At 48.5% G+C, this 121,896-nt stretch overlaps 3 protein-coding genes and 1 non-coding gene across 5 annotated transcripts; 3 read left to right on the top strand and 1 right to left on the bottom strand.

Annotated features, from left to right (window-relative positions):
- The first annotated feature begins 2,510 nt into the window (after positions 1 to 2,510).
- Positions 2,511 to 2,583, top strand: TRNAA-AGC (transfer RNA alanine (anticodon AGC)). The gene has a single exon. It is a non-coding gene; the product is annotated as a tRNA-Ala (tRNA).
- A 1,733-nt stretch (positions 2,584 to 4,316) lies between these two features.
- LOC149335270 (salivary peroxidase/catechol oxidase-like) lies at positions 4,317 to 30,881 on the top strand. The gene is made up of 15 exons (XM_089553781.1): positions 4,317 to 4,418; positions 7,190 to 7,375; positions 11,880 to 12,093; positions 12,854 to 13,089; positions 15,538 to 15,732; positions 15,798 to 15,926; positions 18,046 to 18,147; positions 19,674 to 19,784; positions 20,657 to 20,792; positions 24,048 to 24,257; positions 24,647 to 24,784; positions 25,110 to 25,334; positions 26,211 to 26,380; positions 28,788 to 28,884; positions 30,759 to 30,881. The coding sequence occupies exons 2-15, from the start codon at positions 7,192 to 7,194 to the stop codon at positions 30,829 to 30,831; spliced, it is 2,220 nt and encodes a 739-aa protein (XP_089409907.1). The 5' UTR covers positions 4,317 to 4,418; positions 7,190 to 7,191; the 3' UTR covers positions 30,832 to 30,881.
- A 2,618-nt stretch (positions 30,882 to 33,499) lies between these two features.
- Positions 33,500 to 60,810, top strand: LOC149335269 (immunomodulatory peroxidase-like). Of its 2 annotated transcripts, XM_089553780.1 has the most exons (15): positions 33,500 to 33,550; positions 41,905 to 42,071; positions 45,166 to 45,313; positions 46,512 to 46,747; positions 47,535 to 47,729; positions 47,798 to 47,932; positions 48,557 to 48,658; positions 50,420 to 50,530; positions 51,699 to 51,834; positions 53,104 to 53,313; positions 54,354 to 54,491; positions 55,212 to 55,436; positions 56,638 to 56,807; positions 59,782 to 59,878; positions 60,675 to 60,810. In XM_089553780.1, exons 2-15 carry the CDS (start codon positions 41,906 to 41,908, stop codon positions 60,733 to 60,735), a joined length of 2,130 nt encoding a protein of 709 aa, XP_089409906.1. In that variant the 5' UTR covers positions 33,500 to 33,550; position 41,905; the 3' UTR covers positions 60,736 to 60,810. The 2 variants fall into 2 exon arrangements, with proteins under 2 accessions (XP_089409906.1, XP_089409905.1); XM_089553779.1 differs by lacking the exon at positions 60,675 to 60,810 and having other exon boundaries at positions 53,104 to 53,173; positions 59,782 to 59,879.
- Positions 60,811 to 62,856: 2,046 nt separating this feature from the next.
- On the bottom strand, positions 62,857 to 99,277 carry LOC149335268 (chorion peroxidase-like). The gene is made up of 13 exons (XM_089551937.1): positions 99,153 to 99,277; positions 96,682 to 96,911; positions 86,523 to 86,726; positions 84,734 to 84,889; positions 82,302 to 82,403; positions 81,492 to 81,602; positions 80,998 to 81,133; positions 79,910 to 80,119; positions 78,001 to 78,138; positions 76,867 to 77,094; positions 67,796 to 67,965; positions 64,543 to 64,648; positions 62,857 to 62,934 (listed from the first exon to the last, which is right to left on the bottom strand). The coding sequence occupies exons 1-13, from the start codon at positions 99,164 to 99,166 to the stop codon at positions 62,868 to 62,870; spliced, it is 1,872 nt and encodes a 623-aa protein (XP_089408063.1). The 5' UTR covers positions 99,167 to 99,277; the 3' UTR covers positions 62,857 to 62,867.
- Positions 99,278 to 121,896: the final 22,619 nt, after the last annotated feature.

The following is a 121,896-nucleotide window of genomic DNA, read 5'->3' as shown; positions in this document are numbered from 1 at the left end:
CCACGTTGAACGTCCTACTAATAAGGAGGCAACTCCTCAAACTTCGGCAACAGTACGAATTCCGCTCACCCCGAGAAAGTTCTCTTAAAACTGCTGCACACTGAATAAGCACGAAATAAACATCCTCGGCCCTGAAATGTTCGTGACGCATAGCATCTTGACAAGGTTTCGATAAGGCCCAGTTCGGCCCTGCTTCAAGCTGCATGTGGCATTTAAGCTGTGGGAAACGAAATACACCACTTCTTCCAGCGAGGAGCCTTCATCTCGAGCACATTTCCGGTTTCTTAACCTAACAAGAACGAGGAAATGGTTCCAGATGGAAAAGTTAAATTTGGTGACCGTTCGAGGTGCACCGAGATATTAGAGTCGAACCTCGTTATAATGAAACGGTTTATAGCGATGTAATGGATATAATGAAGGAATGACAATTCCCTCTGGAAGCTTTGTCAGCAAAGGCTATAACAAAGCTATGCCTGGACGGCCCGTGTGCCTATCATCATCATCATAATCAGCCTGACTACGCCCGTTGCAGGACAAAGGCCTCGCAAACTTAATTCTTCTTAGCACCCTCCGCTGCATCAAAGGTCTGACTACTGCCTTGGTCAGTTGCTCCGAAGCCGCTGGGGACTGAGGGCCGAGGGTTAATTTTTTTTTTCATACAGAAGGTTGTGGCCAAGCACTACACCAGGGTGGTCAAATCCTGTTCTGGCGAGGGAGTGAGTCGTCGGTTCCGGTCATCGCGATCAGGCCGCAACCCAGGCCTGAATAGTGCTCCCTAAAAGGTTGTGCAGCAAAACTTACGAGGTGCTTTCACACTTTAATAATAAAGGGTGTGTCAGGGATCCTCACAGCCTACACGGGGAATAAGAGAGAGAGAAAGTAACTTTATTTTCCGAAAGATTGAGGTCACGAAATGGGGTAGTCCTCGTAGTCCTCCCATCTCCATGGTGGGACTCTTCCTAAGCCGGACGCTAGGTGGCTGACCGGCGATGCAGTCGGGCGACCTCTTCGGCCTTTCTCGTGACCTGGAGTTGAACTACCGGGTCCTACTGAGCAGCGCGGCCTCTTACTAGGATTGGGGGCAGAGTAGCACGCCCGCCAGCGGCTTATCTCGACTACGCGACTATGCGCGCCGTAGAATGCACCTCACAGTCTGCATAAAATGTGCGGAGTGTGTTTTTGGGTCCCCGCAAAATGTGTAGAAGCAGGAGCTTCAAACATTCCGCTCGAAATTCATTGCTATCACACTCGAGAGAGGGCGCCACACTTTGCAAGCCGTGTGGTGAAATCCTTTTCTCCTCCTCCAAACCATTGTGAGTAGAGGCGCGCGACTTTTATTAGATTCTATAGCCGCAAATGCAAGGATAAAGAACATTTTTGCGGAGAAATAAGAGTTTTATTCGCCAATTGCCCGCCGTGAAGACAAAATCTTGTGTCTATGAAGTACAGAATCCAGTACAGCGCGTTCCGTATTTATTGGTCTGGGTGGTAAATATTATCTTGCTCCAAATACTGTTCTATTCGAGCTCAGACACCGACCGCAAGATTGTGACAGATTAAGTTTTTTGATAAGTACTGACAGTTAACATCAGAAATTCCTTGGATTGTTTGGAATCGGCGAAAAACTGTCGTACGCAGCGTCAGAGTTTTCATCCAAGCGAGTGTAGCAGATGATGATGGTAATGGTGTGGCCTTCTCTTTAAAAGGTGGGCGCTTAACAAAATTCCCTAGCCGGATACACGGTGAGAAAAAAATAAACGATATCGAGAGTGAAGCATCACACACACAAACAGTGACGAAGCTATGAAAAACAGAAGCGTCCACCGTGAAGTGGCTCTTCGTCGCTGCCACTGCCGCTTTGTTTGCCGCGCCCGTTGTGCCGTCCTCGTAGGGCGAACACAAACCTAAAGTAAACTGATCTATGCTTAGAGAAATGGAGGAAGGAAAATTTAGTTCTTCCTTCCTCTATGCCTACAGAAAACCAGCGCTCCGGCGGGAACGCAGCACCCATCTGCATTGGTGTTGGTAGCTTCGCGCAGCACCGCATTACCGCACAATGAGTCGCTCTATTTAGAGGCTGCGCCATCTGGCGATTAGCAAGACAACCAATATTCCAAACTGGAGTAAAGATTCATTTCGAAGTTCGCCAGAAGGCGCAACCTGTCAAAAGGCTGCTCCGCTTGCCGATTGTATTCACGGTGGAGAAAGCACTCGTGAGCACGGTATATTCTTCCAACGTGCTCGTGAGTGCATTAAAGCGTGTCGATCTATCGGTGTATTTATCGTACACAAAGTTGCGCACTAGATATGCGGCAATTGCCAAAGAGCTACGTGGGGTGTAGCTTGGGTGCAGCAAAATAATGCAGTATACTAGAGTATTAATGTAGTCTAAACTTTTCTACAGGTTTCTCCTAATTGACGGCGACACAAATACACAAACAATACAATAATTATCGCTTTATTTGAGACAACTTGCATCACTACAAGTATAACGACAGCTTGTTGTGTCTGGGGGTGTAGCTCAGATGGTAGAGCGCTCGCTTAGCATGCGAGAGGTACGGGGATCGATACCCCGCACCTCCACTTTTTTTTTTTTCCCGCCGCAAGGCAGATAGTGGTCCGAATCGCCCACATTCTGCTTAAGACGAACATTTTGCGCCAATTACAAACAGTAAACGAACGAAGGTACTTTCTTGATTTGCTCTTCTGTCCTCCCTGGGGTTTTTATAGACTTAGAACGCTCCATTTACGCATAGGAGAATTTTATTTTCTTATAGAAGTCAATAGACTGATTTTTTGAATTTTCAATAGACGTGTTGTTATATTTTACTTGTAAAGCTTTCAGGTGGATCCTCTGTCATGAGTTCATTCGGGCGGGGGAGAGAAAGAGATGAACGGAAAGGCAGGGAGGTTAACTAGGCGACGCCCAGTATGTTATCCTACATTCGTGGGAAGAAATTAGGCTGTGAAATGCAGCATCCACAATGAACGGATGGCGTTCCTAAACCCTAACGCGGAGGGTATGATCTCCTGCGGGACCTCAGCACAACCATAGAGAGTTAAAAATGAGATGTAGTTAAAGAAAAAAAAAGAAAAAAATAAAGCTGCCCGTCGGGGAATCGAACCCCGGTCTCCCGCGTGACAGGCGGGGATACTGACCACTATACTAACGAGGAGAACGGTGATGCGACGTTATAGAGTCTATACCATCGCGGGAAGCAGTTGCTTTGTCTGGGTACTTTTCTGTGCTCTGGAAAAGTAATCAGGGGGACCTTCTTTTACTACACCTGGCCGCCGCCGCGCGTGCTTTGAACTCATCAGACAGATTTGTGAGGTGCGCGTGGGTACGCGTATTCCCTTTAGGCCAAACTGTTTCACGGTGACTTTTCCAGTGCGCATCTCTACATGTGTGACTCGTTCAGAAGCAGTTAATTTTCTGCTGGTGACATGTTACTGCAGTCGAGCTTTATCACGCTTGCATCTGTTTCTTGCTGGACCCCCCTGACCCGAAGCGAGATATTTTGCGTCTGAAGCCCCGCATTGGCATCATTTTACAACGATAGCTGTGAAAAACCCTCACGCAAACACCTCACGCAACATCACTGCAGTCCAGAGACGTGTCCGAACAAGAGATGTCAGTGTCTGTCGTCACCTGCGCTAACACTGCTGTGACGACCTTGTGAAACACATGCATAAACCTCGTCAGGCATTGGCACAACACGTCGCGAACACATCTACTGCCACTTCTGAGATGACAAGGCTTCCTTCACAATTATCAAGGGCTGGGAGAAAAGTGCGAGTCGAAGCTCATAATATACGGCCCCACGCCTACCCGTAACTGCCTCACTGCATACGAACACATGAAGCTTGACGCGTGGCGGCGTGAGGGGAACATTCAAGAGAGTGAAAGGGGAGGGAAGAAAAAGGACTGCTACCGCTTTTGGCTAATAATAATCTGGAATCATGGTTTGCTCCTTACTCGTATACTGAAGTACTTACATAAAAAGGTCTTAAGATGTGAAGGCAAGGGTTCTCCTTACCTTACAGAAATTAAAGCTTGAGGTACGATACGTACTAATAATCATGCTGAAAGATGTGAGTGGGCGGGTACAAGTTTTTTGTGCTTAGAGCCGTGCTTTTGCAACTCAACATACGTCTCTACACCGCAGTCGGCCCTCGCAAGTGAAGCGGGAAAATGGAGACACTGGATTTGCGAGCGCTTGCGACAGCTGCGTGCCCTTACCCTTAGAATCCCGCGTCCTTGCGCTGTCACAGAAAGAGAGTGACCACGTCGACAAAGGGATGTCAGGGTACTGCTTCGCTCGTCGAGCATCTGCGGGTATTTATTGTGAAATAGCCTCTCTCTGGATAAGCAGCCCTCCATTCAAATAAACAGACCGTATCTCGGTGCCTCAAAGGTAAGTATGCTACGTTTTGGCCCCACGCTAGCGAAATAAGTTTTCGGAAATTTTAGCTCCTCATATTCTTGCGGTGTTGCAGCTTTTGACAAAATGTCTTTATTTGTATCATAAGTCCAGTATGTATATAACTTTTGGTTCATTAAAGAAGAATGACCCTAACTCCACCTGGCCCCAACAGGTTAACGTGTGCAAGCATACATGGTCTGTTATCTCGTCTAGATGGAGCATTTTTGTATCGTATGCACTTCACCTCATAAATCCTCACGGAACTCCAGCTTTGGAATTTTTGGGAGTCCGAAGGTTCGGACGGCATGTTTCAGAAGAATGTCTTCTGAAAATTTGTCGTTATAGAGGCTTGCCGCACTGCATAAAGAATATTAACGGAGAAAATGGTTATAATAGCATTACACTATAGCCATCTCTGTCGACACCTTTCCTCAGCGTGTGGAAATGCAGCTGGTATTTGCGTAACTTCGAAGGAGCACTGAAACGAGTTCCTGAGGTGCTGGCATTTCTATATGTGCGGAGGATTATTCTGATCTCAGCGGCTCACAAGAAAACCTAACGAAATGTTTAAGGCCTTTTTCAAAACATTTCCTATTTGCGGAAATTTCAAAATTTAATGCAAATCACACAGAAAAAAAACGAGGAAGAGTGAAATATTAACCCTAATAAGTGAAGCCGCATTTCACTCAGTTGCAATGGCAATGCAAGGCTTCTCAGGCTACAATTAGGCTGCCCTGAAATATGTATAGTTTCGCTTACGCTCATATTCGGCGGTATGTTTTGCGAGGATGTTGTTAAGCCTATTCCCACCCTGGTATACCGCCTGTTCCGTATTTATCTGTCAGTGTTAGAAAAAATTCTCCTGCGCAAACTACTGGACTATATGGACGCAAACGCCAACTACAAGGTAGCTTTTGATGGTCTTCTTCTTTCAATATGTAATTTAACATCTAAACTTGCCTGCATTTTCAGGAATCAGCGAAAAACTGCATTCGGCTGCGGCAGAACTTTTTGTCCAGACGAGCAAAGAAGCCACTTTGACAGGCTGCGCCATCTGGCGAGCGGTGAGGCAACCGATGTCATGGCTTGTGGCGGGAATGCGCACGTTGCGCGGTTTCTTCGGATGTGCGTGTCGTCTGCTCTTTGAAATTAACCTCGCTCGCCAGATGGCGCAGTCTGTCAAACTGGCTTCTTTGCTCGCCTGGACAAAAAGTTCTGCCGCAGCTGAATGCTGTTTTTCGCCGATTCCTGAAAATGCAGGCAATTTGAGATGTTAAATTACTTATTGAAAGACGAAGACCATCATAAGGTACCTTATAGTCCCGTTTTGAGCCCATATAGTTCAGTAGATTGCGCAGCGGAATTTTTCGTAACAGGGACAGATAAATATGGAACACGCGGTACTTTTATATTATGTTATATCTAAGCACTTTATGCAGCACTCTTTATACTGACCCTCATCTTAGCATAGGATTGCGCCAACTATATTACAAAAGAGACGACACAAGACGACAAGCGCAAGCTTTCAACTAAAGTTTGTTTTCACCAGTGCGTTTTTTATAAGGTACTGAGATAAAGGTGACGTCTGTCAGATGCTTGCTCAGCTGTTAACAGAGCGTTAACAAAGCGTGTCACACGCGTTTAACTCGGGAACTGAAAAAGAAGAAAACCAATGGTTGCTTCAGATAGAGGAGAAAAAAATGAACCTAGAAGCCAAGTTTGATGACTGTAGAGTACTTAGTTAATTAATTATAGGAAAAAATGTCGGAACTGCGTCGAAATAGCGCAGACGTCGATATAGCCACGGGAACTGTGTGACGTCACTTCCATCGGAAGTCGTCAGGTCATATTGAAATTTGTCACAGAATGGTCTGAAAAACGTCGGATTTGTGTCAAATTAGATGCAAAATTGTGTGACTAAGTGTAATTAACACTTAAGATCCACGAAAGATGTATAATTTGGGTATCGATATAGCCACCGGAACTGTGCGACGTCACATCCATCGGAAGCCGTCACGGCATAGTGTCTTCGGCTTTCGCCTCTCAACACTTTAGTTGCTAAAGCGTCCTCGCAACTTCTTCTCTTTCTTTTTCTTGGTTTGCTCCAATTAATCACTGCCTTCTGATTTTATGTCTAGATCAGTACGTTATAAAAAGACGTACCGGTGTAACTGAATTTTAGTGGAAAGTTTGCGCTGGGCGTCTTGTGTCGTCTCTTCAGTAATATATTTGGCGTACCCCTATGCTAAGATGTACGACCAACTAGCCCCCTTTAAGCTAACTGCAGCTCAGTGTCCGATACTCTGGATGCCAGCGCAGTTAAGCATTAAAACCACGTCCTCTCCACTTTTCGCTCAATTTATATGAGTGTATAGGCATTGTAATTTACGTTAGTTACTTGACACAATCTTAAGTTCTGCTAAAACTTCAGGGTTGCAAACATGCTCAACCAGTTTCTATCACCTTGCACCATTACGGAACAGCGTCAAACGAGAACCTTTATGCAAGCTTTGAATAACTTAAGTTGCAAAGTGTAAAATTAAGAATCAACACTGAAAAACAGTTGACGGAACGGAGAGCTACAGGAAAGTTTAGTGGAGGTCACTCAAGTAGAACTCTTGGAAGTTACACTGAAACCTACCCAAAGTGCTCAAGGTGTGCATTTTGACAACTTGATGTGGTAGTATTTTTCTCTATTGATTTCACTACTTGGATGCACTACCTAAGAGATCATGCATTATTCCCTGCCCCCTCCTCCTCAGAAATGTCCGGACCTCCCTGGCTGCTCCTCGGAATCCTGCTGTGCTTCGTGGTAGTCGCCGATGCTTCACATGGCGCAAGGCTTTCAGGCGAACAGCTGGATTTCCTGGTCCAAGAAATCACGAGGAGGGTGGAAAGTAGATTAGCGGCGCTCGGCAAAGGACAAATCGGCGGTCGGAATCACCATGGTATGCCTAAGGGGACAACACATCCTTACTATGATTTCACAGTGTCGTGATAAGTATGATGCCCCGACAGCAAACTAACCCCACAAGGTTAACAAGGACACGCTGAGAAACATTGTAATCCAGCTGCCGGGGTAGAAGCTGGGGCTTTTGAGTACAGCTTGTGATGCAAATAGAACCGACTACATCTTTAAAAAAAATGGACTTGTCGCCACCAAGGTATGGTAGCCATCGAATTTTGATAAGCGTAGAGGCAAGATGCCGTCAACGCTCATGTTCACTACTCCCCGAATTTGGACAGCCCTTTCAGATAACTGCAGTTGATTTTCCCACTTCACGCATTTAGACCAGATATGATTTTATGCATGAAGGTAGTGAGCATAAAATCGATCTCTGGCCAAGCTCTTGTGCTAGTGCGTAATAGAGTCCGACAAGTATGCAACATATACAGGGTGTTTCACCTAAGACTTTCTGCAATTTTTAAAAATAAGGTATTTGAATTAGATGCGCGCTTTTTCTGGCATAGCATTGTCAGTGGTGTAGTAATTCGTAATGCAGCTAAGACGCGCTAACTAGCAGGCTTGTTAACCAATATTTAATAGTTAACTTTTAAACTATTACCGTTGGGCTCGTTAATTATTGAGAGGCATGTAGCCCAACGTAAATGATGTCGATATCCGTTCTTAGAATTTCGAGAACGCAATTATCCTCGGCGCTGTGGCTCAACAAATTTTGGCTATTTCGACGAGTTACGTGCACTGGAGAGGTTGCTTTGCCTGCAAGCTTCTCAAACCGCATGTATTTTGGCGCGATGTAGGAGAAATTTGTTGGGCCACAGCGCCGAGGATAATCGCGTTCTCGAAATTCTAAAAACGGATATGGACATTACTTACTGTGGGCTGCATGCCTCTCAATAATTAAGGAGCCCAACGGTAATAGTTTAAAAGTTAACTATTAAATATTGGTTAACAAGCCTGCTAGTTAGCACGTCTTAGCTCCATTATGATGTACTACACCACTGACAATGCTATGCCAGAAAAAGCGCGCATCTAATTCAAATAGCTTATTTTTAAAAATTGCAGAAAGTCTTAGGTGAAACACCCTGTATGTGTAGCGAGGTTTTCGGCTCAAAAAACTTGCCCTGACACTGTGAGAGAATTTTTTTTGCTCTATGTGTCTATGTGTCTATGTGCATTGCTGTAGAAATTTAAGCGACAAATTTCTTTAGCAGTCCGTGAGTAAGGCCACCCATTTAAGATGACAGGGCACATTTGCTACTGACATTTTGTTTGTTTTCTGTGAGCTGTGACCATCAAAATACTTTGACTTTTCAACCTGTCTTAACTGAAGTTCCGGACAAGGTATCCCTTTTGTCTACGAATTTCTATTCGAACAATCGCCGTAAAAACAATGAACACAGGTGGGTAGGTTTTGTTTTGATGTCATATCTTCTTCAAATGTTCGCAGCCTCCGTTTAGCAAGCGTATTTCTTCTTATCTTTTCCTTTGGCACAATGGAACGACGTTGTCAACCTCAAGGACGTTGCATCCCCCAGTGCCTGCCTTAAGACTAGTGCCTTTCCGACACCGCAGTCAGCTACTGCTAAATATTTGTAGAGCGACATTGATCACTTCTTTTCTAAACCCCCTGGCAACAGAAAGTAGCAGAACTGCCGTAACTCTCGTATTTTTTACAAAATCCCACGTGCAAGATCCTGATAGCTCTTTTCGGTAATTTTAGCCTGCTTATGTTTCATATTATTTGTGTTAGAAGTCCGCCTGCTTCAAGTGTAACTTTTGCCTGCTAATACTTACTTCACCAACATTTATTTTTTCCGCAGAGCTCCGAGGCCTTATTTGCCTCATCAAGTTGCCTGAGCAGGCTCTCTCCCTGTTCTTTCCAAAGCGAGACGAGCAGTTCCTTTTTAGCGCTGCCACGTCCGAAACTTATCTTTAATTTCAAGTCAAGCTTTCTTGAACCTCACTTTTAATTGCTAAGCAGCTATGAAGTATAATAAGAATGCACGTATTGTTATAAATGAGAACATTCCGTTGCTATAGCAAAATATCATTTTTGAAGTATGTCCTGCGCTTGCATCGCGTTGTTAAGACTGTCATAAAAAAGCAATTGGGTGGTGGGTGTTTGGCAATAAACAGCGGAAAACTAGAAGTGCCCTCCTGGGGCATCTGCAGATATATTGATTATTATGGTGAAATCGCACGATATGAGAAAAAATTGCGTTCGTAAACAACTTCCGGGCTAAAAAAATTCACTTGTCGAGAATTTCTGCGTATGCCAGCATATTACATCGTCAGGCACCCACAGCCAAATTGCACTGAATTAATCAACAAGCGCTGTGGTTTCTTGCGCTTCTCTCACGGGACTTTCCCCTAGAATCGTTTGTCGGGGGTCATTACTGTAAAAAAACAAATTAAAAACCTTCCGTACCTTTGATTGTAGTGACAATATCATCTGTGTCTTTTTGGCGAACTATTTGGAGACCTATTTGGGCAAATAGTTCTTTGCTTGGGAGAACACCTGCTTAACGTCCACATGTCTTAAAGGGAAGCCGAAACGGTTTTTTTTTGAGAATTCAAGGTTATTCAAGAATTCGAATCTATCAAGCTTCTAGATGAAGCATGCAGTATTTTTGCACTAGCATTTAAAATTGTGACATAATCGTCGATTAAAGCCGCGATGATGTTCACTACGTTGAAGGAGTGCGAGGAAACTCTGCAGTGACGTCATTGTTGCCGGAATTTGAGATGTCCGCTACTTACGCCTGCATGCTGCTGAGCGTCGTCAGATGGCGCCAAACAGTGCATCGTGAGCTTCACCTTCGATGGCGTCGGTTTTCTTCCATGGAATAACCGTTTCTTCGCTGGAAACGTAGTGCCGTCGTACGTGACGTCATTACCGGGGCCTCTGCCCGTCGCTGTGCACTTCAGTGAAGCTGAACGCCGACGACGACTTTATTCGGCGATTATGCCACCATTCCAAATGCTAGAGCAAAACGGTTTCGCAGGCTTTACCTGCACATTTCGTACGTTCGGCAACCTTAAACTCATGGAATTCTAAAACTGCTTCAGTCACCCTTTTAGGGATCAAGACTACGAGGGTATTATCATTGAATAACAGCTCGGGTAACCTCCGCGTATAACATTCCTGTTTCGTCCGCAGGCGAACGCCGGCATTTCAAAATACGACGCTCATCAAAATCGTCCTAGGCCCCGGGGGAAGTTTTCACCAAAGAGCTCTAGTCGCCAAAAGAGAAAATTATAAAAATCTAGTCTGTGCGAGATGCACGCCGTTAACTTCTCGCTCCTCCGAAGAGAGCTTCACCCGTTGCGCCAAAGTCAATAATCATTCGCTTTAGGGGAATACCTAAACTTAAACGACTAAAATGGGCAACATAAAAAGGCTAATCTTTTCGGCATTCCAACAAAGAAGGTCTGATTGAAAAAAAAAAAAAACAGTTTCTACGGCCGCATTAACATTTTCGGCCTATTATTAGTCAAGCTAGATATGTTCACAATTTCCCGTACTGTTTTGCAGGATGAAGCATCATACCGCCGTATTTTCCTTTTAGCAACTGTGTGAATGTATATTCATAGAAGCTACTACGGTGGGTAAGAGGGCGCTACTTGCTTATGTGTTTTCCAAGCGCTCCCACTGGCCGGTGAGAATAAAGGCGTCCATGCGATAAACGTTCATTGAGGGCATTGCATTTTAGTTGTCGTTTCGTTGGCATTGCAGTTTCCAGCTATGTTTAATTATTTACACTTACAGCCACAGGTAGTCGGCAGCTTCCATTCAGGCTGCCAGCATGAGGCTAATATCGCGGAAAATTGGGCGTGTTGGTACATGACTTCAATAAATAAATAGCGTTGGAATAAATAGTTGGAAAAATAGTTGGAATAAATAAATAGTTGGAAGTTCAGCGCCGTCCTTGTTGTCTCTTCTTGTCCTTGTCTCCTTGCGCTGCTATTTATTTATTGAAGGTTAATATCGTTGATGGGATTAAATGCTGTCACCTTGAGGGAAACATACAAAGTTTCTCCTGCAGTCAATTTCCCCCAAGATGTTCTCGATGATCACTCTCAACAGCCTGTGCTTCGAATTCCTAGCGCGATACAGTGTCCTAAATGCTTTACTACATTCCCAGAGTTCATCGCGAGCGTAGCCAAAGACGCGCTGACATCATGACGCTGTGAAATCCGGCATGACACGGTGCACTGACCTCTCTGGTGACTGGCGCACGTTTGACATCATACCCACAGCCATCGTCATTGTCTAATACGGTGGTCTCACAATGACAAGGACCAGTGAACACAAACATTTCGCATTTTTTGGCCGCAGATCATACGTATATCGTTATGGCTTTTCCGCACGCTAAGGGCATAAATGAATGGACCATTCTTTTCTTTGGTCCTCGAATTTCACATGTATCCAAGCGCCATGCGATGAGTGAATTTGTTCCGTTAACAGCTTAAAAATATACTTCCAGGGGTGCCGGACTTTTCTGTTCCGACCTCACGAGTGCGATGCCCCTTCGCTGGACGCCACAGCCAAGGGATGCCAGACTTCTCAGTCACCACCTCGCCAAGTGTATGCCCATTCGCTGAACGCCACAGCCCAACCCAGCAATCTTTGAGGGACGATGGACGCAGCTCGAGGATTGCGGCCATTTGCGAAGAGAGTACTCGGCGACTACTGGCGAGGTCAGCCGTGATAAGTTCCTGCATGATTCACATGAAGCATCTACGGCCAAGCGCGATTCTTCTGGCCATTCTTTGGCGACATTACGTCATAAGGTGCAATTCAGGCTGAGCGACGCGCTTGCATTCCGAAGACTGAGGTGGTGCGAACCACCACCATGCGCCAGTGCTCAATGTACCAATGACAGCGCACATATATGGTTACGTCATACCGACGTCATACATTTTAATGGCAGGGTTAAAGCAGAATTCATAGCCGCGTGCATACGTCCACATTGGTGTGCCGTCCATGAACTCAACGGTGAGGATATGACAGAGTAGTGACGTAACAACACGAGTGAATGAGGGTGGGTGTGAAGTATAGTAGACACCAGGCGCGCTGCGCTCTAGCGCTGTGTTTACTATGCTTTCGCTCAATTTAACTGTCAGTGACGCGCTAGCGTAAACATCGCATAATATTTCACTTCCTTTTACACCGTAACACCCGAGTGGTGTTCTGAGCAAGCATTAAAAATCAACAAGTCTCAATCGAAGCTCTACGCAAAAGAGGACGTTGTGATGTACAGTGTCAGTGCACGACAAAAATATGCAGGAAATTGAAATTAATCCGGGGTCATCCACTACGGTGCTCCATTCTTTCTTCTTTCTTTCACGTCCCTCCTCATCTGTTCTCTCACTCAGCTCTGAACGTGTCCACTGTGAGAGAGAAAGTTACAGCGCCTTCACTTCCTTCACGAACAATTTTTTTTTTATCCTCATTCAGTTTGGGCAATGAGGCGTCCGCGAGTGGCCCGGTCCTGGAGAACGTCAATCGGGGGCTGAGCAGCGGGCAGGCGAGTCGCTTCTGCCGCGCCTTCTGTCCTTCCCTTGCACCGACTACCTGCGACGAGACCAGGCCGTACCGGGAACTCGACGGCAGGTGCAACAACCTGGGCCACCCGCACTGGGGACAGGCCTACTCCTGCGAGCGCAGGCTCCTGACCCCAGCTTACAAAGACGGTATGCTAGCTAATGATGTCTTACTTGACAACGCAGCCATTTTTAAGGCCGCCATAACCATTTTATTTCTATCGTTTTTACGCAACCCGTATGGGTACAGACACTTCGTGCGAAAACGCCTTCGTCGGTTATCATTGAATCGCGCAAGCGACAATGAGCTCATTGCTGAATTCACTGAGGTAAATAATAGACTCGAGGGTTAATAGCCCTTTTGTACATCAAGTCGCCGCAGTTAAAGCCTTTTAGCCGCGGTGGCTCAGTGGGTGTGGTGCTCGGCTCATGACCCGAAAGGTTCGGGTTCGTTCCCGGCCACTGCGGTCTCATATCGACGGCGGCAAAATACTAGAGACCTATGTACTGTGTGATGTGAGTGCACGTTAAAAAAAACCCTGGTGATTTAAATACTCCGAACCATCCGCAACAGCGTGCCACATAGCCTGGGTTGTTCTGGGTCGTTAGATCCCATAAACCAAACCAAATTTCGCACGTATGAAAGCAGACACACTTCTATAGGCCGCGCTTAAAATAAAGCCGTCGCGAACTGTCGTATGGACACGCGCAAAAAGCACTATCAACGTCTCCTAGGGGCTGCAGGTAATGCTGTCGCTCTTTGGGAATGTCGCAAGCCACTCCGAATTGTGCTCCTCTTATGAGCCTATGAAGCTGTGTTTACGACTAGGGGCGAGTTTCCAGTTGAAGGTGAGTTAGGTCACTATAGGTCACTATTGGCCGTCGCCATAGAGAGCTCGTGTTAGATAATCGCCACAGCGGGCTACTCTGCACGCCTTGGAAGTAATTCTCGGCTGCGTATGGAAAGCGGCGTTTTCAGAAAATGCGCTGTAAAAAACTGCAATTTTGGAGTCATGTCCAGGTCAGACGAACGCAAATAGTAACAGATAGTAGCAAATAGTAAACGAAAAAAGCCGGCGTCAATGTCACAAACAAGAAGGTGGCTTTCCTGCCAAGGGCAGGCAGGCGCTAATGAAAGTAATTAAAATAAATTAAACACAGTTGCCACCTTCCCACTGTGGCCCTGCGCATCAGGTCGCATCAGGTCATTGGTCGAGAGATATAGAGGCTCCCGAAGAACTGTCTGCCCAACATTTAGCCTGCACAAATTTGTGCAGAATTTAGCCTGCACATTTAGCCTTACGGGAGCTAAGGAAGAGTAATCCGGGTCTCAGAAACCCCACCGGTGGCTGTGTTCGAAATGGCCACCGACCGGGACAGAGCCGGAACCTGTGCCAGTAATTTTATGAGGACACCCCGCGAATTATGAATCTACTAAAGAGTAGGAGTACTTGCCTCGGAAGGATATTTAATGTTATGACATTTTAACAGATCTTAAGGGTTAGTTAAGCTTAATGCAAGCTTTTTTTTTTTTGTGCCAGGCGTTATCGCAACGTGTATGGAATTGCTTAAAGGCGGAAGTTTCAAGCTCAGGCGCCTTGATTCGACTGGCTTAGCCTTAACTGCGCCAACACCGAGTACCGAGAAAATGTGCGCGGTTGTCTTTTTGCGAAGCAAAGGAAGAAAACACTGTGATCTGTGCTCCGTAAGCGTTCGTGGAATTCAGTCACAGACTTGTGCGAACAGCAAATGCTGCTGCACCGCACATCCTGATACCTAGACGTAAGGTCCGGCCGTCAACTGCTTTGCTGTGTGCGTCAAACGTCAGCCAGAGGTCGGCTATAAGTTGTGCGTAGCACAACACAGAGGGCGCCTGCGCTGCTCTGCGCACTTACACGCAATCACAGAATATTACCCTGCACAACGAAGAACAATGCGACCAGCCCACCCAACACTGACCAAGGCCGAATCTGTGGCATGGCGTCAACTTCAGACTCACACGTATCTTAACTTACATAACGAACGTTCTTCCCCGCCCTCTGCACAGACAAATGGCCGAGTTTCCGACAACACCGAACTACGCTGCATCATTCCACTTGGGCCTTGCGCAACATCACCAGGCGGCGTCCCCCCCCCCCCCCCCCCTTATTCTCTTGGGGTGACGCCCTGTTAAGCACGCAGCCGACCGACCAGGTTCGGCTGGTCGAGCGTGCCGAGAAGATAGCGGTGGCTAAAGGGGCTTTGGAGTGAGAGCCCTTCTTCTTGAGTTCGACATAGTGGCTAGCGCACAAGTAAGACGCACGCAGAAGGAATCCAGGCATTACAAACGCTAGACCAAAAATCCAAAGAACTTCAGGTAGCACCAGGCGGTCGTTAAGTGCAAAAGTCAACACCCTTGCACGACATAAAGTTCGTCAGCTTTTCGGTCTGGCGTTTGTTATGTCTACATTCCTTCTGTGTGCATCTTCCTTGGGCGCTAGCCCCCATGTCGAATTATAGCAATCAACAAGCCCAATTAAGAGCCTTGGCTTCTTCTTGAGATCGCTCTGACGAGCACAAATCCGCAGAATAAAAGCTTTTCCTTCTCCTCCTTCGCAGGTGTCAGTGCGCCTAGAGCGGGTCACAGCGGGAAACCGTTGCCCTCTGCACGACTTGTATCTCACAAGTTACACCCACAAGGCTGCCATCTGAGCAAACGACTCAACCTCCTGGCCATGTCGTTCGGACAGTTCCTCGCCCACGACATCACTTTCGTGCCTCCCAATCCCATACCACACATGGAGAACTTCCTCGGTGCGTATCACGCTGCCGTGGGTAAATGCGCAGTTCATGACGTTTGGTTCGCTTTCCCGTCTCAGGTTCCGACGACAGGTTTCCAGAGGGCGGCGAGCATTTCGACATACAGGTGCCCCCGCACGACCCGTTCTTCAGGAAGCTTAGCTCCCTGCCCTTCAGGCGCTCCTTGGCCTGCTGCAGGTGTCGAGTGGGTGAGCAGTCCTCGCTGACCCGTTGCAGTTTTTAAGGCGAAAGCCTTTAATGGCTGATACTGTCGTCCGTTCGCAAAGCGTGTCAGACGAGTTTAACTCGGGAACTGAAAAAGTAAGAAGAAAACCAATGGCTGCTTCAGATAGAGAAGGAAAAAATGAATCTAGAAGCGAAGTTTGATAACTGTTGATTAATTAGTTCATTAATTATAGGCAAAAATGTCGAAATTGCGTCGAAATAGCGCGGACGTCGATATAACCACGAAAACGGTGGGACGTCACATCCATCGGAAGTCGTCGCAGCATAGTGAAAATTGTCACAGAATGGTCGGAAAGACGTCGGATTTGTGTCAAATTAAATGGAAAAATGTGTAATTAAGCGTAATTAATACTTAAGGTCCCCGAAAGATTTATAATTTGGGTATCGATATAGCCCCGGGAACGGTGTGGCGTCACATTCAGCGGAAGTCGTCACGGCATAGTGTCCTCGGCTTTCACCTCTCAACACTTTAGTTGCCAAAGTGTCGTCTCAATTTTTACAATCGAGAATCAAAAGGATGAAACGTGTTACATATTTAGTACACTGCATCCGCTGCTCCTACTAGCGCCGTTGGTGTTTTCATTTCATCATCATCATCATCATCATCATTTATTAGACCCTTAAAGGCCCCTGGGAGGGGGTATTATATAAGGGGGGGGGAGTAGTACATTGATCATGACTCACATTGGTGGGGAAAAAAAGAATTAAAAAAAAAAGAACAAACAAGAAAACACACACACAACAAAAGCGTAAAGAGAGGTTCATCTCCATAACCACCAACCACCGAACTGAGTTCAGTGCACGACTTTCACTTGAAGCCAGTTAAAAGAGAGGTGCCGTTTGCAGCGTTAAAGGAAAGCTCAAAATGTTTTTTTTTTTAGAATTCGAGGTGATTGGCCGGTTCAAATGTATGTATGCGTTCAAATTACTCTTGCGCTAGCATTTAAAATGCTGACGTAATCGCTGATTAAAACATCGCATAAGGCCAGGATTCTCCTCAATGCGCAAAAGAAATGCGGAGAAACTCACGAAGACGTAATTGTTGCCGACATTTGAAATTTCAGCTGTGCTTGCCCACATGCCGTCGTTCTTCGTCCGACGCCGCTAAACATCGCGTTGTGGACTTCACCTTAGCTAACGTCGGTTTTCTTCCTTAAAGCAAACGTTTCCTCATTTTAAACGTAGCTCTGCCGTACATGATGTCATCACTACGGCCCCTACCCAGCGCTGTGCGCTGCGGAGAAGCCTGAACACCTACGCGGCTTCATTCAGCGATTACTTCGCCATTTCAAATGATAGCACAAAAAGTATTCGTATCTTAACCTGGAAGTTTTACACATTGTACCCCTTTAAGATAGTCGAATTCTAACCCTCTTCAGCTGCTTTTTGAGCAAATTGCCGTGAATATGATATTTAGAGGAATATTGCAAAAAATTCCATTTTAATGTTTGCGTGACGACACAAGAATCGGGAGTCAAGTAACTAAGTCTGAATGGTTTGCAGTTTTCGCAAGACCACTAGGTTTTTCTATGGGCTCTATGATGCGCTAAGATTAGAATCTGCATAAGTCCAAATTAGAAAATTTCACGAGGATATCTCTGCAGAGCACTACCAATAATAATACCATTAGTGCAGTAATATTGACTAAAATAATATTTCTTATGGAAAAAGGCTGTGCGCGGCAATTGTGAGTTCAGTTATACACGACCTTGTCTTTTGCGAGGGGCTAAGTGCCATAGACGTTCCAGCTATGTCCGTAATGCTTACCGAGGTCGGTATTGGTGCAGTGCACATGTTCTACACTTGTTATGGCACTCAGAACCAAAGGCTTGCTTGCTATGCTCGTCTGCAGGCGCCGCGAGCTTGCTACCCTGATATCTTCCTTTAAAGCACTCCGCTACTTCCATGGTATCCTTTAGCGCACTTCGGTGTCAGGATTGACTAATCATTGAAGTAAATATGGTCTGCTAGTGTTCCTGTGTAGGCACTCTAATGGCTTCAGCCTTAAAAACAGGTGATAAACTGAGTAGACATGGTTTGAATGCGAGTTCAGTAATACATGAACGATTACTTTTTCCCCAGGTCCCAGGGAACAAACAAATTCGAGGACATCTTTCATCGACGCTTCACATATCTATGGCATCAACAAAGAGTTATCGGACAGCCTAAGGGTGTTCAGGGGTGGTAAGTATTTTGTGTGCTACTCATGATTCTCATTTCTTGGTTTGGTTTGGTTTATGGGGTTTAACGTCCCAAAGCGACTCAGGCTATGAGAGACGCGATTCTCACTTCTTGGACTCTGCATCATTTAAGCGCTGCAAGTCTTAACAGAACTGCTTCTTTGATTCGACGTGTGTGGTAATCCTTCTTTTTCACAAGATGTGGCGCCCTCTGGGGAGTGAAGAAAATTCATTTTTTTTACTGGTTGAAAACAAACCCAGGTGAGAGATCTGCATGGTTCCACGAGGTGCCAGCTGCGCAGTGACAAGTGTGTGCTTGACAGGTGCCGCCATATGTCGCATGCGCTTGTCACTACCATGAACTGCGCTTGCGCAGTAGGAGCTGGGGTGGTATTCTCCCGGTGTCGCCTTTTGCGACATGTCGCAGTCGCACTTCGCTGATTGGCTCGAGCCGCGGTGACGGCGGCGTGACAACACGGATCCGCCTTCCTGCTACGTCGTCGTGACGTCGCCCCAATTTACTACGCTTAGTCGAACAACGGAATGCGCTGAAGCGATTCGCGCGGGCGACGGGCTACCGTTAGCGTACGAACGCAATCGGCAGTTGCGGCTTTTGCGACCTTGGCGTGAAAACATGGCGACGTCCTTTCAAGAGAGAGCCGCCCGCTTCAGCCAATTCAGCAGTCCTTGCGATTCCGGTCGGCATGTTTACCGGCAACTACTGGTGTTGTTACTTTTCGCTATGACTTACCTTGCTTCGACGATAAAGTTTAAGCTGCAATTCAGCCTAGTTTTTTAGATACGCTCTCGATTCTGGAGAGCGCAAGCCTAATGGCACCTCCAGCTACACTGCTACCGTCTGCAACTGCCCGAAACGCAGCCGAAACCTAGCACAACCGTCCGGAACGAAAGAAAAATAGATTTGGAGCTTTTTCGCGGTGTTTTATAGACTTAAATGAAGTAAAGCGAGTTTATATTAAATTTGCTAATGTTTTTTTGAACATTAGACGTCATCTGATGGCAAATATTCTTGCTATAAAAGATACGAAACTACTGCTGCTAATGAATCAGCAGTGGTAAATTGTCGCTTCTCGGAGTGAATGAATGCACCGCAGACGAAAGAGCCGGCGGCTTTTTCCGTTTCTTCGAGCATCTGTAAGCACTTTTTTAGGCCCCGCCCTTATGCGACATGTCGCAAAAGGCGACACCGGCAGAATACCACCCCTGGAGGCGCAAAGGCGCGCATGCGCAGAGCACCCTTGTGAAAAAGGCGGATTATGGCAGACTAGCAAGCAAAAGGAAAAGAACTAAGGACAACAAGAAGACTGCTGTTTTTTTTTTTTTTGCAAGGAGTTGCTTGTGCGCGTCATGGGCAAAGAAGTTTCTCATAGGAAAGAGCTCTTGTATGCTAAAGATACTCCTTTCGGTTATATTGCCCGGACAGCACAGCGCAGGTAGAACTGCATTTGCGGATCGTTACTTCCGAATTTTCAGCACTGTTACGCCCCATGCTGTCCTCCGCTTGCGCAGGACTGCTGAAAAGCCAGGATGTAAGAGGCTCTCTCCTCCTTCCGCAAAGCATGCATCCCAACAACGACAGTTGTAGCGCACCTGGAAGAGGCAAGGTCTGCTTCAGAGCGGGTAAGATACCACGGCTTTCAAGAAAAGGAAACCGAGGGGACAACGCTTTCCATATTATTCAGGCCCTTAAAACGTAGGCTAGAAATCCAAAAGTATTGTTTTATCTCGAGAGCGTTAGTACTCCCATGTCGAAAAAAATTGCCCGGCGTTGGCGATCGTTTGAAGCCGTGTGACCGTGTGGCGTCATCACAACCAGCCCACCGGATTGTGGGCAAGCTGACCTCCGTGACAGGTGACAGTTAAATTAATGACTGGACGCCAGGGTCACACAAGCCCCACCGGTGGCAGCACCTGCCATCGCCAGGCAGTGGCGCATCGCTTAACAGCTGCACCACTGGGCCTGGAGGGGGTATGATGACTCCCAGGGATCTATGGATGTGAAGTAGAGAATGAATTTCTGCATATATGGCAGTTAACCCATTACGCAATGGCGTCGAATGGTTAAGGAGGAGGTTAGGTGTCTCCTGCAATTTTTTTTCTCTTATGTTATAGTCGGGGAGCAAGATAGGGAAATCCCGTATTTGTTTTCTGATGCCTGCTACCGACGATAATAAAGAGCAAACGAAAGTGTCGTAAATCAAGTCTATCTTTAAGAAATACAGTGTTAGGCATGTCCGTAACGGAAAAAGATATTACGGTAGGCTGCTTAGAAAAAAATTCATTTACATGTTTAAAGATGCCAAGATTACCGAATACTTTGAAATTCACAAGGAGACATGACACTAAGCATGTAAGGCGAGCCAATTAAAGAGGTACTACAGGCATCTTTAAGTAACTAACAGGAATTCTAGCCAGCCATGCCTCCTAAAGCGTTACCAACGCCTATGCAAAAACTGCCCACTTTCAACAATGTCTCCGGTTATCACTCGCAGGTGACTTGAGGGTGAACCAGAACCCAGGTCTGATAACCCTGCATACGATCTTCCTGAGGGACCACAACCGCATCGCCCGCAAACTGGCTGCTATCAACCCAATGTGGGACGATGAACGCCTCTTTCAAGTCACCAAGTGGGTCGGCATTTTTATAATCCGTATGCAAAACAAAACTGACTGTCGATTTTGTCATCGAGAGTAGATGTGAGCGTGAAATTCATTTCAGGAAAGGCGCACCGTGTTCCAGGGCGTCTCATAGATGGCGGTAGCTGCACTTGAGTTTTGAGGGGCCATCAGGCGCTTTTCTTATACCTGTGCTACACGGCAACGTTCGAATGACATCCGAGTCGAATGACATTCGAGAATTGGAATGACATTCGGACTCGACGGACTCCCGCGGTGCTACACGACACTTACCAAACGCATTCGAAAGCCTCAGCTCGTTTTCAGTGTAGAACGACGACGACGGCGGCGGTCACACTAGTCCGACAACGACACTATATATCACGCTCAACAGCAACATGTCATTATAGTGAAATATCTAGTTTGCTATAATATCATTCTAATGGGACAGATTTGTCAGGCCAACGACACCGACGAATCCGATCGGCGGACCGTCAGCCTTGTCGGCGGCTGAGCGAAAGCACGATGATGAGGCGGCCGTGTGAATATGTTCGCGCTTCTAAATGAGCGATACGAACGGCTACATTTCACATGTGCACACCTGAACACTCACCAGCGATAAGCGCTTGCCAAATTAATTTCAGTCGACGACGGCTCCCTTCCCTTCCGCGACGACTAGGCCTAGCGAGTCCGCCGGGTTGGATCTGTGATTGCGGTGGTTGTGAAGAGCGAATCACAAGCTTTGGCGAATGCAAATGGTCACCGAGTGTAGTTTTGGCAACAGCGACCTGAAATCAACTATTGCTTACACCGCAGGGCACGTATACGATGAACGGCAAAGGCCGATGTGACCCAGACTGCCGAGTCGGGCTTTACGGCCAGCAGCAGTCGTCGCCGTCGCTAGCTTGTGGATAACAAGTTAGGCCGTTCCAGTTAAAGCGAATGGTCGCCAAAGATACTTCTGCATGAAGTAGTTTGAAATAAAGTACTGGTCACGTCGGAGGAAGCCGGGACAAGAAGCGAGAAGCGCCGGTCCTGCTCGATGTCAACAACCCGGCTGTCGTGTTTCTCAAGCGTGCGATCGCATCATCGCTTCCGACACATTGTCGCACTGCGTAAACAAGCACGGGTACAACTGGTAAAAAAGAAAACAGGTTGTTTAATAGAACTAAAACACAGATTACGTTTTATGTCATGAAAAGAGTTCTAGCTGTTCGTACGCAGCAATGTAAACAACAGTATGAGTACAGTCGTCCTCATCGGCGCACTCCTGTGGAAATTTCATGCTGACGCGGTTAATGTTCGTTGGTGTAATATTATCTTCAAGCATTCCCTCAGACAGAGCACGAGCTATTTCCTAAACAAACAGCAGAAAAAAGCGAGCAGCGGGTATCGAAATGAACAGCCACAGAGCCGAAAGCAGTCGCTCGGCTGTGGGCGGGGCGAAGCGGCGGCAGCGGCGACGGCTATTGGTCGGTTCGGGCTCGAAGGCATTCCAAAATCTGGAATGTCTCCGCGTAGCTCCGTCGACTCGAATATCATCTGAACCGAATGCCGTTGAAAAACTTCGTGTAGCAGCGTTGGTTTGGCAGTCGAGTCCGATGACATTCGGTAGTACACCGAACTCTAGGACCTTGACCTCGGCCTAGCTGCGAGTGCTGGCCCCATCTCCTTTTATTCGGCCATGTTGTTCTCCTTTCTCACGGCGCGCTTGAAGAGTCTACCAAGAAGTAAAATAGTGGCATACTGCAGAAAGGCTGATGTTTGGGAAAGTTGGTGGATGATCATGATGAAATTATATACTGTACGTTTCTTTTTCTCAAAATCAATTCTTCACAGTGCAGTACGAACGAATCAAAATTAACGAATGCAAATTAAAAAAATTCGGACGACACTTAAGACATAAAGCCGCGTGCCAGCAGCTTTGAAGAATGAACAAACAAACAGTACGAAGATTTGCGGCAGTACGGCCCAATAGCGTTGATGAGTCCCTTCTGGAACGGGGGTCTTCTTTCTATATAAGATCGAAGATTTTCTTTCAAAAACATATAACGCTTTATCACTAACCCCATCTCAGCAATACTCATTATAAGTCTACTCCTTCATGTTATTCCTAATCAGAGCGCAGCCCTTAAGCACCCTGCGGCCTTGCGGCGTACTACGCCGTGCTCGTAATTCCGGTGGACGCCACATGTCGGCACCACGACACGTCAAGCGGCGTTCGGTTGCTCGTACGCATAGGCTTTGCTAACTGGCGACACTAATCGGTGATGCTAATTGGAAATCATAATTAACTAGATGTTGTTGCCTTCACTGTAGCTTACTCTGCGGTGTGAGGCGTTCACAAAAGACCTCCTTCTATCGCACCCAACCGAAGCTTCTCCTTGATCGAAGGGTAGCGCACGCGGCTCACGGTCCATACTTATTTTCAGTGCAATTGCTTTTCTTAAGAAACATTACGTAATAGTGCTGGAGTGACGCCACGACCCTGTAGGCCAATGAAGAGCTTCTCTGCGGCCAGGGATTTTGTTTTAAACCTCTAAGGAGTTTCGCTGTGACCAGGAATTTCAATGTGACCCTCGGGCATTCGTTGAACTTGCGCTCTAACGCTAAGTTATGCTAAAATCAGCGAGAGCCGATAGATATTAGGGACCTGGAGTTGGAGTGGGTAGAGGTCCACAGCACGCATGGCATCGTAAGCGTGCATTCGTTAACGTTTGAGTTTACTTCGCGTACGGTGTCTTTTATAGTTATTTACATTTGCCTGTGTGCTTCGCTGCATACTAACTCACAGCCAGTTTTTAGCAATTCTCTTAGTGTTATAGCCCCGCTTATTGCAAGCTGACTGTATACATACTGCGCAAAAAGAAACAAAAGTGTAAATAGTGGCAAAAAGCACTATAAGCTACTAACAACATATTTCAAACGTGAACATAAAAGAACCTCTACGTATACGTAAATAATCAGTGCGTTTTATCAATAGCTTTTTGGATGCGAAAACCACATTTTGGCCAAAAGGGCATGCTGCATTGAGCGCTTCATAAACAACTGCATGGACATGGAGCTGTCTAATGTACGCTGAAATACCAGTGCCTTGGATAGGCGTTTTTCATTTCGCTTCCATCGCGACACGTCCACGGCAGCAAGGGGCGTACAAGGTAAATAAACCTACAAATAATAAACTCTCGATGCTAACCTGGTGATCGACTACACCGCAAAGGAAACAGATAAAGGGGAGGCCTTTCCGCTAATGCTTGTCTTGTTCAGGAGGATTGTTGAAGCCCGCCTGCAGCACGTGGCCTTCAACGAGTGGTTGCCCCTGTTTGTTGGCTCCAAGGCCATGGCCCAGTACGATCTGCGGCCGCTCAAGGCCGGCTTCACGAACTACAAGCCGAACGTGGACCCCACGACATTCAACGAGTTCGGAGCAGCTGCCATGCGCTTTGGACACTCGAACATCTATAAGCGGTTCTACCTGTGAGCAACCTCCTAGCGTCCGACTGAGATAGCGGTATCGAACACTTCCATCAGTATTGAAGTTCAGCGCTATTGAGAATACTGCTTATATCCAGAAAAAAAAAGGTTTTAAAAGTATCGTGGCACCGCTTGAAAGAGTGCCTAAACTAAACAACGTGCTGGAAAATAGACTATGTCTTGCGACCTAGTCACTAAACCCATGCAGTAAACTTCACAGTCTTTCTTTTGAGACCGTAGGTCGACAAACACGCTCTTGAGTTATTTAACGCAGTATAAAACTAACACCTTTACCCGTACACACGTAAGTGCTGGGAAGGCGTCAGCGGGTGTTTTCTATTGCTTACTGCACCGCAAATACTAACTCACATATTGCTCTCATGGATATGCAGAGTTGGGCCCAGAGGAAGCCATCACGCGTGCGTCTTGCATCTCAAGGACAGTTACTTTCAGCCTTTCCCCTTCTATGATGGGGTTCTCGACAGCGTTATCCGTGGAATGCTCAAGCAGCGAATGCCGTCGACTGGCAGGTACTTTCACCTTCTATGCTTTATTTTACAGAGAGCTGTCACTCACCCTTCTTATATTATACAACGTCAAGGCAAAAGCGTATGCTATTGCTTACATTACGCGCCTATTGAAAGGGGCCAACGATGAAGAGCTCTTTTGACATGCTGATCAACTCCGCACCAACATTTTCTGGCTATGAAGCTGAAGCTACGGAGGCGGAACCCGCCCATTCTTCCTATGCCGCGGAATATGCTCCCCGCTTCCAATTATTAGTTTTCTCTTAACATATAGTATATTGTATATATTTGTGTATTCACACAAATTTAATCCATAACCTGCCCACAGGTTCACCGACTTTGCGGTAACAAGATTCCTGTACCGCGAGCCCGGAAGACGGTACGGCAGCGACCTGGTGTCCAGAGACATACAGCGAGGCCGCGACCATGGCATCAGGCCGTACGTCGACTACGTGCGGCTCTGCAAGAAATGCAACATAAAGACGTTCGACGACCTCCACCGCTACAGGCTTATCCCGAAGCATACAGTTCATCAACTCTCGCGGGTGTACAAGTAAGGGGTCCACTTAAGCAGCTCTTGTTGCCATTTTTTGTCGAAAGCATCAGCTGTGTGACGCTTTTGCATAGATCGCTGTTGCAGTGGTGGACTCGTCGGCACAGCAGTTTGTGGCTTCGCTTGAGCTTATAGTGGCAGCGTCGCACGTTACGGTGGCTAACAGGTGACATGCGACCTATGCGCAAACGCACTCAAAAGTCTCAAGAATTTAAATTTTACCCTTAAATTATGGTTCTGATCAGAGAAGGCACTATAAAGCAAAATAATTATGCTTCTGATCAGAGAAGGCACTATAATGCAAAATATTAAGGCGAAAGCCTTCAATGGCTCATACTGTCGTCCGTTAACAAATCGAGTCACATGCGTTTAACTATGGAACTAAAAATGACATAAGAAAACCAATGGTTGCTTCAGATAGAGGAGGAAAAAAATGGACCTAGAAGCCAAGTTTGATGACTGTATATTAATTAGTTAATTAATTGTAGGCAAAAATGTCGAAATTTCATCGAAATAGCGCAGACGTCAACATAGCCACGGGAGCGGTGTGGCGTCACATCTACTGGAAGTCGTCACCGCATAGTGAAAATTGTCACAGAATGATTGGAAAAACGTCGGATTTGTGTCAAATTAGATGGAGTAATGTGTAATTAAGCGTAATTAACACTTAACATCCCCGAAAGATGTGTAATTTGGATATCGATATAGCCACAGAAACGGTGTGACGTCACGTCCACCGGAAGCCGTCACGGCATAGCGCCCTCGGCTTTCGCCTCTCAACACTTTAGTTGCCAAAGTGACGATCCTCGCTATTTTTTAGTCATGAGCCTGAGCACTTCTATTTCTTAAAAACTGAGCTTGCCAAAATTTTTCCAGCGACGTGCGTGACATCGACTTGTACACGGGGGGTCTCAGCGAGATCCCAGTGCCCGGTGCCGCCATCGGGCCTACGTTTCAGTGCATTGTGGCCGACATGTTCCATCGGCTCAAGTGGGGAGACCGGTTCTACTACGAGCACGGAGGGCAGGCCGGATCGTTCACACAAGGCAAGTGGCGCTTTTCTGGATAGTGGATGTCTCGGGACAGTGAGGGATGTTCAGAGGGCCCTTAAAAGCAGAAAACTTCATCGCTTAGTAGAGGCGGGATGTGAAGCCCCATGCCCACAGTCTTTCTGCAATAGCTGTTAGTCACTCTGTAGTTTCGGCGATTTTTTTATTAACTGGTGCCCTAAAATTGCAGCTCGAGCCAACCACACGGGTCCTGCCTTTGTAGGTGCTGCCTTTGTAGCCCCGACATAACCATTTGTAACTTCCTGCCGACCAGGAGTGTCGAATGAAGAGTGGGAGCTTCGAGCACCACGGACACCATTATCGAAAGCTGTTTCATGGTGTCTTCGACTAATAACCGCAATAACCGCACTCTGTGCTGGAGGTGAAACACCTGAACCTATGGAAGAAAGACAAAGATATTTCTAATAACTACCTCGAGGAGTTTGTTCATGTTCATTGTGGAGGCTTCGTCAAAAGATAGCAGGATACCTTGCGCTTGGACGTCATCCTTTTACTATCACTCACGTCTCCTTCGTCATATCTGATGCTAAAAGGGTTTCCACAGCTTAAGAGATCATAACTCCACGGAGCTTGGGAACGGCAAAAGTAGCCCAGCTCGCAATACGCAAACGCAGCCTCCAACAGCCCCTAGAGGCGAGCCTTGGTCGGGTCTGTCCAGAGGTCGTTCATAGTCCGAATAACTTTGGGACGCTAATCCCTAGAAACCTACATTTCAAGAGGACAAGGGTGTGACATGGTTCCCACCAAAACATCGTCCCCCCGAGGCAACCGCGCAATTCGCTCGAAAAATCTCGAAAAAAGAAACTGCGGCAAGGTTGTGTGCAATTTTAAGAAACGAAAAGGCAGCCTTAGAGAGCACAAGACCTCAAAGGTGCTTGAATGTAGCGATTGAAATTTTTGTTTTATATAGGTCACGTGGTCGCAGATCAGCACAAAAAGTCGCCAAGAAAAGTACCTGCGCCTGTGAAAAACTTACTAACAGGCGCGTGATGAGTCCTGTGACGAAGTGACTCTCTAGCTACATTCTAAGCTGAGAGCTTTCTGAGCTACATTCTTGGCAATTCATCCAAACGTCACCATGCGAAAGAACGTGTTCGTAATTTGAAATACGCAGTGGCAAACATCTTACTGTCTCAAACTGGTAGTACACCTTTCAAAAACAGCAACCTCCTCCATACTCACGATAAAAAAAGATTAAAGTAAGATAAAGCAAAATTTGAACGCTCCTACTTAGTCACTTCGAGATTTTATTAAGAACAAAACAAAACAACTGGCCTGCAAAGAAACAAAACAAACCGATTGGCCGCATTTTCTAAGTTCTTTAACCATTTCATAGAATAGCCTATTTACCAACTTGTGAGCTCCCCTTTGATACCGCAGGCAGTAAACGAATCTCCTGCTGGCTAGCTGCCGTGATTTTGCAGGCGGTAGCTAGTAATGGCGGAGGGAGGAAATAATATTTAGAGTAATCAGTTGTTATAAAGAGTGGCCCAAGCGCAGCTTTATCTCATCGCATATCTTTTCCAGACCAGCCGCATGAACAGCTTTACTTCGTCGTTTTGGATCAAGCAGCCACCAGGCATTTGCCTACGACTGCATCGAAGACATTTCTTTGTTGGCTCTGGCTAGTAGTGACGTTCACCCATGAGTATTCTTATATGTAATGGCTGCCCCTCAACATCCGACCGCTGCAGCGGCGATGACACAGGCGAGCAACGCTACGGCCACATTCCCCGCTTCGATATTCAAAACTATCGCCCCTTTACTGAGGTTGATATTATATGACCTCGGATTCAGATTTCATCGCAATAGAACGACATTAAAGCGGTCAGTGAATATATGAAGCCTACTGGCATGATTTGCTGCCCACAAACATGGTAGACATCCTTTCATACCGTAATGTCCTACAGCCCGACCTCCCCACATCACCCCGAAGAATTCTGTTCGCCGTCCGCCTGAAATGACGTCATCACTGAGAAAGGTCCCATGACCACCTCATGCCTTTAATGTCAGTCTTACAAACAGTGACCCCAAAAGTACGCGAAAATTCGGCTCAAATTATGCGAACTCCCTATTACTTAAATAATGCGCATTTTGTATACCACCCGTTACACGATGTGTTCGACTTGGCTACATTCTTCTCTTCCCTGCGTTTAACACCCTGGAACTGTGCTGAGCCTTGTTCACATGCTGCTGTTCTGCCTCATTATTCTTTTTTTTATTTTCCTCTTTACAGCGCTTCACAATTTGTTACGTTTATTGTGGCACTGACGAGGTTTCGTTATGAAAAGAAATTCAGATTTTTATTGGGCTGTTTGAAGCTACGAAAATCGGTCCCGTTGCTTATTGGCTGCCATTGCTTCGGCTGTCTTTCCGTGCGCAGGACAACTGGACACGATAAGACAGACAACCCTTGCCAAGATCATCTGCGAAAATTCAAGGGTTCGCAAGCACTTTCCACGAAATATACTACTTCACCTGTAAGTAGCATTTAGGTCTGCAAAGTGAGAATTTACAGGGGAAAAGCGGACCCTACAGAAAGCATTAATATACTTGCAGTCAACATTACAAAAAGGGGTCTGTAAAATAAATGTTGTAAAATATAGTCCTAGAGGGAATTAAATGCGGAAACAGAACAACGTTATATAGCTCAGGTTATGCTATCACTAATTTTATAGTCTTAAATAGAATGCCGAAAAAATATGCGGATACAATGCAAACGGGGCAGTTTCCTCCAACTATTAATAGCTGTTCGACGCTACAGAGGCCTCACTAAGTGAGTGAGAAGAATCAAACACCCTGAAATGTTGTATGTGAAGTATGCGAGCGATTTTGTTTGTAGTAAATTGTCTTCTTCTGCAAAAATAAGACCAGAGAAAATCTGAATTTTTGCAATTTTTGCTCATAACCCTATTTGCAGCCGTATTTGAACTAAATAAACATTGTCCGATTTTTACCTCCCGAATTCAGGTGCAAATAAAACGCGAAAACGAAGGGTGCTATGTATAAGTAGGTGCTCTTGCTACCAGTAAACAGTTTGCCCCTGATAAAAGGACAGCAAAAAATAATCCCTGTAGCTCCTGCCCTCCGCCTCCCTTCCGTTTCTTTTCGTGCGGAGGCAGTCTTCAGGAACTCCAGACAGGTTGACGGTAGCTTTGCGGCTTCATCTAACACAGAGCTGTCTCCATGACTTCTCTGCGACAATAGGCAGTCAGTGTTCGCTTCTTCTCTTTCTGAGCCATCGTGAGCAAATGCAGAGCTTGAAAACAAGCAATAAAGTCGTAATATTTAATTTAAACTCTCAAGAACTGCATTATGGCATGCTTTCCCGGACATGTTGCCTGCTGTTCGAATACTCCCTTACAAAAAAATTTTAGACACTCTATAAAGTGTCTATAGACTTCTGTCTATAAAGTCTATAGACTGTCTGTAGACAAACGTCTATAGCCAATACAAAATCCCATAGACAGTCTATAGATAATCTATAGATTTATGGCCATACACTTTCAGTAGACTTTTGTCTGTAGACAGTCTATAGACTATGAATAGACAAAAATCAATATCTATAGGAAGTCAATAGAGTCAATAAGAAGTCTATAGACTGTCTATAGACCATTTTTATGCGGGCTAATAGTAATGAATAAATGCTTAATTAAGCTATTATAGGACCCTTTCTCGCAGGCGCTGCAAGGTAAAGAAGGCAGCCTACAGAATTCGCTTCTTTTTTAGCTGCTTTCTTAATCACCAAGGCTTACTCCATAGTGTTTCGTCGTCACGGAGAAGACCAGTCTCGTCAGCCAGAAATTGACTTGCAGTGCACGGGTGCCGGGTCATTTCAGCTAAACACCCCGTTTACTTATTTGCTCTTTTGGAAGTTATGTGGCGCAAAGTAACAAAATGTCGCGGGTCACTCATTTCGCGTTTAGCCCCACTATCCACTAAGTATGGGTTAAGCGAATGCACTATATTTTTTTTTTGGGGGGGGGGGGGTAGGGGGGGGGGAGTTCATCACTCCAAAAGAGAAGAGCATGAATCAGGCGCACTTGGAGTTGTTGACCTATTTTCGGTAACGCCAATAGACTATGAATTTTTGCTATTCGTGATGCCGACATTGTTCTTGGAACAAAGAAACGCTGGGGGAAAAGTTAAATTAATTTAGTTGGTACAAAGAGGTTATTAACGTTCAGCTTTAAAACCACATTTTACCTCCTTGCTCTGGCTGTATGCTGTTAGAAACCTTGTTCTGTAACCTTACGTTTTAGTGACGGGAGCAAATGAAGAAGCTGGTAATTCTGGCTAGAGTTGCTCTTCTCAGACAACACAACTTATAACCACCTTCCATTCATTATTGCAGCGGTTGCGGAAGCCCCAAGGCCCGGTGCCAAAACCTGCCAGACATTGATCTCAGCTTTTGGCGGGAGCGTTGAGTTGGAAACAGCAGCAGGACGCAACGCTAGTATTTTGATTGAAAATAAAGATATGGGCGGGCATGCGTGCTTCCTTGTCGCGAGTCAAATGTGTTCGCAAAGAAATCTTGGTGAAAAGCAAGAAGACAACAACAACGAAACTGACATAAATGTTAGTTACTGCGAGCTACATATACACAAAGTTCGAACACTGAAAACGAACCGATGTCAATTTTATGTACTCGCCGCCCGTCCGAGCAAGATATTCACAGGGGCACCTAATTCTATTGTTTGTCGGCAGTGCCATGCAATAGCAACTGTTGATGCCTATACCGGAAGCGACACTTCCTTCCTGATGACGTTACTTCCAGCCAATCGGAATGCTCCGAGCTGGCGGCGTCACTTTCCTACAGCCAATGGGAATGCTCTATGGCGTCACTTCGCTACAGCCAATGGGCGAAATTTATGACCGACAACGCATTCTGGCGCTATGGGGCTCCTGATGATATCGCAGTGGCAACATTTAGCAATTCCGCTGATCTGTCAGCAAAATAACCCGTGATAATAGCCGTTCATTCTCACTTCACTTTAACGTCATCATCATCACCATCGACCTAAATACGTCCGCTGCAGGACGATGGCCTCTCCCATAACCCATGTTCTCACCTATCACGCACTAAAAGACTGTTATCAAGTGATGAAATCCACGGTGGAAGCCTTCGTACTTTTTTCTGAAAGCACAGCAGGACGGCTACATCCTGGAAAGCGGCAGCGCGAAGCAACAGGGATGAAAGAGACGCACGAGAACACAGAACAAGCGCTGTACTACCGAATGAATTTTTATTGAAAGCAGGCCACATTATATACCATTCAATACATCACGTGCCCAGTGGCATGACCACATTTGTCAACCATGCTCAGTGACAAGATTTCGCGGCTTCCTGAAAGTTAGGCGTTAAAAGTGCCTCGTTTTTTTTTTTTTGAATATTTTTTATCCTTTTCAGACAACTCATCCCTCAGCCTCCAAGAGGCTGTCGAAGGTGTTTTAAAGAATTTTGCGGACTGTTTATCAATACGTGTCGTCACTTACGAGCTTCCTGAAAATAGTAGCAGAGGCTTTCCTGATATCAGTTTAAAATTCTCAAAAGAACACAAAGTGATAGAAAAGTGCGTTTACCCTTCTGTTCTGTGCATTCTAGGCTTATCAATGAAAATATAGACGAAATAGGGTTCACAAACGCTCTATGAAAATCGTGAACCCATGCTAATGAAGAAAGCGTGTCTTTGCGGTCAAATTGGTTTCAGGACTCAGGTTCTCTGCTGCACATGCTGGCACCAGTAAGCGAAAGACTTCTTAAACAGAATAAAAAGGGAAGTATTGTTGTTTCAGTAATAGCTCAAAAAGATAAAAATAGAAGACAAGGTGCAGTCATACCATATAAGCAGAGGCTTTCACACAACCATAGGAAAACTGCCAATATGGTTAAGGTAAACGTGTTGTTTTCTGCCTTGAATAAATTGAGCGAGCAATGCAGGTGAAGCATTTCAGGTAGCTCGAGAAAGGCCGGTTGCCCAATCAGGCACCACAAGCGATTTGTATGTAAGTTGCACAACGCCGTCTATGAAATGCCTTTGAACAGTGGCAATTCCTTATTGGACAAGAAGGGAGATGTTAAAACAAAAGTTTAGGCCAGTATGACTTCCAATGTGAATAACAGATAGCAAGGGCACATATGTCATTGTAAGAGTGCCTGCTGTCCTGGTTATCACAAGTGTGAAGAGCTGCTCAAGAGTAAACGTAAAGTTTTGCAAGAAACTGTAAGATCAGTGAAAATTGCTCGAGCTGGCGCAGGTTGCGTAAGCGTTCCTTCAATACTGATTTCTAGAAAAGAAATTCTTTATTGATTCTTTATTCGACGTTAGGACTGCTCGATAAAAAAAGGACATGAAGGAAGAGAACGAAGTCGCCGTTCGCCATTCACTGTACAAGAATAATATGCATGCCCAAGTCAACGCGAAGAGCATAGATACCGCATCCTGGCATGAATAATGAGTGGGTAGAAACTCCACTGAGTGTCTGTCTCCCTATGTCCTCGTCATTTGAACGCTTTTCCGATCCAACAAAAAATTACAGGGACACATTGACGATCTGAAGTGCGCGAGGAAAAAGCCTCAGGGAGCGGGCGGGCGCCGCACACCACCTGAAGATGTCTAGGAAACGTCTAGGAACGTCTTGGAATGGCTAATGACTAATTACTAATTAATTTGTACGACATAATCTGCCACGATGTATTCAATGATTTTTGGCTGCGGCGTATTACACCACTGATGACGTCATCAGAACGATTGACAGCTATAATGTGACAGTTTTCGCGTACGGACGGACGGACAACGATGAGCCATTAAATGATTTCGCCCTAAAAGTCAAACATTCAAAGTAAAGCAACCCTATCGCCTCCCTCGCGTACTTGTCGAAGTACGGTGCTGAGTAAGAAGAGCCACTTGGCCAGAGCATTGCTTGTCGGATGCAAGGTCCCGCTTACGAAGGGAAAATCGCGCAGACAGTCTTAGTAAGCGCATGGGGATGTCGCTAGAACACCGATTGTCCACACCAACAAAGGGGTGACTAAAGGTCTGTTTCGGTCGCTGCCCAGCTGCGTCTAGTTTCATAAAGCAAGCTGTGTCTGCCCCGGAGTCTCCATTAAAAGAGGCAGGCAGAACAATTCACGGTGCCCCACAGGTAAGAGAGTGCCTGGCTGTGTTTAGACCAGTAAAATGATGTTCTCTTGTTTTAAAGTTCTTTAATGTTTTGGGAGCATAATTATAGAACAAAATCCCGTCATTATCAGGAAGAGAGATAATTATAATATTTTAGTAATGAAAAAAGTAGCATGTGCGGGGTTTAAAATAGCGAATACCGACCGAAACGTAATTTTTTTTTACCCTGTTGTTCTTCAATTTCTTGGTGAGTGTTAGGTGTTTCAGAATGACCGACCTAAGTGGACTTCTGTGTACATGTTGTAGGGGCCTGTAGGTGTATGTGGAATATTTCCTAATCAACTGTGACGTATAGTCTCATACACGGTTTCTGTTTTAGTCGTTCAATATTTTTCTCAATGTACGGTGCATGTTATTGCCGGGTTAACTTTTATTGCCCTTATGTTATTTTAATCACGCGGATCATGTGAATACTGCACTTTCACTAGAATTTTTGTTTGCCTGTGTCCTAATGGCGTTGAAAATGTGTTTGCTATATTGCCACGTTTCCACAAGCAGCCACTAGGCGGCTGCTCTTCGCAAGTCGCGTGCACCGCCGAGTGAAAGAAGAAGAAGATCGGTTCCGGCTTCCTCTGAGTGCTCTTGGCTTGTTCTCCGGTGCCGTCCACGTCAACCATTAAAGCGTTTCGGTTACGAGCCCCAGCGGCTACGTAACACTGGTGGAGGTGCATTCAAGATCCCATGTCCCGGACCTCTTCTCGCAGCGGTTCAGCGAGTCCCGACCGACTCCCGCTGGTGTCTACACCCGTTCATCGCAGCAGCCGCCGCGTTCACGGCCTCTCCCCCGAGTTCGGTCTCCTTCCCGACCGCCGCCCCGTTCAGCTTCATCCCATGGCGCAGGCGAGTTCCCCTCATCTAACCCTCCAGCAGCCCCGTGTACCGGCGAGTTTCCATGGCGCTCCTACTGAAGACGTCGACGACTGGCTTGAACAGTTTGAACGTGTGGCCAACTTTAATCAGTGGAGTTCTGCCATGAAGCTGCGCAACGTATACTTCGCGCTGGAAGACGGCGCCAAAACCTGGTACGATAACCGGGAGACCGGTCTTCAAAGCTGGGATGCCTTCCGCCAGCAGCTGCGCGATACGTTTTCCAGCCCCGACCGCCGCGACCGAGCGCGCCGCCTCCTGGAAGCCCGTATCCAAAAGCCCAACGAGAGCGTCGCCATGTTTGCCGAAGACGTGACCCGTCTTTGTCGGCGGGCTGATCCCGACATGACGGAGGCCGCGAAGTTGCGCCACCTGATGCAGGGCGTAAAAGAACATCTTTTCGCTGGTTTGGTGCGAAATCCCCCCCAGACCGTTGCCGACTTCATCAGTGAAGCAACCCTCATTGAGCGAGCCCTCCAGCAGCGTTCCCGACGAAACGAGTCTGCGTACGTTCAGCCCTTCAGCTCAGTGGCCGCTTCGTGCAGCGCCAGTGAACATTCCTCTTTGCGAGAGTTGGTCCGAGACGTAGTTCGTGAGGAGCTCCGGAAACTCCACATCATCTCGCCTGATCCCACACCCGCTGCCCTCACTGAAGTCGTGCGCGAGGAGATCCGGCAAGCGTTTGCACCGCCTCAGTTGCTGCCCGAGCCACGCCCTCTGAGTTATGCAGCAGCTGTCCGTCAGCCAGCGGTGCCTCCCGCGCAGCCTATCCCGTTCGACTCGCAGCCGCCGTCCGTACTGCCGCCACCCTCCTACCAGCGGCCACCTCAGCAGGGACTCGCCGTGCAACCACCGGTCCGGAAGGCCGACATCTGGCGCACTCCTCGTCAGCGGCCGCTCTGCTTCCACTGCGGGGAAGCCGGCCACCTGTATCGGCGCTGCCCCTACCGTGAACTCGGGCTTCAGGGATTTTCACGTCACGCCCCGCGCCCACGGTTCGGTGAGCGACCTCGGGAAATCGAGGAATACCTTGCTGCCCAGCAGACTTCACCGAACGGCCGCCAACGGTCACCTTCTCCCGTCCGCTACTCGTCACCTAGCCGTCGTACTTTCAGCGATACGCTGAGGGGGCGGTCGCCAAGCCCACGCCGGGGAAACTGAAGGCGGCGACCTCAGGGGGGCAGGTTGCTGAAAAACGAAACCGACGTCCCGAAGACCCCCCCGTGACGACGCAGCGTGATTCCGTGACAGCGACGCCGCCGCAGCGTGATTCCGTGACTCCGAGCTTCCTTCATACCAACGACACAGCTAGCGCCGACCTTCCCGTGCTTGTTGACGGGCACCCAGTGACTGCTTTAGTAGATACAGGAGCAGACTTCTCAATAATCAGCAAGAATTTCGCGGATCGGCTCGCAAAAGTTCGGACTGAATGGCCTGGACCCCAAATTCGTACTGCTGGTGGCCACCTTATGACACCTTTAGGGCGTTGCACTGCACGAGTCACCATTGCCGACTCCGTGTTTGTTGCGGTTTTCGTTATTCTGCCCAACTGTTGCAAGGACCTCATCCTCGGCCTTGACTTCTTACGACAGCATGGTGCCGTCATTAACGTTCCTCGCCGTTTGGTCACGTTTTCACCGCCTGCACCGACTTCCGCAGACGCCGAACGACGCCACGCACCTTTGCGCATCCTTGACGCGGATGTAACCGTGCCGCCACGCTCATGTACTCTCGTTACCGTCAGGTGCGACGACCAGTCCAGTGCTGCAGGGGTGGCCGAACAGAACACTGAGCTGCTGCTCCATCACGGCGTCTGTGTTGCCCGCGGTATCGTCCATCCGACCAACGGCCTCGCGGATGTACTCCTTACCAACTTCGGCAATGAGCGACAACGCATCGCCAAAGGGACCACGGTCGCCTACTTGGAAGATATCGCCGAAACTTCTGATTGCATCGCACTCCAGACCGGGACATCTGCCAGCCGACCGGCCCAATTCGCCCTCGATGTGAACCCCGCTCTATCACCTACCGAGAAGGATCGACTTGTCGGGCTGCTCTCTCAGTTTCAAGACTGTTTCTCGTCTGCCTCCGCGGTCAAGCAGACGCCCCTCACCAAGCACCGCATAATAACCGACGAACGTATCCGACCAGTCCGACAGAACCCATACCGAGTGTCACCGCGGGAACGCGAAGTCATCGCTCAGCAGGTAGACGAAATGCTGAATGACGGTGTCATACAGCCATCGAGGAGTCCCTGGGCTTCACCTGTCATCTTGGTTAAGAAGAAAGACGGCAGTCTGAGATTCTGTGTTGACTACCGCAAACTCAACCAGGTCACAAAAAAAGACGTCTACCCGCTACCACGCATTGATGACTCCTTGGACCGGCTGCGCCATGCGCGCTACTTCTCCTCGCTCGATCTCAAAAGCGGTTATTGGCAGATCGAAGTAGACGAACGGGACCGTGAGAAGACTGCGTTTGTCACGCCGGATGGACTATACGAGTTCAAGGTCCTACCGTTTGGATTGTGCTCCGCTCCAGCGACATTCCAGCGAATGATGGACGCAGTCTTATCCGGCCTTAAATGGCAAACTTGTTTAGTATATCTGGACGACGTTATTGTGTTTTCCCCAACGTTCGAGGAACACCTCCAACGCCTTTCCACCGTGCTACGGGCTATAAGATCTGCCGGCCTCACGTTAAAACCTGAAAAGTGCCACTTCGGTTACGAAGAGCTCCTGTTCCTGGGCCACGTCGTCAGCCGTCGAGGTGTTCAGCCCGATCCCGCCAAAACTGCAGCCGTCGCCAACTTCCCTACTCCATCCGACAAGAAGACAGTCCGGCGTTTTTTGGGACTCTGCGCCTATTACCGCCGATTCATTGCAAACTTTTCACGAATTGCTGCCCCGTTGACGCGTCTCACCCGAGATGATGTCACCTTCGCCTGGACAGAAGAACAGCAAAAGGCATTCGATGAATTACGGCACCGCTTGCAAACAACGCCTGTGCTTGCCCACTTCGATGCCCATGCCGAGACCCTGGTTCACACGGATGCAAGCAACGTAGGCCTCGGCGCTGTGCTCGTACAGTGGCAGGATGGCGCTGAGCGAGTCATCGCGTACGCTAGCCGGACTTTGTCTCGTGCTGAAACCAATTATTCCACCACCGAGAAAGAGTGCCTCGCTGTTGTCTGGGCAGTGATGAAATTTCGCCCGTATCTTTATGGCCGCCGCTTCCAGGTCGTGAGCGACCATCATTCTCTTTGCTGGTTGACGAACTTGCGCGATCCCTCCGGACGCCTTGCACGTTGGAGTTTACGTCTACAAGAGTTCGACATGACCATCGTGTATAAGTCCGGACGCCAGCACAACGACGCCGACTGCTTGTCCCGTTCGCCTATCCAGTCGACGAACGAAGACGAAGAGCCCGACTTCCCTCTTATCGCAACTGTCGACGCAGTCACTGTTTCGCAGCGCCAACGTGAGGACCCGGGACTCGCTCCACTCATCGACTTCTTGAAAGCGCGTACTACGGAAGTACCCCGTCCCTTCGCCAGAACGCACTCCTCGTTTTGTCTCCTAAACGACGTGCTCTACAAGATCAGCTTCTCTCCCACGGGAAGGGATTATCTCCTCGTCGTGCCAGACACTCTCCGCGACGAAGTCTTGCAGGCATGTCATGATGAGCCCACCGCCGGTCATCTCGGCTATGCTCGAACTTTGGCTCGCATTCAAAAGAGTTTTTACTGGCCCAAACTTGCGGCGGCAGTGCGCCACTATGTACGAACGTGCCACGATTGCCAGCGACGGAAAATACCGTCTGTAAGGCCAGCTGGTTTACTGCAGCCTGTCCAAGTGCCCAGACTTCCATTCGAGCAGGTTGGCATGGACTTGTTGGGCCCTTTTCCAACTTCCTCCTCGGGCAACCGGTGGATAATAGTCGCTACCGATTACCTCACGCGCTATGCTGAAACAAAGGCCCTCGAACGAGGCACGGCAGCCGAAGCAGCGAAATTTTTCATCGAGCGCATCGTCCTCAGGCACGGCGCCCCGTCAGTTGTTATAACGGACCGAGGCACAGCTTTCACGGCCAAGCTGCTGGAATCCGTCATGCAGCTGAGTGGCACTACCCACCGTAAATCCACCGCCTACCATCCACAGACGAATGGCCTGACCGAACGCCTCAACAAAACTCTCGCCGACATGCTGTCTATGTACGTGGACGTTGAACATCGGTCTTGGGATGACATCCTACCGTACGTCACATTCGCGTACAATACGGCACAACAAGAGACAACGCGCATGACGCCCTTCTCTCTGTTGTATGGCCGCGAGGTGTCCACCATGCTAGAGGCCATGTTGCCCCATGACGGTCGTGACTCCGAAGCTGGTACCGAGGACTTTACTCAGCGCGCCGAAGAAGCACGGCAGCTTGCGCGACTGCGCATCCGGAACCAGCAAGGCCGAGACGCTCGGCGTTACAATCACCGCCACCGAGTAGTGACCTTCGAACCGGACGACATGGTGTGGGTGTGGACTCCGATTCGACGCCGAGGGCTTTCCGAGAAACTGCTAAAGCAGTACTTCGGTCCGTACAGAGTGGTCCGTCAGCTCAGTGACGTCACATACGAACTTCTTCCAGACGGCTCTTCTACTTCTCATCGCCGCCAGCAGAAGCCCGAAGTCGTCCACGTCGTGCGAATGAAGCCGTACTTTTCGCGCGAGCACCGCTAGCAGCCTACCGCCACGCCATAACCACATGCTTCTTGTGACCGTTCATTTTCGCACCATCCTTGCTTACGAACTGCTTATTTTCTGCCATGTTCTTGTGAACTGCTTTTCTTACCTTCTTTTCTTGCGCATGCATCGGGTCGATGTTTTTTTTTTAGGGAGGGGGGTAATGCCACGTTTCCACAAGCAGCCACTAGGCGGCTGCTCTTCGCAAGTCGCGTGCACCGCCGAGTGAAAGAAGAAGAAGATCGGTTCCGGCTTCCTCTGAGTGCTCTTGGCTTGTTCTCCGGTGCCGTCCACGTCAACCATTAAAGCGTTTCGGTTACGAGCCCCAGCGGCTACGTAACAATATATATGTTTCTCATTGCACCTTTCGTTCTGTAGTTTATATTTTTATTGACTGATGTCTGCTCTTGGCCCAGTTTAAGTATTTATGGCATCGTCAAAAGTGGTGCCAAATACACTAATCTGACCCTAATCTGGGTAAAGCAGACAAAAGTATTGCGCTAGATAATAAAAAAAAATTGCATCTATTACGCACATCTAGCGGCAAGAAGGAAAACATTTTTTCACATTAATCCTGACGCAGTGCTCTGGCACAGCGCATTTCCCCTTAGATGCTTTTTTAATTCAATTAGGCGTTACATGCGACACGGGCTGCACAATGTATTTCGTATTGTCTAGCAGACAATACGAACTTTTTTCCTTTTCTGTGTACTTTAAAAAGTTTCAGCTGCACGTGTTCTATGTTCAGGCATTCACGCAGTTTATTGGCTCTATTTTTCACCTTCTTCAAGGACATGTTGTCGCATCCAGCATAGGACAAGCCTATGGCTTCATGGTTTATGGTTTATGGTTTATGGGGTTTAACGTCCCAAAGCGACTATGAGAGACGCCGTAGTGGAGGGCTCCGGAAATTTCGACCACCTGGGGTTCTTTAACGTGCACTGACATCGCACAGTACACGGGCCTCTAGAATTTCTCCTCCAAAGAAATTCAGCCGCCGCGGCCGGGATCGAACCCGCATCTTTCGGGCCAGCAGCCGAGCACCATAGCCACTGAGCCACCGCGGCGGCCCTATGGCTTCCAGGGCCTTGTTCATGTAATCGCTTTCCGGTAAAACTGCAAATCCCCCTTCATTGTCCGCGGGAAGAAGGCAAAGTTCGTTCTCCTTCAGGTAGGTCACAGTCTTCCCCAGGGGTAGTCTCTTGCTAGCCGGTTTGCAACGATTTAACAATGATTACATTACCAAGGCCCTTGAAGCCATATGTTCGTCCTTTGATGAATGCGACAACGTGTCCTTGAACATGGTAAAAAACAGGGCCAAGAAACTATGTGAACGCCTGCACTTAGAACAGTTTATGTAATGCAGTAAGGTGGAAATTTGGGCGAGTTGAATCTTATTCATGATGAAGTTTAGCGCCAAAAACGAGGACTAAGTAGGAGAGAGGACACAACACGAGCGCTTGTGTTGTGTCCTCTCTCCTACTTAGTCCTCGTTTTTGGCGCTAAACTTCATCATGAATATGTAATGCAGTAGATCATAGCAACCACTTGTGCCTAGAAATGTTTTTCTCTGCATCTGTTGTATAGTCGGGAAGTTTGGTCAAACTGACATGACCAGGAGAAAATGTCAGCGCCTGTTTTTTCACTTACGCTATCTTAAAGGCTGGTTCAGGATGTTTATGGGAATCCCTCTAGGTAGCGTGCATAATTGTATTAAGAAAGTAACTGCTCATCAGCACCCCCCCCCTCCCCCGCCCACCCAAGAACAGACATTCGGCTAAATAAGAAACCTACTAAATTATGCCGTTCTGTTGTCTTTCTGGTTTTCGAATGACCTGTAACGTTTAGATGCTTATATTGCGGGACTCTGGGCAGAGTACTGCACTTTGATGCACATCTACTTTCATGATGGTGGTGTGTTGCAAGAATGTTATTTATAGCACTTTTTTTTAAATTCAGCGACGCTGGCCATTCTCTCACCTCAGTCGCTAACCCTTTTAAATCATTTTTGAGCCTTTTTTTTTGCCCTTCTGTTTTCCAGTTTTTTTTTGTAAACAATGGACTCGTCTGCAAATGACTTGGTAATCATTGAGCTATTTTCGACAGGTTTAATAATATAAAGAAGCCAGCATGGGCCCAATGACTAAGCCTTGTGGTGCACAGGTCTCACTGCAAATGTTCAATCAGGACCCCTAAAATGCTAGGAACTGCGTCTATTATTCGGGAACACATCTGCCCATACCGCGGCCTTAATTTTACTAGTACAGTGCTCCCACTGAATGCTACTTCCTTATAAAGAACCTAGTCTAAGTACACCTAGGCGGCGTCTGCCATGGAATGCCCAACTAATACGTACTATTTCTGTTAGCTTTGCGCAGCTTGAAAACGAATTTAAAAAAGGACGTCTACTGCCATTTTGTAGTACTAGTTGTGGAGCCTATTAATTTACAAGGGTGAGAACAAAAAAATCATTGTAAGCACAAATAGGTAAGCAAGCTTAGAAAGTAGCAAAGTTTAAAGGCAACGCCTCACAGAAGTGCAGTCCTGCTCGAATAGCGCGTTACAACTGAAGTGTAGCGCCTGGAAGTTGAAATTCAGGCCAGTTTTTAACAATGTCAACTTCATGAATGCTCTCAAGCCTAGCTTGACGCTTTGATTCCTGGAAATCTAAGCCTAGTTTTGTTTTCAATGGCCCGACGCACTCTTTTCTCAGGATGCTACTCGTTATCCTTCTGTGGTGGGTGCAAATCACCAAAGCGTCGCATGGATCAAGACTTTCAAGCGAGGCGCTGCATCGTCTCGCCACGGACGTCATTCAGACGCTCGAAGAAAGAATCGATGCCCTCGGCCAGGAACTGGTGGCTGAAAGGCACGACCAAGGTGCGTGTAAAGCATCGTGACAAGAATGTGTATGTTGGCTTAGCTCTAGCAAGCTGACATAAAGGTGGCAGCAGAAGCGCTGATCAGTGCCACGTCAACTTTGTGCGATTCTGAGTAACCCGTCGAACTGACGTGGCATTTCAAGCAGTGTTTGAAAAATGGCGCAGTCTAAGACGCTATAGGGAGACAACAACTGTTTAAAATCAGCCTCTTCGGAATATTTCGTCAGCTTGTCCAAAGCTTCTGCCGATCTCGAACGAAACCTTCGCGTTTACAGTGCATCGTGCGAAAAAGCAAACTCCCAGGAAACGGCGAGAAACGTTAAGCGAAAAGCAGAAAAATCTCGCTTATTAACTATTTCAGGCTGAGAAACGGTTAAAATGAATATGCACCATAAAGTATGGCTTCAGACGAAAGACACTGACGACTGCCACATCGCCGTAACCAAAAAAACTGCATAAAGCAATTAAAGTAAAAAATGTGAAACAATATTAGGTGCGACAATATTAACATCACAACTTAGAGATGGGGATAATAACATAAGCGAGAAAAACATCTAGTTTCCTTCTCGTAGATTGTTTTCGCTGTATCAGGCGATTGCAAATGAAACAAGGCTTTTTTTATGTTGCACGCACAGCTGTAATGATGTGTAATGATCGAGTGTAATGACTAAGATAATGAGTGCATTGATGAAGCGTAATGTAACTAAGCTTTACTAAATCTGATCCCTGAGGGAAAGTTATTCTTTACTTTGAATATTCGGTAACCGCAATGGGCAAAAATACTTGTGCGTAAACTCAGCCCCACTATTCGGCGTGCGCATGAGTAGATTCAATTTTTAAATCATGACAAATTACGCAAAACAAAATAAATGAACCTAGTTGCCTCAGGAACACCTAGACCCTATAATGTACCCTGAAACGCTTTATTTACAGCCGCTTAGTAGGGCAGCCCAGTTCTTGTTGAGTGTGGTGTAATGTGAAACTACTCCCTGAAGTCAAACTACTAGGCCGAATGACAAAATTCGCAGCTTTCGAGACAATTTTGCTCAAGTACAACGTTTTGAAAAGTATACCGAGGATTCTAATCGGGACCTTTATGTCTTAGCGCCATTTAGACATCATCCCTGTATAATACCCTATACATATATCATATGAACCTCTACACTAATCTCGGAAATCCCCACAAGAGTTAAGCGACTGATTCACTTGATTCAAGACAGTACATGATGCTCCAGGATTTTTTGCAGTTAGTATTGAGTATAGGATAGTTATATTTTACAGAACTAAGCACCTTGTTCACGCTGTTTAATATTTATTTATTTCCCACAGTCCTTAGCTATAGCTTTTTTAATAGAGTAGCCTTTTTGGATGTCACCTTGAGTATGGGCCTGCATATAATAAAATTCTGTGCTTTAAGCCTACTGCCTTCTGCTAGTAGATAATTATTATATTTATTTTAATTCAAAGAGCCCGAAAATGCCACCGGCGGGACAGAGGCGTCTTCAATTAACGACCGGTTAACCCTCCGCTCCGCTGGCTGTAGCCAGATTATGATGGCAAAATTTCCATCTCATCCGACCACCTGAATCACTGCTGCCCCTTCCACATTTATCTTTGCGTTTAGCGAATACAGTCCGGTAAATACAAAACGAGCGTATCGGCGAGGTCATTGGTTTAAAAAATATATATCGCAAGCTTCAGGTAAATCACAAACCATTTAAAGCTACATTTTTTCGTCTGACCGGCCATTGCTTGCAATACAGAAGAATGGGGCTCGCACACAATAGGCTGTCGTTGGTAACGCATATGCATGATCGATGACAATGACGCAGAGGCAAGCCAGACCCAGTGCACGTGTGTGATGGGAATGCTTCGAACAATATAAGGTTCGCTGGAAACAGGTCTAACGCGCTCACGATGGTTGCAAATAACTGGGAAGAGCGAAAAAAAAATGGTAGACCGAACAAAGGCTCCTTTTTCGATTGTCGAATACTCCGTCGTGATTCAGTTATGGATAAGCGAGTATCTTTGTTGTTCCGTGAGAGTTGATACCCTTTAGAGTGAGTGTTTGCATGGTGTGCTCGCGAGGAAAGTACCCGTGCAGAGGTGTCAAGGCATGGTTAACCGCAAACAATTCAGAGTCTCTTCTGTTCCTATACCAGTTTTTAACCACGAACTTTCGTTAGCTCTCCTTCTCGGCAAAGGCAGGCGAACATTGCCAGCGAGCCACGGAGAAGTGGAGAGGGTATATGACGCCAAAGTTTAAGCGAACTTCCCCAAACTTACCGTGCGCACGCCACAGGAAGCTCCGCGCCGTGAGCGGAGGTGCGCCGTGCAGGATTTCGCCTCCAGATGTCGCAAGGTGCGACACCTGGGGGCGAGGAAGAGAGGTTGCCTTTGAGGGTGCCCCAACTTTCGGCTAAACAATGAACAGATACACAAAATCTCGAATAAAGAACTTTGAGAGCGGCTGAAAAGGGATGTACTGAAGGCCGCGCTCTCGCGTCTGAGCGGTGCCAGTGGTGTTGTGGTTGTGTTGGGCGGTTGGGAGACCCGTAAACAGTGTTCAGTTTGACTTGAGACAAAGTAAGCTTATGAGCTTCAGTTATTGATCAGTCAGCGCGTGATCGTGAGCGTGTCCGTCTCTGGATTATGCGCTTCAACGACATCAGCGCGAGAAGTACTTTGTGGAATGATCGGGCAATGGATAAGCTGGAAGAAAGCTTTTTCAAAAATGCGGCTAGCACCGTCTATAGCTCCTCCTAGACAGTGCTACGCCGGTATAGCGAAGCATTTCGTGTTTTCTTCTACTCTCTACGACGTGAGTGTCAGCAATTTTTTTTTTATTTTTAAGAAAAGAAAGGGCAACCGTTGATGGCAGACGTGGCGGGTCAGGTGACTAGAGCCCATGGGAAGTAAACACTAACATTTTGTCTCCTTTGAGTAAAGTGATGAATTTCATCCCAGTTGCTTCGCACATTACGTGTAGAACAAGAAAGATACCTCTTCCTGGTTTCACCGAAATTTAGAGGTAACCGCGTGCTATGAGCCGTTCTTAAGCATTCACTGCAGCAGCCTACTTAAACTTTCAGGGATGGGAGAACTGGCCCTGTCCGCCTCGCAAGTGAGCTGTCCGTTCGCTGGGCGTCACTTCCGAAGCAAGAGATCATTAAGAGAAGAGCGGCACAGCGCAAGAGTTGCGGCCATCTACGAAGACAGCACTCGGCGTCTTTTTGGAAGGTGACTGGTGGCATGGTGCTGACTGTTACGTCAGATCATACAGCGAAGGCATCTTCGTATAATACGGGTTTTTCAACTAGCCTCATCCGGCCATGCACTGTAACGTAGAGTCTCTGGCGGCACTCGGCGGCAGTTTGTACTTGTGAATGCGTGAGAAAACAAATTACACGATGTGAATTCTGGGAAGTAGATGTGAATCCCATTCAAATGTATATGGAGTAGACTAGACATTCTGTAAAACCAAAGGGTGGTAACAAATAAAGGGAGCGGAGAAAGGGGAAAGAATGAGCAGTCAAGTTTCAGCGCACGGTCACTCTTCAAATGCAAAAATCATTATCTACAACCGCTGCAGCGTCCTATACGAGCCCACGCATTAATCCCTGGCCTAAGCCAGCTGCCATAAAGCCATACTCTTAATATTTACGAGGTTCTCTCTCGAAGTGATAACGAGAGATGAACCGATATAGAAGAAACTGAAAACTAAGGGTGGTAGTGGTGTAAATGTACTGGTGGGATTAGCCTTACAGCAGCCTGGCAAGCAAGCGGGATTTTCAGATTGAGTGCTAATGTGTGTTCATGAAAAAAAAAAGCGAAAAAGAAGGAGTACAACGAGAGGCCGTAAGGGGCTAAATTCTCACAGTGTGCAGGAACTATAATATTGTCCCTAGTTCAGCCTGGGCGACTACCTTGACAACCCGAAACTGAGTCATAATCGCTCACTTAGAAGCTGTCTCATTCTCAGTGTAGCAATTTGTTGATCGCAAAGCTAGCGTTCTACCTCACTTGAAACCCTTTGCGCATGAAGGCGTTCTTGCCTTCTAGGTACTGTCGGCCGCAAACGTTTGCGGGATCTGCGATGCGTGGCGGAGCGAAGCAAAACGCCACTGCTGCGCCATCTGCTGTCACAGAGCGCGGTGTCACGCTCTGCGACGGCAGATGGCGGAGCAGTGCAGTTTTGATCAGCTCCGCCACGCATCGCAGATCCCGCAAACGTTTGCGGCCGACAGTCCATCATGTTAGCCATCGGGACATCAAGAGTGCATCAACCTTGAATTGAAGGCTTCTTTTCAATCAGTGAACCAAACTAATAAAAATGAATAAAAACTAAATTAATAAAAAAAGCCAGTCTAACGAAAAATCTCACACAGCATAAATCAGGCAGGCAGAGCCTATTTATCTCTGTCTCTCTGGAATCCAGTTTCGACACAGTGGAGGCTCCAAGCGAAGCATTTTTGGACCACATCAACCGGAGGCTAAGGAGGCGGCAGGTGAATCGCTCTTGTGGCGTATTCTGCCCCGCTCGAGTACCGGCTTTCTGCGACAAGACCAAGCCGTACAGAGAACAGGACGGCAGCTGCAACAACTTGGCGCATCCGCAGTGGGGACAGGCGTACATCTGCGAACGGAGGCTCTTGCCTGCAGCTTACAGAGACGGTATACGCTAACGCCTGCTTTCTCACTGGCGGACGGCGCATTTTATCAGGCCGCCGCAACCACTTCGTTTCTGCCTTCGTTGAAAAACTTCCAGGCGTCAAAAATATTTGCTGCTAGAAATACTGCTCTTATTCTTGTATAAGTACTAAAGCGTTATTGAGATCATAGAGGGAGTTGACGGTTGCAAAAGCTTGACTAGAAGGCTTAGCCCACCAAGGCTCACAGAGAAGGCTGGCGGCCTCCAAGCCCGATCACCGACTTCGGGAGTCGGAATGCTTCGCGAAGAACCACGGCAGAGGAATGACTGGAGTGTCTTTTTCGTCGCACGCAAAATTGTGGCGCTTCAAGGTCCTCAACTCACCGTCCTTTCTCCCCCTTCCTACAAAGCTGCAGTGAGTGCATCAGTGTGTCATCCCTCGGTCTCTGAAATTTGCCATTTTTATATCCAAAACGGACATGGGCGTAAGCATTTAAGGACGCAAACTTCATGCATGCTGAGGCGCGTTATTCGTCAAGAAGTATCAAGAAGTATCAAGAAGTAACTAGGAAATGCGCTTATATTTTTTGCAAAACGATGGCACACTGACGTGTAAGCTCTAACTCTTCGTTGCGCGTTATGTTTCAATGAACATTAGATGACGTAGCACCTCAGTTATTGGCAAGCAAATATCGGATACTGGCGGCAGCTGCTCTTTGGCTCAAGGAAACGTCAGCGAGGATTGCGCTGCCCGATATGTCGTAATCTGCGACTCCTGCTTCCTCTCCAAGCCCAACCTCCTTTCCACAGGTGTCAGTGAGCCCAGAGTGGCTCGGAGTGGCCGTCCGTTGCCCAGTGCGCGACTGGTCTCCTACAGGTTGCACCCAGCAGTCAATGTGCCGGACCAGAAACTCACTCACCTCGCCATGGCTTTCGGACAGTTCATTGACCACGACATCAACTTCGTGCCTATGAACCCCATGCCGCGCTTGGAGACCTCCCTCGGTGCGTATCGGACAGCTGTGCATGGGTGACTGCAGCGTCTGTATTCTCGCTTTGTCCCTCCATTTCAGGGCGCCGTCCCGGCTTTCTTGAGGGCAGCGATCCTTTCAACATAGAAGTACCGCCGGGCGACCCGTTCTATGGGCAGTTCAACAGTCGCTTCCTGGAATTGAACCGTTCCCTCCCCTGTTGCCAGTGTAGAATGGGTGAGCTGTGTTACCTCTTCATGCTACTGTTCTTACTGATGGAGGGCAAACAGAATCGCGCAAATTCCAGCATTGTGTTGCCACTGCCGCCCGACACTAAGCGGGGCCATTTTCTGACTGCCATAAGATTTTAAACAAAAGGCGGCTGAGAGTCGTTGCAATATTAAGCAATAACATACAACCATGCAGCGCTTTGACAATATCGAGGACTCTGCTCAGAAGAACAATTACTTGCTTTAGGCGATTGGTGACAGGACGCCTGTCACCTGGAACGTACCATCCTCCGAGAGTTCCTAAGCAGCCAAGCTGGCTTTCAAGCCCCGTATATCCTACAGTAGGTAGAGGCCCTAATTGGTGGACGGCGAAAACTATTGTCGCCTCTCGAAAGCTTTGGGGTTGAGACTACGACTAGCCCCCTTTGGGGCTGAGACTAGCCCCCTATCACACCTGAAGCCAGTAAGAGGAGGAGGTATGCCAGCTTTCTCGCTATTACGCAGAGAGTTAGTGCTACGAGCAGTGCTGCGGGAATGCTGCAATGTCGTCAAAGAAAAGATGCTAGGCTGCATGACATGTTTTTTAGAGGCCTTTAAGTTCACTGAGGGTTGACTCACACTTGTTCACCAGGGCCCAGGGATCAAATGAATTCCAGGACATCCTTCATTGATGCTTCCCAAATCTACGGCGTCAGCAAAGACATAACGAACAGCCTGAGGATGTTCAGAAGCGGTAAGTATTTGTAGGAATTTATGGCAATAATTATCTGGACTCTGGTTGTTTTTTGTGGTGTACTGATAGCGCATGCGAATGTTTTAAACACTGCATTTTCATATATCGCTTATCAGCCACGCAAGCAGTCGTCGGCAGATCACATGTCCATCGGCCTATAAAAAGGCACTGTATCAATAAACGTTGTTCAGTTCCAGCCTGGCGCCCTACTGATACAAAACATTTTCCTTAAAGCAAAAGGGGCTGTGGCATTCCATATGGGTTTTATTTGGCCTTTTTATTTATTATAACTGTTTATTTTTATTAACACTCGTGCAATAATGTACTCCCTCGCTTGTGCTTGCTGGCCGGCGTATGAGTGAGAATGCCATCGTCAGGCAGAGAGCATCTGCCTTTTGCCCTGTTATCCAAGACCGAATAGCGTCAGAAAGTATGGTTCAAATAAATAAATAAATAAATAAATAAATAAATAAATAAATAAATAAATAAATAAATAAATAAATAAATAAACGGTTTTACGTCCCAAGGCTGCACACAGGCTACACCGGGTTCAAAAATAATTTTGATTATGCACGCTTTTTTTTTATGCCCGCTGACATCGCAAAGCACATGGGCGATTTTGCATTTCGCCTTCATGCAAATGTGGCCGCTGCTGCGAAATTGCATTGACTTGCACTAGCAACCGAACTTAACAGACACTTTCCGCCATGGTGGATATTAGAGCACATCTTGGGCACTGTATAAGGGATAACAGAAGAAGATACAGGAGAGAAGGAGAGAAATGAGAATGCAAAACAGGAAGGATAACCAGATAAGGCCTGGTTATCTCGAATAAAAGAACGGAAAGTACTGCTGAAACTGTAACGACGCAAAAACATCGAGTAAGTCCAAAACAGCGGAAAAAATAAAAACCTAGGCATGCGGGAAACAAACGGTTCATAAGCAGGATATGGTCGTTATAAAGTCTTGCCTCGTTTTGGCAGCATGAATTACGGCTCATTATAAACATCAGATTTTCTCCGAATTCACCGTGGCGGCTCACTTGATATAGCGGTCATGTGCAGAGCAGCGAGTTCGTGAGTTCTATGCAAACCTCGGCGGCCAAATTTCCGTGGAAAGGGAAATGCGAAGGTACCTGCATACTTGAATTTCGCTTCGGTTTTCAAACATTTGTGACGTTCAGAATTGTTCCCGAGCCCCAGGCTAGGTTTTATCTAGAGCACGATATTGCTGCGCTGTAACATACAGACCCATAGAAAGACGTTTTCTGGGGCCGCCGCAGTGTCTGAGTAGTTATGGCGCTCGGCTGCTGTGACGAAAGCTACGGGTTTGACCCCTGCCGCGGCGGTCGAATTTCGATGGAGGCAAAATTCTAGAGGCCCATCTACTGTGCGATATCAGTGCACGTTAAAGAACCCCAGGTGGCCGAAATGCTGGAGCCCTTCACTACGGCGTCCCTCATAGCCTTGGTCGCTTTGGGACATTAAACCCCCCTAAACCATAAACAAAAAAGACGTTTTATGAAAACAATGGGAGCTAACAATGGAAGTTATAAATATCCTACGTCCCGTATTTCCACTTGTGACGTATTCTAGTGGTTAGCACTCTATTGGTGGGCATTATATTAACAGGGTATTAGTAGTTTCCTTCCACTGGTAAATCAAAGTTTTTGCATTTTCAACTCCACCACCAAAAAGTTATGACGGGAGAATTCTGGATATTCTGCACTCTTTGAGCTCATGCTTTACGCCATTCGCACAGGGCTGCTGAAGACTCAAGTCGTACGGGGATCAATCTTACCCCCGCGCAGTATGGAACCGAACAACGACACCTGCAGCATGCCCAGAGAGGGCAAGATCTGCTTCAGATCGGGTACGCACATGGGATTCAGATACGGGTCGCACTGTGGGTGGCTGTGCCCTTGTTCTGTCTAGTACATGCTTAAATAGCTTAGTGTCCAACCACTGAGTGTGTTTAGGCAGTGTAGCATGGTAAAGTGACCGCTACTCCCACCGCACTTCGCATTTGTTTTCATATCTTATTCATTGAAGGCGGGGGCTGGCCTGGTGACTTGAGAGTTTAAGGCGAGAGCGTAGAAATCCGTACCCTGAAAGTGGCTGCCCCGGGAAGAACCGAGTAGGTGGCTACCGTGTAAGGAGGAGACTATGTCGAGGTTGGAGGATTAATTGCGCAGCATGAGGGTGGTTCTACGGCAGAACAGAGGGTTATGTGGCTAAACCAAAGCTATAACAGCTTTCGCTGAATTATGCCCTAAGGCGGTAAGCTTAACTCCGCGAATTTTTTCTTCCAACTTTTAAAAAAAAATCTCATAGGACAGTTAGCAATGTGTATCGCATGCAGGGTTCAGTTACAGGTGTGGAGGTATTTATATTTCACAATATATTGAGCTAGATTGTTTCAGAGAGTCTTCATATACGTATGTATAGTGCCAGAGCGCTCTATTCAATTTTCCACACCTACTCGTTCTTCGTCTAGTGCTTCTCTCCAGTCCGCCGCTCGAGGCATGAGTCGCCACCGGCGGTACCCCCCGGGCAGCACGTTCCACAGAAGCCGCCGCAGATGGGCCATCCTATAGTTTGTCTCCATTCGCCATAGCCTCCATCCTTCTTCCATGGTAGCCACTCTTCGAATGGTTCCCTGCATTTGCTATACCGCGGAATCGCCATACCGCCTCCTTCGACGTAACCACCCTTCGGATGCTTTCCATGGCTACAAGCCTCCTATTACGCCGACTTGTACTACTACACCGACGCGAATCCCTGGAACGGGCAAATAATTGTTGTCGCTGTAAAAGTAGTGCTTGAAAGAGGGTCTGCTTGACTTCGTTTCTAGGACACCGTGAATAGTATATGCGATAATTTTGCGATAATAGAGGCCATCGAAAGAGTACATAGTATGCACCTTAGCTCGGTATAGGCTTGTTTACTGCTAAACTTGGTTGACCACATTAGGCCAAGCCTTTTGTAATATTATAGAAACTGCCCCAGTTTAAGTCACGTCCTCGCCCTTTAACGCCCAGGTGACCTCAGGATGAACCAGAACGCTGGCCTCGTGACCCTGCACACGCTCTTCCTGAGGGACCACAACCGCATCGCCCGCAAACTGGCTGCTCTCAACCCACTGTGGGACGACGAGCGTCTTTTCCATGTCACCAAGTAGGTTGGTGCTTTCACCAACTACAAAAAAAATCACAATCTGCGAGTGACAGAGAAGCCGACCGGTACATCTATTGCCTTCATTTCGATTAAATGCGATTTTTGAGCTCTCCCCACACACAGATCTGGATGACTTCAATAACGCGTGAACATGTAATGGCAAAGTCACTATTTAGATTTGAGTTCCTCTTCTGTTGTGTTTTTGGATTTTTTTATTGGCTGCTTTGAATTCATTTTTTTTTTCTGAGTGTCCCAACGAAATAAGTTGGCAGTTAGCGATTGTCGTGTTCGTTACGTGTTCTGTTCACGCGTTGTAGGGCAGTAGCGTTATTTCAGTTACAAGGATTTCCTTTTCGTAGTGTCCTACTGCAAGAGTTCTGTAGCAAGGGAGCAAAAATTGCGCCCATTCGAGGTGCGCGGGGTCACCATTCGAGCAGTCAGAAGGAGACACAGTCGGTGCCATATGAGAAAGCTCACGAACTGTAGAGATTCAACAGATTACTCACATGACCTCCCCCAAAAGCAAAAACCAGCCCTATCATTGTTCTCCTTTCTGTAAACACCTATGTCGAAATTGCTTCTGAGCTAGGAGAGGCTCTTAAAAAAAAAAAGGGAAAGCTTTCAACGCAGAAAACCGAGTATAATGCATGTTGGGCAAACAAGTACCGAACAATGCGTGCATGCGATATGCGTTTTAAGAAAGCATAAGCTCTCGTGTGTTTCAGAATAACCGGCGAAACCTCGGTCAAGCTTCTATTGTGTGGCTTCTTGCCCGGTTTCACAAATAACAAGGGAGATCGCACTCCGCGCCTGCAGAGCTACTGCACTTGTGAGGGAATGCAAACCTATAGCAGTCGTATAATATATAAATATAAAGCTAAATATATGTATTCTCCTTCGAGATTATTCAGCTGCTTGCTTGATTGATTTATTGATTAAAAATAAATTCTTGCGTGTCAAACAGGGCCAGTGGCAACAAGACAAGCCGTTGCAGAGATTGCGCGTTTAAGTACGAAAGCTTCTGGTTTTTAAAAGCGCGTGCTAAGATTTCAGTAAGTGGACGTATTTGCGGCACGTGCATATCGCCATGCGCCCACTGCAACGAGAATCGAAGTCACGAATACTTGGAAATTACCTATATTTTGGCATTAATTTGATGATGAAGTCCACATCCTGCATCACATTTTGTAATAAATCTCGCTTAAGAAAAAAAATCAAGTGTAAAGTGAAATGCGTGATGTAAAGCCCTGGTGGCAACTGCCTGTCCAGGAGGATCGTGGAGGCTCGTTTCCAGCACGTGGTCTACAACGAGTGGCTGCCGGCGATCGTCGGACCCCAGGTGATGACCGACTACGACCTGTGGCCGCGCAAGTCCGGCTACACGGGCTACAAGCGCAGAGTCGACCCCACGATGACCAACGAGTTCGCCGTGGCCGCGTTTCGATTCGGCCACTCGAACATCGACGGAAGGTTCAACTTGTGAGGAGCCTTGTAGTACTTAGCTGAAGTACAGAAATCGTACTCTTCCCTCGCTGTTGACTTTCAAAGCAAACGCACCTGCGGCTCTCACCGAAGCAGCCAGTTTCAGATGCGCAAAAAAGCCGTACGTTGGCGATAAGGAACCGAAAGCCGGAACTGTACTATATCATGGGAAAATCCGCCAAAGCGATGCATTTGAGGCCATCCGCGATTCAACTTTTTCTTTAGTAGTTTTGCATTTCAGGCCATGCGTGATAGAGGTTTTTCTTACGGTAGTTATGCATTTGAGGCCATGCGTGATACAAGTTTATCTTAAGGTAGTTATGCATTTGAGGCCATGCATGATACAAGTTTTTCTTTGGTAGTTAACGCCGCGCCTAACTTATGTGCTGGCTGTTTCTACATGTTCGGACGGGAAATGTAGCACCGGGGCACTGTGACTTGTGCATACTTCAGCAGATATTCATATTTAACCCTGGCCTCAAATGAGTACGAACCCATGGCGACTGCCGAGATAACTTTTGATACGGAGCTCATCAAAGGGTATTTACTGTGAGTATATATTATGTATAAGATATCACATTTCGTGAGAGCGTAATTTCGCAAAGCTACCGTGACTATTTTTCAGTGAGCGAGCACGTTTACCCGCAGTCATCCTGTGCACTGATTTCCTTCGAGAAAACCAGGTGTCTATGGGCAGGTGTCTATACGTCTATGAGGTCGCCCTGGAGCGTATTCGGAAGCTATGTGGGGCTCTCATTTTACATTTATCGTAGCGCGCTGTCCTGTGCCCCTTACGCGCCTCACCGCTCACCGTTTCCTGATCCCACCCAGCCCGACATCTACGTTAGCGTCTTTACGCCTTCGATCTCTCGTCAGGTTCTTTTTCTGAAACTGCGCCTTTCATCCGCTGGTTATCCTTTCCGCGTGATAGTTCGGCTTTCGACACCGGTGACCGACTTCTCGCGCTGCAAACGATGTCCCTTTATTAGTCTTTCGCCAGCAATTCCAGAGCACTTGTCCCTCCCATCGACGCGCAGAGTTGGACCCAGAGGAAATCAACGGGGCGCCTTGGAACTCAAGGACACTTACTTCCAGCCTTTCGACTTCTACAACCGAGGCGTCCACGACCAAGCTGTCCGAGGATTCATTCAACAACCAATGCAGGCTACGGACAGGTACCTTTAGCTCTTGTGCTTTCTAGTGAAATACTCTGCCGTATAAAGACCTGTAATGAAACGCAGACACATAACTCAAGCTTACTGAGAAAAAGTGTAAAATTCTAGTAACAAGCGAACAGCGCTGAAGAAAAGAAGCAATCTTCTTGCTACGTGTATCATCCTGATGGGAGCAAAAGTGATGTTCTACCTATGGCTTTAAAGTATTCGTATGGTGCAAACCATGGTGTCAGCTGTTGCAGGGAAGTGTCCGAACACAAGTCGTACACCGTAATGTACACCATGTCGCTCTGAATAACGAGTTCAATCTCTTGATATGCCAACATGGTGAAACCCTCGCAAACTGAGTTCATGAGTAGTAAAAGGTCTATGACTGACAGCCGATGCGATTCTAAATGGTGCCAGTGGTTAGCTTCTAAGCCTAAATCTGGGAAGCTTGTTTATCCCCAGCGTCATAAATTACTGCCGGTGCTAGAATCTGACGTCTGAGCTCTAGATGCTGTGCTTTCTTAGCACTGCCGCCTTTTTATTTGCATATCATTGCTTACAGAACGCGAAAATATTGAAGTGCAGCAGCTTACTCGATGCAGGATGCCCGTAACTTAAATCAAATCGCACAGAGAGTTCCGTCGAAGTGGGGCATAAATACAATTATTGAATAAGTTTATATAGAAAGGAACCCCATGTTTTTAAACTCTAAGAAAAGATGTCCCTCTGCAGGTTCGGAGACCCTGCGGCGACAAACTTCCTGTTTCGTGTGCCAGGCAGGCCATTCGGCAACGACCTCTTCGCCGTGGACATTCAGAGGGGCCGAGACCACGGCATCAGGCCTTACGTGGACTACGTGCGACACTGTGGCAACTTCAATGTCACTTCGTTTGCCGACCTCTACCTCCACAACCTCATGCCGAGGCGAATAGCCGCGCTCTACTCACAGATATACGAGTAAGTCGTGCCGTCTGGCTCAACAGAAAAAAACAAAAACATTTGTTTCTTTTTCTTTACCGTGACTTCCGATAGTAGCCGGAAGCTTGTAACAACTGGAAAATCAGTGAGCTCCCTGTGAGGGAAAGAATCGAACCTCGCCCCTACTGCATACGAGACGGATGTTCCAGTCACCAACCAACACTGTGGTTCACATAGTACTTATATCTTTCCACAAAGCTGAACTTCGTGTTTGGCAGTTATCTTCACAGCGTGGATCACCCGAATCCAGCGGCAAACTTCAGTTCGCATAAATGTTTTACGTGTGTTTAGCGGTTATAAAGCTTAAATAATACCGCAGGATGTGTGCGGTACGAGTTGTCGAGAGTAGTTCGTGTACAAGATACTGCGCAGTGAATAGTGTTGCTGCTATCTCCGCCCTTCCTTTGCAGAATACGGTTAGGAACCGCGAGGTTTTTTGTAGTTTTTAGTATCAATGCATGCTTAATACTGCTTCGAGCTGCGTCTTTTCCTCTTTATCAGCGGTCAGGTTATCGCAACCACGCAATGCAGGGGACCGGAAGTACCAAATGACAGTCGTTATGTGCTCCTCTAATTACCATCAACATCGCATATTTATTGTGCTACCAACGATTGACTCCACTGCCTGTAGGTCTCTGAATTTCGGGAATATAAGCCTGGTTATTCTCCAACCATATTTCAGCACTGACATGGCCTAATAAGCTTTCAAGTTAACCTATGGTTGACCATGAAGCTCTTTCATTAATATCGTTCCTGGCGCTTCGCACACAACTACCCTAGTGCTATGAATGCGTCATTATCATCTTTCATCAACTAGCTCAGTGACGTGTGCTGCTACGTGAATATTAACCTGCCGTCTGTAGCCGCAGTTTGAACTTAATCACTGTATGTAGCCCAGTCTCAACTGAGTCGCCTGACTAGACTCACTATAAGACGTTTTCCGCGATTACAAATTCTTATTATTGGAGTACACTTAGCACTGCACTTAGCACTGCACTTAGCACTTAGAAGGCCCTTAGCAGGCGTGGTAACAACGACTAAGTATACTTTAATGGGAAATGTGCTAAAAAGATTCATCGTTGAACTTGGTAATATACGTATAGAACTGAATTTTAGACGCCAGATTATGCCGCTGACGCGTCTACATATGAATATCTTAACCAGCTGAAAATCATTTTAGGGACGTGCGGGACATCGACTTGTTCTCGGCGGGCCTCAGCGAGTTCCATGCTCCCGGAGCCGCCATGGGACACACCTTCCTGTGCATGGTGGCCGACATGTTCCACAGGCTCAAGTGGGGAGACCGGTTCTACTATGAGCACGGAGCGCAGGCCGGGTCATTCAAACCAGGCAAGCGGCGCTGTTTTATATCGCCTGTCGCCGCTGATAGATATTCAAAGTGCGTCAGGAACCCTTTTGTCCATTTGGTGTGTTTTTCTCAACCGCTCGACCCCTGTGCACTTGCTTTGCGTTTTAGAATCGCCTATTTTATGCCATTCAGCACGTAAAGCGACTAATGGCCGATCTGCTTATGCAAACAAAGGCGGTGTTCACGAGCGTCTTTTTAGTGTCCTTCAGTATACGAACACATAAAAGACGCCGAACACAGGCGCAGGGCTTGTCGGTGAATTCTGATACCGACCTTGCAGGGTCCAGTCCGGCGTTGCTGTCGAGTTTAAAGGGGAACTAAGGGAGTAAAAGAAACTGCACTTGAAGGAGGGCTGTTTTTTACGCTCCGCAAATTTATCGCCACAGAGTTGTACGGCCGATTTAGCACTTTTAAACAAAATGTCTGTAAAATTATTGGGCTTTCAGAAGCTAGAACTCGACATTTGAGAAGCTCTCGTTCTCACGAAGGTGTAAACTAAGAGCCATTTCCTTTACAACGTTAGCTGTGTGTGGGATGGAGTGCCAGAACCACGTTGTTCGCTGACAGAAATGACGTCACACATTGGATATTCGAAGTCTATGATGCCGAGAAAAGGCTGCGCTGCGCGAGAGCCTACCACTTACTGTCTCACATTATCTACCCCAACATGACGAAGAGCTTTGCCGGTAACAAACGACAGGGTTTCGTGCATTCTTTAATATCTTTTCTCCACCATGTTTTACAGCGTTATTTATTTATTTATTTATTTTTGCACGAAAGAACGTCCTCTCGCTAGGTCGCAATCAAAAGCACTTTTGTGTCGGCAGCTCTGGGAAGGCGCGAATACCAGAAGTCCCGCGTTCACGAGAAGAAACAGCACGAAAACTTAGTCATGAATATGATCGTGATACGCAAGCGCTTGCGAAGTAAAGACTCGGAGTTGGCTCTCGCGAAGTCGATGCAGCAAAACTTAGACGACTTGACGAGCGTGGAGGCTGTGCGAACGCATGACCCAGCGACGTCAAGACCTTGAGGTAGCACCCCCTGCTTTGTGGGGTGTTGTGAACGGAATCACATGAAAGAATTCGCATCCTGAATCTTGTGTGTTGTATGCCTGCTCGTGGAAATGAGATTTATCCTTCAGTCCTGTCCTGTGTTCGGCAAGTATGAAAGGAACGGCACTAAAAAGACACAGGGACATAAGAGAGGCAAACACCACCACTCTGACTTGCAGATAATTTTATTCCGAGGAATGGCAATATGTCTGTTTCGGCGAACTCAGTGGTTCTTTGGTCTTTTTGTTATTCACCACCCTTTACAGTCTATTTATTGCCGTTCCGGGGAATAAAATTACCTGTGGAGGACACCGTCGTACTGTTCTTATGTACCTCTGTCTTCTCAGTGCTGCTTCCCCCCCCCCCCCCCCCCCCCCCCCTTTCATTCTTGTGTGAAAAATACCGACTAGCCCCACCAGTCAATCTTGCATCCAGCGTTATGTCGGGTGAGCTCAGAAATTTCGAAAATATGTCAGTCCAGCTAGCCGCTAACCTAGCTGCATTTACTTAGCGTAACTGTTGAACACACAGAGTATATACAGCACCCACAGGTAGGTGCTTGAGATGCGGGCTTTGCCGAAAGAAAATAGGTCACCTTGGACTTGGCACCATCACTCTTGAAGTATTTAGGCGCTGTTTTAACCCCATAAGATGTAACGCAGAGTCACGAGATGACAAAAGACGCGCGTGAAGTAACCAGAGAACCTCGCAGATGCACAATCGAGCGGTAAGACCTTTTGATTCGGCGTACGTATACTCACTTGCCCCGGAATGGCCAGAACTCGTCCGGACAGAGCGTCAACCAGAATGACATCTTAGAAATTAAACACAAAAAATAAATAAGGCTGTTAATAACGGCAGGTCGCAGATTTTTATCTACAGCTGCACCTAACTGGAGCAATTAAAGAGTTTATTTTACGGATTTGTTTAACCAGCTGAGCAGTTAAGGAATTAACCTCCCTTTAGGGGTCAGCCACTACTGTTATCCTGCTAGCTGATGAGCCGTCGGTGTAGTTTAAATAATATATTTTTATACATTACTGACGGACTCACTTGCCATGAAAAGAATCCTCTTACAAGAATTTCTTTGTCTGATTTAATGTCCCTTTATAGAAACAAATAAGGGTGATAAACAAATATTTGAAATCGTAATAGACCAAATTCGTTTTTTGTTATTTCAACGTGTTCTTTACAGAACAAAAATGTCGGGCGCCAGAAAAAAAGAAACATAGCACAATGCCTCATTCTCTTCGTTTTCGCGGGTCCGTATTGACAGTTCATTGCAACTCCAGCGCCCACCAAGCATCTCCTACTGTGATATAACTTTGCAGTACAACACTGCTTCAGAACCGCAATGCGTGCTATTCTAATAGGGAATGGCTCACTTTCCAGTGTGTGACGACTGTGAGTGTGACCCAACACTGAAGTCCCGATACGCAATCTTTTCTGACCTTCGAGATATAGAGCGGTCCGCGAGGCTGCCATGCACTGACTCTAGCCCGTTACAAAGTGCCATGCTTCCCGGGCCTTGGATTCACAGTTTATTTACCCACAAAGCCACCAAAGTGCTGCTTCAATTTTTGTGTGCTTTTATTTGTCAAGCGCTGAACTTTACATTTCTTTTCATTTTGCTCACACTAGCCCCTCGCTCATGTGTAGAAGAGACAGCATGTAACCTTGCATTTCTTTCTTTCTTTCACTCTCATTTTTGCAGCAGAAGACTTCAATCTGGGCTGCATTCTGCCGTCTGCTAGGTTTTTTTTTTTCACACTGGCTAGTTTTCTCATTAAAAAATAAAAACTGCGGTGAAATTTAGATTCTAGCTTCCTAGTGCAAACTTCCCGCCAATTCGCCGTACCTGTTCTCCTGCCATTATCACAACTTCCTTTTTCCTGCACAGGACAACTACACACAATAAGAAAGACAACACTTGCCAAGATCATTTGCGAAAATACAAGGATTAGCTCAAGGCTTCAACGAAACGTCTTTCGTTCTAGGTAAGTAGCATACAATTACATCAACGGAAAGTTCGACCCTGCAAGTAAATGAATAAACGCGTGCTCTGATTCATCTTCTGCAAGAAAACAGATACTTATTAAATAATAAAATAGTTATAAAAATGATATGCAATATCTAGAATAAAATAACAACCTCATTCCAGCACTAGCACAGGCAATTTTTTGTAAAATGTATTACAGAGGCAAAACTAAGTGGCAACGAATTAAGGACAGAGCCTTTTAGGCAGTCTGCTTCAAAGGATAATTTCTGTCCTATGTGTCTAAGTCATTGTTCACTGCGTTTCAAAGTCCGCGCCATGTGATCTGCCCTTGAAGTAACTCTGGGGAGGCCAAAATCGCCTTTTTTTTTTTTTTTTTGAGAGCGACAAAATCAGGCACACAAATTATTCAAGCGCCAGCTGATTTCATTAAGAGAACTTTTACAGAGTGCTGATTCAAGTGTGATAAAAGCAGCTGTTACTGCAGTTAATAGTACTAAAACTCAATCGATTTCTATTATTTGACAACGAGTATTCGTTTCTGACTGCGAACCTGATGGCGTAATTCTGCTGAGGGGGACGCCTAAAATATTTTGGTTCGCGGAGCGTGATTACTAGTGTACGGTTTCATGAAGATTTTGCTCAGGGAAAGTGAAGTACACACGCCTCCTGAGGCTGCCTGCTTTGACAATCTTCAGAGCAATGCTTCACTTTCCAATATGTGAGCAAGTCAAGTGAGAAATTATCTGTTACAAGTGGTCTTAATGCTCTCTCAATCTTTCTTGTGAATGGTGCAGGCAGCCGAAGGTAGACTGCGAAGACTTGCCGGACATACAGCTCAAGTTTTGGGCCGACTAGTTCCATTGGCAGCGACGGTGGTGAACGTGACAAGAGGAAGCGACAAAAGCGTGGATGGAATAAACATGTTGGTGGAATGCATGACTAACTAGTACATGAACTTAGCGAGGCAAACTTCTCGTAAAAATTAACAAGAATTAGTGTGAATTTTTAATACAGAGCGCCATATACGCTTTTTCGGGCGTTCGCCAGGTGCCACTAGCCATGTCGCGTAGCCATCAGACTTATGTAAAGTAAAAGTCTACACTACACCGCTAAATTACTTGCAAGTGCGGCTGGCGTTGGCTTGGAAGTGCAAGCAGTTTCAGAAGCTATTCGGCTTAACAGGGCACCCACGCACAGTTCAGGCCGGGAGTTGCTGCGTTGGTTTTGTTCGTCAGTGAGTTTGACCGCACCGCAACTACTTGCTGTCTCACAGTGTGCAATGGTTGAGTCTAGGCTCTCTGAGAGTGGCCTTTCTTGAGAGAATCCTCGGTGCTGCAGCTTTTCCTGACCTGCTTCGGTGTTGGGATGTCGGAGAGGGGAATTTTCGGATTCTTAATATCATATCAACATGCAGGAACGGCTTAAGTCTGAACTGGTTAGTTTACTTGCATTTGTACGGGACTGTTTAAGCAAGGGAGTTTTGTCTTTCCCCGCGTATCTGTAAGTAATACCAAGTGTTTAAGGGAAGACTCAGTTTTTTTTTTTTTTCAAAAATGGACTTTGTGGCGTAAAAATACACCTTTTACGGCAAAGTATTACTAGTGTTGGCGGACGCCAGAAAACACGTGAATCGTTTTCAGTAGTAAGCTGGTTAGCTAATTTTTAATAACTAGTTGGGCTAGCATTTTCTAAAGCTAGCCCAACTAATTAAGCATTATTGCATTATTAAAGGTAATTAGGAATTATTGGGGCTAGCATTAGAAAGCGTGTTCACGCGGCTTGGCCAGAGGCTGTAAAAAAAGGGGGCGGGGGGGGGGGGGGGGGAGGGGAGGCATTGGACGCGCACTACATGTAATTGAATAAGTGTTTACACTGTTCATGGATTTTGACAGAGGCTGGTCTGAAAATGTCGAGTGGTCAGCGTCCCGAATTAGTGGTGCGGCGAGTTCCGAGACGGCGGCACCGAACTAACGACTGCCAAGGCGTTGGTTGTTACAACGTCGGCTCGATGATTGAAACCGCAGCTTAGCATTATTAAAATGGCGCTGGGGTCACTTTTGTAGCATGAAAGAAATAGCGAAGATTTGTGCGCGTTAGGCTCACCGCGTCACCAACCAACCAATCCCGTTGTTCTTCTATGGCAGTGTTAATACCTATGCGAGCACAGGAACGACTTAAAATAACAAGATTTCGCTACGCATCTGATGGTGACGAGTTGCGTCACGTTTAAAACTGATGTCCAAGAAGGCTGGACTTGATATTCCGAGCGTTCTTCTCGATGTCAATGTGCCGCTTTCTGCGTCTGCGAATACCGTATTGGCGGCCAAAAATCTTTAGGTATCAGCGTCCGGTAGTAAGGTGTTAGCGAGACAGACTGGAAGAGGATGTACGACACCCTTATCTTCACTAATACAGGTGTCGCACACATGGCAGGCTTTCGACACCTTCTTTAGATCGCACGCATTTTTCTCAGAAACCTGCCCTAGCACGTCCCCAGGAAACGATCTGTGACCAGCTCCCCAGTCCTCCAAAGCCGTGCTCAAGATAAAATAGTACACGCAGAAGAAAATCCCTGCATTTGAGAAAAAATAACACAAAGATCTGTTGGAAAGTATTTAGGCACAAAAACAGCATGTTCATCATCATCTCAGCTATACAGGAGACAGTCAGTGCAAGAGCAGCGTGTCTGCCTTACTGCGCAAGCCCCGTTTCCACCGATTCTCGCCTGCACTCGTCGGCAGCGCATCGTGAAAAGCCGAGGCCCCGCGCTCTCGTGTTCCCTTTAATAAGGAGTGATTCTTTACTTACACAAAGCATTCCGCGTTTTCTAAAAGCACAGCAAAATACCGTTCGTTAGGAAGCTACCAGCGCCCGTCTCTGCATATTTGTACTCCGAATATGGTAGTATAAGGAGACAAAAGGGCTACGGTTGGAGACAAAATAAGGTAGCCTTAGTTTGATACCTCTCACGCAGCGACACTGCACGTTCATTTTATTTCTTCCCACTGGAGCAGGTCGATGTCAGCAAGTTCCGAGCAAGGGACCAGCCTATTCCTGCACCAGAAGTCAGAGTGAAAGTTGCACTGAGGACGCTTTCTCCACTAACAACAGACTCTTCTGTATTATCGATTATTCGTGCTAGCCTAAAAAATGCTAACTCTCTACTTAAAATGGCGCTTCTTTAAGCTTGTGAACAGCTTTTCCCCTCTTTTCACGCCACATTATTTGAGGTTCGTAGCCTACAGGTGCTCTGTGCTACGCGTGCATTGATTTTTTCCACACTGATTAAGGTTTATTGAGCGTATGCATTGTCACGCTACAATTCAGGGCTTGTTGAAGGACAATAGCACGTCCTGGCTAAGCACACAGCCCAGGTTTTGATTACAGCATTGAGTGATCTGTCATTTTGCAGTTTTTTTTTTGCGCCACTAATTATGTGGCGTGGCTTGTGTTATGAACTTGACAGTTCATATTTTGCGCACTCAGCCTACCCCCGAAACGAATAGTTGCCCTCTGCGCTCCTATACCGTATTGTGCGTTTTTATCGTAAAGACTTTGAAAATTTTTCTTGCCTCAACCGCTGGCTCGTTTGCGGTGAAACTGCACACAGAGCTTGCGTATTATGGTAACTTTTGTATCGTAGCAAGTTTTACAACGGTACTTACTTAGTTAAGCCGTGCATGATGCAAAAGCGTAATCGTCTGCGTCGAGATCGGCGTACCGAAACCCAAAACACCGAATTTTTGCTGAAGGGCGGCAGTAGCGCCATCTATCTTCTGCAGTGGAAAGCGTCACAAGGCGCCAAGGCGAGCGTTGCAAGAACTGAAGCGCTTCGAACATTTTCGGCCAACTGAGCGGAAAAAATGCCAGAAACAGCTATTTTAACGAGGCTGTGCCGTTAAAAGAATATTGTTTTACGTCTTTTTTTCGTCCAATGACTTTATCCAATTCAGCTTATATCGCCTGCTTTCGTGCCTCGTCGGAGGACGACGTCGCGAAGTCCTCAGCTGTGTTTTTCTCGTTTAATTTCGTTGTGGCAGACAGATGGCGCCACTGCTGCCCTTCAGCAAAAACTCCGGTGTTTTGGGTTTCGGTACGCCGATCTCGACGCAGACGATTATGTTTTTGCATCATGCATGGCTCAACTAAGTAAGTACCGTTGTAAAACTTGCTACGATACAAAAGTTACCATAATACGGAAGCTCTGTGTGCAGTTTCACGGCAAACGAGCCAGCGGTTGAGGTAAGAAAAATTTTCAAAGTCTTTACGATAAAAACGCACAATACGGTATAGGGCCGCTGAAAAATAACTGCTAAAATTTGAATACGCAAAATATTGGCTGATGAATGAACTTTATAACTTAATTGCACAGCAGTTACGGTAGACGCTAACACCGGTGAAAAGAACGACACCAACGTAGCCTTGTTATGGCGTATGGTCTTGAGTACTAGGACATCTATGGTCCAAATCCACTGAAATTGTGAGGTATCAATCAGTCTCGAGTATCGGTCTAAAAGCTTTTCTGTACTAACCCTCGGTCAAACCTGTCACATCATGCGCAAACTGCTAAGCATTAGTGCTATAATGTCATGTAAGTGCAGCTTTTTATTGCTAATTTCTTACGACGTAGATATGTCGTAGCTTGTCTGTGAACTGACTTACCCACGTCCTTCCAAAAGAAGAGCTCTTGGTTGAATGCTGTGAATGCTGTCGCTGTTGCCGCATATTATCTGAGCTAGCGACGTCTTCCGTATTGTCTTAAGTTGCCCTGCAAGAGAACAAAGATGAACTTGGAGAATGACACGTGGTCTTTATCAAGGTACTGATGATGACCGTATATAACAAATGGTTTTATTTACACCACGCTATAAAACTTACGCGACTGGTCGATCCAAACAAAGTGTCTGAGGGAATATTTCGGGTTTAAAAAAATCGCAGTGCATGGTCAACCATTGAGAATGTTTAAACCCTGAAGCCCCTACCTTCTAGCAAGTGACCTGCACTCAAAGCGTTAGCGTGTGCGGACGTCACGTGACCAGTGATCGTGCACCTTTACCTTTGTCACAAATTAACGAAATCCAAAACTTGACTCGGGGTCTGAAGCTGATTTCAGTAAGAATATTTGGTGCGCGAAAACAGTTCGGCTGAGACAGCTCTATAGAGGACTTTCTCAGTATTAAACGGTGCCGGCGTTAAAGCACAATGATGCAGCCGAAAACTTCCGGATTCGCCTGCTGGCCAATGAAAGTTTTATCGAGGTGATGCAAGTATTATGTACTGCCAACAATGTGCCCTGTGTAGTAATGTGATCAGCTGATCATGGCTAAAATTAGCCTTGGAGTCAGCGCTTTAACGTTTTGGAGCGGGGTACGGCTATTGTTGTCACTTTTTCACCCCTTGGGGTGACGGAAACACTGCAGGATTATCTTTCTTGAACACCTTTGGGAGGCTGCGCGCTTGAAACAGCACATTAACAGAACTTGTTAACCCAGTGATCGCGTAGGCTTGAGCCGCAAGTAATACCCCTTGAAAAACTAAAATCACAATAGTAAGTCAAAATTTTTCATATAGCAAAGATTTGATTTGATTTATGGGGTTTAACGTCCCAAAGCGACTAAGGCTATGAGAGACGCCGTAGTGGAGGGCTCCGGAAATTTCGACCACCTGGGGTTCTTTAACGTGCACTGACATCGCACAGTACACGGGCCTCTAGAATTTCTCCTCCAAAGAAATTCTAGCCGCCGCGGCCGGGATCGAACCCGCGTCTTTTGGGCCAGCAGACGAGCACCATAACCGCTCAGCCACCGCGGCGGCTCATATAGCAAAGATTATGGCACAAAACAGCACTAACTGGAATAATACTATACTAGTAAAGTTACGGTATGTCTTCGATGTTAAATGGCGCTGCTTCACAAATATCCTGCAACAAGAATTTTTTTAATGCGTTTTGTGTAAAATAAGTTACACACAATCAGAATTTGAACTTCGCGCCTTTCCCTCTCCTCTCGTCCATTTCCGCACGACAAGACGTCGGCACTCCTCCGTCGGCCCCGCCCACTCGGCCCTCCCCCTACATCCGCCAGCTGCCGGCGCGCGCGGAGTGGCCGAGGCCGGGGTAGCTGCGTGACGTCTGAAAGTATGTGGCGTGGTGAACCAATGATAACCCCGGCTGCTGACGTCACTTGCGCGACGTGACGTCGTATGCCAGGATTCGCGCGAAAGCCCGGCACCACGCGTCGCTGCGAGTTCCGAAACCAAAAATTAAAAAAAAAATGTATTGCGAATTTCCAGCTCGCTTTTGAGGTGTCGTACGCGCCATGAACGCTCGCTGGCTTATATTCTACACAGTGCAAGCATTTTAAAGTCAGGCTCGAATACCCTTTTCTGTGGCCCTTTAACAGAGCAGTGACCCTGCAGGATCGAGCGGGATACAGGGTCTGTTCTGAAAGTAGTAGGACTGGTTTTTTCCTGGGCAAACGGGCGGACGAGAGGCGATCTGCGCGCGCAGGATCGTTGAAGGAGGATATTGGGAATGCTGGGGAAAATCGGCCGTCGGCTCTCGGCCGTTGAAGAGAGCAGGTCGCTTGTACTGTGAGCCCCTGTCCAAATGTCTCGTCACGCAGAATCATAGAGCATTTTCTGGATCAGCGATACGTGATGATCAAATTTTGTGTAAATTTTGGTAAAACAGGCAAAGAGACTCACGACATGATTAAGGAGGTCTACGGTGACGCTGCCATGGATAAATCAGGTGTTTTTTAAGTGGCACAAGCTGTTCCGAGAAGGTCAGGAAAGAGAGGAAGACGACGACCGCTCCGGACACCTTTCGACCAGTAAGACCAACGAAAATGTGTAGCGAGTGAAACATTTACTGAACAGTCATTGTAGGATGAGAATCAGAATGATTTCTGATGACTTGAGCATTCCTCAAACCCAAGTTTTTGAGATCTTGACAGAAAACTTAGCCATTAGAAAAGTGTGCGCGAAGTTGGTGCCGGGAGTGTTGTCAGAGGAGCAAAAGGCCAACCGGAAAGCGATCTGCCAGTATCATCTTCATCATGTGAATGAGGACTCCGATTTTTCGTCCAGCACAAGGCGGCAACGATGCCTCAGGCCACCTATAGCCCCGACTTGGCAACGGCAGACTTTCTTCTATCCCCAGGATAAAATCGACGCTCGAGGGGAAACATCACGGATCAGTAGAGGCAGTTCAACAGGCCGTGACAAGGGAGTTAAACAGCATTCCGGTCCAGGTGTTTCTGAAGGCGTACGAAAACTGGAAAACTTATTGACAGCAGCGTGTAGGTGAGGAAGGGTGCTACTTTGAAAAATTCTAATTGTTTGTACTATTCTCTTGAATAAATTTTATTTAAAAAAAATGAGTCCTACTACTTTCAGAACAGACCCCGTAAAGCGGAGATTGATCCAGTAGAGATGCCATTTCGTGGTGGACTGTCAGGGACACCATTGTAACGCGCAGCCTTTCACCATTGCATCCCTCTCAGCAAGCTTCCCCCCACTCCATTCTAATCGCCCTGATCACAGTCAGGCTTACTCATTCGCCAGCGAAGTTCACTCATGACTCATCTTCATTATCGAACACTTATAGAGCATGTCGGAAACATCTAGCTGATCGTTGGTTCACGTGCAAGTATCGTCTCACGTAGATACTTGTGATTAAATAATTTCCTTCTTTACAATTTCTCCTTCCAGGCGTCCACGCTCCGATAGAAACGATCGGTGGTTGGCAAACGTTTGTCTGTTTTTTTTTTTAACCGGTTAGTTCCCGGCAGTGGGCTTTATACGAGCTAACTACTATAGCTTTGATGTGAGAGAGGTAACTAACTCGGGAAGGTCTACAGAAGCTCACCATTCGGTACATTATCTTAGTTCGTTAAATGCAGAGGGTACTTACCCGGCGTAAAGGAACCCGCCTGGCTGTCATGTTCGTAGAAGAACCTGTCGCCGAACTTGAGTCTCCTGAACATGGGACCAATCATACAGGCGAAAGTGGGCCCCACCATGGACGAAGACAACTTGCGTTCCGCGAGGCCGGCCGAGAAGAAGTCTACGTCCCTGACGTCCCTGTGTAAAGCACAACCATACGCACTCGGGGCTCACGCAAGACTTGGAAAACATGCACATATGGAGAAAGAAAAAAAATTTAAGTGACCCTGTCACATACAGGGACCTAGGCGCGGCCCAGAACATGCCAAATATGAACTGCCAATAATGGACATGGAGTTGGTAGGAGGGTAGTAGGTGGAGCGTCCCAGCTCTGCCAGGAATAGGAGATGCGGTTGGTGACTAGGTTCGGAGGAAGGTAGTTCGGATGCACCAACACATCTATTATGTACTTCAGTACACATTGTGGGATATACACATATCCCTCGCCGCCCCGCGCCGAGTCACGAGACGAGAGCGCACGCCGCAGGGAATGGGGAGAGGAGGGCACCCGGCAACTCTCCTCACTCTCAGCTCGGACGTGACGTCACGCCTACGCTCTGGCGTCTTAGGGAAGGGGTGAACGACTGACTCCTCTTGATTGCAACAAGTTGCTCAAGAGGGAGGCAATGTCGTAGGGGTTAAAAGGCGAAGTTCGCGCGGGAACGGGGGACTCGCCCTCTCTTCTCGCCGCGGTGTTACTGCCGCTCTGACCCTGCCGACCCCCGTTCTGCCCGCGCCCTCCCGGATTATCCAACGCCAGTCGACGACGACTTGGTAAGCTGCTGAACCATCTATTATCGGATAGAACATTCTTCCGCAGTGTGCTTTGCCTTGCGCTAGGTAAATAAACGGTTTTCTAGCGTACTCTGTTCGTTGCCTACTTCGTCCGAACCCGCCGTGGTTGTGACTTTGCGCCACGGGTTGGGGACACGAGAACGCCCGCGCATAGCTGGCACGGAAGCGCGCCTTCCCGGCCGGCTGCACGCGGGTGACCCCATATCTTGGCACCCGAACGTGGGGTGAACTAGGCATTGAGCAGTGTACTTTGTTGGAGCGAACGACTGTCGACGCGCTAACAAAGGATGGCAGCTGATAGGCCTGACTTCCAGTCTTTGTTCATGCTGTCAGAGCTAGCGGCACAGAGCCAGGGCTCCCTACTTGACTTGCCTTTGGAAGGCGTAAATCTTGAGTGTTCCACGCGGAATAGCCGAGTTGCATTCCCGGGCGCGTCGGCAGGACTTAGGCCTGGTACGGAGGGCACCACATCGGGCACCTCGCCGCTCCGTGGTGCGAACAATGGGGCACTTAGGCCTCATCATTCGACACCATCAGCGGCTGCGCCCAACTCCGGAGGCGTTAGTCCGCAGTCATCCGAGGTGCTCTTGCAGAACGCGATGCAAGTTGTGCAGAGCTTAGCGGGTATGTTGCAAAACAATTTGCAAGCCCCGGCCCAGGCACCCCGTCTTAGGATAGACGTACCTACCTACACGGGGTACCATGACAGAACAGGGGCTAATGAGTACCTCGACCGTCTGCTGCATTATCAGCAAGCGACAGGAATTGCAGACGCCGAACTGCTCGCGCGTGTTGTGCCTGTCTCTTTGACGGAGCAAGCGGCCCGCTGGTACCGACTAACCGGCAACCGAGCGAGGACAATGGAGGAGTTTAGCGCAAGCTTCCGCGACGAATTCCTCCCCGCAAACTACGAGTGGCGTTTGAGGAGGGAGCTGGAACTCCGCACCCAGCACCCCGACGAGCCTTTGTTAGAGTAGGTCCGAGCGATGGACGAACTGTATCGCCTCGCTGACCCTCGCGCCACAAACACGGAGAAAGTTGAGCGTGTCACACGACAAGCGCACCCGACTTTCGCGGCCTACCTGAGAGGAGGCAGGTTTAGAGACCTGGACGAGCTAGCAGCTGAGGCGAAGCGCATTCAGGGAGACATTCTCTCTGCGCGAGCGTATCGGCCGCCGCCACCTGCATCGCAGTCACTTGAGCCGCGCTGCGCGTGGAATGGCAGCTCAGCGTGTAGTCCGTCTAGAGCTGAAGCGACAGCACAGTTTGCTGACGAGCGTGTCCCGAGGGGTTGGGAATTGTCCGACCGCGCTTTGGACCCATTCAGCTACGCGCTGCGAACAGCACACGCTGCCGCAGAGCGGAACACCTGTAGCCGAGATCGCGAGGCCGACACGCGGCCGCACGAGCGGCCCCCACCGTCCGCACCGCGAGATCGAGATCGAAACGACCGACCGGAACGTGGCGACCAGCGCCTAGCCCGTCGGAGCCCGGGCAACCGCTGCTACAGGTGTGACCAGCCGGGGCACTTCGCCCGCGACTGTGGCCGCCTCCCCGCCCGTGACCAAACACGGTCGGGAAACGGCAACAGCCGCCGGTGATCGACCTTCGATCCCGCGCGGCTTACACAGAGAACCCCGGTTTATTAGCGCCTTTGGCATGTCGCGTAGGAAGTTCTGTTGACTTGCCAGCGCCGTTCATCGAGCTAACGATAGCTCGAAAGAAATTCACCGCGTTACTCGACACAGGGGCAAGCGCTTCTTTGTTCGGTGACGAAGTGCTAAACCATCTCCGCCAGAACAAAATCCGGTTGAGAGAGTGCGATACCACTTTTCGCCTCGCGAGCGGCACAGAGCAATCCAGCGGTGCAGCTAGGATAGTGGTTCGCTGGGAAAGACGCGTGCGGCGACAACGCCTCGTTCATCTTCCCTGTTTATCCGTTCCTGTAATTCTTGGGCGAGAATGCTAGCCAAGACAGGCATTGTGATAGACATAGCCAGCGGAGGCTATCGAGAACGCACCACCGGCGCCTTGAAGCTTTTTGCAAAAGCGCCCGCGGCCTCGCAGTCAATTACGGCTCCGAACGCGGAGCTAGCGGGGAGTGACCGTGGAAAATCACCCCCGCCGGCCCGGAAACAAGCATGCGGGCGGACAGTCGCCGCTGAGAGAGGGCCCACAGAGAATGTTGTCGCGGTAGAAAGCTGTTCTACCGTGCCAGTGAGGGCAATGCACCCTTTGTTGTCGGAGGTGAACAGCGTGTCGGAAAGGGAGAAGGCACGTTTGTCATCTCTCCTCTACGAATTCAACGCGACATTCACAGACCGGCCTGGCCTCACTACACTAGTAAGGCACAGAATAGACACGGGTGATGCATTGCCTTGGAAGTGCAATCCTAGACCAATTAGCTTGGCTAAGAGAAAAGCACTGGACGGCGCCTTAGACGAACTTATCGACACTGGCGTTGTTGAGAGGTCTAACAGCCCTTGGGGCTTCCCGGTAGTCTTAGTTCCAAAGAAAGACGATACATATCGGCTTTGCGTGGACTACCGCAGACTGAACGAGGTTACGAGAAAGGATGCGTACCCTCTACCAACCATTTCTTCGCTAGTGTCCAACCTAGGTGGGGCGAAGTACTTTACTACGCTCGATGCTAGCCGCGGATACTTTCAGGTTGAAATGGATGAGTGTGATAAGGAGAAGACTGCTTTCACTTGTCACAGAGGTCTTTTCCAATTCAAGAGAATGTCTTTTGGCTTGGTAGGAGCACCCGCTACTTATCAGCGCCTAATGGACCGTGTTCTGGGAGATGCGAAGTGGCACCACGCGCTCGCATACCTAGACGACATCGTGGTGTACTCGAAAACGTTCTAGGAACACCTGCGCCACTTGAGGGACATCCTAGAGAGGCTGAGGTCCGCGGGAATCACTTTGAACCCGAAGAAGGTGCAGATCGCCGCGACCCGAATAACACTGTTGGGGTTCACGATCGACAAAGGCCGCATTCTGCCGTGCGAGGATAAACTCGAGGCTTTGCTTAAGTTTCCGTCGCCGTCAGATCTAGCTGGTCTCAGACGCTTCCTGGGAATGGCGAACTTTTATCGCCAGTTCATCCCGGATTGCGCAGCGCTGCAGGCACCTTTGACAAAGCTTTTGAAGAAGGGCGAGCGCTGGAGTTGGGGTCACGAGCAAGAGGCTGCACTGCGCAACCTCACCAAGGTGCTCGCGGACACGGCTGAGTTGCAGCTACCCGACCTGAACAGGGAGTTTGTGATTCAAACCGACGCAAGCGACCTGGGCTTAGGAGCAGTGTTGCTTCAGGAGCATGAAGGCGTCCTCCGACCGGTAGCGTTCGCGAGCCGTTCACTGACGCCGGCAGAGAGGAACTATTCGGTGACCGAGAAGGAATGTCTCGCGATAGTTTTTGCTCTGCGGAAGTTCGACTACTACGTCGACGGGGTGGCATTTGTGATCGAGACGGATCACATGGCGCTCACCTGGCTGAGACGACTCAGCGAGCCGAGCGGCCGCCTGGCGCGTTGGGCCCTGTTGCTGCAGCGTTACGACTTTACCGTGCGCTACCGCAGAGGGAAGAACAACGCCGTGGCTGACGCACTCTCGCGAGCGCCTGTCCAGGGCGAGGAAGGTCACGCGACCGACCACCCGACAGAGAGAGAGAGTGAGGGATTGTCCCCAGCCGTAGCCAATGTAAGGGACACGGACTGACCGTTGACCCCAGGCGAGAGCGTGAACCACGTGGACTACGCGAGTTCCGTGGGGATCGTGTTTAGCAGAAAGGAGTTGCTCGAAGCTCAGCAGATGGATTCATTTTGTCGAAAAGTGTTCGACGGGCTCCGGGAGCCGGGCGGCCGGGACGCCGCGCACACGGGGACAGCTGGTTTTGCTGTCGGTGCGGAGCGCTTGGAAACAGCTGGTAGTGCTGTGAGCGCGCTCGATTCTTATCTGCTGGATTCCGACGGCGTCCTGCTGAGGTATATCCCCTCCGAGAACGACACAAGTGAGGCGTTCAAGGTGGTGATACCGCGAGTGTTGAGAGCGGCACTGTTACGTTACTTTCATGACTCGTGCATCGCTGGGCATGCAAGCGGCCCCAAGACTTACATTAAGTTGTGTCGCTTTGCTACCTGGCTTGGCATGAAAAGGGACGTAACACGCTACGCCCGCTCATGTCATGTGTGCCAAAGCGTGAAGCCCCGGGGTGGACGACCGCCCGGCCTCATGCAGCCGATTAACAGCCAGACTCCCTGGCAAATCGCGGCGTGTGACATCATGGGACCGTATCCCACGACACCGAGTAGGAACAAGTTCCTGCTGGTGGTCACGGATCACTTCAGCAAGTGGGTTGAACTTTTCCCCCTTAGAAAGCTGACGGCACGAGTGATCATGGAGAAGCTGATGGACGTATTCACCAGGTTCGGTTTCCCAGAGCAGCTGATAACGGACAACGCGTCCTACTTCACTGCGAAGGTGTTCGTAGATTCGTGCGCTGCACTCGGCATTAAGCACAAGAAAACGACCACCTATCATGCTCAGTCGAACCCCACGGAACGAGTCAACCGCAACGTCAAGCACATGCTTGTCGCGTACTCTGAGAGGCACAAAGATTGGGACTCCTATCTGCCGGAGATCGCGTTCGCTTTGCGTACGACCGTTAACCGCTCGACTGGGTATGCACCGTCTTCTCTGAATCTGGGTAGAGAGCTGCTAAATCCGATGGACCGGGTTCTAACGGACAGCAGGAAGACGCCAGTCGCTTCGTCAGCACGAGCTGAATACGCGACGCAGCTGCGCGCTAAGATGACGGAGGCCTTACGCAAGGCTCGCCGAAACCTGAGTACCGCTAGGGCGCAGCAGAAAGCACAGTACGACCGCTCGCACCGGGATGTTCACTACGAAGTGGGCGATCTGGTGCTTCAGCGCCAACACGTTCTCAGCGATGCTAGCAGACAGTTCGCGGCCTCGTTGGCGCCGAAATGGATCGGGCCGTTTCGCGTGCGAGAAAAGCTTTCTTCGCTCGTTTACAGGCTCGAGGACTTGCGGTCGAAACCGACAGGCGGACCGGTGCACGTATGCGACCTGAAACGCTACGTGCAGCGAGATGAGTGGGTTCAGGACACAGCCCGACCCGCGCCGCAGTCGGAGAACGAGCGCTGCGATCAGCCGGCGAACTCCGCGTCCCGCTATAACTTGCGCCGTAGGCAGCAATAAAATCTGCCTGCGCGGACTAGAGCGAGGGCGCAGGCCGACACGCAGTCTCGTTAGATGCATGAACGTACGGGCCGCTCATGCCGATCACTATTGCGTAAGACTTACTTGCGTTAGCCCTCATGACTCTCGTGAGGGCCGAACAGCTACGTAGCACGCGCTGCGGGAGTTGGTTACATCTGTGTTGACCTTTTTCAGCGCAGATGGAAAAGAAGCAGGGCGCATCAGAACGACATCGTTCACGTCTACCAACTAGAAGCCACCATCCAGCTTCGGCAACGCGCCGCGCCCATGGCCCGCCGCTACGCCCAGCCCGCGACCTGAAGCCGCCTCCCTGCAGCAGCCAGGCGCCCCTGCTACCTGCCACGCCGCATCGGAGCCAACCGCCTGCCTAACGCCTGCCGACTGTACGCCGCCGCACCCGCCTACCCAAGAGCAAGCTGTCCAAACGAAGAAAGAGCAGCCGCGGCCCCCTTTACCACCTCAACCCTGGGCCCTCGCCAGCTAACCGGGCATGCCAGGGCAGCCCAACCGCCCGGCATCTACGTTGGAAGCGCCGCGGCCCTCGCCTCTGAAGCCACCTGACCCTGTCTCTGAGGGTGGCGCAGCCACGAACCTGGCGTCCAAGCAATCGAAGCCGGGGCCAAGGAGGCGGTCGACCATATTCACCGGAGCGGCGCAGCCGCGCGTACTCGGAAGACGGCGACCGGTAACAAGCCACCTTTCGACGTCGGCATCTCGCGGGTGGTCAAGCATTCGGACCAGCTGATCAGTGCGGACGTGGCGCGGACGGCAACAGGTGTACCGGCGGGAGCCGAAGAACTTCGATCCCTGGATGACGAAGAAGATTAAGTAACGTGGCGTCTGCTTCTCTGTCCGGGAGGCTTCTTAAGGAGGGGAGGATGTGGGATATACACATATCCCTCGCCGCCCCGCGCCGAGTCACGAGACGAGAGCGCACGCCGCAGGGAATGGGGAGAGGAGGGCACCCGGCAACTCTCCTCACTCTCAGCTCGGACGTGACGTCACGCCTACGCTCTGGCGTCTCTGGGTGAACGACTGGTCGCATTTGTTTTTCCAGTCCCGGACTACTTGCTGACAGGTCTCGGCTTCCGCTCTGACAGGAAACAACGTCATGGTCACATGACCTACTTGCCATAGGCTGCTTTCGAACTCGGCGCCAGAGCCGGGCTCCCCCTCGGTTACCGTACAAGGACGCTGTCATCTGCTAGCAGACGACGCAAGCCACGGCCACCACGACGCCGAAGCAACGCCGTGCGCTCGATCATGATACTGAGTCGGTTTAAAGACTGTACTGTCAGCTTAGCGTAGGTGCATTAGAGAACTCAGCTTCGGAGGTATGCTCGCCGCTACTGCTTGCGGCGAAGTTCACACAAAGTAGCCCAACTCGTTGCGGATCGGCAGATAGACGAAAGCCTTCGCAAAAATGTTGACAACAATCTCTATAGCTGCTCCAGTATACGAGTGCTTCACCTGCGATGCTTTCAGGTAAGCGTACAGACAGCATGTCGCAAAACAAGCGAACGAGAACCTCTTGACGACACGAGCAAACAATACGCGCTCGCAGCTTCGAACGCGCGTCCCTGTGCGGTGGATTTCAAGAAAATAAACGAAGATGCAAGAACAAAAAGTATTGCGATGGCTCAGAGAGCAGCTACGGAGCTCATGTGAAGGTTTAACGCATGATATCGACCTCCAGGAACACGAAAAATACTCAAAATGCACACGGAGTCTAACTCAATATGGCTGCCAGCGCGGCGCGCAGCTATCGTCTGCTGCCTTCTCAGCAGCCCCAAGCAGCCCGGGGACTGCCATAGGCTAAAAACGAACGCGTTGCTATGGCGATGCAGGCAGGTAGGCGGAGCTTTCGGGCTGCCCGAGAAAAACAAATACCGGACTCGAGTCCGCAAGTAGTCCCGGACAGTCCGGGACTGAAAAACAAATGCGCCCACTGACTCCTCTTGATTGCAACAAGTTGCTCAAGAGGGAGGCAATGTCGTAGGGCGAAGTTCGCGCGGGAACGGGGGACTCGCCCTCTCTTCTCGCCGCGGTGTTACTGCCACTCTGACCCTGCCGACCCCCGTTCTGCCCGCGCCCTCCCGGATTATCCAACGCCAGTCGACGGCGACTTGGTAAGCTGCTGAACCATCTATTATCGGATAGAACATTCTTCCGCAGTGTGCTTTGCCTTGCGCTAGGTAAATAAACGGTTTCCTAGCGTACTCTGTTCGTTGCCTACTTCGTCCGAACCCGCCGTGGCTGTGACTTTGCGCCACGGGTTGGGGACACGAGAACGCCCGCGCATAGCTGGCACGGAAGCGCGCCTTCCCGGCCGGCTGCACGCGGGTTACCCCATAACATTTATGCACCTTATACGAGGTCGCATAAGCAAGCTGTTCAGAAACTACACTGATAGTGATCCATCGACTCGTCCATAAGCCATATTCGCAGTAACTCGTTGACAGAGGCACGATTTTGCTATGGCATTACTAATGATACTGTAGCCAAGCAGGAAGGACTCCATGACTGTATCTGGCTTCATCTGTATCATCCCTGAGAAAACAGCACCGGAGACACGATGAGTACAGATAAAAAAAACGAACAAGTGCCCGTGGCTGGACAAGTACTGATTTTTCTGTTGCTGTGCATTCGGCGCCACTTTGCCATGAATTCACTGACTTCGCCATCCTACTAAGTTTAAATTCATCTGGCTCTAGTGGTCAGCCACGCAACGTAAATGGTTAGACAGCTGCATACAATGAGAAGAGCGACATCGTTTGTTGCCATTAATTTTCAGTCGGATGACTAAAGAGGAAACTGCTTTGGTTGCAGTTTCCCATTGCAGCCCACAGTTTCCCACTGGGTGGTCTGTTATCTTTTACACCCGATTTTTGCGCAATGCATATTATGACAAAACAATGGAGAATTGGATGAGTTGCACATTTTGCGCTGAAATCACTTAAAATGACACCACGCAGTGACCTAAGCAACTTCACTCACTCGTAGAGGCTTGCAAATATCTGCACTGCGTCCTTGGGGATGAGCCGTTCGAGGTCAGCGAACTTTTCCACTCGGAATCCCGGAATGCAATGTGTGACATAATCGGCGTAGGCGCGTAGTCCGTTGTCCCGGCCACGCTGAATGTCGAAGGCGAACAGGTCCAAGCCGAAGGGCCGAGGGCCGCCCGCCAGTCGAAAAGCGTGTCTGGTTAGGTCGTGAGTGATGTACCTGCGCCGCCAGGTCAACAAACATATAATTTTACACCGACGTATAGCTATGTGAGCGGCTTCTTCCATGATTAATGAGCCTGTGTAGTATGTACTGCGCTAAAGCTCATGCGTTGTGCTGCTGCCCGAAGATAATGCTGCACGTTGCCTAGGGTCAGTATTTAGCGACAGTTCTTTTCAGAATTTTTTTTATGATTTATTTCTACATTTCGTCAAGGCTGATAGCTGGAAACCAATGGCAGTCGTTGTCTCTGCTATCGAATGCTAGGCGCGGGGGAGTAAGATGGCGTGCAGCTGTCGTTATAACTGACTACGAAATGGGGCGGAAAGTCTCGGAGTTTTCCCAAAATCCAATCAAGAGCGAACCTATCATTTCCCCATGCAATTCTTGAAACCTCTCTAAAGTTTTCACTCTGATACTAATCACTGAGGGGCGAAAGAGCTTTGGCGACGCATCGAAGGCTCAGGGGCAAGCAGGCAGGCGACAGAGGTTTAGGTTGCTTCGCGTAGACAATTTGCCTAGCGTGAGGCTTAGGGAATAAAAAGAATCCCTGAAGTTCACGGACATTTGTTTAGGAGCCCCTAAACACTTTCTCGTTTCTCTCACTCGTTCGAAGTCATTAGCGATTTGTGTTGCCGCAGAAGAGCTTCCGTCGCGCCGCTAGATAAGTGATATCATTCGCCGGGTTCCGGGTGCTAGATAAGGCGCATCCACAAAGGTACATAAAAAAAACAGTCGCCAACATTTTTTTCTTCTTCGAGCAGAGTGATAGCCGCTGAGCATCAACGCCAGGCATAGAAGCATGAAGCCAGGATAAATGTCCCCCGTAGTTTCGGTTTTATTTGTCTAACTAATACAATTTGCATAAAGGTCGCATGACCACTAAAGTTTGTAACAGAAACCTACCTGTCAGCCTTCTGTGACGGTTTGCCCAGCCTATGAGCGGTGACGGCGTCAATGACGTCAGTTTTGTGGAATGGGAACGGATGGAACCAGTGGTGGCGCAGTGGAAAGCTTAGTTTTTCTCCGGTAGATAAGACGAGGCTGAAACAAGATAGCATGGTTAAGAGTCGATGAGCAAAAATTAGAATTGGTTCCTGTATGAACGAAGACTCTGAGGCTACTGTCCAGTGTTATAAGCTGGTTGTGATGACATGTAGATCTTAATCGCCGGAGGAAAATTGCGAGGACACTTTGGCAACTAAAGTGTTGAGAGGCGAAAGCCGAGGATACTATGCTGTGATGACTTCCAGTGGATGGGACGTCACACTGTTCCCGTGGCTATATCGATAACCAAATTATACTTCTTTCGGTTATCTTAAGTGTTAATTACGATTAATTACACATTTTTCCATCTAATTTGACACAAATCCGACGTTTTTCCGACCATTCTGTGACAATTTTCACTATGCCGTGACGACTTCCGGTGGATGTGACCGTTCCCGTGGCTATATCCACGTCTGCGCTATTTCGAAGCAATTTCGACATTTTTGGCTATAATTAATTAAGTAATTATTTTACAGTTATCAAACTTGGCTTCTAGGTTCATCTCTTTCTCCTCTATCTGATAACCATTCGTTTTCTCCTATTTTTCATAGTTCCCGAGTTAAGACGAGGTAAACGCTGACAAAGGTGTGACACCCTCTGCTAACGGACGACAGTGTGAGCCATTAATGGCTTCCGCCTTAAAAATTACTTTCACTACGAGCCATCTGACCAGGCAGCTTAGCGACCCTTAGTGCATTGCTGTCTGAGTTACGGATCTGAGCGCGTATTTGGTGACCTTCACACCGACGTGTTTTTCTGCATATCCTGTGGACTCGTTTGCCCTCTTATTAATAATCAAAAGATTGCGCTGCAACTGAAGAAACTACTCCAAACTGTTTACTAGGAGCCACTAGGGTGTAGTAGAGTTCACTAAGGGATAAATGACTCATTTTGATCCACCTGAGCGCAGCAAACGGCCACAATGGATAGCTGGAACTTGCGCTTTTGTACGCATGTCGCTATTTTACTGCATTTAATGCATTTTTTGTTGTTTCTTGTTCAGTACTATCTCACGCAGCTCCTAATGATCTCGGAGCATCGAAAATTTTTCTGTGGTTCTTACAGAAAGAAGCGTGCCTGTGCATTTACACGAGTTAGGCAGATTTGTTGAGTGACGTGGCAATTATGCGCGTTTTTGCAAAGCCAAATTGTAGCGGTCTCAATGTGATGTTTCTAGAGTCATGTTGTGCAAAGATTATTTTTCTCATTTCTCCCTCTCTAAAAATATTGGAAAGGGTGCCTTCAATTCAACCGAGGGAGAGCTAGGCGTGGCCGCTTACAAAAGCAACTAGATTATGGCATTCACGAAATCCTCATACAAGCCTGGAGGTTAGCAGACTGCCACACCAAGCACAGAATTTAAACAAAACTCTTCAGCGCTGCTCAAGACAGTTATGTACGGGAAAGGATAGATAGATGGATAACTCTCAGGAGCGTTTCCTTTGAAACGGGGTAGTGGAGGGTGCCACGATGCTCGATGTTTTTTTTTCTATTTCTTTAGCCAATCGGTCAAGCTCAAGGTTACTGCCTACGAATCTCCGTTTTTAAAACACAAATTCTGGTGACTTCTGCGCTATACTAACTTCGAATCTTGAACTTGTATCTTTTAGCTCACTCCCCTGCTTCGAAGCCACCAGAAAGAAAAGCTCCAGAGCATCATCAGTGACTGACCTTCAATCTCACAGGAAGCGCCCCCACCGGCCCAAAATGGCCCGGATTTGGGTCGCAATTTCGTACCTAGTAGGCTTAAGTATCTCTCTCCGCTTACGTCTCATTGTCCGCATCGATGAGCGAGTGTCCGAGTCGAAAGGCGGCCGAGGTGAACTCGTTGACGACAGTGGCGTCGATGGAGGCGTCGTACTTCGTGTAGCCCGCACGCAGTGGCTGCAGACCGTTGCGCACCATTGCTTCCAGGCCCACGACTTCGGGGAGTAGCTCATTGTAAACGATGTGCTGTAGGCGTGCTTCGACGATACGTCTGTGAAGTGCATGACACAACGATCGTAGTGGTAAGGCATAATCAACGGTGAAATTGTTCTGACTAGCTTAACGCATTCGGCTTTCAATATTACTGTCCTGAACAAGTGGCAGCTTAGAAGTTATTGAGAAGTTAATCAGATGTTTTTCTAGCCGGAAGATGTCTATGCTGCTTTTGGAAATCGAAATTATGATGATAATGCTGACGGCCATCATCGCATTAGTGATGTCGAAATCTGCGGCCAGACGCCGGTCTTACGCCAATCGCCTCCTCCCTATCCTAACGAACTTTCCCTGCGAACCTTACCCAGCTATTTATCTATAGCAGAGCCTCTGCCACCGTGACGACCACAGGACCACGCAATACTGGTTAATAGTATACAGTTCCCATTAACATCGGAGACATTGTGGATATATCTGTTAAGTAACTGATATCGATACGCGTGATGGTTGATAAGATAGGTTGCAACGCTTTAGTTGCAGAATGACTAATTAACGCCGCCGCGGTGGCTCAATGGTTATGGTGCTCGGCTGCTGACCCGAAAGACGCGGGTTCGCTCCCGGCCGCGGCGGTCGAACTTCGAAGGAGGCGAAATTCTAGAGGCCCGTGTAATCTGCGATGTGAGTGCACGTTAAATTACCCCAGGTGGTCGAAATTTCCGGAACCTTTCGCTACGGCGTCCCTCATAGCCTGAGTCGCTTTGGGATGTTAAACCCCGAAAACTAAACTCGACTAACTACCCGCAATGAAGCTGCATGCATTTTCAGTTATAGTCCAGAGTAATATTGCGTAACCGCCGAAATCCTCAGACTTAAGAGGGCATGCTGGTAGTGCGCTTTGTTTCATTGAATCTGCCTTCTCGCTGATCGTCCTCTTACCTGGACACCTGAAAGAGGCGCTCGTCGTTCCAGTGAGGGTTGACCTGTGCCAACTTCCTTGCAATTCTGTTGTGCTCTCGGAACCATATTGTGTGCATGAGAAGAAGCCCCAAGTTCTGGTTGAGTCTGCGGTCACCTGTTTACACGTATGCACAAAATAGAAGCCCTGTGCTGAAAAATAATAGTAGAGCAACGTATCTTGCCAACGTAACACATTCGCTGTCTAATGCTGAGTTCCTTTTTTTGTTTTGTGCTTGTGCATAGTGTACAGCTTGTAATACACATAAAGCGTTTATCTTAGCTTACTTGTATGACATTTTGCCTTTTTTTTTTGTCTAGTTGTCATCCAATTTTATAGGCCATCTCTTCGCATGGCTATCACCAACTTTTTTTAGTATCTGGTCTCATGTCCGGATCCATATGTTCGTTTTTCTCGGTAACAGTTTCTCTGTCAATCTACTGCAAAATCGTACAGACACGAAGATTTTGCTTACCACTTTCGAAGCAAAGGCGACCTTCTTCCTTTTTGCTGCACTGATCTATGTCCGGCCTTGAGCTCGCTGGTAGCAGCCTCGAGCCGTTGACGAGCTGTTCCTTCAGAAGCCCTGAAAAATGCCAAACGAGCATTGTCGAGAAGAAAACAGACGGCAGACAGGAAGAAAGTACTCTGTCCGCCATATATTTGCATTCTTTACATAAAAAAAAAATTGCTGGCAGTTTAGTTCCGGTTAAACTTAGAAAGACAGGATAGCTTCACATGTTAAGCTTGGTAAATCTCTTTATTCAGCAGAATTCTTTATTCAGTGCTACGCGCTCCTCCTTATAATCAAAAGTTATGACGTCATCAGTCAAGTGGATCACGTCATGCCACGGATGCGATGACGTCACATATCACACAACCACCCTCTTTTGACTTTGACTTTGGGTACTGTGGGGTAGCTCACCATAGCAGCACCATAAACGCTTCATAGTTCGACCTCTGGCTAGCTTCAAGGTCAAAACTCAAATCATGGTGACCTTGGCTTTACATGGCCTAGTGAAGCCATCGCTCCAAAAAAGAATACGTACACCGTTTTTCAAAAGCAAACAGGCCAGAGGCCTTGCTTCTAGGTCCCATATTGTGGCCCGTAAGCTCTAGTAGCGGTTAGGATGAGTTCTCCTCAACCTAGAGAACACTCAAGCTATGATAGCGGTGAAGAACAATACACAGCACCGTCTGGAAACACACTTTGTGCCCTGTGCATTTTCTACATAAAGTGCACAATATGTTTATGCTATATAACCATTAATAATAGCCCTCTTACCTTTCTCAAAGAGCCGAATACTTCTCGTCTGGTCTTCGCTTACTCCGTAGACAAGCGAGGCGTCGATGTACGACGTCACAAAATTGGTCTGGTTCCGGTAGCCTGCAGCAGAAATATGACGGTCAGCCGGAAGTGAGCTGCGTTTTAACGTTGGATTAAAAAATGCTTTTCCACTTACGAAACCCACACTCGCTAAGCTCCTGGCGTGCCTTCGTACCTGAGATATGTTGGAGATTAGCCGGCAGCTCAGGCGTCATCTCGTTCAAGCCAATCGCTATCCCACTTTACATACGAAAACTACCTTCCGTCTGCATTATATGAGGTAAGAAAAGTTTTGCATAAAAGTGCGAATTTCCTTCTTATTCCTCCACTAAAGCTAAGTATAACATTTGGATAATATACTCCATCAGAAAAACTAATCAGAGCGGAGAACAAACTCTGCTTGCTGCACATAATTACAGAGTAATCAATAACTAAATGCTCATAGCTAAGGGTATAGATAGGGAAGGGGAGATACAATTTTCCCCCAGAAAAACATTAGTTTTCACGTGTAGTCCAAATTTCGAAAGGCATTAGACACCTTTAGCATACCGTGTACCGTGTTAGCGTTACCGGTACCGGAGTACCGGGAGCCTGCTCGCAGCCAATGCGCATGCGCAAATTGCCTTGACGGCGCCAGATGGCGCCACATACCCGTCAGCTGTGCTCGCGCCCGCAGCGTCGGAACCAATCAGCGCGCGCTCACCGCCGGTGGGCGGGCTCCCGGTATTCCGGTAACGGTAGCGGTAACACGGTACACGGTATGCTAAAGGTGTCTATTAAAAGGCAATGTGTATTCATGACAGTTACAGATAAAGCAGAGAGTATGTTCTTTTCCTTCACAGATATGAAGTAATAGTAGGCGGAGTCTCAATAGAGTAATCTCTTTCCCATTGCTTCAAACTCTACGAAAGGCTTTGTGAATGAGACTATAATTGGAGCATATCTGAACACATCAGTAACACCTATGAAAGGGCGAACTGAAGATAAAAGGGGGTGCATAAGGCGACCACCGCTATTCCCTCCCGTGCAAGGAGTTTCTCACACTTTTCACTGAGCACCATTTTTCTTCTTCAAACAAAAAGTACATCCAAGTTATGCATGGTGCAAACTGACCCACGTCCCTTCACCCGTCTCCACCGTCCCTACCTTACCAAGAGCGGCGAATAAATTTGCATGTGCACCTGAGCACTCTGTAAGGGATATTTATTGGGATAGTATACAAGCGCACCTTACATCAACACAAGCTCAATTCCAGCGCAAACTTAATCTAATTGTTGTAACAACGAACGCTCTGACAAGGTACAAGTTTATCATTCATATCATAATAAAAAACTCTCAAATAGAGCGTGACGCAAATTACCTTCGTGAGGTTTGAGTAACTGTTATTCTGTTAAATATCTCGTCCTGCCGCTTCTAGTGCGATCGAAAAGTCTCATGATTGACTTTTGATTGAAATTTGAATTTTTATTTTGATTGATTAATATTTAGAACCATAGGGTAGCACAATTTAGCCATCGCAGGTAACAGGAATGCGCTTCAACTGGTGGTGCAGGCAGGCTACTTGGCAGCACCGTATATGCTTAACTTGAACATGACACTGCTTATAAATAGCTGATGCATTCATGTCAAACCTTTGATGCAAGCGGATCGATACAAATGCCTTCAAAGCTTAATCAACCGTTAATATGCCAATACCCTGTTTATTAAAAGCGTTTCCTTCGTTGAAAATTGAATCGTAATTTAAGGCATCTTCGATTCTTTCCAACTGAAAAATGTTCCTTAAAGGGCAACTGCAGCACTTTTTCGAGAATTTCGCGATATTCAAGGATTTAAATCTATATAGGCTGTAGGTAAAGCATGCCAAGTGTTTTTGCACTAACCTTTTTGCACTAACGTTTAGACGTAATCGACGATTGAATTTTGCGCTTCTCCTCAATGGACCAGAGGAGTGCGGGAAAACTCAGCGTGACGTTACGGAAGGTATGATTTCAAATTGCCGCTGTCGTCATCCACACCCTGCCCTGACTCGTTAGACGCTGCCAAACAACTCTCGACAGGGTTCGCCTTCTGTGGCGTTGGTATTTTCCTTCGAAGCCGGCGTTTCTACGTTGGAAATGTACTGATACCTTCAATAACGTAATCGCCCCCCCCCCCCCCCCCCAGGCGTTGTGGGCTGCGGAAAAGTTTGAAGGGCGTACGGATTTTAATAGGCGATTATACTTCACTCTTTCAAGTGCTAGCCCAAAAAGACTTCGCATGCTCTACCTGCAAGTTTCACACATTCGACCCTCTTAAGCGGGTTGATTTCTAAAACCTAGGCAGTTTCCCGTTAAGTACCCTTCATTATTGTGAAAGTAACCCACTCGGCGAACACTAGGTCATAGTCTCACCCAGTCTACAAGTAAGGCACGGGGCCGAACGTCTGAAGTTCATGCAGCGGAACTTGTACTGAGAGTAGAAAGGGTCCTCGGCCGGAACGTCGATTGGAAAGCACTGGGAGTCGGAGAGCAATTCTACCTGGCTGCAGCAGTTGTACGTGTCGCGGCCTGCAAGAAAAGCGAACGTTTCGTCATTGCAAAGCGATGGCCTGTACAGTTTTTCGGCAGTAGCATAAAAAGAAATTATCAGAACAAGGCAGACGGTGTCGTATGCTGCAGCCAGGCGTCACATCATCACTATCCTCTCCTGCTCCAGGTCCATCCACACTGTCCCCCAAAACTCCCTAATTTCACCAGCCGAAATGACTCTCTACAGTTATCTGCTACGTTTACCTTCTCTCGGAATCCACTCCGTTACCCTAAGTGACGATCGCTTGCCTCTTCTCCGCATTGTATTCCATACTCGTGTCCAGCTCCTCTGCTTGATTTCGGCTAGTCTATAATCAACCGAGATTTGTTTTCAAACCAGCTTGTCTCTGTTTTCGTTACTTAAGCCATTCCTATCATTTTCGTTATCATAGCTTCCCGTGTTGTCCACAGCTTGATTCCAAGCTTTTTCGTTAGCTTTCAAGTTGCTGGCCCATAGGTGAGCACTAGTTCGAAACATTAGGTGTACTTGGTCAATATGGTTTGCATTCTTAGCAGCAATTTTTCACGAGGTGATGAAACAAAAAAGATGTTGCATTCAAATTAAAGCTTATAGTGACCACTTCCTCAGGAACACATCACTTTTTATGTGGTCCCCAAGAGCGGGCACGTCCTCCTGCCACCAGAGTATTAGTCTGCTTGCTGTTCCAGAATAATACGTGTGGGTGTGTCTACCTGTCTATGCTATACCTTCACACAATTTTAAAAAAATAGGCTTTTAATAGAAGAGCGCTTTTTTCAGTATAGCTTTGTGAGAGGTGTAGTACATCAGATTACGGCTAAGATGTGCTAACTAGCGGGCTGCTTAACTAATATTGAATACTTAACTTTTTAACTATCGCCGTTAGGCTCCTTAATTCGTGAGAGACATGTAGTTCACAGTAAGTACTATCCATATCAGTTTTTAGGATTTCGAAAACGCGCGGTTGCTCTCGGCGCTCTGGCTCAACAAAATTTGGCTACATCGAGTCAAAATATCGAGAAGCTTTCAGGTAAAGCTACCTCTCCAGTGCACGTAACTCGTCGAAATAAAAATTTTTTTTAGGGCCACAGAGCAGAGGGTAACCGCGTTCTTGAAATTCCAAGAACTGGCATGGCTATTGCTTATAGTGGGCTACACACCTCTCAATAACTAAGGAGGCTAACAGTAATAATTAAGAAATTAACTATCCAATATTAGTTATCCAGCCTGCTAGTTAGCACGTCTTAGCCGTATTCTGATGTACTACACCACTGACAGTGCTATGCCGAAAAAAGTTCTCTTCTAACTCAAAAAGCCTATTTTTAAAAATTGTGTAAAGTCTTAGGTGGAACACCCTGTATATCTGTCTACATCCATCCACCAATCCGTCTGCCCACCCTTCTATATAGTATATATCCATCTATCTATGCCTCTATTTATGCACCTATCTACACATCCACTGATCTATCCATACATCTATTTATGCACCTATCTACACATCCACCGATCTATCCATACATCTATCATGCACCTTTCCATACATCTATCACGCAACTATCTATATACTATCTGTGCCTGCCTATGTCTGTCTGTCTGCCTGTCTGTCTGTCACCCATTGCGCGCACTATGTACCGAGGTTGTGGGCGAACTCTGGGCCTGCCGGGTCGACGACGAACAGCCCGCTGATGTCGTGCGCCACGAACTGCCCAAAGTGCGTCAGCATCTCTGACCAGCGGGCGTCGTAGGCGACCTTGTCCGGGTGCGCTGCGTAGGAGAGACGGCGAGCGCTGGGCAGTGGACGAGCGCTCCTCTTCGACAGCCTCGGAGCGCTCACACCTGCGCCGAGAGGAACGTAGTCACGCACACTAAGGAAACTTCGAAACTCGTGGCCGTTAGTGGAGCGAACACTGCGGAGCTACACGACCAAGACAATAAAAAAGATATCACTTTCAACTGCTGTGTCCTCTGCCCATTGTTCTGAAATATCGGAAAGCCGTAATGGTAGAGTCTTACCAGGAGTAGTTAGACCAAAAGTTATAAATGCAAATGATAGTTTAAACGGCCGCCGCGGTGGCCCAGTGGTTATGGTGCTCGGCTGCTGACCCGAAAGACGCGGGTTCGATCCCGGCCGCGGCGGTTGAATTTCTTTGGAGGAGAAATTCTAGAGGCCCGTGTACTGTGCGATGTCAGTGCACGTTAAAGAACCCCAGGTGGTCGAAATTCACGGAGCCCTCCACTACGGCGTTTCTAATAGCCTTAGTCGCTTTGGGACGTCAAACCCCATAAACCAAACCATTTTAAACGCATCACAAAAGCTGGCACCAAAGCTGACGCAGCAACACTGGCTCTTGGGCAAGTGTGCGTAGCACGATGACAGATATCTGTCCTGAGGCAGCTCAGAATGGTCGTCTACAGTTTCAGCAACCAATAATATGAAAATATAGTTGTGCCTGCCGAACTTCCAATGTACACTATAGAGTATACGGGGTAGCTATGGGAATTATGCGCCAACTCTTCCGTACTTACGGCAGTGCCACAACACGTAGCTTAGGGAGCGATAAAAGCAGCGTTTGGTGAGCCTGTTGATGCTTTTCGGCGCCGCCTGCCATCGTATATCTCGATCCGCGATAGCCCGCCTCACATCCGTTTGGCCGCGACACATGACGTCTAATTTACGTAAAATTTACGTGCTTCTTACGGAAGTAGAGTCACTCATTCTGTCGGTCTAAATCATTCGGGAGCCCTCCACTATACGACCCTTGTTATCTCTTCCTACTGCAATCCCTCCTTCCCCTTTTCTCATGGTGCGGTTGTCAGTGGTTAGGGCGCTCGCCTACGGCGGCAGTGTTTCCATGGAGGAGAAATGCAAAAGGTGAGCGAGTGCTCTGCGATATCAGTGCGCGTTAAAGGTCCCCGGGTGGTTGAAATTATTCCGGAGCCCACCACTACGACACCTCTTTCTTCCTGTTTAAGTGGAAGTTTCCACTCATAAGAGAGTTAGCTCTTACTCATCAACGTTTCGAGAATTCGTGGGGTCTGCTACCACCCTGGGATCACAGCGCCATCTTTGGCAGCAACTAGAAAACAGCACATATCGCATTGAGACTTGTACCGCCATCTACAGCTAACGCTCGTTACTTCAACGTCTCCCAGACGGTGGCGGCCTTTTTGCCTGAGTCAACCCTCATCATTTTGTAATGAAAATAAATCGATCATAAAACGCTGATCAACAATAAAACGACGAGATCTGAATCGTGAAGAAAGGAGTTAAGGAACAAGTGTTGTGGACGCGATTTATGAAGGCAAAACGCAAAGGACGCCCTTGATATCAGCGCACCTTAAAGGACCGGAGGTGATAGCAATTAAACACAGCCCTGCACTGTGACATCTATCTTGCTTCCTTCATTATTAACCTCCATCCCTTCATCTAGGGGTAGTTTAAATGTTAAACAAGAAGGACACTTACCGTCACTTTATTACACTACCATTACTGGTGCCATTGCGAGAAAAGCCAGCAGCGTGTTGGTGTGTGTAATCGCAGATGGTATAGAACGCCAATGAACTCAATTGCTTCGGCGTTGACAACGTTGTAAACTCCGCTGAGTATTCAGGCATGGAAAGGCGCGTGACTGGTTCCCTGGGTCAGTGAACACCTCAGGTAGTGTGATAAAAAATAAAAATTGATTTTGAGGAAAGGAAATGACACAGTAACTGTCTCGCATACTACGGTGGGTACTCGTAAGGGAAGGGATAAAGGACAGAGCGAATGAAAGGAAGAAAGACATGCCGCAGTGGAGGGAATGATTTCGACCACCTGGGGATCGATGGAGGCGAAACGCAAAAGGCGCCTGTGTGTTGTGCGATGTCAGGGCACGTTGAATACCCCCAGACAGATTACGTTAAATACCCCCCGACAGATTACTGGGCCTAGGCCTCCACAACACGATTGGGGAACTGGTGGAGGCCCACCGATAGGTCCAATACATCAGGCTCACACAAACTTCCACAGGTCGGTATATCCTGGACTCCCTCGGAATCAGAAGACCGGCACACGACCCAACCCTCCTCGCCATCCCACGACCCCTTCACCGGGAGCTCCTCATCAGGCCGCTCCCGAGGAATATGCACCCGTCCCACCATGAGTAGCGCCGCAGAGCCCGTGCGAAGGCACTCCATCGAGCGTACGGCTCCGAGCCGGGCGCCGTATGGGTGGACGCTGCCTGCACGGGTGATGAAGCGACAGCAGCTGTGGTGGACTCCTCTTTATCCCCCTCCTCACACTAGCTCTCCCTCCAGACATGTCCCCAGAGGCTGCAGAGGAAGCCGCCATTGCACTTGCTATCACTCGCACGGAAGCCCGGTATATTTTAAGTGACTCTAAAACTGCGATTCTAAATTTTTCTCAAGGCCGAGTTCATGCCCCTGCTTTTGACATACTGGACTCGCCCGATCCACCCCCGCCCCGCCATGTGGAGCTGATATGGGCGCCTGCACACTCCAGAAATCCCGGAAACGAGGCCGCCAACCTTTTAGCCCAAGGTTCTTTAAACCGGGCACAGGTGGCCTCGGATCGGGGATTCACGAAGGAGCGCATGCACACATTCAGTGAGCTGACCCAGGCCTACAGAGCCTCACGCCAGCTCTGCCCCCCGCCCCACCCCTCCCTAGATAACAAACACGCAACACTGTGGCGCAGACTACAGACACACACTCTCCCCTCACCCCTTAACCTAGCCCACTATCATCCATCCTTTCCCACTCCCGCATGTGCCCTATGCCCAGAACCCTTCGCCTCTTCCCTCCACATCCTTTCCCTCTGGCCGGTGGACTCTCCCCCGCGGGACCTAGAGAACCTCAAGACCTGGGAGGACTGGGAGACCCTGCTGCGCTCGGAGGACCCGGCCGTGCAGGCCATCGCCACCGGCCAGTGTTATGGACCTTAGGAGCATAAACACTTGAGTGCAGTGGGGTCGTGCGGGGACCCTGGGTCGTGCCCCGAACTCCTGTTGAAATAAAGTTTTTATGCGAAGCATATTACTAGAGCTACACTACAGCCCGTCGAGCGCGGCGGTGGAGCTACCATTGACCTTTAGCGTGACCACGTGACACCACGTGACAACATGACGTCACAGCAGAGGAGAGATGGGCTGCCGGCTCGCGCGGTCGGCCGCGGCGGTGGAGGCTCCACATCAGAGGCGCGGCGGCTGACCACGTGACAACATGACGTCACAGCAGAGGAGAGATGGGCTGCCGGCTCGCGCGGTCGGCCGCGGCGGTGGAGGCTCCACATCAGAGGCGCTGCAGCTGACCACTGTGACACTACAGCAGCGGTATAAAGCTGAGCTTGCCTCAGCTTTCCAATGTACTTTCGATGGGTGCCAAGAATGCTGTTGTAGCCGGTGCTGGGGCAGCGGTTGTACACTCTGCATTGAATTCACCGATGATCCCGTATATAGCTGGCACGGCAATCCTTGCTACACTTCTACTGGTTGTATTAAAATGACCAAGTATTCAACCAAGGAAAGCCATGTATTACCTAGCCTAGCCATCAATATGCTTCGCATCTGACTAGGCTTAACCTTAGCTAAGCCTCAGCCATTTTTTTCTCTCTCTCTTAAATACCCCCATGTGGTTTGGTTTCGTTTATTGAGGTTTAACGTCCCGAAGCAATTAAGGCTATGAGTGACGCCGTAGTGAAGGGCTCCGGAAATTTCGACCACGTAGGGTTCTGTCTTATTAATGTGAAAGCATTATATGGCTCTGTCGCGTCGGTAAAAGTGTCCGCAAATTTTGGCCGCACGATTACGTCGTTCTCTGAGGAGGAGAAAAGCATTTATTTAGTAATGTACAGAGAGGTGCTCGGGGAGAGGCCCCTAATGGGTCTCATCCCTTACAATACTAGGCGGAGTCCCTCATTCCGGGATCCCGTTGGTCGAGACCGCTACACAAGTCCGCCGAACCAGGGCCTGTTGGGCCGATAGTTCCTGGCAGCTGAGCAGGGCTGCCTCCCAGTCCTCTCGGGTAGGGGAAGGGGTGATTGGGGGAGAGAGAAGTATTTTTTGGTTTGGTTTGGTTTGGTTTGGTTTATTGGGGTTTAACGTCCCAAAGCGACTGAGGCTATGAGAGACGCCGTAGTGAAGGGCTCCGGAAATTTCGACCACCTGGGGTTCTTTAACGTGCACCGACATCGCACAGCACACGGGCCTGTGCGACGTCAGTGCACGTTAAAGAACCCCAGGTGGTCGAAATTTCTGCATGCCCAAACCATGTGGAAATATAAACAAATTACGAGGAACTTTAGCGGCTAAAGTGATGAAAGGCGAAAGCCTGAGTGTTGCATTCTGCTATGCGATTGCTCACTTCAGATTCTGTTGGTGTATTAATTAACTGCCAATTAATGACGGTTAATCTTTACCTTTAGGAGTGGAACGCGGCAGCGTGTTGTACCGCTGCCACGGAGTCCACGGAACGCCCCCACCCGTTCGGCGCGATGCGTTGCCCTCTGAACGCAGCGCTTTTTGAGGAAAGGAAATGGCGCTGTAATTCTCTGCCATCTCGGTGGTCACCTGACCCGCGCCGCACAGGAAGGGAGGAAGTGCAGTGAAAGAAGAGAGAGAAAGAGGGGCAGTAATGAAGAAAATGAAAATTGTATTTGAGGAAAGGAAATTACGCAGTAACTGTCTCACATATCTCGGTGGATCCGACACCAGTCGAAAATTGTATTTGAGGAAAGAAAATTGCGCAGTAACTGTCTCACATATTTCGGTGGACACCCGTCAAAATTCGCGCACTGTGACGTCAAGACTATTTCGATCAATCTGATACGCGGACAAATTTGCTAACACGTTTTGGTCACCACAGTATGAGTCATTAAAGTCTTTCGTCATAATACGTGAAAGCGTGATTGTAAGAGATAGTGTGCGATAAAATGCAGTGGGAAAAATTTGGTTGATGAGGTGTAATTACTTAATTAAACAAAATAAAACGCGAAAAAATACGCTCAGACGTCAAAAGAGAAATAGACGTCGGGGAGCATAAGTCGCCAGGATAGGATGCGGATAGGTGTATGTTTGGAGTGGTCTTCAGGCGACTGCCAGCATATTATTTGACGACGGGTCTAGGGGGGGTACCAGCCTACGTTCCAATCTGTAATGTTCAGTGATTTCCTCATATTTCGCTAGGCGTTCACCGCTTCCTTGCCCAGAAGGGGTCCTCACTAGCCCGGTGGTATAATTTAACAAAACTTCTTTTTGGTCTAGATGGTGCATAGCTTATATTGAAATGAAATTTAAGCGCACACGAAAAACGCACACAAGAGGAGGATACACACAGGATACACACAGCGCCTGTCCTGTGTGTATCCTGCTCTTGTGTGCGTTTTTCGTGTGCGCTTAAATTTCATTTCAATATAAGCCGGTGGTATAAACCTCGAGCTAGCTCGCGAGCCGCCTCGTTGCCGGACACGGCGGCATGCGCCGGTGTCCAGATCAAAGTACCGTATTTTCTGGTGTGTAAGACGCGGTTTTTTGTCAAAAATCTTGCTGGTGCGTCCTATACAAGGGTGCGTCTTATATGCGAATTTTTCGTTTTTTTTTTTTGCGAGTTCAGAAATTACTCAGGTTCACTCTCAAGCTTTTTTCACCGAAAAATATCACTACCAATGATGCGGTAGTCACACGGTTAATACTTCAATACGGGGACCACCGTGCGCAACTTTTTTTAGGGGAACTTTATCATGAAACGGCGGGGATGATGACTTCCAGAATCGCAAACACGAGGTCATTTCGGAGGCGCAAGCAAAAGTAATGTGAAATTCCAAAAGATGGCGACAGTCGCGCTTCTCGCCATTGTCAAAACAAGCCAAGCCGGCGTTCTTTTTTAGTCATTCTTTGCAACTTCGCAACCGTGTACGTATTACGTCTGTGTTGGTGACTTCGGCGTGTGTTTTCCACTACCTACACCTGTCGTGCTCGGTCTTAAACAGTATGCCACCGAAGTTGCGCAAGAGCTACACCGCAAAGTTCAAATTATCTGCGGTCGAGTATGCTACCGAAAACGGAAATCGGGCTGCGGGCCTACGGAGCTTTTATGCGATCAGATGAGTCCATCCATGGTTCACTTCGCAATGGTCGAGCGAGCGTGTTTAATTAACCCTCACTAGACTAAGTGGGTAAATTGGGGTGCGTCTTATACACAGGTGCGTCTTACATACCAACTTTTTCAATGAGAGCCTTCATATATGGCGGGTGCGTCTTATACAAGGGTGCGTCTTATACACCGGAAAATACGGTAATTTTCCTCGCTATTTGTCGCTGGTGGAGAACCTTCGCCGCTGCGGACAAGATTCTCGTAGAGGACAGAGAGCAACTTGCGACACGATACTCACGAGTGACAGCGAAATAGTAAACACATGACGGCCCCACGATAAACGACAGTAGCACCTATCCGATCAAAATGTTTGCCGCAATTCGCTGATCAATAAGCACCTGCCGCCGCTCAACAGGGTCATTATCTCAACGGCATCTGGCACTCTTCTGCTCACTTTAGCGCATTACTGAAAAGACCGCAACCGATCAACATTTTTGTAGAACCCGCATCTATGTTTTCGGCCATGCAATAAACAAGATGAGTAAGTAAATTGCCATTTCCGCCATTTCATCGCTAGATGAAGCGCTCTTTAAGAAAGCCACGCATAAGGTGGCATCTCATCTTCCCCCCTAAGCTTGCGAGGAGCTGTCTGAATATAGTCTTAGGCTACGTGAACCAGATCAACAGGAAATGCACCCCCCGCGACCATCAGAAACGGATGCCGAGAAGAACCAAAAAGGCCGAGAATTCACCAATTATAAAGCTAATTTACTGCAGAGTTTTCTATATTTTGTTTCTGGTTTGGTTTTATAGGGGTTTAAAGCCCAAAACGACTCGGGCTATGAGGAACGTCGTAGTGGAGGGCTCCGGAAATTTCGACCACCTGGGGTTCTTCAACGTGCACTGACATCGCACAATACACGGGCCTCTAGCATTTCGCCTCCATCTAAATGCGACCGCCGCAGCAGGGATCGAACCCGCGTCTTTGGACTCAGCAGTATATGTCTGCTTTCAACGCACTTCTTGAATTGTGCGTAATCATGGTCAAGAGGCGCATGAAAGACGAAGCCGGAGAACGGTTTGAAAAAAGACACATACGCTTGTTTTATCCATACACCTCCTGACCACGAAGCACGGTTATGTTATCTACAAAGTCGTTCCAACTTCGAACAAAGATATGCGTATTGGCTGCGTGGAAAGTTTGCATGGATATTTTGCGCGTATATTTTAAGTGACTCTACAACTGCGATTCTAAATTTTGCTCGAGGCCGACTCCATGTCCCTGCTTTTGATATACTGGACTCGCCCGATGCACCCCCGCCCCGCCAAGTGGAGCTGATATGGGTGCCCGCGCGCACTCCGGGAATCCCGGAAACGAGGCCGCCAACCTTTTAGCCCGAGATTCTTTAAACCGGGCTGAGGGCCTCGGATCGGGGATTCACGAAGGAGCGATGCACCCATTCAGCGAGCTGACGCAAGCATACAGAGCCTCACGCAAGCTCTACCCCCCGCCCCACCCCTCCCTATATATATAACAAACATGCAACTCTGGCGCAGGCTAGAGACACACTCTCCCCTCACTCCTTACCCTAGCCCACTATCATCCCTCCTTCCTCACTCCTTGCGCCCTATGCCCAGAACCCTCCGCCTCTTCCCTCCACATCCTTTCCCTCTGCCCGGTGGGCCCTCCCCCGCGGGACCTATAAAGACCTGGGAGGACTGGGAGACCCTGCTGCGCTCGGAGGACCCGGCCGTGCAGACCATCGCCACCGGCCGGGCTGCCACTGTTATGGACCGTAGGAACATAAATACTCTTGAGTACAGAGGGGTCGCACGGGGACCCTGACTAGATTTTTTTTTCTCTCTTTCTCTGCGCTTATCTTAGAAATAAAAAAAAAACAAAAGATGCGTACATGCGCTGTCACCTCTGAACCACGTAGCATGGTTTTGTCATATACCGTGGTGTTCCAACTTCGACCGTAGATTCCAAATTCCAACAAAGATATGTGTATTGGCTGCGCGGAAAGCTTACACGGATATTTTGCGCGGAACTTGGCAGGAGGAGTGTACTTTTTGATTGGTGGAAATTAGTTGCGCCTGCAGCTTTAGCATTTTATACTGATTGAGCTCAAGGGACGGTTTCGCGAACTTAACGCGCTAAGTGACTGCGTTCAACTTAGGCAAAAAGACGGGGGTGTTTGGGCTCAGATTGAAAAAAAGATTGATTCAGAGGAAAGGAAATGATGCAGTAACTCTCTCGCATATCTTGCTGTACACCCAAATCGCGCCGTGAGGGAAGAAATGAAGGAGGGAGTTGAGGACAAAAGGAAGGAAGAGATGCCGTAGTGGAGGTCTGCGGAATACTTTCGACCACCTGGGGATCTTTAACGTGCGCTGACATCGCACAGCACACGGGAGCCTTTGCGTTTCGTCTTCATCGAAATGCAGCCGCCGTGGTCGGGTGGTGGTGGTGGTGGCTGGGAGGGTGAGGATAGAAAGTTGAGGGGTCATCTTGAGATACCTTGCGCGAGCCCTCATGACGGCGCCAGGAGGTGGGAGGTCAGTGCTTCCGGGCGACCTCTAGGGCCCAAGCTCACTGTCCGGTGCTGTCTACTAATCCTACCTGAGCAACGAAAACTGGCTGATTTTGGATGGAGAGATTGTAGTCCATGAGGGGGTGGTGGTGGTGAAAAAATTGCCGACGATTATGTTACTTCCTAGTGCGAAATTTGGGCGCAGCTCATCAGCTGCTTCAACTTTTTATGCGTAGCATATTGCAATCACTCAGTTCAGCCCTTGGGCGCGGCCGGGCAGCCACCAAACCACGTGACGTGACGTCACGTCGTTTGGTGACGTGACGTCACAAAACGACGTAAAAAAAGAAAAAAAAGAAAAAAAAAGCAGAAAGAAAAGAAAACAAAAAAGAAAAAAAAGGACGGCTGAGCATGGTGGCGGTTGCCAGCGCCCCGTTTCAAAGGGGGCGCTCCTATCCATCCATCCATCCATCCATACGTCACGGAGGAAAAGCTGCTGAGAAAATCGAGTGCTGCCAAGCAAACCTCGCGCAAAAAGACCGCGCAATATGCAACGCATTCTTGGCTTAACCAAGCTAAGCCTGGGCATTTTTTTTTTTGATAGATTGAGGCAAAAAAAATTCGAGCAAGACGTATGTAAAATTACAGACAACTTGTTATTTTTCACACATATTCCTTCTTCAAGAAACACTCCACTAACAGTTCTTGATTGTAATGAAGGAAGCTTTTTGGTCGGACAAATAGGTGGATATAAGCTCGACCTGCTGCACCAATGCCTGGTTCTTAAAGACGAGGTCTGCGCAAGTATTTCGCGAGGTTGTCACAGCCGTGGGAGTTGTTACGAACGAGAGGAACGGGATGTTCTCCCGCATAAGTGGTAAAAAATTCCGGTTTGTCTTTTTATGTGCATTAAAGTCCCCAAACACCTTGTCACCCTGGCAGGTGGCAGTTAATGGTTAATCGCGAGAGTTCGCTCACCGTTAGTTTGTTAGTTTGTTAGTTTGTTTGTTTGTTTGTGTTTCTTGCGAATTGGAGACTTTCTGGGCGAGTCACGATTTCTTTGAAGTTCCGGCTATACCACCTATCAGTAATTTCAAGCTTAAAGCATCCTGTACTACATCACAGCTGCGCCTCCGAACGCTCAATTTATGGCTCCAAAGACCACCTACCATCCTCGTAAGCCGGCGGTAGCAGCCGCCTCATGCAGGCACCCGCAGCGCCCCACTCTGGATGTTCGAGGTTGTTGCACGTGCCGTCGGCATTCCGGTAGGGTCTGGAGGCGTCACACGGCTTGAGCTCGGGTCGCCGGCACAACTCTGAAGAGCAGGCGAGCCGGGACGCTGCCTTCTCCGTGCTCGCGATGAGCTCCCGGGATGCATTCGGTGAGTGCAGCCGAATGCTAGCACATCGGAAAGTTCAAACGAGACATCAGTCGGTCAGTCAGTCAATAAATACATCAGCCAGTCAACTAGCAGCTTGTTCAAATATTTGTTAATGCAAAAAGAGGGAAAGAAGGATGCCTCATAAGCACAGAATGCATCGGGCATGCAGCCTCTGTCCATCTCTCTACTTCCTCCCTGCTCCCTTTCTCTCTCTCTTCACTGCTCCTCCCCTTTTCGCCCTATATATCTCTCTCCACTTTGTCTTTTCTTCCCCGAGCCTTCACACACCGCCATCGCAGGACACATTTTGCTCGAATGGGGCGTAATGCTAACGCATTAATATCGATTGTGTGGTCCACCCTAAATATGTTGATGTCCTTACGGCAGTGAAAGACCCTTTTTGAGCTGAGGAGAGTCGGTTTAAAATTTGAATTTTTTCCCTATCAAACGTGAACGCACCACATAGTTTACGCTTTTGCTACGGAATCTGTATCTCCTACAAGCTCCCTTCTTGCATCCGCGAAGGTAGGACCTCGCACCCAGGAATAGGCAGAGTAATGGCCATAGCTTCCACATCACGCACATTTGTTCTTAGTGACTCCCACTCTGCAGTACGCAGCTTTGCCAAAGGCCGGGTTTCCCCGCTTCTCTTTGCATCCTTCGGAGAGTCCCAATCGACAGCCGTACCACTTCCGTCACCTGGGTCCCCGCTTACACTGCGCCCGCACTGGGAAACAAGGCCTCACACGACGCTGTTCGATGTCTCACCCAGCAAGCAGAGCCGCTGGCCGACTCCCGCGCGGTATTTTCTACGAAGGATCGCTTGGTCACGTGCCACACCATCACCGACTCGAACGACCCCGGTTTCGACCTGGTGATACACCTCTCAGGAAATTTGAAACGGCCCTTTGGCGACACATTCAAACACTGCTTCCTCCTATTCTGACCCAGTTTGCCGCCATGTTTCCCGGTAGATATATAGCCCTCTGCGGTAAAGCCCCCATCATAACCCCGCAAATCTCCTTAAACCAGAGCTGCAGCTCAGTACTTCTAAGCAGTGGGAGGCGGCTCTGCTCAGCTCGGAGGAGAAGGAGGCGGCGGAAAAACCGATATTAAAAGTATGAACACTGGTTGGGTGCAATAGGACAACCCATCGGTGGCCATCATAATCCAGCCCTACGCAACCAATGATTTTTGGCCCAGAGGACTGGGGCTATGAAGGGTTTCCTCTCAGCGCCCATATGTCACAGGAGCTATCGCTCGACATTTGGTAAAGCAGCGTTGAACCCCTCTCAAGTCTTTTTTTCATGCGTTCAGCCCGGGCCTGGCTGTCCAGCTACGGGCCCTCGATCAAGCCACCGAGGTCATCACGAAGCAACGTCTTTTGATCACCTAGCGTGGACCACAAGCTCTATTTCTATTTGTCTTTAGAACTTGACCATTTGGTCAAAGGTCGTCCAACTGGCCGAAGACGCCGCCAGTAGCCAAGACCTTCTGGCCGTCGTTTCTTAAAAGGAAACTGAACCAAACTTTTGGAACTGCTCTTTTACATGCAAACAAGAGCTTGGCTGCTAAAACTGATAAATGCGACAAGCATTTTAGGGAAAGAAGGCGGATAGCACGTTTTTTTTCGCGATTTACTGCCATATCGTTGCACCTGGCGGCCGCCTGTGGAAGCTGCGACTAGACGTCATTACACCCGCGCGCCCACTGTTCCCGAAGGAGCAAGACTGCCATCGCTACTCGCGGGTTTTTCCAGTTTTGCGTAGGCAGCATCGGAGGTTGGGAACCTTATCGCTTGGTCGACCCAAACTGCAGTGCGACATCGCGCTTCGAGTGACGTGACCGGTTGCCCGTCGGACCAGAGTGTCATGACGTCACGCTCTGCACCTTGCACCGGCCGGAAGGGCTTGGCGCGCGCTCATAAAACATCGAAAATAAAACCATCCGCTGAAAAGTATGCACACTGACGACTAGATTTCGGTGTAATCGCATTCCGAGAATCTATTTTCAGCGTTTTTGTTCAGTTTTAAGATTTTGCTTGAGTGTCCCTTTAAGCTTTCTTAATAAGGGGGTGCTGTGAGGTGATGGTTTATGGGTGGGGCTTCTGGATAGGAGGGGGGTTGGGGGGGCTTCACTCCAAGCGGCTACACGCAGACAGACACCGGCATTTTCGTATCGTGTGACTGGTACTGTTTTTGCAGTAAAAAAAAAGTCACCGAAGTGAGGCGTGACATTATTACTCCACACTTCCTCACCTGGATACAAGCATCCGGCTGACCTCTTCGAAACGCAGAGCCAGCTCAGCCTTCTGTTTGTCTGTCCTGGACAGGTGCACTCCTTGTGTGGCGGCAAATGGGCAACCTCCAATAGCGCCAGCAGATGCGCCTGAGGGGAGATGAAACAATGGCGGGGCGCCGGGGAAGAAGTTCAAAGAAACTCCCAGACCTTTCACCTTTCTTCGGACACGAGGAAGAGAAAGTGATAGATGTAATGTAGCATGTCGCTGCCAAAGGGTCTCGTCCTTACCCGCTGTTTGAAACAGGAGGAGAATTCATTTTGCTCACCCTGTGCTAGGTGGCGCACTTCCCTGGGAGAAGCCATTCCAGAGCAGGGCGAGCGAATGGGCTGCATGTGGATGGACGGAGACGTCGAGTCCAAAGTTCCATGTACATCCTGTTTGCGGACAGATGCCCCGCACACCGCTACGAAGTAGCACAGTGCGAACAGCGGAGACCTGCGCGCGAATTTCGTTCGTTACCTCCGTGTGCGCACAAAATCGATGACAACTGGAACACAACGAAGTGTTTTTTTTTTTTGTGCGCTCTCATGAATGAAACATTTCGTCGTAATATCTATCACGTGGGTAGACTAGGCTGTCCGACCACTCTGCATTCAATGAAATTGACAGCACATTCCCCGAATTCATAACCCATAACTGAAAGGCACATAAAGAACTGTTTTGATGGTGCTGTAGTAAAGTTTCTCTGCAGATTTAGAGATTTAGTACTCAATACTTTCACTAATCACACTTTCAACTTTCATGGCGGCATATGTTTGCACCTGGTGGGCGAATTGAAGACAGTACTAAGCCACAACACTGAAGTAGAAAAAAACTAATGCGGTGGTTATGGTTTCTAACTCAGCTTCGGCGCATAAGCAGTCTGATATGTACTACATATTTCACAAAAAGCATTACACTGAAACACCGCGAGTTGCGAATTGGAAGTGTAGGGGGGAGGGGGCAAAGATTTCACTGCTCGCGAACGATGACGAGAGCGCCTAACTCCTATATACTGCTGTCACTGCCACCTTCCGGCCACTCTTCATCGAGGTGAAAATACGACGCACTTATTCTTAGCGGTGTCGTGAGTGAAGCTAAGCGCGGGCGGAAATCGGTTTTAGTTTAGCATCTCATGACTCATGAGTACCGCCGACTGCTCTGTGTAGTTGCCCTCTTTAGATGGGCTGCACTGACGTCACGATCAAGGCCATGTTGAAGAAAGAAAGACGAGACAGGCGTGTGTGTGTGCGTAAGGTTTGGCGCCTTTGAATTTAATTATGAATAACTACCAACTAGCCCAACAACAAGTTCTTCTAAGGCCATGTTGTACAACCACAAGCACGGCTACAAGCAGGGCGTGAATCAAACCCGCCCATCGCTCCCTGCTGCAAAGTGCACGGTGAAAGCTGTGGATAGACTGGCTTCATTACACTAGTTACGTCACGAGCAAGGCATCTACAGAAGAGCTTGTGGTTAGGCTAGTCTGGTGCTCGAAGGTTGAAACTATCAGTTCATTAAGAACAGACGCAAGCTAATGCCTCTGACTGGATCTCTTTTCCGACGCGGTCAAATGCTTTAATCAAACGTATATTTTCTTTCAGCTAAATAGCAATATTTTCGCCGCTAAGTAGTGCTACATGTTTTAGGCAAGCTGTTGCGCTATTCTTTTGTTCGAATTCAGATTGAATCACAGAAGTTTTCGGAATCTCCTACTTGCATAGTCTCATGTAGCGGTGATTACAAATGTCTGTTGTTGGGAAGGCAGACAAGAACTTAACAATCTCTGGCGCAATGAACTTCAGTTCAGTAAAAGAAGCGACTAGGTAGAGGCGGTTTTGTACTAGAGTTCACGGCAGCCGTTCTTTGTTAATTACTGCCCACGCCTTTTGGCCACTGTCTATTCAAGCATAACGCAGAAATTTATAGGTAACAAACACAAATATCAGATAAGGGTCTTGCGCCTAGCGTAGAAACACACGTGCATAGTCGCCGTCATTCGCAAACAAGTTAGAGGCGTGTTAACACTCATGAACCTAAGATTTTTATAATAACACCGTGCACTTATGGTGATAAAGAAACAAAGTTGATTTCAATTTCCGACATAATAGAAAACTTTGACAACTAATAACAACCCAGTTCACATTTCGAACTTTCATTTTTCCGCGCAAGCAACTTCCTGCTTACTTGTCCCTGAATTACCAAACGTAGTTTTCAGAACTAGCTCAATAATGAGCTCATATATGGATTGTAACGTTTGCTTTTACAATGTCTATAAGATAACGTGAAGTTAGTTTTGATCAAAAGTATCCCGACTGCAAGGTCTGCTTTTGAGCCGCCTAAGAAAGCTGAGGTCCGGTTTGATGCAGCTGTTATATATTTATTGTGAGATCAAGCGGCCTTCGACGTTTAAGACAAGGTTTTCTTCTCGTGTTACAGAAGTGTGTCCTGAAGTGTGTCAAATGTGTCCTGAATGCTCCACTACGCGACTGGAAAGCAAACCCTGTGGCCTCACGCCTTTTCGTGGGGTTGGCATAGGCTTTCTTCCACATACAATAGAATAAACGACTTAAGACTATCGACAGCTGCCCCACTTCCAACAAGCATGTTCGCTAAATACTGTTCCCAAAAGAGCGTATTATCCTTTCTTAATGGCTCGTGCAGGAGCTTACCTCTGTCGGTGCATCGCGGTGGCCTGTTCAGTGCCAAAGTTCGAGCTCAGTAAACCTGGCCACGGGAAGGGCAGCGGCAATGAATAAAACAAAAAAAGAGGTGCCGTAAAAAATATAAGCTACGCAGATGGTGGCATATGGAACCACCTGTGGTCGCACGTGTCTGCAGCGCACCGCCATTGGCCTCTGTCATATTCTATACCCTTTAACACCAGTTGAGTGCAGCCTCTGCGGAAGCTATCAGAGCACAGCCTTTAAATGGCGTTTTTCTTTAGAGTTTATGGAGGCAAAAATCCAAAGTTTCTTCAAGAGGAGTTCATCGTGAAGCTGAAACAAGGCACCACGCTGGTCGTGTATTCTCCAGAGCATGCGTTGCACGTGTTGGAGTAGTGTTCCACACCTGTATTCGACCAAGGCTACATCTCCGACTGTCGCTGTGCTGCTTGCAACTGGATGCACGCATCAGTGCGAAACATGCAAGGGGTCGACGACCTTCGACTTCGGCTGCACAAACATATGGTGCGCAGACCAGACGAGCGATAGTCTATTGAAAAGACGGAGACAACACCAAGAGAATGGAAACAGCAGCGGCTCAAATGAAGTGACGAGATTAGAGAGTATTGAATAAGCGTAACGCTTCTGTGCTACGCGCTACATCTTTCCTCTCACTTTTTATTTTCGGAATACATGCATTTCGCAGCCATTCTGCTCCAGGACAAAACTTTATGACCCTCAATTCATTCGCGAAAATTTCAGAGTGTTTATTTTCTCTTAGTCTCGCTCCAGTTTTTTCGTTCTATGAAATCGAGTCCTGAAAGTTGTGCCGACCACAATTTGTAAATAAAACTTGAGAGTACATTTAAGCTCCGCCTTAAGGATATCACGCGAACGCGCTAATGGGTCCCATGAGCAGCCTGCGGTCCTCTCTGCGTATCACTTCGCAGAGACGGATGCTGTTGTTTCTTTCACCCTCACATAATACTTACTCGTCGGCTTTATTTTAATTACATTGGCTTGAAGGTCGTGTACCCCTCCGCACTTCGAAGAACTTTCTCGAAGCTCCTTGTCCGCATGTCCCGCGCGGGAGTACTCAAAACAGCGGCGCATACCGAAACCATTGTCGGCTAATCGGCGTCGCCATCACGACGCGCCCTTCTTGCACTACAAAAGCGGGTTGTAAATAAAAGCGGGTCGTAAATACGACACGCCCTGTACGCTGATGATATAACCATCTGGACAACCACGGGAAGTATGGGAATGATTGAAGAACAACTACAAACAGCGGTGACAACTGTTCAAAATTATGCCCGGGCGTGTGGACTAACGTGCTCACCCGAAAAATCCGAACTCATAGTCTTCCGTCAACGCAAGAATCAAGACAACATCAGCATCCGCGTAGACAACTCACCCATCAAGGAAGTTCAGACCCTGAAGATAATGGGTCTGTACATTAATAACAACGGCAACAACCTTCTTACCCTCCTGAAACTACGGCTCGTGAGCGAGCAAGTCGCCAGGATGATCGCCAGGATAACGACGCGCAAATCAGGGATGCGAGAAGACGATACTCTGCGACTGGTGCAGGCTTTCGTTGTAAGCCGCGTCGTCTACGTAGCGCCCTACCTCCGCCTTAAGAAGCGTGACGTCAAAAACCTCGACATCATAATCAGAACAGCCTACAAGGAGGCCCTGGGACTCCCTCTTGCGACATCGACGGACCGGCTCTTGCGGCTGGGTGAGCACAACACGATCGATGAGCTGATAGAGGCGCACCTTACGGCGCAGGTGGTACGGCTCTCCACAACTCGAACTGGCCGACAAGTCTTGAGTGATTTAAACATCAGTTGCCCCCGACAGCTAGACACCAAAACCGACATCCCAGCCTCATGGAGAGGACAACTCAAGGCAGCTCCACTACCCAGGAATATGCACCCCGATTTTCACCAGTCAAGACGACAAGCACGAGCCGAAGCCATGAAAAGACACTACGGCGGACGCGAGGGCGTGTTCTATGTCGATGCTGCGGGTCCCGAGCAGGGAATGACGGCCGTCGCGGTAGTGCACCAAAATACAACAGTCGACGGACTAGTACTGGCTAGCCAGGACATACTGGCTGCGGAAGAAGTGGCGATTGCTCTAGCTGCAACACACACTAGCTCAGAATACATTCTCACAGATTCACAGACAGCGTATCGCAATTACCTCAGGGGCAGGGTCGCACCGCTAGCAGCTAAAATCCTGCAAGATAGCTACATCCGTGGCTACCAACCCACACACAAACACTTAATATGGGTACCAGGTCACCAAGGCATCCCAGGGAACGAGAGCGCACATGCCTCAGCCCGAGCATTTCTCCCCCGGGCGCCCAGTGCGGATGCCCGTGGAACCTCCTACCCCACTACTAATTTACAATGACATACTTCAGCACTTAAGATTATCCCGCCGGGTCTACCCTCCGCCGGCTAAGACACTAGATAAAGGGGAGGAACAACACCTCCGAAAGCTACAGACCAACACTTACAACAACCCACGAAGACTACATGCCATAGACCCGGAGTCATTTGACTCACAATGCAAATTCTGCGGGGAGAAGGCGGACCTGTACCATATGGTATGGGCCTGCCAACGAAATCAGGAGATCACTGTTAGTAACCAGCCAACGCAGGAGGGGTGGGAGGCAGCTCTGTCCAGCTCGGACGAAAAGAGTCGAAAGCAACTCATCGAAAGAGCCCGGACAGCAGCCTACGCCAATGGGGTTCCGGACTGAGAGCTCCAACCGCCGCTACAACCTCCTAAACCATTTCATTAAAATATTTTCACCACCACCGTAAACTACGTTGTGTGTTGGAGTTCTGTCCTTGCTTTGGCGAGCGCGGCTTCGGCCGCTTATCTGTTTTTTCAGCAGCGTCCGCTCCGGCGGACGCAGTTGTTGCTGCGACGCGCGTCTTTCCTTTTTTCTCTTTCCTCTGATCTTTTAACTCCCCTCTATCTGCACGTGGCAGCGGTGGTGGCTTGGCTCGAGCCAGTAGGTAGGCCCGTGCAATTTCCTTTTCATCCTTCTCTCAGTCACAACAACAACAGCACACAACAAAGCGGGTCGTAAACTACCAAGGAAGAAGGCTTCGGCGAGCGCGGCTTCGGCCGCTTATCTGTTTTTTCAGCAGCGTCCGCTCCGGCAGACGCAGTTGTTGCTGCGACGCGCGTCTTTTCTTTCCGTTTTCACTTTCCTCTGATCTCAGTTACAACTCGTCCGACTGGCCGAAGCCGCCGCCGAGAGTCAAGACCTTTCGGCCGTCGTTTAGGCGGGTAGCCCTCTGGCTACCCTCTTTCTGTTGGCCATTAAAAGTTTTCCTATCCTATCCTCTGATCTTTTAACTCTCCTCTATCTGCACATGGCAGCGGTGGTGGCTAGGCTCGAGTCAGTAGGCAGGCCCGTGCAATTTCCTTTTCATCCTTCTCTCAGTCACAACAACAAGGAAGAAGGAGGAGGGGAGGGAATCGGTTTGCAGCCTTCGGGCTGCGGTCGTGTATCTGTTTTTTCAGCCAGCGTACGTCCCGGCGGACGCGGTTGTTGCGACGCGCGTCTTTACTCTCTCTTTTATTCTGTCCTCTTATCTTTCAACTCTCTTCTGTCTGCACGTGGCAGCGGTGGTGGCTCGGCTTGAGCCAGTCGGCAGGCCCGTGCACTTTTCCTTTTCATCCTTCTCTCTGTCGCAACCAACCCTACCTAGGAAGGAGCCCGCATGAAGCATAAGAAAGGCAGCTGTTGACAATCGTCTCTGCCCGAATGAACCTTCGCAGCTACGCAAACAGCGAGGTATGCAATATTAAGCATGAAATGCTTTTAAGGCGAAAGCCTTTAATGCCTCATACTGTCGTTAGCAGACGCGTCGGCAGGAATGTCGACAGACGCGTCGGTAGGAATGTCGACAGACGCGTCGGTAGGAATGTCGACAGACGCGTCGGCAGCCGTGTCGACAGACGCGTTGGCAGATTTGTCCGCCTTTCGGCGTCACTGCTTAAAAAGAAACTGTGCCGAGGGTTGGAATCGAACCAGGGCCTTCGGCATTTGAAGAGGAGACGCTACCACTCCGCCACGAAGGCTCAATATTCCAGCATGAATAAAGGCGCATCTAGTGAATGCATATGTTTCATAAATAAAACAAAAGGAATAAAGTCAAGAAAATAAAAATAAAAATAAGAAAATAATCAAAAATAAAAACAATAAAATAAGATATGAAAATAAAAACTATAAAAGCAAGAAAAGGAGCAAAAATAAAATGAAAATAAAAAGTAAATAAAAACAAAGAGCGCGCCATGAAACGCTTTCGCCTTGCAGCACTTGAGAGAGCCAAAGTGCCCCCTGAATTTTTAGTTCCCGTTCTCGGCAGTGTGATGACGTCACGGCGAGACCGAGAGCCAACATCCGGGCACTGAATTCCACTCATCCGGGCTCTGAAACGAGAGCATCCGGGCACCGTGCGAGATTTAACGAGACTCTCTAAGCCCTCCTACAGGACCGGCATACAAGCGCCGGTAGCTTCGCGCCGAACGGGTGGTGGCGTTCCTCCCTTCCTGTACGGTTCGGTTCGGGTGTCCACCGAGATGACAGAGAATTACTGCGTAATTTCCTTTCCTCACAAAGCCTTGCGTTCAAAGGGCAAGGCATCGCGGCGAACGGGTGGTGGCGTTCCTCCCTTCCTGTACGGTGCGGTTCGGGTGTCCACCGAGATGACAGAGAATTACTGCGTAATTTCCTGTCCTCAAAAAGCGTCGCGTTCAAAGGGCAAGGCATCGCGCCGAACGGGTGGTGGCGTTCCGTGGACTGCCTGGCAGCGCTACAACACGCTGTCGTGTTCCACTCCTAAAGGCGAAGTTTAAGCATAACTAATAAGCAGTTAATTAGTATTTAGTCATTAATCTGTAATTAGTCACTAATTAGTAATTTGTCATCACTCCGTCATCATTATGTGTGACGTAATCCAGTGGTGACGTCATCTCGTCGTGTCCGCGTAAGCCGCGGGCTGACGGCCATCTAGCGCGACCAAGAACTCACTCAGAACCACTTTTTGCCGGTGAATAATCCAATCCGATCCGCGTACGCTTCGTGCTATGCCCGTAAACATTTCATGCTTACTCTACTCTCGGTTACGGGAGAGGCAGAGATTTTTTTTCTCAGTACCAATTCTTTCTTTCGTGCCTGCTAGTTTCAAACGACCCCGTTGTGTTCACCCACACTGAGCAAGGTCAATAGACTTCGGTTATCTAAGTGTTTCTTTGCTGTGTTAATCCTTCACTATGCGATCCTCAATAACAGAACATGTGGGCTGCCAGAAATAATGTGCCAGGAATTAGCAGGGTGCAGCACATAAAAGTGGATGCGAGCACAGCGGTAAGTGCTCTTTTATAGCTACCTCGTACACTAAAGAAGGTTTCTTGTCATGGCACTCAGGCACCTGTGCAGTTTGGTTGCGGCGCCAGCAACCATTGGTCTTCGTGGTGCTGTATAGATGTTTCGGGGGTTCGGAGGCGTTGCGTGTGAAACACGCGCGATAATCTCACTTTAAATGGCGGAGCGCATTGAACGGCTACTTTTCCTCCTCTATTTGTCCGCAAATTCTGTCCAGTTTCAATCCGTATACTAAATCTGCTGCGGCTCAACTACTGCTGGATGTGGTTAGAGAGCGAAAGCTATGACAAGAGCGAGAGAAAAAACTTTATTTACACAGGAATTCGGGGCACGCCCCAGGGTCCCCGCACGACCCCACTGCACTCAAGTGTTTATGTTCCTGAGGTCCATAACACTGGCAGCACAGCCGGTGGCGATGGTCTGCACGGCCGGGTCCTCCGAGCGCAGCAGGGTCTCCCAGTCTTCCCAGGTCTTGAGGTTCTCTAGGTCCCGCGGGGGAGGGTCCGCCGGGCAGAGGGAAAGGATGTGGAGGGAAGAAGCGAAGGGTTCTGGGCATAGGGCGCATGCGGGAGTGGGAAAGGATGGATGATAGTGGGCTAGGTTAAGGGGTGAGGGGAGAGTGTGTGTCTGTAGTCTGCGCCAGAGTGTTGCGTGTTTGTTATCTAGGGAAGCTATGACAAAAAAAAATTCAGGGGGCACTTTGACTGTCTAAAGTGCGTAGAGGCGAAAGCGTTTTCCGCACAACTTTCGCTGCTTCTGTGGCACTCGTGGCGTTACATATAATTGAGTACTAATTACTAAGTGGTGACAAATCACTAGTTAATGGTTAATTACTGATTAATGCCTGTATACTAATTAACTGTTAATTAATGATGCATAAGCTTCGCCTTTAGGAGTGGAACGCGACAGCCTGTTGTAGCGCTGCCACGGAGTCCACGGAACGGGATTGGATTGGATTGGAGTAAACTTTATTTGTGCCTGCAGTTGGGCGCTCGCGCGCCCCGACGAGGGCCTACGTAGTCTACGAGGCTGCCGTTACTCGGCGCGGGTCTCCGCTCGCCGTTGCCGGCTCGCTGGGTCCCTGCCTTTCGAGCGCCCCGAGGACCTGCTGGACGGCCCATAGCTGTTGGTCATGGTCGTTGCTCTTCGCGGCTGCCTCCAGCCGCGGCGGGATTGTTCCTGATCTTGCTTCCTTTGGATTTCTGATGCAGTCCCACAAGATGTGCGTGTGATCTGCCGGCTCCCTCCGGCAGACTCTACACGTATCGGTCGGGTAGGTCTCGGGGTACATGCGATGCATCAGTCCCGGGCTCGGTAGCGATCCGGTCTGGAGCTGTCTCAGTAGTACCGCCTCCGCTCGGGACGCCACCACCCGTTCGGCGCGATGCCTTGCCCTTTGAACGTAACGCTCTTTGAGGAAAGGAAATGGCGCAGTAATTCTCTGTCATCTCGGTGGACACCTGAACCCCACCGTAGAGGAAGGGAGGAAGTGGGAGTGAACGAAGACAAAGAGGGCCCGTAATGAAGAAAATGGACATTGTATTTGAGGAAAGGAAATTACGCAGAAACTCTCATATATCTCAGTGGACACCCGTCACAATTTAGGGGGTCACTTTCTTGACCTAAAGTGTGGTCACTGATGTGTGGTTAAGATGTTAAGCTTCGCCTCTAAGAGTGGAACGCGACAGCGTCTTGCGACGCTGCCAAGGAGTCCATAGAACGCAATCGCCCATTCGGTTCTACGCCTCGCACGTCGGTAAATTGGTTTTCGAGGAAAGGAAATGTATCTGTCTCTCATAACTCGGTGGACACCTAAACCTCGCCGGAAGGGAAGGGAGGAGGATGAGAGTGAGCGAAGACACCGTATTCACTAGGCGCGCCATTGTTCATTCCAAACCATCGAGCTGGCATGTCGGAGTGGATAGCGTGCTCGTCTCGCACGCCGAAGACCGGGGTTCGATTCCCGAGCTCGACCAATTTCCGACTCGGTTTTATTTATTTATATGGCCTGACTAGAAAGGTTAATTAGGCTAACTGGGCAATTAAGCAATTAACTAAGCTCAGTCCCACTTGGAGCATCACTATACGATCCCTTCAATTGGTTGTATGGTTACTAGACAAAGTACAATTGGCCCCGTTTGAAATTCGCGCACTGTGACGTCACGACCGTTTAGACCAATTGAAAAGCGTGACATTTTTGTCGACAACCGCTGCTTACAACGATGAGACATTAAAGGCTTTCACCTTAAAATTCAGGGGGGCACTTTGTTGACCTAAAGTGCGGTGAGGCGACGCTTGTATCACTGATGTGTGGTTAAGATGCTAAGGATGTTAAGATGTGGTGGCGTTCCTCCCTTCCTGTACGGCGCGGTTCCGGTGTCCACCGAGATGACAGAGAATTACTGCTTAATTTCCTTTCCTCAAAAAGCGTCGCGTTCAAAGGGCAAGGCATCGCGCCGAACGGGTGATGGCGTTCCGTGGACTGCCTGACAGCGCTACAACACGCGGACGCGTTCCACTCCTAAAGGCGAAGTTTAAGCACCATTAATTAGCCGTTAATTAGTATTAAGGCGAAAGCCTTTAATGCCTCATCGTTGTAAGCAGCAGTTGTCGACAGAAAATGTCACGCTTTTCAGTTGGTCGAAACGGCCGTGATGTCACAGTGCGCGAATTTCAAACGGGGCCAATTGTACTTTGCCTAGTAACCATGCAACCAATTGAAGGGATCGTATAGTGATGTTCCAAGTAAGTGGGACTGAGCTTAGTTAATTGCTTAATTACCCAATTAGCCTAATTAACTTTTCTAGTCAGGCCATATAAATAAATAAAACGGAGTAAGAAATTGGTCGAGCTCGGGAATCGAACCCCGGTCTTCGGCGTGCGAGACGAGCATGCTATCCACTCCGCCATGCCAGCTCGATGGTTTGGAATGAACAAAGGCACATCTAGTGAATACGGTGTCTTCACTCACTCTCATCCTCCTCCATTCCCTTCCGGAGAGGTTTAGGTGTTCACCGAGATATGAGAGACATACATTTCCTTTCCTCAAAAACCAATTTACCGACGAGCGAGGCGTAGAACCGAATGGGCAATGGCGTTCTATGGACTCCCTGGCAGCGTTGCAAGATGCTGTCGCGTTCCACTCTTAGAGGCGAAGCTTAACATCTTAACCACACATCAGTGACCACACTTTAGGTAAAAAAAGTGCCCTCCTGAATTTTGACGGGTGTCCACCGAGATATGTGAGACAGTTACTGCGTAATTTCCTTTCCTCAAATACAATTTTCATTTTCTTCATAACGGGCCCTCTGTCTTCTTTCACTCCCACTTCCTCCCTTCCTCTATGATGCGGTTACGGTGTCCACCGAGATGACAGAGAATTAGTGCGCCATTTCTTTTCCTCAAAAAGCGTTGCGTTCAAAGGGCAAGGCATCGCGCCGAACGGGTGGTGGCGTTCCGTGGACTCCCTGGCAGCGCTACAACACGCTGCCGCGTTCCACTCCTAAAGGCGAAGCTTAAGCGTCATTAATTAGCCGTTAATTAGTATTCAGGCATTCATCAGTAATCAATCATTAATTAGTGGTTTGTCATCACTTAGTAATTAGTACTCAATTATATGTGACGCCACCAGTTCCACAGAAGCAGCGAAAGTGGTGCGGAAAACGCTTTCGCCTCTACGCACTTTAGACAGTCAAAGTGCCCCTGAATTTTTTAGTCATTAATCAGCAATTAATCAATAATTAGTAATTTGTGACTATTGCCGCCGCGGTGGCTCAGTGGCTATGGTGCTCGGCTGCTGTCCCGAAAGACGCGGGTTCGATCCCGGCTGCGGCGCTTGAATTTCTTTGGAGGAGAAATTCAAGGCCCGTGTACTGTGCGATGTCTGTGCACGTTAAAGGACCCCAGGTGGTCGAAATTTCCGGAGCCCTCCACTACGGCGTCCCTCATAGCCTTAGTCGCTTTGGGACGTTAAACCCCATAAACCAATTTGTCATTATTTCGTCATCAATTATGTGTGACGTCATCCAGTGGTGATGTAACCAGTGTCACATAGGCAAAGTGGTGCGGAAAACGCTTTCGCCTCTACGCAGTTTAGACAGTTTCGAACGCTCTGCATATACATTCTTGTCAGGCCTCCGTCTCGTCGTGTCCGCGTAAACCACGGGCTGACGGCCATCTAGCGCGACCAAGAACTCACCTTGAACAACTTTTTTCCCCCTTTCTTTAGGGGAATTCTCGCGTAGTGTTCCCTAAAGTCCCTAGATCAGCTTAATCTATAGGCTTTAGTGTTCCCTATCAGGCTCGCCGCGACACCACCGCCTCGCGGCGACTTCCTCCATCGCGGCCGCGGCCATCGGCGCTAGAATAACTGATTAGCCAAGGTGTCTGGTTCCCGTAGTTCTCACGTGAGCAAACACGCTAACAACCGTAAAGGACTCAGCGGAAGGAAATGTACGCCACCAATATCCAGCGCGTGAGGGCAGTGGGGGAGCAGCGACTTCGTGTCAGAGGCAAGGGCGGCCGGTAGCGAAGTAGAAATGAAGGAAACCACGCATAAAGAGGGGTTTAAAATGTTTTGTTGTTTGCTTTCTTTTTTTAGAGCGCAGCTCTTTGGCGTCCGTTCCTGGGTTTCGCGTCGTCGTCGGCGTCGGCCTCGTAACCAGCTCCGCACCCCTTTCATCCCCCCAGCGCTATCGGCGTCAGCGGCATCAGTCAGTCGCTGCTATCTCTTCCCTCCTCCCTTTATCGTGTTGTCCGCTTGCTGCGCGCGCTTCTGCCCCCATCGTTTGCCGCTGGGTGTACACGCCGCCCCCCTCCCCCCTCTTCCTGCGAGTCTCCGGTTGTCAAAGCGCCGGCTCGAACTTAATTCCTTTCTTCGCTCCTCCTCCAATGCAACCCCTGTGCGGTGGCAATCAGAGAGCCAGATCGGTGGCGGCGGATCTGTATATGTGCACCGCCCGAGCCGAAATTGCGAATACGTGTGAAAAAAAAAAAAAAAATCTGTGATAGCGCATACATGTGTTGCTCGATTTCTTTGCCTCAATCTATCGAAAAGGTGAAACAGCTTATTTGCTGCGCTCAAATTTCGCATTAGGAAGTAACGTAATCGTCGGTAATTTTTTTTAGCACAGGCCTGGGTTTGAGGCTGTGCCCAATCCTCGGAGGCCTTATAAGAATTTTATTGGTTTACTGAATCCTGGAGTGGGTGTCAAGGAGTTTCCGCCCAAACTTCTTTATTTCAGAAGGCTATGAAAATGCAGGGCACGCATTTAACAGCAGTCTAGGCCGAGGCTTCGTGCTTAGCACGTTTTTCAAGAATATCTGGGCTTTAGCAGAAATCTTCGGTCGATGAGGAAGGTCTTCGAGTGTCGTTTCTCTGTGTGAGATCATTTGACAGTAAGTTAAAGCTTTGTTTCTGTTTCTGTGACTTCTGTAACTTAGAGTCTGCCTCTCTATATCTTCTCAGATATATTTCTTCATCATCGCTTTCCGCTTCATCACCGCCGAGTCATCGCAACTGCAGAGGTCTGAGCCCCTCCAAAGTCAGAGAACGAACCTTCTAAAATTTACAGTAGCCATAAGAATACAATGTGATAACATTAGAGATTCCTCTCGCGCAAATACTCCTCCTCCGCCTAGGGTCTGCTTACACGCCGATATATGCGGAATTGGTTATTCTCTTCTTTACACTCATAAATCGCAGAGAGGCCTCATACCACCCCTTTCAAACACAGCCACTGGTGGGACTTGTGAGACCCAAGCTCTAAGCAAAGTACCCAAAATCTATTGGGCCGGTTGTGATGACGCCAAAAGGTCACGTGACCAAGGTGAAAGGTGGGCCAACGGATTTTCCTAGCACAATGCCGACGCCGACGACACCAACGACGCCAGCTTTTCAGCATAATAAGAGCCTTAACGCTATCGCATTAATTCGGGGCTCTCAGACGACAAGTTGCAGCGAACAGATCCTACCCGTCCCCGTACACTTCAGCTAAGGGCGGAAGACGAAGAAATCGATCTCGCTGCACGCGGTGGAAGTCGCTTCGTGACCTTCGCGTGCCAGCTCGGCCAGCCGCCATTGGAATTCTTCTTCCAGAATCTTCCTTCCAAAAAAGCCGTGGCCCTCAACGATGGAGAAGAAGGCACCCTCTCCATCCAAAGCCCATGGAAGGCCACCCGCGGACGAGACGCATCCGCTGTCCTCTCCCTCCCGTACGCTGCCAACGTTCCGGAGTCCAGGTGCTGAGGACCCTCAGCACTGTGTCCACGGAGGCAAGCGCCGGTGCCGCCGCCACTGCCGCCGGCACGGAAGCACTGCTCCGCCGCCGACTCCAGCGCCGTTCGATGACTCCGACATCTTCAGCTCACCGGGAGAGGACACGCACGGGCCTCAAAGGCAAGACTTGTAGGGCGGCAACGCTCTTCGTGTTTAGAAATTTTGGTTGCTTCTGGGCTCCGTCATTCTCTGGACGCCTCTGGGGAGTCTCTCGGTTCCACCTTTATGCTACCTTTTAGTGGCGGTTCACATGTAATTAAGTTGTTAACTCTGTGTACAAGTACGTCTCTGTTAGTGAGTTGTGCACCTGGGGTATATACCCCTGGATTACGCTATTCACTTAGACCCAGTGCAGTCTTCTTTTGTGTCGTTTGTTTCTATAAGGTAAAAAATGTTTCTTCCGTTTGACTGACCGTGCGTTCAATGTTCATTTTTTTCTTTTCACATTAAATATGACCGCCCACTTCTCCCACTATCACGACATGTTTACGCAAAAGGCGTACTGGCGCTAAAAAACGAAGACAACACACACAACAGGACAGGACTGGCGTCCTGTTGTGTGTGTTGTCTTCGTTTTTTAGCGCCAGTACGCCTTTTGCGTAAACATGTCATGCTACAACCAACTAGCTCAAATCAAAGTATTGCTCCCACTATCCTTTTTCTCTCGTCAGCCAAGTGCTTGCAGTTAACTCCACTATGTCTTGGACAGGCCTGCTGATGTTTAGAATAACCTCGTAAAAAGCTGCAGTACGGTTACTAGTCAGCAGAGTTATATCATACCACGATCCGCTACCGTGATCCGCTTCCGCGGTGCGCCACTACATACGCGCTGATTGGTCCCGACGCGGCCGGTGCGCACCCAGCTGAAGGAAATGTGACGCCATCTGGCGCCCTCAAGGCGATCTGCGCACGGACAGTGGTGCCCCACGGAAGCGGTACACGGCTGAGGTAGCCACCGTATGGGTGAGTGGTAGCAACATGACTAAGCAAGACGGACAAGCGCAGAAGGGAGAATTTGTATTCTATACAAGATGAACAGACCGAGTGTTACGTCGGCCGTCAACTGTGACAACACAGACATGTACTGTCAGTAGCAAAGCTCTTGTGTATAGAGAAGGCATCAAACGTGCAGCAGGAATGAAATACCTTGCATGGTGCGTGGATGCCGGACCTGGCGAGGGATGCGAGCTCGCACTTGCTGAGGTGGCTCCGAGAAACCAAGTCGGCGTATCTGCAAAGACAAGCGGAAAGAACGGATGTCGTGCGCATGCTGTAGAGATGTCCAACAGACACGCTGCACACGTCCCGGCACTGAAGGGAGCAAAAATAGGAGGGTGGGGCGGGGGCAGGGCTTCTGTTTTCTTCCTAAGGCGTCCGAGGGTACGCTGTACAGTGGCTGCACTGGTCGGGGACAAACGTGGCATGTGCCACGCCATCTTCGCCTGAGCTGCATCCTCCACCCCCTTAAGCGGCACCTGGTGTCGATACAAGGTACCGCTCTCGTCTGCAGCCATATCAGTTTTCTTGTTTCGATATGTCGCGGTCCAGCTTATCGAAAACGCAGAAAACTGGACGCTGCGATGCAGTGGTCAAAGCTTCCGGCAGTACAGTGTTTGCTGTGGTAGGCAAAGGGTGCACGAAAGAAACTTGCGCTACCCCCTACCCCCAACTGTCATATCTGGCCAGATGTCATCCCGGGTCGAATGCACCAGTGCGATGGATCAAGTATGAGAATGCTGGCGTTAGCACATCTGCAAAGAGAACAGAGTGAGAGACACGCAATCATATCCCAGTTACAAATACTTACTGTGGAAGCAAAGTGGGCGCGACTGAAGCCTACGCCGCGGGGCTGAAGAAAGTAGGAATAGCGAACTACCCACCTTAGCTGCAGCGGAAACACGATGTGCCGCAGACCGCAGGCACCGTCCGTTCTTCGGAGCTGCTGGACGAGGCTGGCGAGAATTTCCGAGCGCCGTTACGGCCACAAACCACATGTCGCTGAAGAGCATATCCGCCCCCGGGCGTTGGGTGGCACGACATGGTGGCCGGGTCGCAACGCCGTTCGGAACAGGTTTTTGTTCAGTGACGCAAATGGCAGCGGGCTCGCATATCTGAACCCCGTTGAGGCAGCGAGCAAAGAGGGGCATAAATGCAGTTTCCTCGCTGGCTCAATACCTACAGCTGACCTGCCTATAGTAAGCTAAGCCTAAAGCTGTAAGCATCGCGAATCCTAGCTCACCGCGCTTCCGCCACTGACTAGAAACCCGATGGCAATGGCCCATGAAACCTCTCTTCTATACGCTCCGAACTGCTTACTGATTATTTTCCAATGCTCGCGGAAACAGTGCGAGTGTACTACCTTAAATTTACTCTTAACAGCCCAGAGCAGATTTCACGGACACATCACCCTCGCCGCGAGGCTTTGCCTCGCACTCACCTTCGATGCCAAAGGCCTGGCTCGGAGGTATATTCCCGTAGTGTAACGGCTTCCCCGAGTCTCCGTTGGAAGGTGAAGACGACAGCAATCCAACGGAAACGGCCACAAAACCATGTTAAGGAGCACTGCCGCTTGTACAACGGCGAAAATAAGTGCCGTGGCTACCACCGCCGAAGGAAGAACAGCGGTCTGACGGTCGCATTTTTCACCCGCAAATAAGCTGCTTGCGCATGCGCGTTACTGCCTGCTACAGGACTTTTAAAAGGCGATTTGGCGATCTGCGTTGTCGCACTTATCAGCTATAGAAAATTTCCCCTGCGTTGCAGAAGCAGGGAACAGTGACATGTGCACTTCGCCGCTCCGCTGCTTCCGTGGACAGACGGCGCGTCGACACGTTTCCTGCGGAGATAATTTTTTTTTATTTTTGTTTTAGTTGTCTGCCTCTGGCTTGTCTAGATGAAGTGATATCAAGCCTGCTTTAGTCGCGCAAGTTTCGCTATGCGTGCGGGTGCTAGTCTGCTTGGGCGACGTTTTGCGTGTTTCTCTTATCACCTGCACTTTAAACAAGCGGACTGAAAGGAACACGCATTCCTTCGTGTTAATTAAAAAGCCTAATGGGTTATAATTTCTGCACAGTGAACGAAGCGCCTTCAGCGACCATAGGATACAGTTGCGCATAATGCATCCAAACGGCGGGCGAGACAGTACAAAAAAAAAGTAAAGACCATTTATCATTTGCCTTTTTAAAGGCAGTCATATTTACTGTAGGCTGTGCCTGCACCGTTCCGATTTGCAGATTTTATATATGCGTCTACTGCGCATGCGCACCACAGTCCAAGGCGCACGTGCGCTCAATCAAGGTGTAAACAGTGCAAAGGTCGATACGCGTCGATTTTTTTTATTACTTCTTCGGCGGCTGTAGACTCGCCGTGCTGATAGCTCTTCGTGCGTTCCTCTCATTTTCTTGCCTTATTGCTTCTGCTAACGTCTATGCGACGGATTCACCGTCCTAAGCGACGGCGGGTGACTCTTATTGCACTGGCTGTCTGAAAAGAGGTAGCAGTTCCCGAGCATCAATTTGGAGAGGAGAAAAAGAATGTCTCACCCCTGAGTTTTCAAGGTCATCGATACCTTCTCCGACTCTGAAGAAAAGGCGTACGATAGTGGATACACCAAGGTCGTGAACGGACTCCAAAAAGGATGCTGCGCAGGATTTAAGCGTGTACGGGCCTGAAGTCAAAGAGCGCTCCAGCATGTACCAGTTGCAGTGGGCAAGCATTTTCGCACACCTTAAGGGGGTGCCGTGGCAGCACCAGATTTGAATCCCTTCGACAGATGAACTTACAGCCTCTTCTGAATAGATGGTTCCAGGCCAAGTTAAGGAGATCCACATCAACGCCATGGAGAATGCCCTTTCTGTTGATATGTCGAATCGGGCAACCTTGGGCACCCTGAAGCTCTTGTCCAGATTCGGCAGTATATGGGCGGCTCATTTTTCGCTGACGGACGTACTAAACGGCAGAAGTGACTCCAACGTGGACGAGGACATTACAGGGTGACTAACCGAAGTTGCTGTAATGTAGTGTGCGCATAACTAGCATTCATTACTTTGGACGGTCGAGGTGCGCGAAGGTCGTGTAACTGTACATGGAGGCTTCCTAAGCACCCTGGACACGTGCTGCCCCTAGCGGTGGCGCGTATTTCCAGTCGCAATAACTGGCCGCTCTCCCACCTCAGAGCGGCCGCGCCCTCGCAGCACCTCTCTTACTTCCACCGTGGTCGGGACCAATCAGTGTGTGCGTACTGGCGGTGCGCAGTACGCGGTAGCTGTACGCGCCACGCTGAAGGTCGCTCATAACGCCAATGTTCAGCGTTAGCCGACGTGGGGGAAGGGAGGAACATAAGTAGATGAACAGATTTTAGTTTTTGGGGAGCTATTTAGCGCAACTAAAATGGCCTTATGTTCGCAGAAGTGTGTGTGTTCGATGAGCATGATCGATACAAGTGCTTCGGGACGACGTAACGGTTCCTGCGAGGGTTCCTGTGCAGGGTATCTTTCCCTAGAAACCATCGCAGGAACCGTCTGGTAGGTTACGTCGTTAAACGGGGTTCTGTTAATAGCTATAGCGCTGTGAAAATACTTTCACGGTGATTATTGCGCGCCGAATCGAGCAGGACGGATGTCGCCGGCCAGACCCAGTGTCCCGAGTCTCGACCGGAAGGCAACCGGCCGCCATTGGGGAGCATAGCGCCAACAATGTCCGCCCTGAGCCAGCGAACAGCTACAGCTCTCCATGCGTACTTACCCGATGCCAGTGGGTCCTCCGACGGGCAGCCCGCGGCTGAGGCCTTGGCGGTGGTCCACACGTGCCGCAAGTGTCGCCAGTGCCGCCGATTGTCCACTGTAGTGTCGAAGAAGGTAACCAGGCATTTCCGTCTTTCCTATGACTGCGCCCGCCGCGGTGGCTCAGTGGTTACGGCGCTCGGCTGCTGGCCCGAAAGAGGCGGGTGTGATCGCGGCCGCGGCGGCCGAATTTCGATGAAGGCGCAATTCTAGAGGCCCGTGTACTGTGCGATGTCAGTGCACGTTAAAGAACCCCAGGTGGTGGAAATTTCCGGAGCCCTTCACTACGGCGTCCCTCATAGCCTGAGTCGCTTTGGGACGTTAAACCCCAATAAACCAAACCAAACCTTCCTATGACTGCGACGTCAGGACACAGGCTGCGATGGTGCACTAATCCAATATGCAGGGTGTTTCTCCTAAAACTTGACGCAGTTTTTAAAAATCGGCTTTTCGATTTTAAAGAGCGATTTTTTCCGGCATAGCATTGTCAGTGGTATAGTACATCAGAATACAGCTTTATTATGATGAGCAATATTATTTAACCGGTAAACTGGTTAAATAATATTGAATAGTTAACTTTTTAACTATTACCGTTTGGCTTCTTATTCTCAGCCGTGTAGCCCGCTCTAGGTGATATCTATATCAGTTTTTAGAATTTCGAAAACGCGGTTACCTGCGGCGCTGAGGTGGAACAAATTTTGGATATATTTCGACGAGTTACGTACACTGGAGAGGTTGCTTGGCATGCAAGCTTCTCGAAAGCGCATATGTTCTGGCGCGATGTTGCCAACACTTGTGCCGCAACGCCGAGGGCAACAGCGTTTCCGAAATTCTAAAAACTGATACGGATATTGCTTACGGTGGCTTACACGGCTCAGAATAATTAAAGAGCCTAACAGTAAAAGTTAAAAAATGAACCATTCAATTCCAGCTAACCTACCTGCTAGTTAGCACGTCTTAGCTGTATTCTGATGGACTGCACCGCTTACAATGCTATGCATGAAAAAGCGCTCTTAGTCATAAAGCCTATTTTTAAAAAATTCTGTAGAGTCTTAAGTGAAACACCCTGCATAACTCACTACGCAATTCCAGCGCTTCTTTTTAGCAGCAGTTTGTTGATAATCGGAGCAAGACGATGGGAATAAGAATTGGAGACAGCCCTCGGAGCACACTCCCACACATCAAGATAAAACCGACTGTCATTAGCAGACAACGCTTTTGTAACTGCTTATGAAAATTCTAGCCTCAGGAAACTTATATCAGGCTGAATTTGAAAAGCTGTGCGCACTTTAAAAGGGTTACGTAACATCTTTGTTCTTCAAGGAATGCTTCGGCGCGGCAGACTAGGACAAGACGCACCACAGAGCGCCGTTGTGTGTTTTGGCGCTCTGTGGTGTGTTTTCTACGTCTTGTCCTTGTCTGCCGCGCCGATGCATTCCTTGAAGTATGGATCACCATCTGGCCTACAAAACAACCGTTCTAAACATCTTTGTCTTGGAACCGTTCTTGCTGGCGGCGGTCTTTCGCTGTTTTTTGCCTTTGGCTGACGCAACCCGCATAGTTTCGCATTAGCTGACGCCAGCCCTACGTGGTAAAGGATACGCAGTTCTAACGAAACACCTAATGCACTCTCGCAGTCTCTCACAGTTCATGAGAGTAGATGCAATGATCCGTTACACGCTGCAGGGTCACCACCGCGGAAAGCATCACCGTCGTGGCCGCCGTGGACACGACGAGCCTCCACATGGCACCGCGGCTCTCACCTCCCCCACGATCCAGCAAGATGCCCACGAAGGTATCCAAGACGGCTTCCTCGCCCAAGCGAACCCCACATCGCCCGAGGTGAGCGCGTTATATAGTGCTGGAATGAGTTGGTAAAGCGCCAGCGCGTCACGACGACATGAAAGGCGCACACAGCAATGCGTTGACTTTCCAAGCACAATTTTCTAAATTTAAAATTGGTTTTTGATTAAAGTAAATGACGCAGTATCTGCCTCACATCTCGGTGGACACCTGAACCGCACTGTAATGGAAGGGATAAAGGAGGGAGTGAGAGAAGAAAGGGAGAGGTGCCGTAGTGGAGAGTTGGGCGAAAAAAATTGGCGGTGGCTTAGCTTGGCTATGCCATGATATACGTAGCGAAAGCGAGCGCAACGACGAAGCAAGCGGTGTGACGTCATACCAAACGGCGGCGGCACCTCCGCGGCGAGGCCCGCAGTGTGACGTCATACCAGATGGCGCGGCGAGCGCGCGGCGTCTTCCAGCTCCGGCGGTTGCTAGGCAACGGCTCAAGGTCGGTCTCTGTGCCTCCTCGGAGCACCGCCACCGCGAAATCGCAAGTTCGTGGCCAATGTAGCTTTCGCTACAGAAACATTTATCATAGACCACCTGGAGATCTTTAAAGTGCACCGACATCGCACAGCACACGGGCACCTTTTTGCTTTTCGCTTCCATCGAAACGTGGCCGCCGCGGTCGGGTTCGAACCCGGGTACTCCGGCTCAGTACACAAGCGCCTTTACCGCTCTTTCAACTGCAGTTTTCGAAAAACGCGGGTTTGAACCCGGATGCGTATGTCGCATTGCAATTGAGTGTTCGCGCCTAAAGACCAGAGCATTGGTTTTGCACCCGAGGAATTCCAGTCGACAATGCGCGACGTAGTTGTGACTCGATAAGGTATTTTTAATTTACTCTTAAACTTGGACGCGAAAAAAGCAGAGGGGCCAGACAATATTCCTACAGCATTTCTGCACCGTTACGCAGAGTGGATATCGCACCACTTGCACGCAATCTTTACTGCTTCGTTGTCAAGCTCAGCACTGCCTGCCGACTGGGAAAACGCGCGTGTTGTCCCTCTTTTCAAATCCAGTGATCGTACAACGGTATCCAATTACCGCCCCATTTCCTTAACTTCAGTTAGTTCGAAGCTATTGGAACACATAATTTGCAGAGAACTAGTTCAATATTTGGAAGAAAACCGCTTATTGTCAGATGCCCAGCATGGGTTTCGGCGCGGGCTCTCCAACATCACACAGTTAATTAATACCTGCCATGACTTTTTTCTTGCAATTAATGACAGAGGCCAAATCGATGCAGTGTTCCTGGACTTTGCCAAGGCTTTTGATAAGGTGCCACACAATAAACTGATACAAAAGCTTTATAACTTTGGAATAAACAGAATACTTATTGACTTTATAAAAGCCTATCTTGACAACCGTGCACAGTATGTTAACGTAAATAATAGTTCTTCAGATAGCCTTCCAGTGACATCAGGTGTACCCCAGGGGTCTGTCCTGGGCCCGGTTTTGTTCCTTATTTATATCAATGATATTGTTACCGAGATAGACCCTGGAATAGTAGTTAAACTTTTTGCGGACGATTGTGTTGTGTACACAACGGTCAGGTCACCACACGATCAAGAACTCCTTAACGCGAATCTTGGCAATATTTACACCTGGTGCGAAAAGTGGGAAATGGCTCTGAACATAAAAAAATGCTCTGTTCTTCGTATCTCAAACAAGAAGCAAACATTAGCTCACACATACAATATTGGCGGGGATGTAATTAACGAAGTATCAGCTGT

This window comes from Amblyomma mixtum, chromosome 7, assembly GCF_055824585.1.
Source record: "Amblyomma mixtum isolate Tamu chromosome 7, ASM5582458v1, whole genome shotgun sequence".
Taxonomy (NCBI): domain Eukaryota; kingdom Metazoa; phylum Arthropoda; class Arachnida; order Ixodida; family Ixodidae; genus Amblyomma; species Amblyomma mixtum.
The sequence above is the reverse complement of the archived record's forward strand: the minus strand, read 5'-3'. Positions and strand labels throughout refer to the sequence as shown.

What these genes read in the sequence shown, in the direction of transcription:
- LOC149335270 (XM_089553781.1), top strand. Translation starts at nt 7,192, where the DNA reads ATGTCCGGACCTCCCTGGCTGCTCCTCGGAATCCTGCTGTGCTTCGTG. An exon ending in GACCCCAGCTTACAAAGACG is followed by an intron (nt 13,090 to 15,537) that starts GTATGCTAGCTA and finishes CCTCCTTCGCAG; the next exon opens with GTGTCAGTGCGCCTAGAGCG. An exon ending in GGCCGGATCGTTCACACAAG is followed by an intron (nt 26,381 to 28,787) that starts GCAAGTGGCGCT and finishes TTCCGTGCGCAG; the next exon opens with GACAACTGGACACGATAAGA.
- LOC149335268 (XM_089551937.1), bottom strand. An exon ending in AGAGTTCGCCCACAACCTCG is followed by an intron (nt 84,890 to 86,522) that starts GTACATAGTGCG and finishes CTTTTCTTGCAG; the next exon opens with GCCGCGACACGTACAACTGC. An exon ending in ATATTTGCAAGCCTCTACGA is followed by an intron (nt 67,966 to 76,866) that starts GTGAGTGAAGTT and finishes TGCTTTACACAG; the next exon opens with GGACGTCAGGGACGTAGACT.
- LOC149335269 (XM_089553780.1), top strand. Translation starts at nt 41,906, where the DNA reads ATGCTACTCGTTATCCTTCTGTGGTGGGTGCAAATCACCAAAGCGTCG. An exon ending in CCTGAGGATGTTCAGAAGCG is followed by an intron (nt 48,659 to 50,419) that starts GTAAGTATTTGT and finishes CCATTCGCACAG; the next exon opens with GGCTGCTGAAGACTCAAGTC. An exon ending in GGCCGGGTCATTCAAACCAG is followed by an intron (nt 56,808 to 59,781) that starts GCAAGCGGCGCT and finishes TTTCCTGCACAG; the next exon opens with GACAACTACACACAATAAGA.